The sequence below is a fragment of the Populus trichocarpa genome, chromosome 10, assembly GCF_000002775.5.
Source record: "Populus trichocarpa isolate Nisqually-1 chromosome 10, P.trichocarpa_v4.1, whole genome shotgun sequence".
NCBI classification, from domain to species: domain Eukaryota; kingdom Viridiplantae; phylum Streptophyta; class Magnoliopsida; order Malpighiales; family Salicaceae; genus Populus; species Populus trichocarpa.
In genome coordinates this window covers 14,927,125-15,049,020 of record NC_037294.2, presented here as the reverse complement: position 1 = coordinate 15,049,020, position 121,896 = coordinate 14,927,125, and the positions used below count along the sequence as shown (strand labels likewise).

At 33.8% G+C, this 121,896-nt stretch overlaps 11 protein-coding genes, 4 long non-coding RNA genes and 1 pseudogene across 22 annotated transcripts; 11 read left to right on the top strand and 5 right to left on the bottom strand.

Annotated features, from left to right (window-relative positions):
* The first annotated feature begins 2,167 nt into the window (after window positions 1-2,167).
* Window positions 2,168-4,007, top strand: LOC18102590 (6-phosphogluconate dehydrogenase, decarboxylating 1-like; annotated as a pseudogene).
* Window positions 4,008-5,010: 1,003 nt separating this feature from the next.
* Window positions 5,011-6,205, bottom strand: LOC7476936 (protein SOB FIVE-LIKE 1). Its single transcript, XM_024609232.2, has one exon. It carries the CDS (start codon window positions 5,709-5,711, stop codon window positions 5,259-5,261), a length of 453 nt encoding a protein of 150 aa, XP_024465000.1. The 5' UTR covers window positions 5,712-6,205; the 3' UTR covers window positions 5,011-5,258.
* Window positions 6,206-9,266: 3,061 nt separating this feature from the next.
* LOC7466946 (ceramide synthase 1 LOH3) lies at window positions 9,267-13,531 on the top strand. Its single transcript, XM_002315949.4, has 7 exons — window positions 9,267-9,821; window positions 11,036-11,265; window positions 11,392-11,547; window positions 11,762-11,947; window positions 12,403-12,587; window positions 12,908-12,977; window positions 13,165-13,531. Exons 1-6 carry the CDS (start codon window positions 9,684-9,686, stop codon window positions 12,937-12,939), a joined length of 927 nt encoding a protein of 308 aa, XP_002315985.2. The 5' UTR covers window positions 9,267-9,683; the 3' UTR covers window positions 12,940-12,977; window positions 13,165-13,531.
* A 2,012-nt stretch (window positions 13,532-15,543) lies between these two features.
* LOC7466945 (uncharacterized) lies at window positions 15,544-17,740 on the top strand. Of its 2 annotated transcripts, none has more exons than XM_006378452.3 (2): window positions 15,544-15,656; window positions 16,727-17,740. In XM_006378452.3, the coding sequence occupies exon 2, from the start codon at window positions 16,753-16,755 to the stop codon at window positions 17,566-17,568; it is 816 nt and encodes a 271-aa protein (XP_006378514.1). In that variant the 5' UTR covers window positions 15,544-15,656; window positions 16,727-16,752; the 3' UTR covers window positions 17,569-17,740. The 2 variants fall into 2 exon arrangements, with proteins under 2 accessions (XP_006378514.1, XP_002315984.1); XM_002315948.4 differs by having other exon boundaries at window positions 15,551-15,685.
* A 2,154-nt stretch (window positions 17,741-19,894) lies between these two features.
* On the top strand, window positions 19,895-21,489 carry LOC7466944 (peroxidase 11). Its single transcript, XM_002315947.4, has 4 exons — window positions 19,895-20,249; window positions 20,362-20,553; window positions 20,650-20,815; window positions 20,932-21,489. The coding sequence occupies exons 1-4, from the start codon at window positions 20,010-20,012 to the stop codon at window positions 21,357-21,359; spliced, it is 1,026 nt and encodes a 341-aa protein (XP_002315983.2). The 5' UTR covers window positions 19,895-20,009; the 3' UTR covers window positions 21,360-21,489.
* A 6,627-nt stretch (window positions 21,490-28,116) lies between these two features.
* On the top strand, window positions 28,117-36,821 carry LOC7466943 (inorganic pyrophosphatase TTM2). The gene is made up of 12 exons (XM_002315946.4): window positions 28,117-28,374; window positions 29,447-29,809; window positions 31,822-31,936; window positions 32,781-32,976; window positions 33,074-33,187; window positions 33,333-33,506; window positions 33,966-34,160; window positions 34,997-35,119; window positions 35,188-35,309; window positions 35,461-35,584; window positions 35,752-36,024; window positions 36,367-36,821. Exons 2-12 carry the CDS (start codon window positions 29,473-29,475, stop codon window positions 36,577-36,579), a joined length of 1,986 nt encoding a protein of 661 aa, XP_002315982.1. The 5' UTR covers window positions 28,117-28,374; window positions 29,447-29,472; the 3' UTR covers window positions 36,580-36,821.
* Window positions 36,822-40,724: 3,903 nt separating this feature from the next.
* Window positions 40,725-43,558, top strand: LOC7466942 (fe(2+) transport protein 1). The gene is made up of 3 exons (XM_002315945.4): window positions 40,725-41,720; window positions 42,814-42,963; window positions 43,066-43,558. The coding sequence occupies exons 1-3, from the start codon at window positions 41,097-41,099 to the stop codon at window positions 43,369-43,371; spliced, it is 1,080 nt and encodes a 359-aa protein (XP_002315981.4). The 5' UTR covers window positions 40,725-41,096; the 3' UTR covers window positions 43,372-43,558.
* A 3,098-nt stretch (window positions 43,559-46,656) lies between these two features.
* On the top strand, window positions 46,657-49,275 carry LOC7489391 (F-box/FBD/LRR-repeat protein At1g13570). 2 transcript variants are annotated; one of them, XM_002315944.4, is made up of 4 exons: window positions 46,657-46,814; window positions 47,395-48,220; window positions 48,407-48,565; window positions 48,704-49,275. In XM_002315944.4, exons 2-4 carry the CDS (start codon window positions 47,408-47,410, stop codon window positions 48,992-48,994), a joined length of 1,263 nt encoding a protein of 420 aa, XP_002315980.1. In that variant the 5' UTR covers window positions 46,657-46,814; window positions 47,395-47,407; the 3' UTR covers window positions 48,995-49,275. The 2 variants fall into 2 exon arrangements, with proteins under 2 accessions (XP_002315980.1, XP_024466058.1); XM_024610290.2 differs by having other exon boundaries at window positions 46,685-46,814; window positions 47,402-48,220.
* Window positions 49,276-49,608: 333 nt separating this feature from the next.
* On the bottom strand, window positions 49,609-53,617 carry LOC7466941 (protein NSP-INTERACTING KINASE 2). Its single transcript, XM_024610289.2, has 11 exons — window positions 52,952-53,617; window positions 52,706-52,835; window positions 52,493-52,564; window positions 52,260-52,403; window positions 52,060-52,131; window positions 51,902-51,961; window positions 51,684-51,775; window positions 51,234-51,383; window positions 50,783-51,124; window positions 50,299-50,678; window positions 49,609-50,202 (listed from the first exon to the last, which is right to left on the bottom strand). The coding sequence occupies exons 1-11, from the start codon at window positions 53,055-53,057 to the stop codon at window positions 49,882-49,884; spliced, it is 1,869 nt and encodes a 622-aa protein (XP_024466057.1). The 5' UTR covers window positions 53,058-53,617; the 3' UTR covers window positions 49,609-49,881.
* Window positions 53,618-59,033: 5,416 nt separating this feature from the next.
* Window positions 59,034-59,514, bottom strand: LOC112328914 (uncharacterized). The gene is made up of 2 exons (XR_002984234.2): window positions 59,296-59,514; window positions 59,034-59,126 (listed from the first exon to the last, which is right to left on the bottom strand). It is a non-coding gene; the product is annotated as an uncharacterized LOC112328914 (long non-coding RNA).
* Window positions 59,515-62,168: 2,654 nt separating this feature from the next.
* LOC7489389 (S-adenosylmethionine decarboxylase proenzyme) lies at window positions 62,169-63,743 on the bottom strand. Its single transcript, XM_024611319.2, has one exon. The coding sequence runs from the start codon at window positions 63,518-63,520 to the stop codon at window positions 62,453-62,455; it is 1,068 nt and encodes a 355-aa protein (XP_024467087.2). The 5' UTR covers window positions 63,521-63,743; the 3' UTR covers window positions 62,169-62,452.
* An 8,924-nt stretch (window positions 63,744-72,667) lies between these two features.
* On the top strand, window positions 72,668-79,623 carry LOC7489388 (choline/ethanolaminephosphotransferase 1). 6 transcript variants are annotated; one of them, XM_024611229.2, is made up of 20 exons: window positions 72,676-72,970; window positions 73,084-73,234; window positions 73,357-73,366; window positions 73,486-73,536; window positions 73,619-73,696; window positions 73,835-73,910; window positions 74,006-74,028; window positions 74,102-74,202; window positions 74,421-74,515; window positions 74,683-74,751; window positions 75,724-75,793; window positions 76,233-76,296; window positions 76,379-76,419; window positions 76,523-76,607; window positions 77,523-77,585; window positions 78,089-78,147; window positions 78,257-78,309; window positions 78,513-78,585; window positions 79,122-79,164; window positions 79,307-79,623. In XM_024611229.2, exons 1-19 carry the CDS (start codon window positions 72,733-72,735, stop codon window positions 79,141-79,143), a joined length of 1,422 nt encoding a protein of 473 aa, XP_024466997.1. In that variant the 5' UTR covers window positions 72,676-72,732; the 3' UTR covers window positions 79,144-79,164; window positions 79,307-79,623. The 6 variants fall into 6 exon arrangements, 4 of the variants coding, with proteins under 4 accessions (XP_024466999.1, XP_024466997.1, XP_002315978.2 ...); XM_002315942.4 differs by having other exon boundaries at window positions 72,733-72,849; XM_024611230.2 differs by having other exon boundaries at window positions 72,825-72,970; window positions 73,088-73,234.
* Window positions 79,624-83,124: 3,501 nt separating this feature from the next.
* On the bottom strand, window positions 83,125-104,534 carry LOC127905899 (uncharacterized). The gene is made up of 2 exons (XR_008060419.1): window positions 104,409-104,534; window positions 83,125-83,322 (listed from the first exon to the last, which is right to left on the bottom strand). It is a non-coding gene; the product is annotated as an uncharacterized LOC127905899 (long non-coding RNA).
* On the top strand, window positions 95,567-97,132 carry LOC7466937 (uncharacterized). The gene is made up of 2 exons (XM_024610011.2): window positions 95,567-95,993; window positions 96,146-97,132. The coding sequence occupies exons 1-2, from the start codon at window positions 95,683-95,685 to the stop codon at window positions 96,993-96,995; spliced, it is 1,161 nt and encodes a 386-aa protein (XP_024465779.2). The 5' UTR covers window positions 95,567-95,682; the 3' UTR covers window positions 96,996-97,132.
* On the top strand, window positions 97,286-99,221 carry LOC127905898 (uncharacterized). Its single transcript, XR_008060418.1, has 4 exons — window positions 97,286-97,538; window positions 97,615-97,853; window positions 97,941-98,451; window positions 99,041-99,221. It is a non-coding gene; the product is annotated as an uncharacterized LOC127905898 (long non-coding RNA).
* On the top strand, window positions 99,472-102,737 carry LOC127905897 (uncharacterized). Its single transcript, XR_008060417.1, has 6 exons — window positions 99,472-99,594; window positions 100,972-101,081; window positions 101,163-101,238; window positions 101,837-102,118; window positions 102,233-102,316; window positions 102,404-102,737. It is a non-coding gene; the product is annotated as an uncharacterized LOC127905897 (long non-coding RNA).
* Window positions 104,535-121,896: the final 17,362 nt, after the last annotated feature.

Sequence of the window (121,896 nt, the reverse complement as noted above, 5' to 3'; positions counted from 1 at the left end):
AAGGTATTCAATAATAAAGTATAAATTGAGTTAATTCCCTCTTTAATTGTTATGCTGATCTTGTTCATTGCTAATTTGTTTGACATGCCGGCATGGAAAGTCACAGTTTTACTGCAACTCTTATCTGATCATCTGTTGAAAATTCTTTACTCTTTAATGCTCTTGTTCATTTTTGTAAATGATTGGTTTACCCGTATGATTCTCAGGTTTATAATTACCTGTACAAAAGGTTAAGAGAGCGTGTCTAGCCTTGGGAGCTTGCTCGCACGACCTTTTCTTTAATGGACCAGATATGCTGGGCCATCCAGGCTTAGCAGCCTGTATTTTATTTTATTTTTCAACCCTACATAATTCTTTTTCCTTGAAATTTTCTTTGATTAAATAATAAATTAGTTCCAAAAAATAAAACTATTAAACATAATTGGATTAAGTGATGCGATATAAAATATATTTATTTATTAAATTTTTAATTTAATTTTTAGTTAGTTTTAACAGTTTTTTTATATTTATTAACATATGATTCTTATACTATTTAATTAAATATATGCACCAACGTTTTTTATTTACAATTATTTTTTTATGTTGAAAAACGTGTTGAAAACGCTGCGTGTTCATTTTATTTTGTTTTTTTGTGTGAATACACAGCATCTTAACGGGATGATATTGTCAGGCCGGTGCTGAAAGATCTTAACGAGTGAGGTTAAACCCAATAGATTTCTTGGCCTTTGAAGGAGTTCAGAGCCTAGTCCAATATTGGTTGAGCCCACGTATATTCCTAAAGTTTAACAGGAAATGTGGCTCTCGGTTCAACAGGAATTATTGCACGAATAATCCATGGTAAGCAAAATAGTTTAATGGTAAGTAAATAACAAAAATTAATATCTAACCAATCCTCGAGTATTGAAGTATAAAATTTAAAAAAAAATTAAAAAAATAAGAAAAAATCTAAGTCAATCTAAGATAACATATTAAACTCACGACCTGAGTCATGAGACTGAGATAATTCCATAAAAAAAATAAAAAAAATTAGAATCTCTATTTTTAACATATTCGATGTTGAAGGCTAAAACTAAGAAAAAATAAATGAATCCATGAAACCAGGATAACTCTATAGAAAGCAAATTAAACAAAATTATAAAACTTAATTCTTGAACAACCTAATATTAAAGGATGAAATTGAAAAAAGAAGAAGAAGATTGAGTTGTTTAAGAGTGAAATTGAAAAAAGCAATTCAAAAACTAACCAAGTCAAACTAGGTCAACCTGTTAAACTCATTATCTGACTTATGAAATTGAGATAACCTCATAAAAAGCAATTCAAAAAACATTACGAAGCTCAATTAAAAAATTACTCGAAAAAATAAACACATTCAACCCAAATCAACATGTCAAAACTATGCCCGGTTAATGAGATCAGGAGAACTCCATAAAAAGCAAATCGAAATAAATTATAAAGTCTAATTCTTAACTAACTCAATGTTCAATGATAAAATCAAAAAAAAATCAATTAGTAAAAACAACCCGAAAAAATAAGTCAAATTAGCTTGAGTTAATCTTTTGAAATCAGGATAAATTCATATAAAAAAATTAAAAAAATATACAAAACTCTACTCCCAATGTATCCAATTTTAAAGGTTGAAATTGAGCAAGAAAACTAAATCAATAAAATCAGTGTGTAAACCAATAGAAAAAAAAATATCAAATATAATTTTTAAAATAATCTAATACTAAATGATAAAATTAAAAAATATATATATATTAAGTTGTTGGAGGATGAATTAAAAAAAAAACACAAAAAAAAAAGAAATAAGCAAAAATTGTTATGCACTCCCTCGACAATTGCCCATGTTGTCGTTGTGTTTTCGCTGATTACGTTCGTTGTAATGTAAGACTTGGTTTTTGAATGTAGCGAAAAATGTTCACATTCGGTTGGCTTCATTCGAGTTGTAGTTTCTCGAGTAAACTTGTAATATTTTATTGAACTTTAAAGAAGAAAGTAGTAATCTTAAGGCACAGTTTTTATGTTGTTGTTATTAATGGTATAATTTTGAGAGTGTAGGTAGTTCTCTTTTTTTTCTCTCTTTTTTCTTTTAGCATCTAGCCTTCTGCCATCAATTTTTCGATATGCTTTCTTCTAAGCTCTTTGGATATTTTTTTCCGTATGCAAACCAATTTTGAAAGTATGATTCATGGTTTCCATCTGCCGAAACTGAAATCCAAAGCTTGAACAGGAAACTAGATATGGCTCCCTCGACTAGAATTGGCCTTGCTGTCATGGGTCAAAATCCTGCCCTCAATATTGCCGAGAAAGAATACCCTATTTCTTTTTATAATCGGACCACCTCGAAAGTTGAACGAGCCATGTAGGAGGGAGATCTTCCCTTATATGGTTTCCATGATCCTGAATCCTTCGTTAAGTCAATCCAAGAACCTCGTGTGATAATCATGCTTGTTAAAGCTGGTGCCCTAGTCGATCAAACCATCAAAACTTTTTGTCAGTTCATATGGAGAAAGGGGATTGTATCATAGATGGTGGTGATGAGTGGTATGAGAACACTGAGAGGAGGGAGTAAGCTATGGCTGAATTATGTTTGCTTTATCTTGGAATGGGAGTTTCAGGTGGCGAAGAGGGTGCTTGGCATGGACCTTCTTTAATGCCAGGTGGTTCATTTGAGGCCTCCAAACACACAGAAGATATCCTTCTTAAGGTGGTTGCTCAAGTCCCTGATAGTGGCCCTTGTGTCACTTATATTGGCAAAGGAGGAGCTGGAAATTTTGTTAAGATGGTTCATAAAGGGATAGAATATGGTGATATGCAGCTGATTTCAGAGGCCTATGATGTGCTGAAATCGGTTGGGAAGCTCACCAACGAGGAACTACACCAGGTATTGTCTGAATGGTTCAAGGGGGAGCTGCTGAGATTCTTGTTTGAGATCACTGCAGATGTATTTGGAATAAGGATGACAAGGGAGAAGGATATTTGGTTGACGATGTTTTGGATAAAACTGGCTTGAAGGGTACTGGTAATTGGACAGTTCAGCAAGCTGCTGAGTTGTCAGTTGCTGCTCCCCACTATAGCGTCATCCTCGGATGTAAGATCCCTCAGTGGCCCGAAGGAAGAAAGAGTTGAAGCTGTAAATTTTTTTTAATCAAGCGGCGTTGGTGACATCCTAGTTGACCAAGTCGTGGATACGGTAAAACTGATCCATAATGTGATACAAGCAATAAATGCATCCAAAATATGCAGCTATGCCCAGGGTATGAACTTGATACGCGCAAGGAGTTCTATAAAGGGTTGGGATTTGAAACAGGGGGAGCTAGCAAGAATTTGGAAAGGCGGTTGCATTATCCATGATGTCTTTTTGGACCGTATCAAGAAGGCCTATGATAGAAACCCAGACCTGCCTAATCTTCTTGTGGATCCAGGGTTTGCAAAAGAAATTATTGAGAGACAATCTGCTTGGCGAAGAGTTGTCTCCATTGCTATCAACTCTGGTATTAGCACCACCCCTGGTATGTCTTCTAGCCTTGCGTATTTTCACGCATACAGGAGTCCATGCTGCCTGCTAATTTGGTCCGAGCTCAAGGAGATTTTCATGGAGCGCGTATACATATGAGAGGATTGATATCCCCGGATCCTTCATACTGAATGGTTTAAAATTGCTAAACAGTCAAAGATCCAAGTTTAGCTTTCTCTCAGTGGTAATGTAGCAATCTGCCATGCAGCCTTGGTGAATTGATGTCATCAAACCTAATAATATTGCCCGTGGCAGAAAAATCAGGATGTTTATTTTGTTATCTCACAGAGGTAAAGGCATTTTAAGTCTGTTCAATTGTTTGGGACTCGGCTACAGGTCCAGCTGCCTTTTTCATTTTATTTTAAAGGATCAACCTCTTACTTAGATACCCCTTCTTCAAAACAATAAGATCATCTATCTTGCTTGATCTTCAAAAGAGCAGCTGTATTTCATTTGAATTATGCATGCCTATATAAAAGTTCATACCCCTTGTATCGATGCTTCTTTTTCTTTTTTTTATCATCCTCTTTTTTTAAAATGTTTCACTGCAATTGGTAGACTTTTATATGTCTCCGCACTCTCATCTTTTGAGGTACAGAGGAATTTCACGATGTTCTGTAACTTCTGTCCTTGTAATGCAATTATGCCCCTTGGTAGGTAGGATGTCACTGCTGGGTTTCTATGCCTATCCTCGGGTTAAAAGATTGTTTAATTAGATCTTCGTAGCTGTTACAAAGAGCGGTGGTTAATTCCTGGGTACATCCCCTTCTTTCTTAAGCCCAATGTAGCATGGTGGGTGGTTTTTCATTAGACTGCTGGTTTGTTGGCTTGAGGGTTGTCACATGGCCCTTAGCCAAGAAAGCTTGTGATGAGAGCTAAAAGGAAACAAGAGTGTTTGAATCTAGTACCGTAATGATGCTTGGCAAATATTGTCAGCCATGTCATTCATTTGTCTGGCTATTTGGATGTAGTAATTAGCTCTCTCCCCAGAAAGAATTTCTCTACTTTATTAAATCTTTTGGACCGGAATGGGGGTTTAAAACAATTTTCTCATCTATATATGTTCCTTAACTTATTTCACTTGAAAACATAAAAAAGAAATACTACGTATTTCAGCATTCCTTTCCAGTAATGAAAGGCAAGACACACAGGGGGGTAGATTTAGGTTTTATGTTTTGGGGAGCTAAAACTAAGATTTTCAGTTCGGGAACCATTACATGTAGATATGATAAGAGTTTTTGTGGGAACCATTCGGATTGAACCATGTTCTTTAATCATCAGGATCAGCAAGGCCTCCCTGCTGATCTGTTACTAAAATATAATACAACCACACAGTGACACAGGGACACGGCCGCTCTCGTGCACTGTGTCTGGGTGCATGCCCTGAATCTCATTTTTCCAGGAGGAAGAGGTAATAAAATCTTCGTGCATATATGTTACCTGTGAAACGCAGTTGTAATACACAATTGCATAATTCTAAAGTCTACATGAGCTTTGTAAATAACCTCCATTTACATTTCCAAGAGTCAAAGTTCACCTTTCTAGAAAAAGAGAGAGAGAGAGAGAGATCCAACTTCACAGTGGAATTCTGGAAATCCAAAACAGAGTTACAGAAGCATGGAAAGTGCCTTCACTTGTAGACATCTGAAGAACATCAGCACTTAAAAATTTTATACATTTCTGGCACAAGCGAAAGAGAGCAAGAGAGAGGAAACCAGAGCACGTCTCTTCTTCTAATGATTCAACTCTCTGATTTTCTTACCTTGGTTCCACTTTGCACATAACTAGCAGCACTATTTGCCTTGAGAACTGATACTTCATTTTCTACTCTGATCCTTGCTGATCCATCTCTTTCCTTCACTTGTTTCTGAAGTTTTGCTTTTGATGAATTTTTGCTAGTTGCATACTTGGAAGGACCTATGTTAACACTTCCCTTACTGCTCCTGCATGGAAGTTCAGGATGGCTTGGACCAGAAGAGGCATCTGAGGTCATGGAGTCATCACTCTCACCACCACCATCATCATTCCCATAATTACGTTTTCTGCAATCTCCTTGTTTATTCTTGCTATCAGCATTATCATCATCGAAGTCGTTTTCTTTGACGGGGGAGGCAATATATTTTGTCCACCCAGACTCACTGCCAGTAGCCCCACTATACTCCTCTGTGCATCCTAGAATTTGGGAGAACTCCATTAGTGTAGATATCTGGAGGAGTAGAGTAGAGTAGAGTAGAAAAGAAAAGCGCAACACAACAAACTTTGAAGAAGAGGACTAAAGAAAGTAGCTGGAGAAATGGTTATAGCATTCAATATCACCTTGGAAAATCACTTGTATCTTTGTCTGTCAGACCGTATATGATCAACCAAACGCACTTCTCCACGCATAGGACGAAGAGACCCCTCCCACAGGTACATCAAAGCTTCATTATTGAATTACCAAGCAACTTTCACCACCTGTAAATCCTAGCATCACTATTTCTCTGCTTTGAATTACTAGAGGACAGGCAAGGGAGATAAACGAGGGAAATCTGTCTAATAAAATAGAGCAAAAATCCAAGTCCTTAAATTGAATGAAGTGGGGCAAGTCACTCGCTTATAAGACCTGTCTCTTGAAAAAATACCTCTTCCTTTATTTCTCTGGCCATTCCATAAATAAAGAGCAGCATTCAAGGTAGCAATACAGATGTGCCCCACTCCACAATCAGATAGGGGAATGTGAGACCCATTTTCATAAATAGGCTACAACAATGCCTTTTACTATGCACTTTAATTTTCACACCTTTAATCCTCTGTCTTGTCATCAGCAATGAGCAGCCTTTTCTTGTGTAACATGCAGAGAACCCAACTGGGTTTTGGCATTTTGTATCAAGCTGGATAGGATCAGGTTGGCAAAAGGTCATTTTGATTTAGCTTCCCCTGTCCTTGTATTGCCATTTCTCGTCTCTACAAAAAGTAGGTTTATGTCTTTTGTCTTACTAGAGGACAATCTTCGGAGAATGTGACAGTAACTATTCTACTTAGAAAGTGGTTCCTGTTGCAGGGGAAATCTAGAATGCCTATGATCCGAGCATTGGTATCTGCCGATGGTCATTAAGGCCACTGGATTTGAATAAAAATAGCAAATCTAATGACCCTGATGACCATCAGCATTGTACCGATGCTTAAGTATCAGCACTGCAGCAACCACCGATATAATATGACATTGAAAGAAGCAAAAGAAGCAGCAGTCCTGATAGTTGAGGAGTAACTATATGGCTGTTTTGGTGCACCTTGTTTCCCTTCCTTTAGTTATTTTATCAATTCATCTTCCCGAATTTGTGACCAAAGTAGGTCATATCATGTTTTTTGTTTCTTGCCTGACTTATTATGTATTTACACTGAACAAGTGTGGCTAGCCCTGTGGTATCGTTATTGCTTTCTCATTGCCTGTCCTTTGGAGATTGCAATTTGACTCATTCTGATTTTGGGCTCCATGTGATAATTATATCCTTGGAAGTTTTCTTTTTAATAACAATAGACAGCATGGCTTTTGGGGACTAATTCCATCATGTGCATCATTTCTACTTGCACTGAAATACAGTTCCAAAATACAATAGACAGCAAGGCTAGATAATGTATGGTTTACTGGCTCTTGTGGTTTTGCTATTCAGGGATCATCATCATTAGTTCACAATGTTCTTGTTGATCATTCATGTCGAGTTTAAACTGTTTCGACTCGTTGCATTGTTGCTGATAGTTTTTCAGGGAGACGAACCAAATCTGTATGCTGCTGTGGTAGAAATGAGAGTATTAGATAATAATTTGTTAGAAGATACTATTACATGACATTCTAAAAGTGGATTCTATTTGAGGATGCTACATCCGAAAACACATGTCCTGCATGTATTTAGCAGAACGTGCCTGGTTTAACGCTTTTTTGATTAATAATTTTTGTCGGAGAAAACAAGCTTTGATTTCAATTATAATCACATGATGTGCTCCATTTTTTTGTTATGAAATTCCAACTATTTGATGAATAATGTATTTTTCTTGATTTTCATTTGAAAGCAGATTTGACAATTCTTTTGGAATTGTTCCATGATGTGATTCATCTTTTCAAAACCCTCCTGGATGGAGAATCATTAAATAGGAAGGATGAGTCCATCATTAACAGTTCAGACACGACATTCCGAATTGTGTTTATATGATGATCAGTGCGGCATGAATAGCATCATAATCATCATGCTTCTTTCATTTCCCTACTGGATATTAGCTTAATTCTTCACGTCGGTTTTTTATTTGTTCTTCCGGCCACCTTAACAGGCTGTTTGTGTTTAGTCACCTGTGTTCCCTGGTTCTTCATTAGAATAGTTTATATTGAACTTCCTGGGACTGTCCACGGAATTACAAGAAATCGAAGAGGATGTGTCTGCATATCACTTGATATGAGTAATTGCTGAACACTATCTGAAAAACTAAGACATTGCCGCTCTTGCTATTATTTTATCTATGTCCATGCTGCACAAAGTCCCCGAAATTAATGGCCATTCGGATAGACTATTCCCGAATAATTTTTGTTCTATCTCGATAATTAAACGATGAGGTCTCTTGATTCACACTCCTCTCGAGTGGATTCCATCAAGCAAATCATTGAAATATCACCTAAAACCCAGGCGTTGTGCCTGTACCACAAAAGTCTCCCAATTTGCTTAATTGAAATCCCGAGTGCCTGATCTGTCTGAGCTCCAGATCAGGATTTACCCAATAGAAATCTCGAAATTCCTTACCTGTATGCTCTCGCTATCAAGTTGCTTGTTCATTCTTTCTTTAATTGTTTACCCAATAGTTTTTTACACTAAAACTCTTTGTACGGTATAGCCTCTCCACGATATAGCCTGGCACCTCCAGTCTCAAATCAGTATGAAAACAATTCTAGCATGACTTTCTTCAATTATTTAAATATAATGGCGTGTTTTTCTATATATAATTTATTAATCTACGATATTAAATGATGAATAAGATTCAATTAATAATATTGAGAGCCAAAGTCAAACTCGGAAAAACAAAGGGCAATAGCGTCAAAGATGTCACATTTCAACAACTCATGAGCGATTCGGCACAGCAGCACGTGACATTTTAGTATAATTTGCAATTACCACGTCATCAATACAAAAGGAGTAAAGCCTAAGATGCCTCTTGGCATAGCATCTTGGCATAGCATAAGCATAAGCATGTGGTCCTCGAAAGCTGATGCATTCACTGACAAAGCATACAAATGTTGTTTAAAGGTCGGAATAGTGGATTTAATCAGCATCCAATATTCAATGACCCAACCTTTTCACTCTCTTCACTCAATCAACAAATCCATCAAAAAAGTCAACAAATCCAGAACTTGCAGGGTTAATTTCGTCAAAACCATGTTTATTCTAGAAAATACACCAATAAGAGCAGAGGACCAAATTGGAAACCCGAATAACCAACTTGGAGGATAAATTTGGCATATACTGGGATAAACTCTTTGAAATTGTATTTTTAATATAAATAATTTTTTTATTTAAAATTAATTTTTTTATATTTTTTTATTTTGATATATTGATTTTAAAAATAAGTTAAAAAATTATTATTTTAATATATTTCTAAATAAAAGGAATTTTTGAGCGGCACTCTCAAACATCTTTATTAGTCATCCTCGACAACAACTTTTCCTAATTAAGTCACCAACCTATATTCTTTACCAACTGGGTCCCTAACGCATCATTATGAATCCTCCACTTTCAACAAATATATATATATGCCTACAACTGTGTAAATTAATTTTGGGAATTCAAGTGAGAAGATTCTTGCAAATTGGTTGACAGAAGGATTTAATTGAAGATCCAGTATACGTTGGAGACTCAATTGTTTACAAATATTCATTGGGATCTAACTGAGAGAGAAAAAATATAATCTGTGGACTAATCCGAGGCAATCTGTAGTATGTTTCAGTGAATTCTCACTTCTTCGACAGAATCGCCGCACCCTTTTTTAGAAAGACACAGAGTAAACGTATGAGACCAAGGTAAAAGAGCGAGAGAGAGCGAGAGAGAGGCAGTAGCTTTGCTAGTGTTTTTGTGTATGTGATTTTACAAAAACGCTAGAAAAATCCAATCTTGGATAAATCGGAAGGAAGAAAAGGTAAAAACCCGAGATGGGTTTCATGGAATACGCGAAATCAATCCAATGGGAACATGAATCTTATCCAGCTTATGAAGATTACATTGTCCTTCCACTTTTTTCTCTCTTTTTCACCTTTGTTCGATTCTTTCTCGACAGATTTGTCTTCCAGGTACTTTATTTGAAACATTTGATAGTGTTTTTTATTGTTTTGTTTCCTTTTTTTTGTATCGGTTTAGTTCAAGTTTTTGCCTTCATTGGTTTAGTTTCTTAATGTTTTTTTTTTTTTGCTTGTTTTGGGTTCTTTTTACTTGATTGAATCATATTGGATTTAGTTTAGTGAGATGTTTTGCTCTTTAAGTGAATAATTGAATCTTGCAGTCATTTATTGATTAAAGAAGTAATTTGAGTGAAAATGATCGTGATAACTACAATGTTTTCGATTTTGGTAATTTATTTCTTTTTTAAGTATTGAGCTAATTACATCTGAGAAGCAATTGGCTGATCTGAAGTATTATAGATATTCTTGTTTACTACTCCTAGAATTTATATGCATTTTTGCTTCAGTTTAGCGATCCCGGGGTTCAAACAGCTAATAACCTTATATGAGATATGAATCAGTTGTAAAGATGCCATCAATATTCATTGACAAGCCTTATTTGACAATATACATTTTTGGTTCAAACCTGAAATCCATCTTGTTTTCTTGATTATGTTCAATGGCTGTCCACTTTGGACCGAGCTTGAACAAACCTTAGCTTAGCTTGCATCTTGTAGTTTATCTGACTTTGAAGCTTGGTTTTGTATGTTGTTATTTCTGTTCATTCCAAACCCTTATTCCTTGCATGACATTCGCTGCTCTTGGGAAATTCATGAATCTTGTCACCCCATTTCTTGAGTAGCATAATAGGATTGGAAAAGTCTTCTATGAAGTGATTTATATAGCTGCTGCTGGAAATAACCAAATGCTTAGATGATCCAGTTGCATAATTATCTTAGCATAAGTTATCGTTGATGGAGCTTACTCCCTGTCCTGTTGCTTGATCATTTCTTATGATTCGTGCTTCCAAACACCTAGATTCCAGAAAAAGTTTGTAATCTTTTCAGTTGTTGGGGGCTCTTCCGAGCTGTAAACATTTCTCCCTGTGATCCACCTCTTTCAGAAGCATCTGTTCTTTGATACCACTGTGTCATTGTAAGACAAATCAATTAGTCATGAATTTAGCAATATGTGGTAAGTGTTGCCAGGTTCTACCACATTTACAAATACAACATAAAATTGCAAAAAGGGCTGCTTTTGTACTTGGAAATTTTCCTTTTCTCGTACTTCCATGGTCGCTAGTATGCTGTTTCTCAGCTCTTTGTTTCTCCTTCTCTTTGTTGCAGAAACTAGCACAACGCTTGATTTTTGGAAAGGAGCATCAGATGCTGGATGCTCAGCCAGATGAGAGAAGGAAGAAGATAGGAAAATTCAAGGAGTCGGCTTGGAAATGCATATATTTTCTTTCAGCAGAAATTCTGGTTTTGTATGTTACTTATGATGAGCCTTGGTTTGGTAATACAAAATATTTTTGGGTAGGGCCAGGAAGTCAGGTCTGGCCAGACCAAAAAATGAAGTAAGATTTATGAACTACATATCATATTGCTGTGGTTTTCTTATTCAATTATTTGTTTGGCTCAAGCTGTTCCTTTATTGATTTGTACTTTGAATGGGAAAGGGATGACAGCTTAATGAATTTCAGGTTAAAATTGAAAGGAGCATATATGTATGCTGCTGGATTTTACACGTACTCCATATTTGCTCTGATTTTTTGGGAGACAAGGCGTTCAGATTTTGGGGTGTCCATGAGTCATCATGTTGCTACTGTCATTCTCATTGTGCTGTCCTACATATTAAGGTATTGTGATTCAGGTTTTTCTGTGGTTCAGTAATATTTAACTGAGGAAGTTCCTTGGGTCTTTTTATTAGAAAAAATATGGAAATCATAACTATGCTGCCCATTCAAATATAATACTTATGCAGAAGCTTCATAGAACCCAGTGGCTGCAGTGACACCATCAAAGGTTCATAAAGCTTTCTCATTTCTATTCCAATTTCTCTGTTTCTTGCAGGTTTGGTCGTGCTGGCTCAATTGTTTTAGCTATTCATGATGCTAGTGATGTATTTTTAGAGGTAGGAAAGATGTCCAAATACAGTGGTGCTGAAGGGATTGCTAGCTTTGCATTTATTCTTTTTGTTTTGTCTTGGATCTTGCTGCGGCTCATTTACTATCCGTTCTGGGTCCTTTGGAGTACAAGGTTTGTATAGATTGATGCCTAAGATATACCAACTGTTGAATTTTTTGAGTCTGATATGCATGCCTATCTTTTTGTGGGGTCATAGCGCTGAACAATCAACATCTAAATTTGATAATGCGTAATGAATGTGCTCCTTCAGGAAGTATTTCATTTTACTGGCTTTTGGCTTTGCAATTCGGACCTGGAAACCATGAGTCCTTCATATTAGTAAACTTTATGGACAAGTTTGTTTATCATGAAAGAACAATACTTTTGTATCTGCATTTCAACTCCTGAGAATAAAGTAAATTCATTTTAAAAGTTTACCTTCATGTATGGCTAGTGTTTTGAGGAATTATTTACCGCCATCTTCTTCTTCATTAACTATCTTGGTTTGTTGTTTGTTAATTTCTTGGTATTTATAAACTTTTTAATACTTAACAGAAGAATTCATATATTTTCTCCCCTTGATGCAGCTATGAAGTTCTCCTGAACTTGGACAAGGAAAAACACTCAGTGGATGGTCCAATCTATTATTATGTGTTCAATACTCTCCTTTACGGCTTGCTTGTTCTACATATTTATTGGTGGGTCCTGATGTATCGGATGCTTGTTAAGCAAATCCAAGCAAGGGGCCAACTTAGTGATGATGTTCGATCAGGTATGCATGAAAAACATGTTGATTGCATGGTTTTATATTGTAATGTTTGTATAGACAGACATAGTTGCAGCATGAAATTGAGAATGAGGAAACACATTTGAAGTCATTTTTTGGTGAGGATTAAATTATCCAGCTTGAGAATTTGGTTAAGAAAACTCAGATTAAACTTAGCCTATATCGCTAACCAATGATGTATGGGACTTTGCAAATCATATTAGGATAACCTATTTTAAGGAAAATTTTATTCTACTTTTCTACCCGGCCTCTTTATCTTGGTGGTTAATCCTGTATTGCTTCTCCCTCTATTTCCTATTATGCAGATTCTGAGGGCGAAGATGAACATGAAGATTGATAAAAAAAACTAGACTAGTGATACTAAGAAATAGTCTGGTAAGTTATCTCGTCTTTCTTTTTTTATTTTTCTTTACGAGGAAAGACGCTAATTTACTCCAGTTGTGAGTGTAATGTATTGGTATAATTCATAATCCAAGGTCACATAACATTTAATTGTGCCTTTTCTAGTCATTTTTCTAACCAAAATTGAGAGGAAAGATCTGTTTCTGGCATTTTTTAACAGATGAAGCACGAATGTGGTTTCAAACACTGGAGGTGTTCTTTTCCGAAGATGGAACATGATCAGAAACTTATCTCTCGATCAAGGGCCTGTGTAGATTTAAGATCGGATGTCGAAGCAGGAGGGAAAGATAAGAATAGGAAAATAGTTTTGATTATTCATTCGCCACGTCTGATTTGATTATTCTCGCCAATGATTTGTTGTAAGAAAAACTTACCATAGTTGTAAGACTTGGGTCTGCTGCCATTTTTTAGGGTTTATTGTTGATCTCTCTCTCTTGCCCCAAGGAAACTAACCTTGTTTTGAATCAAGACATTGTTAATTGATTTTGATGTATGTTTAGACATCACTGTTAACTGATTTTGATTAACTGTTCATGTATTTTTAGATTTTGATTCAAGTCATTGTTGCGTGGCATTAGCCACGATCCGAATTCCCTGAAGTACATTCGGACCATGGTCTTTTGCAATGCCTGCATTAAACTTAACCTGCTTGTTTTATTTTGTGAGTGAAAGAATATGGGAGAATGAATTCAGAGCCCCAAACCAGCAGTTTAAGCAAGGCAATTCAACATACGAGCCTGTGTGCGTATTCACAGGTGCCATATATCGATGACCAGTGTTCTTTTTCTATATTCTGTTGGGGCGAAACAAGATTATACGAGCAAAACAAAAGGACATCGTTACGTTTTTAGTAATCTTTACTTTTGTTTTTTCTGTTTGAGTTCTTGAACTTCCAATTTTCCTGCAATCAATATCAGCATGCAAACTTCCATGTCATGGGGAGCACAAACACTGCTTTTTATTTCTAATCGAGTTTCTATATTCTATACAAGCACATGTACTTTTATTTTTTCTGTTCAAGTACCTATTTTTCAAGATTTTATGAATCGAGTGCTTCTGATTTTCAAAGCTAAATTTATTCATGCTTCGTAATCTTTCGTCGGCCATATGTTAAATTAAATTATAAAATAAAACAAGAAAATCATAACATCATTTTTTTATTACTTTAAAATAAGAAAATCGTAATCTTTCGTCGGCCATATTAATTTAGAAAAAAAATTGAAATTAATTCAACCAAGTATATTAAATTATTTTTTTTGTAAAAGTGTTCAGTATGATAGATAAAAAGAATAATATTTTTTTGTGAAGTTATTTCATGTATTTTTAGACAGTACAATGATCAATTTTTACCCTATCTGAAGTTATTTTAGAAGATAAATTTTGGTTCAATTAAAAGAGAGAAGAGAAGCTTGTACAATTCTTTACCGTCAATTAAAAAATGACTATATCGCACTTAATATAAATATAACACTAGATTGATCAACATTTCGCAGCGATTGCAAATTTGCAAGCACATGGCGTTGTGCTTGAATTGCAGCAAAACAAAGGCAGAGAATCGTGGCAAATGCTTTGATTGTGGCGCAATTTAAGGCATAATGTTACGGCGAGGACAAGGAGAAACAAAATTTTTTTTATAGTTAACCGTGCTTGTAATAGTTTGGGATTAAAAAGTTTATTTTTTTGTAATTTCAAATGCGATCCTTGTAATTATTAATATAATAATTACTGGAAGTTTATATAGCTGTTAACTTTAAGGCTGTAGAATTAGTCGAGATGCATACAAACTGACTCGAACATCCAAATTAATAATAATAAAACAATTATTTTATTGGAAGATTCGTGTGTCTATATATATATATATATATATATATATATATATATATATATATATATATATAATGTAATAGAATGGATTGATGCATTATATTACTTTGTTTGGTTATAAAAATTCTTAATAAAGTAAGGAAGGTTTTTATAAAGTTTGAATTCAATCCTTGAGAATTTTTTAAAAATAAATTTAGTCACTATATTTTTCAAGAGCTGGTATTTATTTAAAAGTCTTTTGGTCCTTAGATTTTTAAGAATTACATTTTATTCATTATGATAAAAACATTTTTACAATTAGGTCCCTATATAGCTACTCTTTAATCATTACATAGCTTTTTTTTTATAATGATTATAATATAACTAGTAATTAAAATAATCCTCTACATTACCATTTTAAGAATCAAACACCCAAACATAAAAATATAATTGGTCATTATATTAAAATAATGTTTAGTATTGTGTTAGCATCATTTCTTGTTAGTTAAATAATTTATGTTTTTTATATTGAACCCTATATATAATTGTATTTAGATTTTTAGTTTTGTAAAAGTTAAAATATTATATTTTTTATTTTTTTATATATAAAAATATATTTTACAATGATTTAAATTAAATATATATTTTTTAAAGATCATAATTAATAAAAAAAATTAATTTTATTTTTATTTTTATTTTTATTTTTCAAAGACAACCGAAAAAGCTCACCCTCTAAGTCCAACCAAACATGTTCAAAAAGTGTGTACTATAATAAATAGACAACCGCAGTGAAGAGAGTGGTTTACCAGTTTGATAAGCTCCTTCCCTACGCGACGACATCGTTCTTATGTGAGCTGTTCTTCTCCTTTTTCTTTGAAGTCAGTTATTTCTTCTTCTTCTTCTTCTTCTTCTTCTACTGATTATTGGGCTAGAGATTGCATTAACTGGATGCGAGAATATCAATTATTTTGGCTCATGAGCTTCCTTTTCCTTTGACTAATAACGGGTTTTAGCAATTAGCTTTAGATCTTTAAATATATATATCAGAATTAGGTTTTGGATGAATAGAAATTTCAATTTCATTGCGCTCGTCAATTTTTGTGCCAGTGATCGAAAAGCAATCTTAAGTTCAATGTTTTAGTGCTATGACATATATATATATGTCAAAGGGCATCTGTGTTTTCAATGTGCTGCAGTAGAGTTTGGGGATTTATTATTTCTTCGAGAATGTTGAGATTTAGGAAGCTCCGTATTGTATTGTCAACTTATTGTTATCGACCTAAGGGAGTTTGAGGTTGGTTCCTTATTTTGCTACTATTAAATCCAAAAAAACTGCATATTTGAATAATTAAACTAGTACTCAGAGGGACAGTAATTTCCACTCGGGAAAGTGTGTGCGATTTAAGGACCTTCTTTTGAAATATGCTTCAATACATACGACTTGTCAAGGTAATTAGGTTTCTTTTGTCAGTACTGTCAAAGTCATGTTCTATTATATTTACTCTCCAAAAAGGAAGAGTGAATCTTAGCTATAACAATGAAGATCCACTTAATTTTTCTCCAAACCAGGGAGGTTATTTACATCGGCATTGCTATAGATTAACCTGAAATTGGCTATATAACACTTTTTAGTATAAATGTTCTGGAATATAAGGGCCTTAGAGGGAAGGTGAACTATGCTTTTTTCAAATTATGCGCTTTATTTTCAAATGTGATGGTGTTAGCATAGTTGTGTTCTTGTAAGCTCGAGGCCCAAAACTATCTCACAAATTAGTCTTCAGTAAGAAAGAGTAATCTTTGCTGTTTCTATTTGATTTTCATTACATTCAAACTGATAGACTTTTGAACTAACTAGCACAAGGCATCCATTTTCATCTGTAATCAAATGACACTGATCATGTAAATACAACCATTTGCAGGTTGTTTGATTTGCTGTGAGTAAGAGATGGAAGATGTACTTACAGAGCTCCCGCCCCCTTCAAGGTTCTTTCAGGAAGATCTGGACAACTTTGCAACTCCGTCACCACCACTTTCGTCTCCTTCCCTGCTGTTCTCTAATCCTAAACCCGATCAACCTCTCTGCCCTTCTCTCCTCATCATTGCATTATCTTCCCCTTCTCTGTATATCTTCCATCATATATCCTCGAAGACCCTAATTGGCAGTCTTGTACTACCTGAGATCCCTTTCTCAGGGAACTCAACTGAGCCCTCACTTGATGACAAGTCTTGCAATATCTATGCCCTCAATGATATGGACAATTTGACACTTGTTGTCTTGGTTCAGTGCTCTATCAGTGCTGAGAGATCCAATGCAGTTGCTAAGTTGCTTATTGGTGATCAAATTATTCCCAAGAGGGTTCTAATAATGGATTCAGTTCAGAGCCAGAATTTCCGGGGTAAGCTCGCACCAGATGAGACATATGTTTTCAAGCTAGAGACATCAGCAGAGAGGAAAGGGCTGGATGGTGATGTTTGTGGTGGTTCATCGTTATTGAAAGGTTTAGACTATTTCCCTTCAGGAAGTGTGCTGGATGGCTTGGCAGCTGCTCTGTTGGCCAGATGTCAGATGAGGAAAATCAGAGGAACTCTTTGTGTTTCATGGCCTCGATATGGTGTTTATGTGGTGGCTATGGTGAAGTCTCTGCTGCAGAGGAATGTGTTGCCTGGCTTTGACTTAAGTACAATTGGAGATGCCAATGATAAATCTTCAAGGTTCACTTCGATTAAGAATTATCCTTTTGATTCTGATATGTATACCTGAGGTGTTTTAAGCTTATAGTGCTCATTTAGCTCGCTAGTAATACTTTGTTCCTGCAAGAATTTTGAAAGACATGAGCAGGAAGATTGTTGATTTTGGTTTCCATCATTGACTTGTATTTTTCACCTTGCACTGAAACTGCATGCAAGTTTTCTGCTCGACATTTTTCCGTTCATACTTTATAGAGGTATAACGAGTGCATGTTGGGATTTTATTTAACACAAGTGCATAATTCATACATGGACAAACTGATCATCCCGGGTGTCTCATGCTAACTCAGGCCCCAGACTTGGTTGTTCCGAGCATTGTTTGCTCTGATCCATGTGCTTTCGTTGTTCCCACTCTCTCATGATTCATAGGGTGAAATTTAGTAAACTAATATTGTTAAATATGTCAAATAATATCTTCTTGTACTGTTTGGGATATATCTAAAGCTATCGGTAGAATTGTGCTTCGATTAAAGTTAGAATAGAAACTAGATATTTGAAATTTTCCAACTATATATCGTAGGCTCAATAATTCATCCAAATGAAAAAGAACAACATGTTTGAAATCAGAAGAGAATGACATGTTTGAAATCAGAATTCAAATCTGTCAATAATATACAAAAATTGAAGATTCAAGTTACATGGATTAATTTTAACATGAAGATTTTTTTTATTATTCTTTTTTTTTATTTATTTAATTTTAAATAATTATTTTTAATTTGAATTTTTTCTAGCGCGTTAGATATTGTTTAGGGGTTTATTTTATTATTGAATTTATGTTAGTTAATTACTAATTTAAACTTATTAGTTTATAACCCAAAAGAGGTTTATCAAGATTTATTATGATGGGAACAACCAGGTTGTCACTAGGTTTATATGTGCTTTTTATATTTTAGTGATTCTCATGTATTGAGAAATTTTATTCTGAGACTTTTTATTTTTTCATGTCATTAATTTATTAATTTATACTATCTATATCTCTCATTTTATTTAGATCACTCATTGATTATAATATTATTGACTTATTTTATCAGATTTTAATATAATTTAATTTCTTAACTAGAATTATCAATATATAATTAATTCAAAAAATTACTTACGATTTTACAATCCAAGTTTATATTATATTTTTTTATGTTATGTTAAAAAAATATTCTTGAGAAACATATTTCCATCCAAAAGTCTAGCTGTTCAAAGTAGATCTTCTCCGAACCAAATTCAACATTTTAGTTTGAATGTACAGCGCAAAGTTTTTGCCTGGTGAAAGTGTGATCGCCAATCGCTGCCAGAGCAGGAAAACTAAAAAGTAAAAACCATAAAAACAAAGCACTCTTGCTGGCTCCAGCCATGGTAACCCCGTGTAGAGGTCAAGTCATTAACCTGACAGCCCAGCCATTGTATAAAGGTTCCTCTCCTAGCTTAGTTCCATGCTTCCATCATTGTATTAGGCAATCCTGAGCCCTGGGGTCTGGGCATTACTGAAAACAGTTGGAAACTTGAATGTATAGTTCACATACTAAGATGCTTCATCATTTTACACAAGGTCAATAACTTGACGATAATGATGGAGTTGATTTTCTCCCTCTAGAGTTGCTCTCGTACAGAGGCTGGATAACACGAAAGAAAGGCAGAGTAGGCATTGTTGTTGTGGAAGAATTATTGAAAAGGATGTGTGTGTACTGACCTGGATAGCGTGGAAACTAGCACCTACAAATGCTAGTTTCAATTTCATGGAAATCAAATTGTTAAAATCAAATCATCTTATTTTAACCCCATATGTTAAAAGTAGACCTTCCAACCGAAGAAGTCTACACCAAATAACAGTCTCAAATGTTCAAGTAGATTACCGCACGTTTTAAAATAATAGATGGGCAGCTCATTTTCTTGAAGATGTCGGGCATGCTTTTTAAAAAAATAAATTGTTTTGAAGTATTTTTTTTAATCTTTTGAATATTAAAAATAATTTTTTAAAAAATATATATTATTATTTTCAAGCGAAAAATACCTTAAAAAACAATTAGTAACACAAAATCAAATATATATTATCATAGCCATGCACAGTTGCCTCAACTTGGTGAGGGAGAGAAGGAAAGAGACATGAATATGAAGATTGTTTTGAAAGTTGAATGGGTAAAACATGAGGGGTAATCAGTAGCTTTTCAGTTTTAGATTTGGTGACTTGCCCAAATCATTTAAGTAATTTAAGTCTGCAGGGAACTTCTTCCGGTGTATCTCAAGTATCTATTTGGTGATTTTGGTATGGGAGTACCCACCAACCAGGCCTGCATTAGTTGCATCCTCTCTTGACTATAGAGGTCTTTATGCAAAATACTCAAACGGCCATGCAAAAACCAAAGTGCAAGGATCTACTTTCTTTCCATTTATATATCTCACAGAGTCCAACCCATCTCTCCCACTCTTCTCTACTATCATTCAAGGAAGGCAAAAGAAGCAACAATGGCGTTTCCCCTTCATGAATCAAAGCTTCCCGTATTACCACTTGCTATGCTGGTTTTTATCTCCATCCTCAGCGGAAGCTTGCATGCAAGTGACCCTCCTTTAACTTTGGACCACTATGCTTCGACATGCCCCGATGTGTTTGAGATTGTCAAGAAAGAAATGGAATGTGAAGTTCTTTCTGATCCACGTAATGCAGCTTTGATATTGAGATTACATTTCCATGACTGCTTCGTTCAGGTTCACATCTCTCTTCTTTTGGCATTATCATTGATTTTCTTCAACTCTAATATCCTTAGTCCTAAATGGTACCCAAGCCAACTAATAGGGTATGGTCCCATAATTGGTGCAGGGGTGTGATGGTTCAGTATTGCTAGACGACACAATCACCTTGCAAGGGGAAAAGGAAGCTTTAACAAACACAAACTCTCTGAAAGGATTTAAAATCATTGATAGAATTAAGAACAAGATCGAGTCCGAGTGCCCTGGAATAGTCTCTTGTGCAGATATCCTCACCATCGCCGCAAGAGATGCAGTCATTCTGGTACTAATACAATTCAGCATTATATATTAGCTAGCAGGAGTGGTGGAAGAATGAGTTTATATTTTTCTCCTTTTCGATTGGTTGCAATGTTGACAGGTTGGTGGACCATACTGGGATGTTCCTGTGGGAAGGAAAGATTCTAAAACTGCAAGTTTCGAGCTCGCAGCATCAAATCTTCCAACAGCAGATGAGGGTCTGCTATCTATCATGACCAAGTTCCTTTACCAGGGCCTTTCAGCTACTGATTTGGTAGCTCTTTCAGGTAGGATGCTCGGTTCTGTTATATTTGGTAACCCTGCTTAGAACTACTACTTGAAAACTCATAAAACCATTCCAATTCTAATATTTAGAACCCATTATTGTGTGTGAAATCTGCAGGGGCGCACACTATTGGCATGGCACGTTGTGCGAATTTTCGATCAAGGATTTACGGGGACTTTGAAACAACTTCGGATGCAAGTCCAATGTCTGAGACCTATCTCAACAGCTTGAAATCGACGTGCCCAGCTGCTGGAGGATCTGGGGACAATAACATATCAGCGATGGACTATGCCACGCCTAATCTTTTTGACAACTCTTTCTATCAATTACTATTGAAAGGAGATGGACTGCTAAGCTCAGACCAGGAACTGTACTCAAGCATGCTTGGGATCGAAACAAAGAATCTTGTGATAAAGTATGCTCATGACTCCCTTGCTTTCTTTCAGCAATTCGCAGATTCTATGGTGAAAATGGGAAATATTACAAATCCTGATAGCTTCGTCAACGGGGAAGTTAGGACAAACTGCAGATTTGTGAACACATGAAGTGCCAAACTGCGAGCTTGCGGAAAGTAATTTGATTTTATATTATTTGTTTATCATGTCAAGAAGTGGAAAGTATATGTAATAATATTAGCCATTGGTTGATATTAAAGCTCGAATTCTCTTTTATTCATTTCATATAATTATTATTTCTCTTGTCTTTTTCTTTTTTTATGCTCAACCATTATTCCCCCATGGATGTAGATCCTGCAAAAGCGCACGCAATCACTACTTTGTTTCAAAAAAAAATTATTATTTTTCTGCAACAACATATACAGATTTTAGCTAAACTTAAAGAGATGTGACTGTATGAGAATGTATTCTTAAAATATAGCATAAAATTTGTAAAATACAGATTCCATAGATGTTAAATGGGTTGGGCGGTGTACCCGCTACCCACCCATTTACAGTCTCTTGGGCTCTAGCTTATGTGATTTTCTTTTTAACAGAGGGGAAGGAATTTCATTAAACATAATTGGGCCAAGGTCCAGATTATGAAGGGCTTTCGTTCCAAGAGCCCATCTTCCATTGAAGGCTTCCTCGTCCTTTCTTTCACTGCTTTTGCACATGTACACGTATTGGGTTTGGAGCTTTAGGTCCAATCATGGCTCCAGGAAGAAACTTTGCCTTTAGGATATTAATTTCCGTCCGTGTTACCTCTGAAGTCGGTCAGCATCCTCTGCAGTTCTCCGTACATCAAGGTTTGACACTTTTCGAAGGATAACGAGACAAAAACATTCTGTCAATTGCCTCGAAAATACAGGCTCGTGGAATTTCTTTTTCCAGCAGGGGGTAACTTTTATATTCATTCTCTCTCTCTCTCTTGTAATTATTTAGCCCCTTTGGTTTTTATATTTTACAAGTTACTCCTCGATCATTTGACTGGAGTTGACTGTTAACTTTCTTAAAATATTTAAACTACTCTTTCAGTTGTATTTGTTGAGGGTAAGATTATGAAATTTGGCAACAAAATGGCATATTTTAAGGCAACAAAATGGCATTAAACTAGAGAAAATAATATGTGATAAAAAAAAAAATTGGGGTAGACTAATCATTTCACTAGAAATATGGGAGGGCTAAATAATAATTTACTCGTATGAATATACTCTTTTTTGTTGTTTCATTTAATCGTGTATTTGGGAGTATAGTTGTGATTGTTTTTTAAAATATTTTTCGCTCGGAAATGTATCAAAATAATATTTTTTTTATTTTTTAAAATTTATTTTTGACATCAACACATCAAAATAATCTAAAAACATCAAAAAAAATATTAATTTGAAGTAAAGAAAAAAAATTTAAATTTTAAATTTTTAAAAATATTTTTAAAACTAAAAAATAAAAAGGAATATTAAGTTTTGTTTTTTAATTAACTTTTTATCCATTATCATTGTTTTCTTTGGGTCAACAAAACCTTCAAAGTCCATGTAGTACATGTCTTATCACCGAAATGTGAGTCTAGAAAAGAAATTGTTCGATGCTGATATTTTTCCTCCCCCGTACGAAGCATCACTGCATGTTCGGTGGAGGGTATCTTTTAAAATTGTTTTTTATTTTTAAATATATTAAAATAAATTTTTTTAATTTTAACATCATAACATTAAAATTATTAGATAATAATAATAAACGATTAAAATTTTTAAAAAGCACTGCAAAGCAAAAATGATCGCAATTGTCGCATATGGGACCTTAATTGTATTCCCATGGTCTCCCTTACGCTTTTCTAAGGTGTAAATGCTTGATAGCACACATTTGGACCACTCTCACTAATTAACGTAGCAAGGATGTTTAGGTTGTTTTTTGGAATTATTGTGTAGCGTGATTTTTAAATATTTTGTATTTAAAAATATATTAAAATATTATTTTTTTATATTTTTAATATCAGTACATTGATTTTTTTTTATTTTACTAATAAAGTTTTTTACTTTTAAAAACGACTAAGAAACAAAAGTTATCCCTCTTACCACGTACAAGACCTTAATTGTATTCCCATTGCTTCCCTTGACAGCTTTTCTAAGATGTAAAGGCTTGATAGCACACATTTAGACTACTATCACTAATTAACGTAGCGAAGAAGGTTCAGGTGGTGATTGAGATATTGTTGGAGGATGTTTTGTAATTTTTTTTATTTAAAAAAGTATTAGAATAATATATTTTTTATTTTTAATATCAGTATATAAAAAATCAAAAAATATTTTTAAAAAACATATAAAAAATTTAAAAATATAGTACAACCACAGTCCCAATTGCTAAATTGGAATTGTCAATTTAGCTTGTAGACAACGGTAGGTTCTTGACAAGTTGGTCCTCATTTTCTACAATTGTGCTTGTCGATAACCTATAATTTTCCACGTGTCTCCATGCTAGCATGCGAATAATTTTCTTTTAGAAGTGACAAGACATTAATGGGCAAACGCTGTCGTTTACTGATCATAGAGATGTCACCGAATTCTTCAAATCCATTTGTTCCAGATTCTTAAAAGAACGATGAATGGTAAAGATAACTGCAACGACAACAAAAATCTCTCTAGCATGGCTACTAATATAACATGCCTTTAACCAGATTAAAAAGATTAATTTAATCTCGATAAATAAAAATATCATTCATCTGTAGCTATAGAACAAATTAATAATCCACGGAGAAAATCAATTAATTTTGTGTAATTCCAGAATATTATATACAGAACGAAAAGATTGTTTTACGTGGATGATTGTCAAAGTCGTTATTTATTGATAAACTACCTTGATCAATTGAATACCGCCACCTAAGTGAGACGCGATCAGGAAAAAAAAGTCACACGTGCTCTAACGTGGCCACACAAGGGCGTTTTTGTCAAAAACACAACTTAAAAAACACGACGAGCTGACCAACGAAGGCGTTGCCAATTGTAATTATCTTGTTAGTTATTTTATTAATTTATCTTTTTAATAAATAACAGACATAGGGGGCGAAGTACGGTGAAACTCATGGCATATAAAAAATATTTTGGTAGACACCTTTACATGCTTATCACCGTCCATTTGTCCAAGATGCTTCATGATTAGATTCCATCCAGTCACGAATACTGGGTTTACGTTGCCATCAGCTGGGTGGACTGAGGGCGGTAGTAATCTTTGAATTTGTCAATCAATGCAAGGACGAAAAATGGCAGAGACATGGCAATTTCTCAGGTCATGTGATGGTTGACAAAGACTCGCCTTGAATCTCCCAAGACCACTCAGTGAGTCAACCGGAATTATTACGTGTCGCTTTATGAATCAACCGAATCGTATAAAAAGCAAAGTTAATTAGCAAACCTATACACCTACGTACGTACCGAATATTTGCAAAGAGATTATCCTACGCACTTGAACCATATCGAGATGAGATAAAAAGCAATGGCTAAAACAACAAAACATTCATGACCGTTCAATCAAAATGTATGCCGTGTCCTTTCTTTTTCTTGGCCTTGACACTATTCGTTCATGATTTTCGGCTTATAACAAACAAAAAAGCACGGAGATTATTTTTTATATATATTATAATTTTATTTGTCACACCAACATTTTTATGACCATGTTTGTATATAAAAAAATATCTAACCTCTTGTTATTTTAAAGAAAAGATTTTGTTTATAAAATTATTATTTAATATTATAATTATTAGAAACCAAAAGATTAATTAAGCTAAAAAAAAATCACCCTAAAATATCTTATATTAAAGAGGTTGCATTACTAGTTTTATTGTAATATTATATCAATAAATTTTAAATTTTATTTTATAAAAAACGAACTTTATAAACTTGTACAAAGCCCACATGCATTTAAAATATTTTCTTATTAAAAAAATTAGAACAATAATTTTTGTAAGATGCTTAAAATGCAAAAATATGTTTTTCTTAATTTATTTTTCTTTTTTTTATGCTAAGAGATGAAAGTTGATGCAAACACACGTTTTTTTATAGTTTTCTTTTAGAACTTGGCTAAATTAAAATATTTAATCTTTTGTCTTTTTAATTTTTAATTTTTATTATTCAAATACATGAAGAGAAAATGCAAATACACGCGTTCTCTTTTACTAATTAACCCACGCACACGATAATTACACATCTGAAAAAAGGTCTTTTTTTAGATCTTCTTCTCTCTCTCACACAATCTTCTCTACTGTTTTTTTGAACCATCTAATGGCTGGTGGTGGCGCTACTGTCGTTGGTAGAGCCTATTTCAATGGTTGTTGGAACTGTGTCCGTCGCCAACCGAAGTGGAAGAAAGAAAAAGGACTGTTGGTTGGCTTGGAAACTTGATGGTTGATGACTAGCTGTAAGTTTGTTGGTTGATAACGATCGGGTTTGTCAGATGGGTCACAATGCTGTTTTGGGTGACGGAGTCACTGTCGGTTGAAAACGCTATGGAGGGACGCTGCATGTGGTGGGTTGTTGCTGATTTTGCTAGGATGGACGGCGTCGACTGCAAAGGGCTAGTGGCTGGTGAGGCTGCTGCCGTCAATGAGCAGCGGCGCTAATGGTTTCGCCATGAGAGGGTGAGCTGCTGGGCGTCGGTCTGGGGGCAGTGGTAATTGCTGCTGTTTTTGATAACGGAGAGATGAGGGAGATTTTTTTATGTGGCCGAATGTTGGAGGAGGAAAGGAACGACTGGTTTTGGGTGAAATGTAAGAATGGTGGGTTGGGGGGGGGGGGGGGGGGGGTGTTCCTTTTTGGATGATAATTCTGGGATGTTACTGTACGACTCTCTCTCTCTCTCTCTCTCTCTCTCTGCTCCCTGCCTAGAATCTTTTGATCTGCTCCCCTCTCTTTTTGTATCCTGGAATACGTATTTATGATACAGGAGCGTAATAGTTCCAAACCAACACCAATTCATTCTTTTTCAAATTTAAATTTGATTCAAATTTAAAAATTAAAATTAATTAACTGAATATCCCGGGTGATTTGTTTTAAGAAACAAATATTTTAGCCATTGATTCTTCTATGCATTATCAAATTGCACCTTCTTAATTCCAAATTTTAATCCCCTTGGAAATTAAATTAAAAGCAAATAATTTAAAATTAATTGAGTTATGACACTATCCAACCTTTTGTTTTTCAATTTAAGAATTATTGTTAGAAAATATGTTCACATATTAGAAAAAAAAAATGTACATGTTTAAATGTTTTCAATATAGTCCTTATTGGTTAATTCACATAAAAAAACACAATAATGAAACTTCATCAAATATTATTTAGTTGTGATAAATCCAAATTTAACAAATTAAAAGACTTTAAAGACCAAAAAACACATCGTTTTCATGCAACGTGTCTGGATTTAATGCCATGAGCTAATCCTGTTTTTTTTTGTCCAGCTTGAGGAAAAAGCTCAGCTTCCATGGACTCAGCTACATTTTATATTTTACTCTTCGCACATCCTTATGTATGTGAAAAGTCTCAAAATATCCTACCTTATTTCCATCCGTATACATGTTTGTGTATAAGATTTTTATTTCTCATTAAATGCTATCATGATAAAATTACATTGAAGCTTATTCTCTTTATAAAAAACAAGATTTATGAGCAATAAATATTTTATAAATCTTTAAAGCTCCAAGTTGTGAATATCTTTATTTTTAACTGCATATATATTTTCAAAATATTTTTTTGAACAAAAATAATTACTTGAATATCAAAGAATCTCTCAACACAAGTTAAAAATACATAACCTTGTGTGAGAACATGTGATTAACCAATTTATCCACCAACATGAACATGGGATTTTTTTGAGGAATCATTGAGTTGTTTTAGACATTTATAAAGACGATAATTTATTACCAAAGATTGCTTTTATTTAACAACATAGCATCAAATAATACAATATAGCATAACAATTGCAGCGCGGTGCAAAATAACAAGCATGTTCACATCATAATAATTAATTATGATAATACTATTTTTACCTCACAACCTATTAAACTTATTAAAAAATTTATTATGATGTTTAAAGAATAATTAATAATAATCTATTAATTATCTCTTAAACTTTAACCGCATGGATTTCTCCAGCCAATGCAACTAACATCATCTTTGATACGGAAAATATCCTGCGAGAACTGACAGCCGATTGTGAAGGGAAGAGATAAATAATTTTAATAATCAACGGAAAAACAGTTTACACATTAACATCATATCCAATCTGACGGCTTAAATTGTTCTTCAAAAAACGAGCATGGAGACGGCTAACCGCACACACTGACGACAAGCGAAGACAGGAAAATGGAAAGCTTAAAGACCTTTTTGAGCGAAGCTACTGGCAACGGGATCGATAATTGTACTCCAACCCTAAAATCTTCCTTGGTAAAATGACCCGAACCAATCCCCCGGACCAAGGGTCACTTCTAATAAAATTACTTATATTATTTTATTAGTTATTTTTATAGACTCCCACTAAATAAATAAATACAGAAAAAAAGCCTAAATAAAAATATATTAGATTTGTATTATATTTTAATTTAAAATGAAATTGGAAGAGTAATAGAGAGTTTCGATCGATTAAGAAAATGTTTGATAACGCGGGTCAATTCACGTTTTTAAAAAATTTAATTTTTTTTATAAAAAATTATTATTTTTATATGTTTTGAATCACACTTTCTAAAAATATCTATGAGATTATAAAAAAACAAAAAAATAATAACTTAAAATTAAAAAAAAGAACTAAAAAATTCTTAGCACAACAAACACGGCTGAAAGCCTTTCCCAACTTTATATGTTAATAATACTGAAATATAAAATCTTATTCCGCAGTCTCCTATATTTTTCTCTATCCCCAGGGGTCTTTCTCGAGTGAAGTTCCAGAATCTCTACAACTCCCAACTCCCCTATCTTATAAAACAATTAAAAAGTAAAATCCTGGAAATATCTCATTCTTTTTTTAAGGAAAATATTTTATTTTTCTCTATTTATAGTAAGAAACCGACCTCATAAGACTGACCTGACTTCCCCTGCTTGCTAGAAACCTCACTGCCATTACGACGAAACTGAAAACTCACTCTGACTCGGTTAGTCCTCTCTTCTTACCTTTTTTCATTCATTTTGCCATCTGGGTTGTGCTGCTTCTCCCATTTTCTTATTAAATTCAACTGTTTTTTTTCTTCGTGTGGCGGTTGCTTTGGGATGGTGTTATAGTGGATCCGTACAGATTGCTGGGGCTGAGTTTTTAGCCCTGTTTGTTGGTGCTTGGCTTGTTTGGATTCCTTTTTGTATTGATTTTCTTATCTTGATTTTGCTAGTGATTTTGTTTTTTTTTTTAAATGATATGTGTTATTGTTTTTGGGTCAACATTCTTGTATTTTGTTTTCAGGAATAGGTAAGGTTTTGTTTGGATCTTTAGAGCAGTAAATTTTGGTGTGATTCAGGAGAAAGAATGTGCTGACAAAATTCATTGCATAAAAATTGAATACTTTGAATTAAAACGACCCTTTTCTTTTGCTAATGCTAAATGTGGCAGTTCTCTCATAGAAAAAAAGTAATTTGGCTTTAGGACGTGAACTTATTGTTTAATAATGAGTTGTGTCAGTAATCTAGTGAGAAACTCATTTGAATTGCGATGTTACTGTAGCAGAGGGCCATGGAATTTTTACATTTGTTTAAATAGATTTGAATATACCTCGATTATTCATTCATTCATAACTTGTCATGTTTAATAAGTTTGAATATAGCTCCATTATTCATTCATTCTATCATAACTTGTTATAATGGAAATATAGCATTTTTTTGGATTTTTCTCATGAATGAACTGTCGTTTTCTGTAGAACGAGAAGTTCAGAATTGAGCGTGCTCTGCTGGAGTTCTTAATTGATTTTTTATTTTGGTAGCTAAGTCATATATGTTATATTAGGGGTGCTCTAAACTTATAGCTATTTATCAAATACTTTGCGAGTGACTATTTTTGTATGAAAAGATGATCTTACCCTTTTGAACTAAAATCCTGTGTTTCAATGCTATGTCTTTGGAACTTGCCCTTCTGTTGTGTGCATTTAGTAGTGCGTGGAAAATCATTTGTTTATTTTTACCATTTAATGCCATAATTTTTGCCTCTGATTCATATTCTCTAATTTGTCTTACTTGCAGAGGTTTGACCCAGCGTATTCTTATTAATGGCTAAAGATACTTCTGAAGCTGAATCACACCCAAAACGGCTGGGACTCTTGAAAGATCAAGTCAGATCAACTAAGAAAAAGGACTCTGATCGCTTTGAGATAGTTCCAATCCAAAATCCTCTGTCATTTGAGAAGGGATTTTTTGTTGTTATCCGTGCCTGCCAATTGTTAGCACAAAAGAATGATGGAATAATATTGGTAGGTATAGCAGGCCCTTCAGGAGCTGGGAAGACCATTTTCACTGAAAAAATTCTAAACTTCTTGCCCAGCGTTGCTGTCATATCAATGGACAACTACAATGATTCAAGCCGAATTGTTGATGGCAATTTTGATGGTAATGTTGCTTTTTACGTGTGTCATTCCTTTGGAACTTTAGTCTTGTGAGCAGTTTGTCTGGGTAAATATGATATGGAAGATGCGACTTCAATTTTTGAAGATCATTTGCAAATTTTTTATTGAACCTTACTGTTAATTTGTTGGAAAGAGCTATTTAGTGTTTGTTTAAATAAATTATTCTAGTTTCCTCTGATTGTAGCAATTATATACTGCAGATTATCAAAAAAGTCTGCACGCAAAATGTTACTGTACTTTTGATATGGATGTGTACTTTTTACTGATGCTAGACAGTATTTGTAACTATGTAAAAGGTTTTAAAGAAACCAATTTTTAGGGTAGGGACTTGGTCCTGTTGGTGCAGAAAACCTTAACAATCGTGCTTTCTTTAAGATTATATTGAACACAAAAGCTGACCCAGGCTTATTTCCCATGTACTTCTGTGATTGAAGACTTGCTTTGTTGGACTCACTGTTGGATCATAATATGATAATATCTCAAAGAGGAGTGACATAAAGTCTGTCTTTGTGGACATCACAGTGACAAACTTGTTAGTTGGTGATGCTAATTAGTTCGATTTTTTCCCAATTTTCTTGGAACTTGCCATCCTTTTCTCCTTTGAAATTTGAGTCCTGTCCCTTATCATTTATTTATCTTTATCATCCCATTGTCTTCCTCATGCCAACATCACATCACCCTTCTTGATCATGCGTCTATGATATAGAGCCCTTTACAGCCCTAACTCAACGCCTTACCTTTGGTTCTATTAGATTCCAGCATCTGTGATGCTTCAGTGGGTCAACAGAGAATTTTTATGTCATCAGTTTTTTAAAGGTGCATTGAACTGATGGAGATTTCAATGGATTTAGAGTTCTGGAATGCACTTTTTCTTGATTTTTCCGCTGTTGCAGGTTTATTGACATTTGCAACTGTATATCACTTTCCTCCATGACCTTGCTCCTGAATTTGTCGTAATTCACAACTGATTTTAGTTTTAGAACATGTTCTCTTGGTTTCTGGAAATGGTATATATCAGTTGTTCTAAAAGGTGTCTGTGCACGTATTTTTTAAGCTCTCTGTGTGGTTACACCATTAGCCAATGGCATCTCTAATATGTTCTGCAGTTCAGTGAATCTTAGCTGTAGTCTCAAATCGTGTCTAGCTGCTCTAATACCTTTACATTCTCAAAGCCATGAATTCCATTTCAACCTAGAACATACTTAATGTGGCTTTGAGATTTGGCTGCTGATATAAACTTGTTAGGTGTAGATGTAGTGTATCAAATTTTGAGTAACTTGAGACAAACTGGGTTGTGAAGAGTGCTTCACAAAATGGTGTTACTGATATGAAGAGCACTTCTATTGTCTTATGGGGTGTGGAGATGTGGATGCTACGTGAGAGATGGTTTACTGCTTATTTAGGTTGTTACAGAACATGCTTTGAACTATAATCTATATCTGAAGAAGACAGGAATATTCTTAGTGCCATTATGTCAAAAAACTTGGAGTTTCATTTCCACTTCTCTCATTTCAAAGTATGTACTGGAAGATTTTTATTTCATAGGTAGAATTTGGTAAATAACTGCGCCTAAGTTTGGCCATAGCAGTTTTCACTTTTCAGCCCATACTAGTTCGATAATGAGATCATGATTACAGTTCTTCTGCGTGCATTGCAAGTCTTAGTTGTCTTTCTGAAGTTCCACTCATTTGCTACCTTCTTGTTGCCACTTGAATGCGTGGATGAGTTTCCTTGCTGCATGAGACACATGTAAAAGAATCTAGACATGGCCGCGGACAGACTATCTTGTACAGCTATAAATTTAACTAAAACTTCAGCTGTCTCTGCTGAGTAGTGAGTTTATATTTGCTTCCTGTGATGTGGAAAGCTGAAATGGCAAGATGTAACCACAGTTTTCAAAAGTTTGAATCGTTATTTTCTAATATTTTGAAGTTATGATAAAATCATGCATGTGTATCAGTGTATGCTATTGGTTCTAATGCTATTTTGCAACAGACCCACGCTTGACGGACTATGACACGTTGCTCAAGAATGTTCATGATTTAAAGGCAGGGAAACCAGTTGAGGTTCCAATCTATGATTTCAAGTCTAGCACACGAACAGGATACAGGTTAAGATCGACTCCAATTTTTTTAGTTATCATACTTTCTAGTATCTTTGTATTATTATAAAAATGAGAAAGTGTACCTAACACTCCTTACAGCCTTAGCTCTTCTCTATATAACCTGACCTTTTGTACAGTACTCTGTATTCTTCTTGACTGGTTTTTTTATCATCCTTGCTTGGAATCATCTTCACCAAACAACTCTTCTCCATCCTCCTACATCTAAAACCAAATATCCCCACATCTCCTCTTCCATCCTCATGACTGGTCACTGTTTCTCACTTCACCCCAAAATTAGAAGCAATCTTGCTTTGATACATTCATGTTAAATTAAGGTAAAACTGAACAAATACCAAGAACCATTGAAAATCATTGAAAAGGGAAAAACACAAACTCAATTTTGAAAACCCTTTTCATTGCGCAAAACTCAAAAAAAAAAAAGGAATAAAAACTCAAGCAGCATCCATTGATGGGACTCCTGGTGAAATGATACCATTGATGAAACCACATTCGAATGATCATACACTAATGGTATGGTGTTGACTGGAAGATGGGTGTACTTTTTAAGAGTCAAGAGTAGCAAGGGCCAAACTCTCAGTAATCATGGAAAAGCAGGACTTCAAAAGTGTCACAAAAGAATCAAATTGAATTTGTATCTTAGGTTTTGTATGTGAAGGCCACTCAAGACTGAAACCTTGACTTGGCTCAACATGATGATGCAAAACTCAAGCAGAATTTAGTTTTTTTACAAGTTTGCTGAAAATAATCAACCTCAATCCTAATATTGTTAACTTCTCGTGTGCAGTGTGCACCTTTAACTTAACCTAATTTAAGTATGTAATTGTAACAGGACACTCGAAGTACCATCTTCTCGTATAGTGATTATTGAAGGAATCTATGCTCTAAGTGCAAATCTGCGACCTTTGTTAGACCTCCGAGTATCTGTGACTGGGGGAGTTCACTTTGACCTTGTAAAACGGGTTTTAAGGGACATCCAACGTGCTGGCCAAGAACCAGAGGAAATAATTCAACAGATATCTGAAACGGTTGGGCTGTGTTATATTCTTTTTTTTTTTCCTTTTCTGAACATCCTTTTTTTGTCATGATGTTTATTTTTCAAGTACAAGCTTCACTATTTTGCAGGTATATCCAATGTACAAAGCCTTTATTGAGCCAGATCTCCAAACAGCGCATATAAAAATTATAAATAAGTTCAACCCCTTCTCTGGATTCCAAAGTCCAACTTATATATTAAAGGTTGTTTTTCACTTTTATCTGTTTTGATTTACTCTTTTATTTGCATTTTTCAATTCTCCATATCTTTCTATTGTTCTAATCAGTAGTTGCTCCAGTGATTGTATTTTAATTTACATCTATTTCTGAGTGTGTATTTTTATTGTAGTCAGCAAGAAAGGTAACGGTGGACCAGATCAAAGCTGTTCTCTCTGAAGACCAAAAAGAGACAATGGAGCAGATTTATGACATATATCTTTTACCACCCGGTGAAGATCCAGAAACATGCCAATCGTATCTGAGGATGCGAAATAAAGATGGGAAATACAATCTTATGTTTGAGGTTTGTCCTGAAAGTTTGTTTCCTTTTAATTAAGGTTCTGCAAAATTAACTAGCATGCATTGGTAAATGGTAGCTTAAATGTTACAAACTTGTGGCCAAAGAATATTAGTGGGGGTATGCCTAGATATGTTGTTGAGCAGTATGGGCAGCCTTTCTGACTTGAAAGAGTTTCTGGGTTTTTCTTAAAAATTTTAACTTGTCTCTTGTACGCCATACCTTTCTGCCCCCTGGTCCAGCACATGCATCAGGTATCCAGCATACTATAATCTACTTCTGTAGAAAAATGTGCAAGTCCTGAAGACTTACATTGCTTCTCAAAAAATTTGTTGCAACCTCAGTAGGACAAAATATGTTGGTGTTATAATGGCTGTTTGGGTGATCTGTGCTATGTTGATTTCATGATGTTGTTTTATTATGTATACAAATTTATCTTGTTCGTTAATGATAGTTCATTTTCAGGAATGGGTTGCAGATGTTCCATTTATCATATCACCAAGGATCACTTTTGAAGTCACTGTTAAACTCCTTAGTGGGCTGATGGCCTTGGGATACACAATAGCTGCTATCCTTCAAAGAAGTAGCCATATATTCTCTGATGATAGAGTGTGTGTGAAAATTGATTGGTTAGGACAACTTAATCGTCAATATGTTCAGGTACTTTTAAATAATTTCTCACTTTCCATCTACATGGTAGGTAAGCTGGTGCCTCCATGTACAAGGTTGAAAGCACCAGTAATGAAATAGTTAAATATCGTATCACTCAGCTGCAGTCAAAGTTTGTCTTACTTTCTGAATTTTCTTGCTATACCATGCAAAAGTTTTCTTAGATTATATTGAGAATTCTTAGGAGAATTATTTTCAACCCTGAGTTTTAAAGCAATTAAACGTTAGATCATTTGCTTTTAGAACTAACATGGCAGTCTTTATAAAGCATCTTTCAGCAAGGAGACAACGTGAGGTCTAAAGTTTGATCTATTATGAAGATCAACTATATCTGTCAGTTCTAGAAATACAAAAGACTAATGTTAAATTGCACCAACATCTGCAGGACGTAAATAATAAATTATTTAAATTCCTATAACATAGCTGATACTTACTGATGGTGACAAATACTTTGATCTGTCATTAATGATAACAATCGTTACTGTAAAGTTAAATCAACTAGATTAAGGCAATATTGCCTTGGTAATTTTCTTTTCTAGTTAAGTTTTTTTGGTAGTTTCAAACGGTTCCGTTCCACTCAAAACATGTACTGTTGATTGAGCACATTTTGTTCTTGTACACGGCCATGTTATCCAATGCCAAAGATGGTTAATGTCATCAACTTCTATGTATTTATAGAAATACTGGATTTATGTTAAGTGTGATGATGTAGTGTTTTATTTCAGTGATCGAAACACATGTTATCAATCTTCTGTCCTTTATGTATCTCGTTGATAGTATGTTGTTTGAGCTATAGAACACTCACATTGTTGCTTGTCTAAAAAAAGGTGCAAGGAAGAGATCGGTTGGTTGTAAAATTCATTGCGGAGCAGCTAGGTTTGGAAGGTTCATACACTCCACGTACCTATATAGAACAGATTCAACTAGAAAGGCTTGTAAATGAGGTCATGGTACGTGAATATCCAACACCTATGATGACTTATCCTGCAAAAGTGGTCCTGATCTGATCATTCTGTAGGCTTTGCCAGATGACTTGAAGACAAAGCTCAGCTTAGATGAGGATCTGGTTTCAAGCCCCAAAGAAGCACTTTTGCGAGCCTCTGCTGATAGAGTTGCCAGGAGACTTAAGAATGGCAAAAGGTGCTTTCACCAATCCAAATCTGTTATGATTCTCTGCATCCAAAACTATTTTGTAACATTGCTAATTCTTCTTTATTGTCCTTACTTAATGTGTTCTAAGTACTATTTGAAATGGCAGTGATATAGACTGATCATATTTTACATCAAACAGTGGCATGTCACATTCATATTCCTCTCAAAGGGACAAGAACTTGTCCAAGCTTACTGGGCTTGCTGCAACCAGTAAAAGGTTTGATGATAGAAATCTGGAGTCACCAGCTGCACTAGCCAACCAGGTGTTCCTTTTAGTTTCTCAGCTGTTATGCCTCATTTCCCAGCATGTAGTTGTTGAATTCAAGTCTTTATAGCTGTTTTCTTGTTTTTGTAGTATGTAGTGGTGGGACTGAAATCTTCTTGTGTTACTTTATTCATTTTTTCTCTTGCTACATATATTGTTGTGCAGGGAGCCATAACTCAACTTTCAGAACAGATTTCTTCACTAAATGACAGAATGGATGAGTTCACAACATGTATTGAAGAGTTAAATTCCAAGCTAACCATCAAGAAGAATTCTCCTAGCCAACAAAACATGGCTCTCCAAGCTGAAGTGTGCAATGGTTCTGCTCCAGCTTCTTACTTCGTATCTGGTTTAGGCAATGCTTCCTTGAATGGATCCAGAATGTTCAATTCCTCATCTTCATCCCAGTTGGCTAAGGAGTCACCTTTAATGGAGGAGGTACCATGGCTGACCCTTTCAAACCATCTCATAATTATTTTATGTACTTGTGTTTATAGGTCTATTGATCCTCGACAAAAGTTCCTGTAGTCAATGGTTTGAAAGTTTTTTAGTTCTTCACAAAAGTAGGAACAAATAATATAATCCAAAAAACAGGGATGTCACTAGTATAGTAAAAACAGAAAACAGAATGATTGCATAAATTCTTACAACTTAAAGGTGAAAATTAGTGCATCCAAGCTTGTAGAGTTGTTCTGTTAATCATGTGTTTGAAACACATCAATACTATCCAGTTAGCAGGAGTGCCTTCCAATCTTCTCATTTATTGCTCAATGTGGACAGCTATCAGGAATTGCCCGAGTGCAACGTCAAGTCATGCTTCGGTTAGATACGTTGAGCAATCTTGTTCGTGATAGCTTGGGAGAGAGGTCTCAGGAAGTGAGAAAAAACAGGAATAGATTGATTGTCCGTGATGGCCAAGCACCTCTTATTGCAGCATTGGCGGTTGGGTGCGTTGGACTGTGTTGGTTTGTTCGAGCTCGAAATGGACTCTAGTAGATTCATATTTTTGTTTCCGACTCCTGTTTTCCTTCTTTTTGCTTCTATGTTTCTCGTTGAAGTTTTCTGCACGGTGCCCTCTTGCTCGGGAAAATCAAATATTCATCATCGAGTTTATTATGTTCGGAGTTAGGGAGCCTTCAGTTTCTCCGATAGTTTGAGGGTGTACGAGATTGCAGTGCTTGTTGCTTTCTTAATTAGTTTTTTATTTGAAAATATATTAAAATAATTTTTTTAAATTTTAATGTTAGTACATTAAAATTCTAAAAAATTCTAAAAAATAAAAATTGTGTAAAACACACCTTCTCTGTAGAAGAGGGGTTATGCATGTTGGCAACGTTAATCGACTCCTTGAAATATTCTGAGATAGGAAATTAATAGTAAAAAATGTCTTAAACCTTTCTTTATCTGTCCTTGTAATCATCTAAATCAGTAGCCTCCCTCTCCGGCCAATTCCATGGCATGTTTCTTAATCATGTCATTTTAAATTTAATGATCCAGATTAGGTGAAAAGATTAAAATAATAAAAAAAAGTCTGCACGCAAAATGTTATTGTACTTTGATATGGATGTGTACTTCTTACTGGTGCTAGACAATATTTGTAACTATGTAAAAGGTTTTTAAGAAACCAATTTTGAGGATAGGGACTCGGTCCTATTGGTGCAGAAAAGCTTAACAATCGTGCATTCTTTAAGATTATATTGAAAACTAAAGTTGGGCCCAGCTCAAGCAGGGCTTACTAAAGTTGTGCTATGCATTTACCATGAACCAAAAGCAGTGGGCCCAGAGCTACGAGTGAACCCATTAAAATTAGACCTTGTTGCTACTAGAATCCAGTAATGATAGCCCTGTTACCAGCCCTAACTGCTAGGAGGACATAAAATTTATTAAAAAACAATTTATAAATACTAGCATCACCCATCACTGTTGGATCCTTCTGTCTAGCCCAATGATACTAAGCCCATATCGTTACTCAGTTGCAGGGTCATTTTGACAACTAGGACTCAACGCTGTTGAATTCTTCTGTAAAGCATGATCCAGGGGCGTTGGGCCCAAATGAATATCCAGTTGTTGAGTCTTTTTGTCAAAACTTTAGTTTATTGGGTCTGACTCTGTCACCAGACCTAATAATTATGGGCTTGGTGCCAGCGGCGATGAGCCATGCTTTCATTAGGATCCGCTGCTGGTAGGATCCGCTGCTGCTAGGTATTGCTGATAGCATGACCCAATAGCAGCAATAAGCTCAGAGTTTTAAGCAGAACCCATTAAATTCGGGCCCTGCTGCCACCAGGCTTATTTCCCATGTACTCCTGTGAGTGAAGCCTTGCTTTGTTGGACTCACTGTTGCATCATAATATGATAAGATCACAAAGGAGTGACATAAAGTCTGTCTTTGTGGACATTACAGTGACAAACTTGTTAGTTGGTTATGCTAATTAGTTCTATTTTCCCCAATTTTCTCGGAACTTGCCTTCCCTTTCTCTTTTGAAATTTGAGTCCTGTCCCTTATCATTTATTTATCTTTATCATCCCATTATCTTCTTCGTGCCAACATTACATCATCCTTCTTGATCATGTGTCAATGATATAGAGCCCTTTATACCCCTAACTCAACGCCTTACCTTTGGTTCTATTAGATTCCATCTGGTTTGCTCCAGCATCTGTGATGCTTCAGTGGGTCAACAGAGACTTTTTATGTCATCAGTTTTTTAAAGGTGCATGAACTAAGGGAGATTTCAATGGATTTAGAGTTCTGGAATGCACTTTTTCTTGATTTTTTCCGCTGTTGCAGGTTTATTGACATTTGCAACTGTCTATCACTTTCCTCCATGACCTTGCTCCTGAATTTGTCGTAATTCACAACTGATTTTAGTTTTAGAACATGTTCTATTGGTTTCTGGAAATGTTATATATCAGTTGTGCTAAAAGGTGGTGAATTTTTATGGAAGTTTCGGTGTCTGTGCACATATTTTTTAAGCTCTCTGTGTTGTTACACCATTAGCCAACGGCATCTCTAATATGTTCTGCAGTTCAGTGAATCTTAGCTGTAGTCTCAAATCATATCTAGCTGCTCTAATACCTTTACATTCTCAAAGCCATGCCATTTGAACCTAGAACATACTTAATGTGGCTTCGAGATTTGGCTGCTGATATAAACTCGTTAGGTGTAGATGTGGTTTATGAAATGTGAATTTTGAGTAACTTGAGACAAACTGGGTTGTGAAGAGTACTTCACAAAATGGTGTTACTGATATGAAGAGCACTTCTCTTGTCTTATGGGGTGTGGAGATGTGGATGCTACGTGAGAGATGGTTCACTGCTTATTTAGGTTGTCACAGAACATGCTTTGAACTATAATCTATATCTGAAAAAGACAGGAATATTTTTAGTGCCACTATGTCAAATAACTTGGAGTTTCACTGCCGCTTCTCTTTCAAAGTATGTACTGGAAGATTTTTATTTCATAGGTAGAATTTGGTAAATAACTGCGCTTAAGTTTGGCCATAGCAGTTTTCAGCCCATGCTAGTTCAATAATGAGATCATGATTACAGTTCTTATGCGTGCATTGCAAGTCTTAGTTGTCTTTCTGAAGTTCCACTCATTTTCTACCTTCTTGTTGCCACTTGAATGCGTGGATGAGTTTCCTTGCAGCATGAGACACATGTAAAAGAATCTAGACATGGCCGCGGACAGACTATCTTGTACAGCTATAAATTTAACTAAAACTTCAGCTGTCTCTGCTGAGTAGTGAGTTTATATTTGCTTCCTGTGATGTGGAAAGCTGAAATGGCAAGATGTAACCACAGTTTTCAAAAGTTTGAATCGTTATTTTCTAATATTTTGAAGTTATGATAAAATCATGCATGTGTATCAGTGTATGCTATTGGTTCTAATGCTATTTTGCAACAGACCCACGCTTGACGGACTATGACACGTTGCTCAAGAATGTTCATGATTTAAAGGCAGGGAAACCAGCTGAGGTTCCAATCTATGATTTCAAGTCTAGCACACGAACAGGATACAGGTTAAGATCCACTCCAATTTTTTAGTTATCATACTTTCTAGTATCTTTGTATTATTATAAAAATGAGAAAGTGTACCTAACACTCCTTCAGCCTTAGCTCTTCTCTATATGACCTGACCTTTTGTACAGTACTCTGTATTCTCCTTGACTGGTTTTTCATCATCCTTGCTTGGAATCATCTTCACCGAACAACTCTTCTCCATCCTCCTACATCTAAAACCAAATATCCCCACCTCTCCTCTTCTTCCATCCACTTGACTGGTCACTATCTCCCACTTCACCCCAAAATTAGCAGCAATCTTGCTTTGACACATTCATATTAAATTTAACTTAAAACTGAACAAATGTCAAGAACCATTTAAAATCATTAGAAAGGGAAAAACACAAACTCAATTTTGAAAACCCTTTTCATTGTGTAAAACTCAAAAAAAGGAATAAAAACTCAAGCAGCATCCGTTGATGGAACTCCTGGTGAAATGATACCGTTGATGAAACCACAATTGAAAGATCATACACTAACGGTTTGGAAGGTTCGCACACTCCACGTACCTATATAGAACAGATTCAACTAGAAAGGCTTGTAAATGAGGTCATGGTACGTGAATATCCAACACCTATCATGATGACTTCATGGTACGTGAATATCCAACACCTATCATGATGACTTCTCCTGCAAAAGTGGTCCTGATCTGATCATTCTGTAGGCTTTGCCAGATGACTAGAAGACAAAGCTCAGCTTAGATGAGGATCTGGTTTCAAGCCCCAAAGAAGCACTTTTGCGAGCCTCTGCTGATAGAGTTGCCAGGAGACTTAAGAACGGCAAAAGGTGCTTTCACCAATTCAACTCTGTTATGATTCTCTGCATCCAAAACTATTTTGTAACATTGCTAATTCTTCTTTATTAGGAATATATACAATTTAGGACTCTTAATATATACTATAACGATTATCTTATCATAGATACTAGATGCTGATTTTTAGGGAATGAGTTAGACTCCCTGTATAACAAAACCTTCTATGTATAAGGCAGCTTGAAGGGGGGGGGGGGATCCGGGGGGGGAGAGAGCAGATTTTCTGCAGTGTATAATAAATTTGTTATTGGTGTCTTCAAGACAATTCAGTTGTTTTTGTTGTGATCATAATGTTAAAAATTAGGCCAGCTAGGTATTTTTGGAAATTAACAACAAGCCACGTCAGCTAAAGAAGGATGAGTTGGAGGGATTTGACTAAGAAAAATGGAAGGCGCGACCTAGTTGGACCACAATCAGGCACGCGCCAGCCACAATTTCCTCCCTCTTTCAAATATACCCAACTCTATACCCAATATCACCCATAATGTCCCTGCTATAAGCCCAGCTACTGTGCCATAAAGTCAAGGGCACTTGCGTCATTTGATAATTAAAATCGAGGGTTTGAACTTTGAATCCCTAAAAACACTTCCTTAAATATCACACCTTAGCTCACTTACTTAAATCTCATAACATCAGCATGGCATCCTTCACAGAAATCAATGCAATCACCATTTCTCTAATCTTGATCCTCTCATTCACATTGCCAACATCAACATCGGCACAACAACAATGTGATTCCGCTTCGACAGGAGGATGCCACGACAAGGCCAAATCCTTACAGCTAAAGCTAATTGCCATCTTTTCAATCTTGGTTGCTAGTATGATTGGGGTGTGTCTACCATTGTTTTCACGTGCGATCCCTGCACTCATGCCCGATAGAGATTTATTTGTAGTGATAAAGGCATTTGCTTCAGGTGTTATCCTTGCGACGGGGTACATGCACGTGTTACCGGACTCTTTTAACGACTTGATGTCTGATTGTTTGCCGATAAATCCTTGGAAGAAGTTTCCTTTTACCACTTTTGTTGCCATGCTGTCAGCTTTACTCACTCTCATGATCGATTCTTTCGCGATGAGTTACTACAAGAAGCACGGTTTTGATAGGAAGGGTGGTGGGGTAGACGGTGAGAAAGTGAACAATGGGGAGAGAGGGTTAGGGAATGTTGAAAATGGTGGTGCACATGTTGGACATTGCCATGGATTTAATGGCGGGGCTAACGACAAGGATTCAATGTTGTTGAGGAATCGTGTTGTGGCTCAGGTATGAATCCTTACTGTAGTCACGTAAATCATTTTATTAATGATTAGGTTATGTAAATTTGATTTTTGTTATCGATTTATTTGAGGATTAATTGAGTGAAAATATCGAGAAAATTTGGTGCCTACTTCAGATCTCTCATTTGCACAAGCATAGCTGATTAGAGTTCTTTTTTCTCGAAGATATTATGAGCTTGTGCAGAGACTTAGAGTGTGTTTGGTATTGCGGTAGCTGTTGTGGTTGTGGTTTGAAAAATGTTGTTTTATAAAAAGTTCTTTTAGTTGAGGTTGGTTTGAAAAAATAGATGTTTGGTTAAAACTGTGGTTGAAATTGAGGTTGAAGAAAAAGTAGTTTAATGTGTTTGGTTAAAAATGCTTTTAAAATTGAGGTTATAAAATAATTTTAAAAAATATATATTAATATTGATAATTTTTAATTTAAATATTATGAATTTAACTATTGCTATTACATCATAAAATAAATCATACTTAATATAAAATATTTTTTATTATTCCATGAAAGCATCTACAATTCCATTATGTACGAAATACATCTGATAAGAATTACAGTTTCCATAATTATTTTAGCGTATAATAAAATTAGATAAAATATTATCAGGTATAAAATTCAGTCTAAACTAATTTTAAAAAAATATTAAAAAAATTATCACACACTAAAAAAAACACTAAAAAAAAAAAATTCAGTGCAAGTGAACAGTGCAAGAAATTGCACTGTTCACTATTTTTAAGTGAACAGTGCAATTTCTTGCACTGTTCACATGAACAGTGTACCGATGTACACTGTTCATGTTAATTGCACTGTTCATTGAACAGTGCAATTAACATGAACAGTGTAAGAAAAGCAGGAAAAAATTGCTTGCCAAAACCGCAGGTGAAATGCCAAATTTTCGTGGGTCCCATGGTCAAAACACAGTTGCTGAAAATAACCAAACATCATGCTATTACGATTGATAAAAAAAGCAGAAGCTAACGCAGAGCCCAACACTATCTTAAATTGACTACAATGCAATGCAATGCAATTTTCTCTTTCGTTTATTTTTTTTTTGACGATGATTTTACATCATGTGCATGTGCAGGTTTTGGAGATCGGCATTGTAGTGCACTCAGTTGTAATTGGTTTATCAATGGGTGCCTCTAACAATCCGTGCACAATCAGGCCGCTCATCGCTGCTCTCTGCTTCCATCAACTCTTTGAAGGAATGGGTCTTGGAGGATGCATATTACAGGTATTTATATTCACAAATCGTCTAAATTTTTGACCCCGCTTATGGTAATGTTCTGGTACTAGTAGGAGAACACTTCTCTAAGAATTGCATTTATGTGATCAGGCTGAATATGGAATGAAGATAAAAGCAATCCTGGTGTTCTTCTTCTCTACAACAACCCCATTTGGAATTGTACTAGGAATTGGTTTGTCAAATGTGTACAGTGAGAGCAGCCCAACAGCTCTAATTGTTGTGGGATTACTGAATGCATCATCTGCTGGATTACTGAATTACATGGCACTGGTGGACCTCTTAGCTGCTGACTTCATGGGGCCTAAACTTCAAGACAGTATGAGGCTTCAGGCATGGTCATTTGTTGCAGTTCTACTCGGCGCAGGAGGCATGTCGCTTATGGCAAAATGGGCTTAGCTGATTTGAAGACGTAGGCAGGACTGCTAGATTGTCATTTTGAACACAGAAAATGGTCATTTTCATTTTTTTTTATTTTTTTTATTATATTTTTAGATTTTATATTTTAATACTAAGTTGTTTGATAATTAAATTTTATAATTTTATTTAATTTTTATTCAATAAAATTACCATGGTATCACGAATAGATCACAAATCTAAATACAATAACATGAATTGTTTTATTTTTAAGTTAGGAGACACCAATTGAACTGCATGGGCAACTCGCTTGAGTTTCCGTCTATATTGCATGAGTGAACAATAATTTTTATTTAACTAATATTTAATATTTAGTAAAAGATTAAATTATATTCACTCTACTTGGTAATAAAAAAAATCAACATCAAAGCCGAAGCCCTGCACACAAACTTTGAAATTGTTGCTTTGATGAATAAAGTTGTTATTTTATTATAGTTTAATAACTAAAAAGACATTGTTTTTATAGTTAGATTGACGGCGCCCATTAGTCATTAATTTTTTTTAAATATATAGGTTAGATTGAGTTCTTGGATTTGACCTAGATTTGAGTTTGAGTTTGGATTTGGGTTTGAATCTGATTTACCAAAACATAGTTTTACATCAGCTAACTACTAGTCAATATCAAAAAGAAGATTCTCAAGCTTATACCAATAAACGTAGCAGTGAGGACGAGTATCTTGTCAAGAAAATGGAGGCATCAGCGGGCAACTGATATTCGATGATTCTTTTGCATGTCAACGCATTAGCAAAGAACACCTCTCCTTCTTGAAGTAGTATAATGTTGACTTTTTGTCAAGTTCTACTGATTCACTTTGAACCAATAAAAATTATACTCTTTCCTGTATTACATTGAGAAGCTGCATTGAGATTCTTTCGGCGGGGTGGCCGACCAAGATACATTCCTGAATTTTATCATGTCTTCAATCAATTGATGCTGCTAAATCTATGCTATTGTGTGTTCAACCCTCCATGTTTCTTTAAAGGATTTAGTAGTCTGCGCTTACTCTGGAATTAGTAGAAGTTGATTTAGCAATTGATTTTCTTTGAAACTTTTATATCCAAGTGCTTAGTACTCGAAGAGTTGCACTTGTCAAGCCGAACAGAATCTCAGGGTCTCCAAATATCGAGGCTCCTCTTCTCCAGGAGATCTGCTTTGAGAGCGGGTGTTTTCAAACCAATTTGCTTAAAAAAATAACCCACTTAAAGCTGATTTGTTTTGAAACTTTTGTCTTCAAGTGCTCGTTGCTCAAAGAGTTGTTATTGTTTAGCCGAACAGAGTTTCGTTGTATCCAAATAGAAGCTCCTAATCTCAAAACCATTTACTTTGACGGTTTTTCAAAGCTATATGCTTTAAGAATATGCCACTCCTTGCAGTAGTATCCATTGGATCATTTGGAAATAGAGAGGAAAATTTTGAGCTCATGGAGACCTCCAATATAATTGAGGTATTTGCCTCTCTAACTTTGGTGGAAAAAATTCACACAGATTGCAACGTACGGAAAGCAAGTTATTTCTCGGTCATTATTTGTCAAGCTGCATATGTATAGCGCACCAAGTTTTGGATAACTTCGTTTTTCTGTTTGCTTCAAGCTACCACTTGCACATGATGTACCAAAGACGCTTCCAACATCAGCTGAACTCCTAAAAGTCCTCGAGTTGCCAAATTTATGTTTTGGAGGGATGGCGGAGGTATCTGTTCTTTTTTGTTTGATTAGCAGCTCACCGTACTTGAGTAGACTTTGGATTGAGGAGTGTCATAATATGCATCATATACAGTGGATTTGTGCACAGACTTGTGGATATGTTCTTTTGTTTTGCATCTATATTGAGTTTGTTTCGTTATCTATTTGGAGGCACACCCCAGCAGCAGTTGTCTGATATTTCTCTTCGACAACTTACAGAAGTTGACATTCGTTGTATCAGTGGCACAACGCCTGAATTAGACTTCATCAAGTTATTATTAGTCAAACCAATACCAGTTCATCTCTGAGAACAAATGATAGACGAGCACCTGAGATTTTGAAAGAGGTGATTCAATCTCAACGTGCATGTATCAGAGGCAGAAGTCGTAAACTGTGATCCTTAGCTGAAGATAATGATCTTTTACTCGTCTTATGAAGGCAGTATTTTGCTATGTTGTCTTATCTAGCTGCCAGATATCATGCTGTTCTTCTCTCAACTATTGTGCGTTGTCGAAGTATTTACTATGAAGATGATATCGCGACAGACCAAAGAGCAATGTCTTGCTCATCTATTATGTTTATGATGATGATTGTATAATGTTGGATGTAATCTGGCTTCTTCTACAGAATTCTTCTTTTCTGGATTAAAGAACTTCCTTCAGGTCCGTCATCTTCCAACCCGTCTAGCACAAAATATACCCATGTGTGTGTGTTACCATTGCGAAATGCTGTGAACATTGAGTTGGTTTTCAAGCCAACGGAGACATGAATTGGGAAACCTTAACCAGCCTTTGTTCAATGATACTTTCAGCCAATTATCTCCGAACAACCTTTTTTCTTCTACGAAAATAAAGTCTCCATGAATATACGTTAAGGTTATAGTTCTAGTCCATTAACACCAATAACTAAAACTTCCTCTTCATGTCTGGTTAACCTAACTTCGAAAGATAGTCTTCTTTAGGTACGTAAGCCACATGTCTATCATACGCATAAAGGAGACGACATTTCACTTATCTCAACCATCAATGACATGTCGTTTCTGATCACGACATCCAAAAAGTATTTGGAATAACGATATCAGTTTCCATTTAAAATAATTTTTATTTAAAAATATATTAAAATAATATTTTATTATTATTTGTAATGTCAGTATATTAAAATAATATAAAAATATTAAAAAATATTTTTTCAAATTTTTAAGAAATTAGTTTCAGCCGTGTTCGAATCATTAATAACACACTCTACGTGCGGTGCGTCCCTCCAAAAGTAAAGTGATTGTTCTTTAGTCCTTGTATCCTAAACGATATTGTGACTTAGTCCTTAATGTTTTTGAAAATATAATTTCAGGGCTTCAATTGCTAGCCTCTGTCATTTCCCCATAAGTAGGATAGCGCTCCTTCACCATTGTCATTTCCCCAAAAGTATCATATATTTTATATATATATATATATATATATATATATATATAGAAACAACAACACAGTGGGGGAGGATTGCACAAATAGACATGTTAACAAGACAACGGTTAACAAGGATTAACTTATAAGTTAATTAACGTGAAGGACTAGTTAATATACTCGTTTTAAAATAGAGGGATTAAAGAATAATTTACTAAAAATAAAGCGTAAGAAATGGCACGACCACTCACCAGAACCAAAACAACAACACTAGGAAAGACAGCAATTCTTCCCTCGAACTCGAAGTCTCAACTACCACTTCAGCACTCTTATAGTTCTTATTTATGTAAGTAAATCTCTACTCTTATTTTTTACCCCCTTTAACCTCATCTTCTTATCCTTCTGCACTGACTCTGAGTTTTGTGCTCTCTCTAACCTTTGTTGCATGAATCATTTTGGATCTCTTCTGTCACGAATTTGTTTTTGCTAAATCTTTTTTCAATCATCATAATTGACACTCATTGGTCTAATTTGCTCAATTTTATAATTGAAATAGATTGCTGATGATAAGATTGATTGTGGTTCGTTGCCTGACCCAGTTGTCAAATTTGGTTTACTTTTTGTTCTGTTTCCGTTTGCCCTTTTGTGTTTGGTTGCGAAGGAAACAGAAGGGAAATTGTTTTTTTTTTTAATCAGGTCAATTACCAGTCCATTTATAGGCTCAGTTTAGTGGTGGGTTTCATTTTTGTGGAGTCCCAAATGACGAAAGTTTCTATCTTGAATCGGTGCCATTTCTTTTTAGTTTTTATCCAATTTGAGGGAAAGATCATGACTTTCTTTAACTTTCTTTTATTTTTTTAATGTTTGGTTGTTACATCCGTTTGATTATAAGAGTTGGGCTTGCATTGTTTTGTTTGTTCTTTAAGCTGATAGGTGCAAATGGGAGATGTTGAGGATCCGGATCTGATAAGTGATCTGCCTCAGAGCATTCTGGAAAGCATCCTCACTCGATTACCAATAAGAGATGCTGTGAGAACAAGCATCTTGTCAAGTAAATGGAGGTATCGATGGACTACACTTACTCACCTTGTTTTCGATGACAAATGTATCAGGATGTGCAGTGATAGACCAGTGGTTGAGAACTGCATGGTCAACTTCATCACTCGGGCACTCTTTCTTCACCAAGGACCTATTCACAAGTTCCAGCTCTCTACTTCATATTTGCAATGCTGCCCGGATATTGATCAGTGGATACTTTTCCTCTCAAGGAGTGATATTAAAGAGTTGGTGCTTGAATTAGGAGAAGGCGAGTGGTTTAGGGTGCCATCATGTCTTTTCAATTGTAAAAAGTTGACCTGTTTGGAGCTTTTCCGATGTGAATTTGATCCACCTCCTACTTTTAAAGGATTCTTGTGTTTGAGGAGCCTTAGTCTTCATCAAGTTTTGGTTGCTCCTGAGGCAATTGAAAGTCTGATTTCTGGTTGCCCACTTCTGGAAAGTCTTGCATTGTCTTATTTTGATAGCTTAGCTCTTAATATCCGTGCTCCAAATCTCAAGTACCTGTGCTTGGAAGGTGAATTTACTGATATTTGTCTTGAAAATACCCCACTTTTAGTTGCCATGTCTGTTGCTATGTATATGAATGACGAAATGGCTGAATGCTTTGAGCAAAGTTCAAAGTGCAATTTTATCAAGTTTCTTGGGGGTGTACCTCGTCTTGAGAGGCTTGCTGGGCACATCTACTTCACAAAGGTAACACCGTGTCATATTCTTATTTGGTGCATGAATTTACAATGTAGTTTGTCTTTGCTCCTATGTTTTGGTAAATGAACCATGAGGGATCTAGATTATAAAGTGCAAAATTATGTCCTTATGTAACTCTTATTGTCATCCTTTTTTTCCTTTTTCCTTAATTTGATTCTGTTCTTTTGGTGTTAGTATTTGAGCATAGGTGATTATCCAGGAAGTCTTGCTATTACATACAGCCACCTAAAAATAATTGAATTGTATCAAGTTAGTTTTGAAGATATGAAAGAGATACGTGTTGTTCTTCGCTTGATCATGAACTCTCCTAATTTGAAGGAACTTCGGATCTCGGTAAGTTTTGTTGCACATGTTGGGATCTTCTTTTGTGATTTTTGGTGAAATTATAATATACTTGCGCATTGCATTTTACATTAATTCACTCAAGACTGGTGCAAACTTTTTGTTTTTTCATCTATGGTTTTTATGTAGGGCTCATCAACCGCTGTGGCTTCTGTAGAAGCACCGAATTTGGAATTTTGGGCGAAAGAGTGCCCTAAAGATTGCACATTTAAACAACTTAAAGTTGTAAAGATGACAGATATGTCTGGTGTGCCACATGAAATGGAATTTATGAAATTTTTGCTTGCGAATTCCCCAGTGCTTGAGACAATGTCAATCACACCTTGTGTATATGTCATGGATGGGAGATTGAATATGCTGATTCAGTTGGTCAGGTTTCGAAGGGCTTCTGCTGAAGCTGAAATTATATTTACCCGATGAAAGGCTGTGTATTCCATGAAAAGCTGCTTTTCTTGTGGATATTTGTGAAATAATAACATCATTCAAGTGTACAAGAATACGTGGTGCACAAAATCTTGTTGGGTCTTTTATCTTGCCCCTTCATGGGTGCTGCATAATAAACTTTGATTTCTCGAGCTCAAAGAAGAGTGAAGAATGATAGAGATTCATGTCCTTATCTTTTCTTTTTATGAAGTACTTGATAAAAACTCTGTTTTTTGGGATTTCTTATAAATGTTTCAGGAATATGCTTTGCATGGTAATGGTATTGGTACCCTCCTCACTTGTTATTTACCATTCAGAAACTTTGTTTATTCTCTGATCCTCTACATCACATGAGTTCTTATAATTCAATTGGCTATGTCCATCATTGGAAGTACTCATCTTCGAATTTTGATGCCAAGAAATTTCCTGTAGCTGAAGTGGGGGCTGGCCCCGCAACCGTTTGATGAAAGATCACCCTGCGAGACAAACTGTCTTTCTAGCCACCCGTCGGACCATGAATTTCATCCCCATAAACTACTAACTTTCAGAAGCAATCATAATTCTCATGTACTGACCAAGATAAATCTCTCTTCTGAGCTCGAAGGGTAATATTTTAGTTCAGGAGGAACAAACTTTATTCGAAGGTTATCATTAAAGTGAACCCCAGCAAAACACAGCCAAAAAAATCTTCACTCGACCAGCAAGACAAACAAAAACATAAAACCCTCAACTATGTCATTTTTACAGATCCCGGTTCTGTACAGTCAGAAAGTTTAACACAGCTTGAGAGCTCCAATACGTGGTAAATATACACGAAGCTTGTTTTCACACACTGTATCGCATCCTTTTGAAAGTTCGTAAACGCTATCTGTTTGAAAATCATGTCACCTGGGTCCAGAGAGCTCCATTGCTTGGACAAGCAACGATGAATCATCAGTCAGGTCAGAATATCTTTCCGAAGAGGAGAACTCGATGGTTCTTGTTCTAGTTGCTTCAGCTCTCTGAGAAGCTTCCCATTTTTCGGCAAGCCCGTCTCCTTCTAACATCCGAACCACTTCTGACATTTTAGGTCTATGACTTGGAAGGTTTTGGGTACATAATAGAGCTACTTGAACTGTTTCGTCAAGCTCAATTGGATCGTAGTTGTTTTTCAGATCCTTGTCAACTAACAACTCGAGCTTCTTTTCCTGATGAATCTTCTTCACCTGTAATTAAGATCATAAATTTAGTGATGGTTGAGAAATGGGACTTGAATTTGTCCGAACTGTATCTAAAAAGTAAAGCGTGTTTGTTTAGCTTACCCAGTCAAGCAATGCTCCTTTCTGGTTTGTTGACTTCCCAAATTCCAGAGCTCTTAAGCCAGATATCAATTCTAGCAAAAGTATTCCAAATCCAAAAACATCTGTTTTCTCAGAGGACTGGCCTGTTGATAGATACTCAGGGGCTATGTGCCCCACAGTGCCCCTCACAGCTGTTGTCACATGCGAGTCCTGGTGATCCAACAGCTTTGCCAACCCAAAGTCTCCTACAACAGCCTCACAATAATCATCAAGTAATATATTTGCAGCCTTCACATCCCTGTGAATTATCTTGGGATCACATTGCTCGTGCAAGTATAATAAACCTCTTCCTGCTCCTAAGGCAACTCTTTTCCTTGTACCCCAATCCAGGACAGGTTTCGCTGCAAGAGAAATGATAGGCACAATGTTTACATCATGATTAAAGAATGGTCAATTATATTTCGGTGACTCACAAGTTGTGGGGCTATCTTGATGGATGCATTACCCTTAAGACGAGTAGCAACGCTCCCATTGGACATGTAAGGATAAACCAATAGCCTTTCAGTTGTTGTCATGCATAATCCATAGAGACGAAGGAGATTTCGATGCACTGCTAGGCTGATCATCTCAACTTCAGTCTGGAATTGGATCTCACCGCCTATGGCATTTCCATCTTTGAGCCTTTTCACTGCTACAACAGTTCCATCTTGGAGATGCCCTTTGTAGACATTCCCAAAACCACCTTTTCCTATCAAGTTCTTGCTGCTGAAGTTGCTTGTTGCAATCTGAAGTTCTTTGAATTGAAACCTCCTCAAGTTTCCTAGGTTGAGTTCTTCATGATGCTGTTCTGGTATTTTTGGAAAGAGAAAAATGTTAAAAAACACGTATCTGTTGCTAACAACCGCTTAATTTTGCTAATGCTTTATAATTTTCAAGTCAATTTATGCCTTACTAACCATTAATATCAAAGAATATTTGCTGGTTGTGTCTTTGTCTCCACCAAAGAATGAAGCCAAATCCAAGAACCAACAGGCAGATGCAGCCTAGGCTTGAACCGAAGGCCAGGGCAATTTTGTGGCTCTTGCTATTTCCAGAAGGCTGAGAATCTTAAGAAACAAAGAAAGACTTTTGAGAATGATTTAAAGATGAGATAATTTACAGAGAATAATATAGAAATTAAGATTTGTAATTCGAAACACAAAATGAAAGTAACACAATCTCAAAAGTATTTTATAGCCTACAAAGGATAAAAAAAATCACGAGCTTCAAATTAAAGTCAAAAGCAAAATAATTGCAAAAAAAAAAAAAAAAAGCAAAAGGGAAGCACATCAACAACTTTTAGAACGGAATAAATTCAAACTTGGAATTAAGTAGGTAACTTTGCAACAGGCGGGAAAGACAATTACTTTGTGAATTATGCACAGCCAAAGATTGCGGAACTGGTGTGGTTCCAGCACAGCCTTGCTCAGTTCCGCATATCAGAGTATTTCCTACAATGCTATGTCAATAAAAAAAAGCAACATCAACTAATTAATTTATGGAAAAGAGATTATAGTTTTTTTTTCTGTTTTCATGAGGGGAAAATGAAATATAGAAGGACAAATAGGTTTTAGGATTGACGTACTTGAATGTTTTAGCATGAACAGGTGGTACAGGAGTATTCAAATTATTGTAAGACAAGTCCCTGGAACATTGAACAAAATCCACGCAAATCATATGGATTTTACTAAGATAAAATTATAGTTAACAATAGCACAAGGATAAGGGTCTGAAGAGAATTACAGAAAGGTAAGTTGAGTCATGTTAGCCAAAGAGGCAGGAATTGCTCCATTAAGACTGTTATTGTTCAGTCTCCTGATCCAAATTCCACTTTGTCAGGATCAGACTCTTAAGAAACTTTTAAAAATAATCACCGCCTGATTTTAAAATTGTTATGAAAGAACAGAAATAAATATTGGTGTCTATGTACACTTTTTACTTACAGGTAATGGAGGCTATTAAGATTAGAGAGAGTACTAGGAATTTGACCACTGAAGTTGTTACTGGAAAGATCAATTGTTTTAAGCTTTGGGAGCTTGCCAAGCTCGGCGGGTATATGTCCTGAAATATTGTTATCCTGTAGAAGCCTGCAAAACACCATATTGTCAAGGTTTTTAAACAACCAAAAAAATGAAAGTATAAAATCACACTTCCTGAATATTAACTGAATACTCACAGAGACTGGAGATTTGTCAAGTTTCCAATGGATGGTGAAAGAGTGCCAGATAAACTTTGGCTTGGAGCTCCTCTGCAACAAAACCACTTTTTAACTACAAATGATTTTTCACACTTCAACTCTCATTAAATGGGGTGCTTGCTTTCAAATTATTTGCTTGTGTATTCAGCTTCTCTGAGTGTCTTGGTTAGTCATTAATTTAGTATTACTTACAGTGTAGTGACAAAACCATCAGTAGAACAAGTGACCATGATCCAGCTGCATGGATCCACAGAATGTTCATCCCATTTAAGAACATCATGAGGATCGTGCAATGAAGCTTTAATGCCCATCAAAGCCTCCACTGAGAGGAGAAAAATAACAGAAAAGAAAAGGTAGAGATTACTTCAAGCTCTTAACTTTTCAAAAAAATTTAAAAGACATGTTTAATTCTCCATTGCTGAGCAAAACTCCCGTTACCTTCAAAGTTAACACCTGTAGCTGTTAGCTCTCCATACGCAGTATTCCATAAGCAGATTAACAAACCCACACAACAGAAAAGAGCATTCTTTTTCCTTGCCACCATTGAATCAAAGGTTGCTAATTACCAAAACCAGCTTCTGGGAGGCTATTAAAGGGCTGGTTGTTAGATTCAACAAAAACAGTGTTGAAGTAGTCTTTGTTTTGTCTTGGTATTGCATACGAACCAGGCACTAGTACTACAACTGGTCATGCTGTCCTATAATTGCACTATCTCACACCTTATCTCTGAGAGACAAAGAGTCAAGAAAACCAGAGGTTTTGGTAAGACTAAGACTCTAAAAGTAAAAGAGGAGTAACATGCCTGCCACTGGTTCAGCAAAGTATAAGAAAAGAATATAAAGGCAACAAGCTGCGCTAACCATGTCTAGATAATATCATTGATAATAGAATTTCTCTCTTCTGTTTTATAAAAATTGTGGAAAAAGCAAGTGAAGTGTTAACTGTTAAGCATTGTAACATCTTATAATTAGAACATATTAGTGATAAGTGACAATGAAAGTGGACAAAGTGTTGGGATTTGCTTTGGTTTGCTAAGCTTCTACTGTGTGACCTGTGGGAATCCAACATTCCCTCAAGTACTTGGCCATTTTCTTAAAATATTAAGGTATCAAAATCCCACTCTTCTTCTCTTACCTTTGCTTTAATTATTATAAGAGAAAAAATTACAGTCTCGAGGGGATTGAACTTAGAGATTTGTGATGTAGTGATTTGCCCCTCGCGAGATCTTTGTTGCGTGAATTATTCCTCACATTTGCTTTTCTTTTCTTTCATTTTTTTTACTTTGAATTACCCTACTACCCCAGTTGGGTTTTGCTTTATTGATTCTAATACAATCACTTTGTCTCCACAGTCCCTATAAATTATCCCAAAAGCAGCCAACTTTTTAAAAAGCAAAAGCTGCCCCCCCTCTGTTTTCCCCTACAAATTAATGTATTTATATACTAGTGGTAGCGTCCCACAGAACTAGTATCCCTTGTGCATTCACTGCCATCTGATAAAGAACAGAGGGTGATGCTTTCCGTGGTCAAAGGTTGCACTTTAAATTGTTTTTTAAAATACATTTAGATTTTTTAAATATATATATACATATATCAAATTTATGTTCTGTATATATCTTTGTATAAAAACCATTGAAAAATAATGGATAAAATGTGTTTTTGCAATAACAATAATAATTACACCACGTTATCAAACACAAAATTGAAGTTGGGGTCCCGTTACATACAAAATACTTACATGTTATGATGGATAGGCCTAGCGTAGATGGATGCACGTGCATTTCAGACCCAATAATGGCTGTTGACTTGATGTTCAAACATATTTCATGATCATCATCATTGAATGGAAGGAGTATATCCTTATTGAATGTTAATGATCCGACATAAGGGTTTCAATTAATTAATTAATTAAATGGTTAGGAGTTGGTATAGACATTAACTTCAAATGCAAGTTAGGTCTTGATAGAGACGATAACTTCAAATTAAATCCTAGTTCCCATCTGTCATGGCTCTTGGCTAGTGGATATGCATGATTTCCCAGGGTCAGAAGCAAGCAGCATTTGACAGACTTACCATAAATGTCTCTCAACTCAACTGGGGCAACTCTTGTCTCTGGCTCTTAATTAATAGCCTCCTTACACAGGTTGACTTTAGATCTCTACAACACAAAATGGTAGCTAAAGCGTGGCTGTTTCTTTCTTTTTTGGTCAATATTTATAGCCAATTGGAGGAACTTGAGAGAAATATGAGCATCTATGAAGGTGGAGAAGAGTATCTGTATATAAGCCACCGAAAAAAAAAGGATATATATTCTGCTAAGATATTAGGCAGGAACTTTGTAACTTTATTTGGTGGTGAATCTGGTGATCGATAAAGGATTTAAGACCAACAATCTCTCTGAAAGAAAGTTGGATACTGTTACGAAGAAAAAATAGTTGGATGCTAGTTCCATGCACCACCTTTAAAATTCCTGAAAATTACATTCCAACTACTGAGATGTTCCTGTGAGGTAGGATTCAGATTAGGAAGTAAGGGTCCCATGTTGCCTACTTAGAAAAGTACGCTATCTCTCTTGTGACTGGGACAGTGCACGCTAAATAAAACATAAAATTATAGGAGAGCAAGGGTGCAGTAGGACCAATGTCAGTGGATTTGCCCTTGGATGAACACTAGGAGTGAATTATTAAGGAGCAAATGCACATTGTATATGCTGTCCTTCCCTTCGCTCTCAGCAACCAATTAAAATCCCATTTAATGGATCCTCTTCTCTTTTTTTCCCTTCAAATTTTGACAGAGATTTGATGTCTTTTTCAGTCAACTCAATCCCTGCTTCGCGTAGGCTCCACTACCTTTAATGTAATTAGTATTTAACCAACCCCCTTCGACATGGCTAAACTTACAGATCAATACCAAAGGAAGTCGGCAATGGCCGCCGAGGGCATGGGGTCAAAAGAGGAGTCAAAGCGGGTGGGGTTATAAAGACGAGTTGAGTGATAAACTAAATGAAGATATGCACTATGGACATCCCACAAATGAGTAGGAAATAATTGCTCTGTTTACCTCTTGGAAGAAGAGAGAGAGCACCATTATTCCTTCCAAGCAAACGACATGTTCCATTTCACATGACTCTGGATCATCAAAATTAAAAAGGAAACATTATAAAGCATCCAAAATAGTTGACACTCTCTAACCCCATCTTGTACCCCAATTACCTCAGCACATATCATCCATCACCCACTTAGGTTTTGGAACAAATATACATGATCTCTCACGGGCCTACTACTCTGCCATGTGCTCCTTCTTCATAGCTTTTAGCTTCATGACGATACATTCCAAGGGAAACCGAAAATGCTAAAAGAATGCTCTTTTCCGTGTCATCTATGGAATGGCTAAAGCATGCCCTTGTACGTGATTATCTAAATAAGCTTTTCAATGGGGGAAATTAGAAAAGGGGAAAAAAATAATGAGTGACATTAGGATTATAGGATAGTGCTGGAGAAGCTTACAAAACTGTATCCAGCAATAAATGCATTTCCTTTATTGAGGCAAAAAGGAAAAGGGCACTGCTTTGATAATTATATACGTTTGCTATATTCTCCATTTTCTACTTTCAGAAACTAAATTTGAAAACGAAACTAGGAAACTTGTTTGTTTTTTGTTTTTCAGATTTCAAAAAACAACAAGTTGTCAAGATTTATCAAAGTCAAACGAAGTGATTTTCAAAAATTGTGATCATTGCTCTTTTTCAATAAAAATGTTCAAAACAATCGTGTTTTCTTGTCTATGTTATGACAAAACGAAAACCGAGTAAATGATACCACACGTATCCGTCTGAATTCTGAAACAATAACCCTGGCATTGCAGAACAAACGATTTTGACCGAATTAGCAGCCAAGAGGTGCGTGTCTTCGATTATCAGTAAGGCTCCATCTGTAAAAAGGCCAAGGCAGAATGAATTCTGTTTCAGAAGTGGGCTCTCTTGAAAGCTTCGGATACCTCACACGCAAGCCATACTTTTACTTTCCTTGTGCATGGTGCATCCATAGCCTATACTTTCTCCCTAAATTCGTGATACCACCCAATAGAAAGAGAGGTGAGGAAAGCAACCGTCACCTGCTGATCTCTCCTTCCCTCCCTCGTCTCATTGGGCCGTATTTGGAATGTGATTAGTACCACATCCAGCCATGAGAAAAGTTGAAAGTAGTTCAAGTGTATAGGAGCTCATACGGAGCCACATGGTCTGAAAGAAAATAGGCCCTGAGCTTTTTTGTTGAATGATCTTGGTCCCATGAAGAGAGAGACCCGCAAGCACCAATCAGGCAATTACACTGTTTAAGTCTAAAAACAAGTTTCTTTACTCATTTTGTCTTCAATCAGTAATTAAACAAGAGAATCTAACAGTATTTAAGATTTTCCTATCTTAAGAATTTGTTAGGGGGTGTCTTAATCGGTCACTAAAGCAGGATCTTATCTTGTTAAGGTGAAGATCACAGTTCAAATCTGTCTTCGTAGCGTCCTTGTTAATGATGGGATTTTTTAGAAGCATTACAAAAAGCAAAGTGGAGCCAACAATTAATGCCAAGACAAAAAATCATGCAGCTACCACTGCAGCAACCCTTTGCTTGCATACATCAGACAGCAATAACAAAGTGAGGCTTAGCTTGTGATTATTGATCCAATAAATTTAAGAAAAAACGTAGAGAAACCATGGTCATCAGCAAGGGAAAACATTGAACTGGTAAGCATGGCAGAAAATGGCTTTAGGGTATGCATTATCTTGAAGTCTAATATTGGAGAGATCCTAGACTTGGTGATGCTTATGAGATAATAAATTTACAGCCCTGATTTGGATTCTCAACAAGGGCATGTGTATCCATATATAAATCAAACTAAGAAAGCTCCCAAAATCCAACCTCGCAGGAGAGCAAATGGCACTGGATAGTAACTTTGTTTAAGCAAGGCGCTACAAGAACAAAAGTATACGTTCATGATCGTTACCTATTAGCTCATTTTCTCACTTTCGGCTCTCCTCCTTTGAAAGAAAAGTTGAAAAGATCTGTGAGAAAATCGATACAAGACAAGGGCAAAAAAAGAGCAACTTTGAGCGGCTCGTGATGCCCTAAGATAGGCACATTTAGAACCAACTTTAGAAGGAATTTTCAGCACATCATGTCGGAATAAACTTTCCAAAATGATTATTCCTTTTCGTGCAAAGTTCTTTGAACCTAGATCCATCTCACGCGTCTCAATCTCACCCCTTTCACATGCTGCTAGAACCCAGTGTCTTTAGACGGGGATTTGATTTCCAAAACTGTGAGAGGTCAATTTTTGTTTTCAAGGACGCAAATGGTCAGATATTACTACACGAGTGTACATATCATTGGACTGATCACTGAATTTTGGTATCATGTCCAAAAATGTCGAATCTAAAGTTTTTGCCAATATCCTGAGAGGAAACATTTCACCCCCGTGATATCTTCAGGCATAGCCCAATCATCTGCAATTAACCACGTAGACCCAAAGCGGGAGGAGATTGAACATTTTCTGTGGGATTTCAAGTACATTTTAGCTTCTTTATTGCACTATCTCTCATGCTCAGTACCTACAGGACTTGTCACTTTGGCAAATTTTGCAACAGCAAGCATGAATGTTACCTCATATCTGTTGAAATTCCTAAACCTACATACAAAGCCATCCAACTATACACACAGTTGTGCTTGTGAGTGCGTTCTAACTGCGTTTCAGTTTTTCATCATCACGTACCGTATGCTCAATGAAGCTTAGGGCATATATTGGAGAGCCCAAAAAAGAGCCCAAAAAAAAAAAAATTAGCTTTTCCTCCTGATAGCCAAATGAAAAGCCAAAATCCTCTCTATGAAAAAAAAAACAATTTCAACTCCACAATTTCTCTCAATGACTTTTCTCAAAAAAAAGCTAGAAGAAGTATTAATATTATATATTAAAATATAAATAAATTGTTAAAATAGCTTTTTTTCTATTGAAGTGCGCATGAGAAATAAAATTATATTTATACTATTCGAAAAAGCTATATATATCAATAATTTTTAAAATTCCAAATGGTTCTTTTTACATTGGAGATAATGGTGTTTAGTAATATCAAGCATTTCAAGAGCAAAGTAGTCGGTCAGCTGAAAGGCATTATACTCCATGTATAAACACAAAGAAGAAAATGCAGCAATAGATCCTCATTTCAGTGGAGAGTACATAAGATTGAAGCAGAGCCTACTCATAGCTTTAATTAGGTTGTATTTGTTTTTCCAATCATGGTGTTAAAATTTTTTAATTTTTTATGTGTTTTTAAATCGTTTTTATATGTTGATGTAAAGTATAAATTTTAAAAAATAAAAAATATATTTTTTTAATATATTTTTTTAAAAATAATCTTTACAACAATCTCAAACATGCTATTAATTAACTAATAAAAGGGAACAAAGCTGCGTTTTTCTTTCAAAAAAGTTCAGATACATCCGAAACAACTTTTGATCATAATCTGGCTTCAACTTGATCCTCCTTGCCCAGTTCCCCCTTGGTAGGCTCGGTCAACACTAGCACACAGCATGTAGGCCTTTGGTGGCTCCAGCACTAGCAAGATCCTGAAAAACCAATGTCAGAAAAAGAAGATAGAAATTGCAGACCAAGATTAATGCTAGGCACAAAGCGAGGATTCTTCCACTTCAATAAAGCATCTTGAAGAGTTCCACGTCCATGAATTTACTAGTAAGATACAAGAATATTATTGAAGGGTCACGGAGAGAAGTAAACCTCTCGAATAATTTGGGAGGCTTGGGCTCAAACATGATGAAGGTTGGAATTGATTCACACACAATATGATATAGGCTGGTAACAAAAAAAGCCAGATATATAGTTAAATCTTTGATGGTAATTGAGCAGTCCAAACAAGAACAGCAAATAATACATAGCTATAATTATGATTCAAAATGAAAAATAAAAACTACAAATAAACCACAAAATAAAATACAAATATTATAAAAGCAAAATCATCTATGTTTTTGTCTAAAATGAAAACGAAAAGAAGAAATAAACTTGCTGAATAGTTGGGTGTTTTGGCATGCATTTATTTTACCTATGATTAGCCCGTCAAATGGATAAAACTAGTAAAGACTATTGTTCCAATGGAATGGCAAATAACCCATCAAATGTACATTACTAAAAATTATAATAATTATTATTTTTATTATTATATTACCTTGAGTTGATCCCAGTATGGTATGGTCGTAGATTAATTCTCAAATTGAATTTTAATTAAAATTATAATAATAACAATTTTAATCATTGTGTTAAGCCGAGTCAATGATCAATCCAATCCATAACTTAAGTCTTATCCCGGGTTAATTTTTAGTCGAGTTTTAAAATTATAATAATTATTATTTTTATCTTTAAATTAACTTTAATCAACTTGAATTAACACTTTTACAGAAAATTTAACAAGTTTATCCTACTCTTTTTTTATGGGATAAAAATCTCTTCACTGCAACATACTTAAACAAGATAAAAATTTATTTGTGTATTATCCAAAAATATATAAACAGTTTCACAAAAAAAAAGTTATAATGTTTAGTCCATCTTTATATCAAAGATTAGCTTAGTGTCCAAGGCTTCTCTCAGCTAATTCAATGCCTAACAACAGCCATGATTATCGGGAAAAACTAAGGTTGATCCGCTGGATAATCATGGAGAAGGAGAAAACGATTCAAAGGGAAAGGTTTAGTGCGGTTGAGGATGGCAAGGTAGCTTTATCTTTCAACCTTATGGAGACCTCTTAACCTTCACATCTATCTTTATTTTCATTAAAGATAATTTTTAGTTCTTCATAACTACCATCATTGAAGGTGAAGAAATCCATATGGTTTTTTTCGTGGTCAGTTTTCATGAAATAAAATGTATACGCTAGAGAAACTAAAATATTTCACATTTACGAAACAATATTAATCAAGATAATTTTAGAAAGAAAAAAAAAACACAATACATGCATAAATTTAGTAATTGAAATCTATTGGAGGCAAAAATCCCTTTGTACACTCTCTCATTTGAATAAATGAAAGCACATTTCCATGGATGGCAATGCATTTTGCATCTTCAATCTCCGTGGAGACCTAACCTTGTATCCGTCTTTAATTTTTAATTCTTCGTATCTACGAACAATCAAAGGCGAAGAGATTCACATAGCTATTTTCATGATCGATTTTCGTGAAATACAATGCCTATGCTACGAAAAAAAAAAAATATTTCACATTTAATTATAAAACAAATCTAATCAAGATAATTTACAGTTTGTTTGGAAAAAAATCACATTTAAAATTAAATGTTTCATATTTTATTTGAATTTAATTGATAATCTATAATTATAATTTTTATATTTAAAATAAAATACTAATCTATATAATTGAATTTAATTATATTGTGGAATACCCATAAAATTAAATTGAATTAGAAATCTTGATTATTTCACCCTTAAAAAAATAATCTCAATTAATATATAAATTGATAAAAATAGGATAAAATTGAAGAAACAAATTAACTAAATAACACCTATTATAATTCCTAGTAATAATATATTAGTTATATGATTTTTAATTTCTTGAACCTTATCTACATATCATCCCCATAGCCAACGAAAGTTGAAGACCAAATCCTATCAGCTGTCCTTATTTTATTATACTACTCAACCTCAATTTTACCTCAAAACAAAAAACATGGAGATTTCCTCATCATCATCGTCATCTCTATCTCCCTCTTTGTGTTTTTTAAAGCCTTCTTCAACCTCTTATTTCCTTCCAAAACTCACAACCTTCTTTTCTATTATTAGCAATATCTTATGGCTCTCCAAATCCTTTGCTGGTCTCGAGCTCACCATTCATTCTCTCACCCAAAAGCTCGGTACATGGTGACCCTCCATATCTTTACTCGCCCAGCTACCTTTATTTTCGGACGCTCCCTGGCTTACCAAGCCTTAAGCCTTTATTCTCGCTACTGGCTGAGTGAGTGCCTAGCTAGTAGCCATCAATATAATATAAACTCCTTATAATATCAACCGAACAGGTTTTGATTTTGTCTTTAAGCACAACCTTTTTCCAGACACCATGATTGCACACGGAAAAAAAAAAAAACTAAGAGGAAGCAACAGTTGTAGGGTGTTGAGAGAGAAGGATGAATTATTTTTTAAATAATATTTTTTTATTTGAAATTCTAATAATAAAGTAAATGGTTTATTTATTTTTTATGATTTGAATTTCAAAAAACAATTAAATTAATATTCTAAAAACATATCAAACACCATAATTATTTAATCCTTAAAATTAAATTTAATTTTCAAGAAAAAAAAGATATACTACGAAATTTCTTAAACTAAGATTTTAGATTGAGTCAATTTATTTTTTATTTTTTATTTTTATTTTTTTAATTTAATTTTTTAATATTAAATGGATTGAAACATAAGGTTCGTAATTTTATTTTGTTTGTTTTTGTTCATTTTATAATTGAATTTTCCATTATATCCCTTTATAAACGCTTCCATTTGAATTAAAATGAAAGCACACTTCCACGAAAGGAATACAATTGCCATTCCAAAAAACACAATTATCAGCTAGCTGAAAACTTCTAGGGAAAAATAGCAATGATCAGAAAATTCTTCAAATCCAATACCAGAAAACCGGTCGAACAGAATAAAAACATAATTAGTCAGGATACAAGCTCCAGACTCTTATTTGAAGACAATGACTAAAACCAAGACAGCGCACTGGCAATATCCTTGCCTATGACTACCAAGAGCTGCTGAGAGTTTTTTTTAAAAAAAAAAAAAAACAAAATAATTCCGACAATGGCAGTCCTCGGGGTATGGCGAAGCAAATTTCTCTATTCAATTCATAGACGGACAACAAGGAAATACTTAAACATGGAACTAATAATCTTCTTCCTCTTTCCAGCAGCATTTAAGGATTGATCTAGGAGAATCAGCATTCCCAGACCTAACAAACTTCTGGTAGATAATGGAACCACCCATACCAAGCTCTCCATGGCTCCTCTCTCCACGGCAGTATCCCTTGACATCCAGGGAACAAATCCGCTCAAGTTGTTCTCCAGCAACATCAGCATGCACAGCAATGGAGAATTCGGTTGCTTGGAAACAAGCCAACACCCTATCAACTAACTGGTTAAGGCTCGCATCTTTCAGATCATATCCTGCAGCTTCAAAGCTTGCATAACTGAAACCATCTTCCGGAGTAACATGGATGGTAGAGATTGCAGCTCCTTCAATTGAATTCATGGAATAACCACAGGGTTCGAACTCAAAATCACATATATTAGAGGCAGGTAGAATCTTTCTTATTCCAGAATCATCAGTCATTGCTGCTGCTGAAGATGATTGGGTTTTGTAAAACACAGAAGCCTTCTCCCTGTCCAAGCCAGTCATGCACATCTCAATAGTGTAAATAAGGTCACGAGAGAGAGCCGAATCTGCAGATGCAGAGTAAACATGCCATTTCTGTGGTTTGTCCAGACCACCCATTATGTAAGCCTTGCTTGCCAAACCAAGCTTGCCGAAGCAGCCATCCAGGACAGCAATTTCTTCGGAGAAACTGCGATGAGGATAGGACTGAGCTCCAGGGAAAATGAAGCTCCCACGAGTATACCTCACAGATCTCACATTTAGAGAAAGGGTATCAGCCAACTTCAGGATAGCTGGGATTGAAAGGAGTAATTTTGTAGTCCCACAGGTCTTAATGATGATCTTGTAAGGATATACAAAGAGGCTAGACTCAGAGAGGACATAGGAGTCCACATAGTCATTTGATAGCGAATCAACAATGGTGCACTCGGCCGGTCCAAGAATCTCATCCAACTGAGGCTTTGACAGAGATCGAAGGCCCTTCCCTTCAGGATCATCAAAGATGCCCGGCTCAAAATAAGTGATTTCTAGCCTCTTTTCATAGCCTTCAAATCCGATTGCAGAAACAGCCAGGTCCATTTTGACCAACAGAAGTAGTTACAGCAGCAGATTATTGGAGTTGCAATAACAAGTTCACAGTTGCAAATAACACAATCCAAAGGTGATCACAGTCGCAAGGCAATCACGGTCGCATAGAGAGAGGCAAGAAAGAGGAAGAGACTGATTGAAGAAGACTAAAATACTAACTAATACGGCAATTGATGATGGACCACGTTATGTGGTCAAAAGGCCTTCTTAATGAATATCAGGATGGCTTGCGAGCGCACTGCAAAGGGAAAAAAGAGAAGCAAGAGATTAGCAATTTTTTCAATGATATAAGAAATTCCCTCGATACAAGCAAAATCATCAAGAACGCTTACGTTGGAGTAGGCAGCTGATCTGAACTTCTTGATTCCACCGTTCGGTCGAATGTCTTCGATGCTGTAACCAAGGGGAGCTTCGTAGAATAAGGTTTTACTACTACTGGACTTTTTCTTCCCACCTTTTGACTCCATTAGATCATTCAGTCTTTCCTACACAAAACAAAATACTGAAAATCAATAACTAAGATCAAAGTAAAGCAACAAACTCAACCTAACGAGAGTAAACAGTCTAAATTTGAATCCAAATCAAAACGGCATGTGAAAAGGCAATCAAATATCTAACAAGCCAACATTCAGAAAATAAAAATTAATATCTAATAATCCCAGATAATTCAACAAAAAGCAAATAAATTAGAATTTGATATTTAAAATTTTGGAACCCGAATCAAGAAATGCGGCGGACAAAACCAAACCGTTAGGCTCGAATTCTGACCATACAAGATCTAAAATCAGTAACAATCTAATATATATGTGTGTGTGCGCGCCCGCGCGTGCGCGCGTGTATGTTAGTGTTGCACGTAAAGACGCAAATCTTAATAATAGAAACCCAGATCTATAATAAAAACTTCAAAAAATATCAAAATCTTCACCATACCAGCTCGGCCACTGACACAACCACCTAGAATAGCCGGAAAAACATGGATTTTACGATTATAAATAAAAACCGTTAAACTAAATTTTCGTAACCATGAATTTGCATCATACGAAGACCTGAAAATAAATAAATAAATCAAACAACAAAGAAACGAAGCGTATAATTAAATTAATAAAGATGAAACTTACAAATACAAAAACGTGCGATTTCCAACGCCAGCGATAACCGAAACGCTATTGATCTTACAGAAATCACCTGAAAACAGCCCAAGCAACCAGAGGAAATAGGTAAAGATGAAAATAATAAGAATTAACACAAATGCAGATTTGCAGGATCAATAAACAACAAGAGAGACGCTTACCGGAATTTGTAGAGAGTGGAAACCCTATGAGTTTTGAAAGGCTAACAGGAAGACAGGATTCTGTTTCTTTTTGGGCTTTTCTGTTTGCAACGAAATTATTGTGAGCTTTTTCGGCTCTTGGGAACCAATGAGTGAATTTATAATAGAATAGGATGTTAGGGTTGGTGGGTTGTGCTCAATTACTCTTTTGCCCTTTACTTTACTGACAGTTACTACCTTTTTCCGGATAAATTATTAGGTGTGTCTAAAGAAATTGTCACACCGACCTACCCATCACTCGAATAAAAAAACTATCAGCACAAAATGTTAAATTTAATCATTTATTTAATAAATTATGTTTAACATATCGATCTTTTTTCATGTTTGATGGCACAGTCATAGGTATAAAATAAAATAATCAACAATACATCAATCATATATCAATACAAATAGATTTAGCATGTGTGCATTTTTATTTGTTTGCTTCGTAATTTTACACGGTGAAACAATTCGTTGTAATAATTTTTTTATAGTTTGGTTATTATATTTATATTTTTTAAAAAAAAATACTTATATAAAAAAAATTTAGTTCTAAAATTATCTATCTTAGGCATGTAAAAATATAAATAATTATTATTATGATTTCAAAACCTAACTTAGGTGTCAAGAGTTATTAGTCGGGATGGTTCCATCATGACAACTTGCATATGATTTTTATGCTCCTGTCCCTCTCCTGGTCCAGAAGGAAACAAGAGGTCTGAATGTAAGATTCTTATGAGTTGGGACTAAAGACTATTTTATTAATTACAAAAATAAAAATAAAGGTTAACTACACCGAGAATTAATTTTATAGTCAGGTCTTTTATAGTTTTCTCGTTTTATAATTTTATAATTACCTTTACATTATGAATTAATAACACTTTATATCCTAGTTAACATGTTAATAAAAATCAACCAAAAAAACAAATTATTTACAAGATATCTCAAAATCACAAGATCATCAGTTCTAATGTCGCTGACATCAGCTAAAGAAAAACATGGATATCTCAGCATCAAGTCCATCTCTTGAAAAATTCTATATCACACGCACAATGAAAAAAAACACCCACTACAAATCAAGCTTGTGTCTTAAATAATTTTATATTAAACATGTAATAGAAAGAACAACCGTTATAGATTTAAGAAATCATCAAAGAATGCTCACCGTGAAATGTCAACTCGACGATTTTTGTCAATGCAGAGACTGCTTCTAGCTACCAATACATGTTGAAAGTGAAACCCTTCTCAACAAACAATCCATCAACACCTAGGTTTTAATTTTGGATTGTTCTATATTTATGTAGAGATGATAAAGAAATCATGTTTAAAATATATATTTTTTATTAACGTGGGTGTCCAGGTCAGCTTGCGCATACATCAACTAATCTCACATATCCTAAAGTTAACGACCATGTAAAACTCTAGTGGCTCTGATGTTTGTGATACTCGAACTAGTAATCTATAGGAAACAAACTCAGGATCTGACCAGTTAAGATATACCTCTCAAAATTAAAATTGATAAATTTTACTTAACTGGTATGTTGCTTGTCGTGTTTATGAAATATTATATACGATGCTAGTTTGATTTGTTTTTTAATTGAAATTTTAAATTGATTTAGAATATAAAATATAATTTATAAAATAATAAAGATAAAATAAATAAATAAACTATAAATATTAAAATTAAATAAACACTAGCAACTATCCCCTCAACATTCTCTTTTTATCGTGGAAAATATATATATTAAAAAAAAGAATAGGATGTCACTTTTGATACTTGAATATAGAAGATAGTATGATTGCAATGTACTTGGTTACGGACGGTTAGATCCTTCGTCTGTTATGCCTTCATGATTTATGTTACTAATTCAGTGGCTTAACTCAAAGAAAATGACAGTGACTTTTCGAAATTTTTCCATGCAATCAAAGTCAAAACGACACCTACGTTCTATTGTTTTTTTCCAAGACCAGTAAATTGGACTTTGATATATTTCCTAGACGATTGTAATAATATATATAATATATACTTTTAAAATTCACCTGCCAGTAAACCTCATTAAGTAAATAGTTCGTGAATTTGGATTCAAATATTCTTCTACAATTCATTTATTGAAAATCCAATGCATCAATAAGTGGAATATTCCACTGGTGAGTCTAAAAAAATCAATGGTTGAAATTTTAATATAATTAATTTTATTAATAGCTAAAAAACACACGACAAAACTTCTGGATCCCTGTCCATTAACAAAATTAACTCATGTTTCTATCTTGTAAAAAAAAATTATTATTAAATATATTGAACCCAAAATATCCTCACAGTTAAGCGGAAAAACAAAACTTAAACTTAAATAATCCTCAAAAACCGTGGGATTCCGCTAACCAAAACTTAAATAATCACTTAAAGTTTTTTTTTTTTTCCGGGTCAGGTATCAAGGAATCACTATTAAAAACAAAACTAGAATGCCTTGTTTTCTTTTTATTTTTGCGATTTTGATTGCCTTTGCAGTAATAAGATGTTTTTTTTTGTGTTTTAAAAATGTTTTTTTAAAATAAATTTTTTTTTTTTTTTTGCTTCAAATTTATATTTTTTTTTCTTTTTAGATTATTTTGATATATTGGTGTAAAAAATAATTTTTAAAAATAAAAAATATTATTTTAATGTATTACCAAACAAAAAAATATTTAAAAAAATAATCATTACAATGAAAAAGAGTTGTCCAATCCAATATCGTCTTTTTATTACAGTTTTGAAACTAGGTTATTTCACAAGTTATCGTCTCAGCTTTGATTTTTTTTTTTTTGTTCTCTAAACAACGCGGGCTCCCAATTCAGCATAAAAAATACTTCCTCGAAAACTGGAAGCGTACGAAGGAGGGTGTCTCAAATAAACAAATTATTATTTCTTTATTTTGTCTCCAACATACCATTCACGCAAACTGATGCTTGACTCATTAAGAAAAAATATTTTTTATGATATCTTATAAGATCTGAATCTTGAATAATAACATGCTCAATCTGTATTAAATTTTATACGGTATCCAACCTCATTTTTTTATTGTAAATTATATTTAAAATTTATTTGATATGTACTTGTAGAAAATAACTTTAGAATTTAAATTATAACCGGGAGACATTTCTAATATATAATTCGTGATAAAAAAACGTGTTAAATAAGAATAAATTGAATAAAGATTATCTAAAATATTTTTTCAAAAATGGTAATATAAGTTGGAATTTAAGAGTCAAAATTCTTGTAATACTTTTTTTAATTGAAAAATAATTTTAATCACATATTATTATAATTCTTCTTTGAATGAAGGGATAAAAAGCCACTAAAGTCCACCTGAAAACATCATACCAAACGAAATAATCTGATAAGGTTGACGGGTTTTAAATCAAACACGTTATTGCCCTTTCTCACTCGATTGACACCCCAAATATAATTAAATGTCGAAGTACCGTGATTTAAAATTTTTGATAAAAATAGCATAATTTAAAAATATTATGGTTCAGAAATATAGCATTTTATATATGTCATGGTACACGACCACGATGTTAATGAGATGCTATGTTTCTAAACCAAAAAAATCATAAAAGAGTTGGATTGTAGCCAAAATGACTAGATTATTTTGGCTGATGGAGGGTTTTTGGTTATTTTCGTGTTTCGAGCTTGAAAAAATTTATAAAATCATAATTTTTATTAATCTAAAATTTTATTTACTTGATGAATTTAGAAAATAAAAATATATATAATTTAGATAAAATTCCAACTAAACCTTGCATTGTTTGAAGAAACCTGTAAAAAATCACAATAACCGCAATCAATGAATTATAACTAAACTCAATATATTATCGTATTTCATGATCACAAGTAACCCCTTAAATGCAATGTGTGTGTGTCTACCCACACACACATGCAAAAATGAATATAAAATAATTAAATAATACAATACTTAAGTAATCCTAGAATATATAGACATAACTCGTCTAACTATACATGTTTATTGGACGATCTAGGCTCGTCAACAGCATGACCGGATCCAACTCCTGCTCTTGCCTGAGTGGTCTTGTCATGTGTCACGGCATCATAAAAAATTAGCCTCCCTCTAGAGTTTTTAAGTCTAATGCAACATATATTTAACCTCTAAATCACACCCTCTTAGCATACGTATATAACCAAGTGCCCAATCACATGAAACAACAAAACTAGACCTATAAGTATTTCTTAATCTAGGAACAAGATGGATAATTTCTTAATCAACATCGTTATCAACATCATCTTCGTCACCAACACCAACACCAACACCAACATCATCTTCATTATTATTAGGCTCAAATTAGTCAAACTACGTTGACCAACAAAAAAATTGTCAAACATAGCATCATTTTTCATATGCATCAAATAATTTAACAATAAACTATTTCTACATTTACCAACTGAATTTGAAGGGCTAGAAGAAGTTGAGATATATGTAGATTTTGATCGACTACTCACATACAATACTATTATGTTCATACTATTTTAGATGAAAAAATCAATTATTGTCTTAAAACTACCACCACACATAATCAGTATAGGATAATATGAGAGAGAGACAATGTCGTGTATTCGAATCGGTCTTCTATTTGTTTAAATTTAAATTATTGACGCGCTTGTAAAACCCGTCATTTTAAATTGTCGCGTTCCAAAAACACGATATTTAGTGTTTAAGAAGCTTAATAAGATTAAACCATGCAATTTCACGGAATTGTTTTCAAATGCATCATTTCCTTACATTTCTAAGTTTACCTTTCTAATTAGAAAAAATAAAAAACCCATTAGAAAACAAAAAAGAATTGCACACGGGGACAGGCAAATTCTCCAGTGTACATAGATTCGAGCGCAAGATTTGCGCAATCCACCGCCCTTAAAGGATGCAAAAACAGACACAAATCTGCAACTTGCAAACAAGACAGCAAGGCATATACTAGCAGCACCGGAAATTTGTAAAAAGCATAACTTTCAAGACCTGACTCCCTTTGATGCCCCCGCGCAATACCGCAGTACACCCTTTTCACCTTCCCAGAAAAAAAAAAAGAAAAAAAAAAAGAGAAAAGGCACGTTCCCCTGAACACTGCAATTTCAGCAAAGACCCGGCATGGGCTTATTGGGGATTTTACTATCATCTACCAAAAGGTTCCAGAACTTTTGAATTCGGTCCAATGATCAATGACCAAAAAAGCTGGACAGTAATAAAATAATTCAAAGATTAGGTAAAAGTCGGAAAACAAGTGAAAAACCCACCAGCGGAAGCATCTTAATTTCATGAGAAATAAGATAAATAAAATCTTTTTTTTTTTAATTTGATCATAAAGATATTCTTTGTTCACTTTATTCGTAAATCACAATTAAGTCTCCTTTAAACAATCTTCAAAATATCCTAGTTATAAATACAGTGTGTTGAAAAAGTATAATAAATTACATTAAATAATGAACATTAAACTCAAAATATTGAGAAGAATATTGTGCCAATCTTAACCACTGTTAGCAAGGTAGAGGTGTCTTAAGTGCTTGTAGTTTACGTGGTGATATTGACAGGCAACCATGCACCCCGAGTTTATACCCAAGCATAGCGTTAGACAGCTAAGACTGGGTCACGGGGGCCTTTCATGGTAAATAAAACTAGACACGTGTCCAAAAAGAGAAGCTTCTTAGGACGCAATCATGTATTGCGTCCGAAGTCATTGAAGATGTCACATCAGGAGGAGGGGTTCGGGCTCTTCTCTTTTTTGGCACCGCAGGATGATAAACGATTTCGACCCTGTTTGGCTCTGCAGTTGAACCTGTATTTGATCAAATTTTAAATTTTTTTTTTGTTAAAATTGAGTGCGGTTTGTATTTTTTGGATCATTTTGATGTACTGATGTCAAAAATGATTTTTAAAAAATGAAAAAAATATTATTGGCATGTATTTCAGCACGAAAAGCTATTTGAAAAGCAACCACTACCACATTGCCAAATACGCTGGTATGTTTAATTTTTTAAAATTATTATAACGTGTATATGTTAAAAATAAATTTTAAAAAATAAAAAATATTATTTTAAAATAAAAATATTTTAAAAAACAATTACTTTTATAAAAATAAATTCTATCGATATTTTCATTGGTTTTTTTTAAGCAACAGACAAGACAAGAATAATGGAAACGGAATAAAAGAATATGTCTTGAGAGATGGAAAAAATAAGTAAATTGGTAAGAAAGTGACCGCAAAACATATGGTCGAATCAGTGCTTCGAACTTTGGAAAAGGAGTGGCCCAACCGCAATACATATTTTTTTATTTGAATCTCATAAAAAACCATCATACTTTCAAACCAAACATTTCTTATAATATAATCGAGTGAAAAACTTAACCGCATTTTCTAGCAAAAGCAACAGCAGAATATGAAAATGTTATTTTTTTATTTAAAAATATATATTAAAGTATTTTTTTTTTAATTTTTAATATCAATATGTTAAAATAATTAAAAAATATTAATTTTAAACTAAAAAAACCTAAAATTTTTAAAAGCTTTGTACTGTAATGCAAAACAATCCCTAAGTATCGGAAATAAATTCTGTTGTTTCTCTTTTTCTCTTTTAACTAAAAACCGTATCATTTGCTAATTAAAAAATAATTAAAGTCACGAATTGAACAAATCTCTAACTTGTTTTTTTTTTAATAATTCTTATCTTTTTTTGTAGCAGTCTTTTTGTCGACAATTTCTACTCGGGAATCATGCCCTCCTTTATACTCCTTTATATCTATGAAATGAAACTTTTTATATATATATATATATATATATATATATATATATATCAAGTGAAAAGTATCTTCAATCGGAAGAGTTGCATTTCCATGTTGTTGGACCAAATAAATATAAATTCCACGAGCTCAATTACCATATCATCCTTCCATGCCAATTCCCATTTTTAGTTTTTCCTTTTTAAAAAACACCCCGAATTAATGGTCTTTTGGCAGTAATCTCTCGATATCTACAAGTTCAAATTGCTGGTAAAAATATGACGAGGAACATAAGCAAAAAACACCAAATAAAACATGAGAAGTGTATAGATACTATTTTTAGGAATATTTTTTCCACGCAATACTATTTTTTTTGGGGGGATTCAATAGGTTTTTTCTCGAAAAAACGAGGGATGCAGACAACAACATAAAAAATGTAAGGAAACATTCAACAAGGTTTTTAAATGCAAGAAAATATTTTGTTTTTATTCAAAGGGTGCTAAAAAATAAAATCAATTAGAGAATTAAAAAATTATAATTACTATAACAATGTTAAAATATAAAAAAAGTTGTTAGGAAAATATAGAAATTGAGCTATGTATGTGTGAGCTTATTACCATTTTTTTAATAATTATTATTTTATGTTAAAGTTTATTATATAAATACTATAATTTTTTTTTAACATAAGATTAAAAGATAATTAGTATATATATTTTATACCCACAAAGAAAAAGTTGTATTTTTTAATATGAGATTTTTTTATTTAAATACTTGAACTTAAAATAATAAAATAATATCTTTTTAATATAATTTTGTTTTGAAATAATTTTTTTATTCACGGCATAAATTGTAATTTTTTTTTTATATTTTATACAAAATTTATTTAAAAACTACTTTAAAAACCCATTTAATCATTTGTTTTTTATTTAAAAATATATTAAAATAATATATTTTTATTTTATTTATGTTACTGGCACATTAAAAAAATTTAAAAATTTAAAAATTAAAAACATTCTATAACCGCAGATTGTAGGCAGCATAAAAATAATCTCCCCTTTCACACGAGAGTGAAATAACTTAATTTATGCTCTCTCCCTCTTTCTCTCTCTTCCAGGGCGGGAGATAAATCCATGCTTTTAATTTTTTGCTCTTTCCTAGAATCTGCACCCAAACCTAGCTGCTCTCCAAAAAAAAAAAAAAAAAAACAAAAAATCTCCAAATCCCTCTCGGTATCGCCATTCCCAACGGTACAATATTTTAAGCTTTCTTATTTTCATATCAAACAATTTCTGTTCAGATCTGTTGTTGTTTTTCTCAATTACAACAAGAAAAATCATCCCAGTTTCAGATCCATTTTTTCTTTCTCAGGTTAGCTTGAAAACCTCTGTCTGCCTTTCCTTATTAATCCTGTAGAGACTGACACAATCATATTAGCTTTTTGATGATTTGCTCTGTGTGCGTTTGTGTTTGTTTTTGAGTAGCTAGGTCAGAAAAAATGGGATATATAGGATCACATGGAATAGCAGCACTTCACAGGTACAAATACAGTGGAGTAGATCACTCTTATGTTGCTAAATATGTTTTGCAACCCTTTTGGAGCCGTTGTGTTAACTTCTTCCCTCTTTGGATGCCGTAAGTTCTTTCTTTCTTTTCTGCTCTTGTAATTTGATTTCAATTAGAATATTCACTAATATTTACTTGTTTGTTTTTGTATCGAAATGGGTTTTTTTTATGTACTTATGGATGCACCTCAGACCGAACATGGTATGGTGAACCCAACTTTATGCTTTGATCAGTGATGTTAAATTGTTGGGCTATGTTTTATTGCTTGTTTGCTTTTTTTTTTTTGTCTAATTTGTTTTTTTTCTCTTCTAATTTTTTAGATTACGCTTATGGGATTTATGTTCTTAGTGACTTCTGCTTTGCTCGGATATGTAAGTGGGGGATTTCGTGAAAATGTTATTTATGTGATGATTTTTCTGTTCTAACGTTTGTGGTTTATGTTTCTTTTTCTAGATATATTCACCTCGCTTGGATACGCCTCCACCAAGATGGGTTCATTTTGCGCATGGATTGCTTCTATTTTTATATCAGGTTTGATTCTAATTCTCACGGGTGGTGTTGTCAGTATTTTTTTTAATATTTTTTAATGGCGTGCCTGGTTGTAGACAGGGTTTAACGTGTTTGTGACATGGTTTTTTATGGGTTTTTGTTTCTATTTTCATTTGATAGACTTTTGATGCTGTTGATGGAAAGCAAGCGCGGCGGACAAACTCGTCCAGTCCATTGGGGGAGCTTTTTGACCATGGTGATTTATGTTGTTGGATCTATTTGCCTACTTTTACTATTTGATATTGTTAACTGTTGCTGAAATTAGCTTTTGGTGTTTTCAATGTACTGCAGGATGTGATGCGCTCGCTTGTGCAGTATGTGTTTTTCCGTCTCTGGTTTTTAAGTCTAGCAGATTCAGTTTCAATATCTGTTTTTGTTGTTTTTCAGTTTGAAAGCTTGGCTTTTGGTAGCACTGCCATGTGTGGAAGAGATTCTTTCTGGTTCTGGCTTATTTCAGCTGTGCCATTTTATGGTGCAACATGGGAACAGTAAGTGATATAAACTTGCTTGTTATTTGTTTTGTATGGGTTTGAATGATGTAATATGACTTCATAAGTGCCATTTAAATTTCTCTTCCTTTTGCTCAGACCTACTGCCACTTTTTTTTCTTGACTGAAGTCTTCTGTTCCATTATTTTTCTTGAGTTCTCACTTGTGTGGCTTCTGTATGTTATTGACAATTTGAATATTTGGTTCCTTGCATCCAGCTTTTTCACCAACACTCTCATTCTTCCAGCAGTTAATGGACCCACAGAGGGTCTGATGCTAATATATGTGGCACATTTGTTTACAGCCTTAGTTGGTAAGTTCTTCCTACTTGCAATACCACTGCTTATTTTGCTTGTGATATTTTTATTATAGCACATCATGGTAATCTTTTGTTGGTCCTTTTTGCTTCTCTCTATCGTCTCTTTCTCTTCCACTTTGATATTTTCAGTTTGGTATTAACTCAAGTTCTTTTCTTTTAAGGTGCTGAGTGGTGGGTTCAACACTTTGGGATGTCTTTCCCATTCTTGAGTTGGGTGCCATTTGTAAGTGGTAAGAATCACCAATTCCTCGATATACTTGGTGATGAATGCATCATTCCAATCTTGTGCTATTTTTCCCTTTTTAGAGATAATTGATGACTTTGTCAATGGTTTTATTCCACCTTATATGTCACCGACTGAAATGAGCTTTTTTGGATATCTTTAGCGGAAACTTTTGTGCACAATATCAAATCATGTGTGCAAATCTAAGACTAGAATGCTTTGCAATCTACCTTTTTTGTTCAAGTCCAATGTAAACAATTTGATGGCAATTGGAATAAAATGTCTTCACTCTTGGTTTAAAAATGTTTTGTGCTTGTTTGACATTTGAACTGCTTTCCATTTAAGATATGACATACTCATCATGTTGCTGTACTGCTGTTTTTTTTTTCTTCTGACTGATCAACTGTTCAGCATGATAATGGCTCAATAAACACGCAATCACATGTTTTAAACACTTGTCTCGATTGCTTATGCAATTCAGATCAAGTACTTATTCAATTTATTCTTAGTTGCTTATAGCCTTATATATTGTCTTGTGTCACTGCTTGTTCTTTTTATTTGTGCTCTTCGATTCGCTCTGATGTATCAGCATTTGCTATTTTCATGGAGCAATTTGCTGATCTCATCTTTCTAATTTTTTTTTAAATAATACATGTTTTATGAACTGATGTTTGAGTTGCCAGATTATATCTTATAATTGGTGGGACTTTACTATGGTTTTTGTCTTTCGTATTATCTGCTTGTGAAATTACACCCAATACTACAATGTCTATGCTAATTGATTTGTCATTATCACAATCCTGGTGGCAGAAAGACTAGTTAAAATAGGCAATGATGCTTGTGTTATTCCCTTCTTACTTTCCATTTGCTCATTATTTTGTTCTCTCATTGTCCTACTGTACTTAATTTCATAGTTTTCTTTTACAGTTGTAACTCACCTTTTCGTTTACCCTCTCTGTTTTCTCTCTTTTGACTTCAGAAATCCAAACTTACAGAGTCGTGCTGTTATTAATGACAGCTTTTGCTGTTATACCCACAGTGGCATTCAAGTAAGCAATTCTATATATCTAAAATGGCTGAAAATTTACATCTAATGTTCTTAGTTTTGGTCTTTTCCTTTCTTATCCAATTGCATCTCAGCTGATCTTCCCTGTTGAAACTTTGTATGGCTACCTATTTAATTATGAAGAAAGACAGATAGATGAGGGTTATTTCTTGCACATGCTGAGAAAATGACATCATCATCATCATCATTTTTTTCTTTTGAAGGGGTGGCGGGGGTAGTAGGGGTGGGTTTTTTTTGCTGTTGCAGATGTGCTTGATTTTGCTTCAATGGGGTCATTTGTGCCAAATGGTTCGAGTGAATGGTTCATTTTAGATTTCCTTAGAGGTCACATGTTGGCCAAGATTGCAGCTGTTTGGTGAAGTTTAGCTGGGATCTCAATTACATAATGTGATATATTTGTGCCATATGACCTTTTTCTGCAGCGTGTCCAATGTCTACAAGGTTGTTCAAGCAAGAAAGAGCAGCATGTTAATGGCTTTAGCAATGGTAAATCTACAATCACCTGGACATCCCTTTCTTAATTGTATGAATGCTATTTAGTTGTCTCATTATTCTTTATTGCTGTCAGCTTTACCCTTTTCTTGTGCTCGTTGGTGGGGTCCTAGTGTGGTATGACTCAACCTGCAATATTTTTATTAATGTTGTTCTTGATGTTCTTATTGGGTTTGACGTGAGGATCTTGGTCTTCATGTGGATCTTTCTTCTCATGCAGGGATTATTTGTCTCCATCTGATCTAATGGCGAATTATCCTCATTTGGTTGTATTGGGAACTGGACTTGCATTTGGGTTTCTTGTGGTAAGTTATGCAATGTTTACATGAGTATCTTTTGAGGAATTATGTGTCTCCCATCTAGTTTGTCTAAATTGCTGTTCTGTTGCCATTTCAAAGCGAAACTCATTAGCTTAGTCGTGCTAAGGAGATGGTTGATTGAGTTGTACTAGGAGCCTGTGGTCCTGGAGTTCTGCCTGAAAGTTTGCCAGCTGCAGGCATTTGTATCAAATCGGTGATGCTGATTCCAAATAGATTGACTATGTTATTGACAGGGATTTATTCCAATTTAAACTTTCTTTTACAAAATGATTTCTGAATATGCGACTTCGAAACCTTGTGTCTCAAAGCACACTCAAATGTTGGTGGGACACTGTTGCAAAATGCAGTCGTACATGGTCGCTAATTTTTTGAACATGGTGCAAATTAGTTTCACCATTGACCATGCAGATGCACCACCTCCCATTCATGGCTGTTATGTGCACTTTTGAAGTGGATTTAGCACATTATCAGGGATCTTACAAAATTTGAAATTTTACCATGATATTTCTAGGAATGCTGATAAAAGTTTGTCACATGGTGGTTGCTGCAAATTGGCAGCCGTTGAATTCTGGCAAAAAAAAAAAAAATATAGAGAAAAGGAAAGGGAAATCATTTTGTAGATCCCAAAAGGAATTAGATTCATTCAAGTCCACGGTTAGCATATGTTATCATGACAGCTTCTTACCACTGGCTGAAATCGCATTGGAAAACCACGTGCAAATAACAGTTTTGTATATCTTCATGATGTGTTTACAGTGGGTGTTGGGGAGCTGGGATCTAATTGTATTCTTTTGCGTGTGCTGCTGTGGTAGAAGTTTTAAATATCTTTCTAAATTATACAAGTGCTGCTGACAATTGACTTGTATTGCACCATTTCTGAGAGGAAGTTTCATTTGACAGGGAAGGATGATTCTGTCTCACCTGTGTGATGAACCAAAGGGATTGAAAACCAACATGTGCTTGGTATGATTTGTTCCGTTCTTTACTACTGAAATCATATGTAGTCTTAAAGTTTATTCTTATGCTTTGGTAGAAAGAGTGTATTTTGTGATTTTGCTGTATGTCACCAGGTTGCAGAAATATTTTGATCTCTTATATATCAAATTTTTAAATGATTCACTGAAATCCAACAAATGTTTCTGCCTTATCTGAGTTGTTTCACTGACAGTTGTGAGATACACCAACAGCTCACTTGTTGGAGTTAATTTGCTCCTACTAATGAAAAAAATGCACACTTGTTCTCCTTGAAGAATTCATATCTATGTTCTGGAAGGAATATTTGTGGGAGGGGTGTTTGGTGTTCTCCAGTATCAAACTGGTTATTGTTGAATTTCCTTTCCCACAGAAGTTTCTGTTTCTTCCCTTTTCAGTTCTCAACTTTATTCCTGTGAGATTTATATTATTACATGTGAACTTAATTATAAACCTAGTGCTGAACAACTAAGTTCCATGTTTTCTTCCTGCAGTCTCTGTTATATCTACCATTTGCCATCGCAAATGCACTCGCAGCCAGACTGAATGATGGGTAAGTGGTAACTGGTAGTGTTGTTTTTTATTCTGATTTTAAACAACGAGAATTTGATTTGATATATTTTTTATTGTGGTGTTAATTTTATGAGAAACTTTTATTGCAGAGTTGCTTTAGTGGATGAGTTCTGGGTTCTTCTTGGTTATTGTGTATTCACAAGTATGTTCTGGTTACCTTGCTTTGTTAATTCACCTATATTTTTTACTTGTTTTACACTAGAAACTGTTCTGTACATGTTAATCAATGTTTTGTTTTCTGATTTTGCATTTCTTGGTTTCGAGTTGGTGTAATAATTCCTATTGCTCTTACCATGTGTTGTTACAGTTTTATTTAATGTCTTACAATTCCTTTTCTGAACTCAGTGCTACTCTATTTGCACTTCACCACATCTGTCATCCATGAAATTACAACAGCTCTGGGAATATGCTGCTTCAGGTGAGAATCTGGATGTATAAAGGATTGTTCATGATTTTATTTGGTTCAGTTCAGTTTGCGAGGAAAATTCAGATAAAAAAAGTCATAAAGGTTTCAGCATAACCCAACCACGCTGAAAGCTCATTAGACCTAACTGAAAACCAAGTAGATCTGATCTCTTGAAGTCAAATCTGAACAATACCAAAGGCTACTATCAAAAAACCAAACCAAATTAAATTATGTGAGCTAAGCCAGATTAAAATATGTTAAAGCAAAGATATTTTGCACGCAATATATATGTTAAAGCAAAGATATGGTTCAAGGTTTAGTATATTGGGTGATCTTGGCATTTGATTCTCCAAAGTCTAATGAGTGTGCTTAAGTTGTCATGGATCAATCTGATTGTGATCTGCTTGTAGCATCGATGGATCAATCTGATTGTGATCTTGGTATTTGGTTGCTTTTACAACAAAATTGATTCTTAAATGTGCTTATTGTCTAGGAAATTCCTGCAAACAGGATCTTGGTTGCTAACTGCCTCCATTCTTAATTTACAGGATAACTAGGAAGAAAGCATGAAAACAACTGTTCTGATTTTCGGTATGTCCTTCCTTACTCATGTTCTGATTGTTGTCTTACTGTACCCAGATTTTTGGAGTGAATCCAATACGGTTTTTGATTATGGTTCTATCTTGTATTTTATGGTTTAGTGATTTCATGTTACATTATGAAATTTTTTCAGCTGGCAATTCTGGTGCAGCAGGGCAAACGATTTGGAATGTCATTTTTGGTTCAACATTGACGTAGCGTTGTAACTGGATCTAGTGGCACTGGGTCTGGTTCAACCTCTGTTGCAAACTATTTCATTAATGTGACAATAGAGTTAGGCGATTTGGGGAATGCACGCTTTTTTTAAGCACCGTTGTGTATTGAAATTTATGATGGATGCCTGGGCTATAGATGTTGGGGATCTTTTTGGATGAACACCGTTGAGTACTTCATTTCAGGGACAGTCAATGGTAGGCTGTTGCCGCATTAATGAAGCGTATAATTGCTGAATCCTGTGCCTGGTTAACGCCACCTTCTTGGTTGAGACCTTCCAGTTTCATCTGGTGCTTTTAATAGGTATCATCATTGTTTTATGCTGAAGTTTTGGTAGTGGTGAAGACAGTTGCCACGAATCTTTTAGAATAATGGCCTTGGAACTGAAGTGGTTTTTTTTGTTCCTTTTCTTTCGAGAGGCGGGTCTTTTGAATGCTTTACAGAAGCGAAAACCATAGCAGTATACGCTACTGTCTTGATTTTTTTTTTTTTTTCCTGCATTGCGTTATTTTGGCTCAACTTGTACCCTCTACTACTACCACCAAAATTTGAACCGTCTTGTAGAAATCTGCTAAGATTACTAATAATCGAATTAAGGTGATGAATTATGCAACATGTAAGGCCGCTATTAGAAATAATTATCACACAGAGGACGTGAGAGATTAATAGCGTGTTTGGGAGTGGAGGTTGGGGTTATTTTTTAAAGTATTAAAGTAAAAAAAATTTAAATTTTTTTCAAAAGTTAAACAAGCTCTAAAACTGAATTAAAGTAGATAAAAAAAATATTAATACATACATTTGGAATATACTTCTGGGACGTTTGCGATTTATCATGGTGGTGGGTGCCCGGGGGGGTGTTATTCCTATATTTACTAAGACTGTTTATTTTATGAAAAGTAGTTTTTGAGAAATTATTTTCTATACTTTTTTATGTTTGTTTGCTATTAAAAAAGTTGGTCAATAAAAAACACTTTCCGGTCAATGAAAAATACTTTATTATCAAAGGAAAATTTAGCTTGATTTCCAGGAAAGTGTTTTCCTTTTATTTGGGGCGGAAGACACTTTACAGAAGTTGTGAAAAATTTAGAAATATCATATTATTTGCTGATTATGTCAAATTTGGTCCTCAAATTTTTGATTGCTATATATTTTGTTTGAATCTTTTTTTTTTTCAATTTTATCCCTTAAAATTTGATTTAATTTGATTTTTATATTAACTTTGGTTTTTATTTTTATGTTTGTTATTTACTTTTTTCTTATTATTTTTTTAATTGAAATTTTTTATCTATCAAATTTGATCATCATTCTTTTGATTGTTACTTATTTTATTTAAAATAATTTATGAAATTGTAATTATTATTATTTTAATTTCATCATCTTTCAATTTTTTTATCTGTTAGATTTGATCTCTAATATTTTGTTTATTATTTATTTTATTTGAGATAATTTTTGAAATTAGATTTTTTTTCAATTCCATTCTCACTCAACTTTTTAATTTGTAAGATTTATTCCTTATTATTTTAATAAACTTGAAAAAAAAACATTAATAAGCTATTTTCCATAACATAGCCAAATACTGAAAAGTGTTTTCCAACTTATTTTCCATGACACTGCAAAATATTAGAAAATAATTTACTTTCAAGAATTCACTTTCTAAGAAAATCACTTTCCAAAAGAAAACTATTTTCCTGCAAACAAACATGACCTAAATAATTTTTCTATAATTAATTGAGTGCAAAAATTCAATAAGGATGCCAAGCATATTAATATCAACTATATCTATTTTTACAGATTAATCAACCACGACTGTCTTTCATAAAACTCTACCAATTATCCTTTACTCCGGAGAGAAAATCACCCTTCAATTAGGGCAGCTATGTCTCGCGTGTGTTTGGCTAGTAGCGAGTGTGTTTGGTATTGTGGTTATAGTTAAAAAAAAATTGTTTTATAAAAAGTGTTTTTAGTTGAGGTTGGTTTGATATTTATATATGTTTGATTAAAACTGTGGTTAAAATTGAGGTTGATCAAAAAGTAGTTTAATGTGTTTGGTTAAGAATGCTTTTTAAATTGAGATTATAAAATAAATAAAAAATATACATATTAATATTAATGGTTTTAAATTTAAATATTGTAGATTTAACTACTACTATTACATCATGAAATAAATAATACTTTATATAAAATATTTTTTATTGTTTCATTAAACTATCTATAATTTCATTACGTACAAAATTCATCTGATAAGAACTATAGTTTCCATGATTTTTTGAGTGTGCAATAAAATTAGGTAAAATATTATCAGGAATAAAATTGAGATTACAGTACAATTAAATTTAATTCACCCTAAACTAGTTTTTTTTAATAAAAAAATATTACTGTTCACGTTCACGTGAACAATGCGTGTGAAATCAATTCACTACACTGGTTTTTCAGAAAAAAAAAAAACTGTTCACTTTAATGAACTGTGTGAGTGAAGAAAAGCAGCACAGAGCTGCTTCCATTTTTCCTGTGTTTTAAACAAAATATATAGTGGGTCCCATTAAAATTTAACTGTGTTTTTGTGTTTACCAGACAATTGTTTAGCGGTGGTTGCTTCAAATGCAGAAGCAACCACGAAAACAAACGGATTCTTCTGTTTGAGATTGAAGTTAAAATATTCAAAATTTATATTTTTTTATTTAAAATTAGTTTCTTATAATTTTTTGAGTGTTTTTATATATGAATATTAAAAATAAATTTTAAAAAATAAAAGAATTATTTTAATGTATTATAAGCTAAAAACAATTTAAAAAAAAAACAATTAATACAATCTTAAATACCTCTACATCCTCACCTCCTCCCGTACCAAAGCCTAACGTATTACTAAATGACTAAAATGGCACTGTATATTGGTTACTTGACACGACTGATCTGTCGTCGTCAAATCCGATGGTAGTGAAATTTAACGTGTTGCAGAGGAGCAGCTTAGATGATTTGTTAGAAAAATATTTTTAGATAAAAATTAATAAATCTTAGAATTTTATACTCCAACTCTCTCTCTCTTCAATTAAGCACTAACAGTAAAATCAAATATTGAGAATTTCGGCTGATTCTATACTCGTTTTGTTATGGAATAAAAAATTGTTTTTAAAGTGTTTTTTTTATAAATATATTAAATTAATATTTTTTTTATTTTTTAAAATTTATTTTTGATATTAATATATCAAAATGATAAAAAAATACTAAAAATTAATTTAAAAAAACTTTTAAAGTTTAGATAAATAATATTTTACAAGAAAAATTAGGTTAGTAATGTTATTAAACTTGGTATAGAAAGCTAACCATGAAATTTCTCAACCTAATTTTTTTATCATAGCTGGTATTTAAAATTAAATTATACTGAAATTATCTCAAACCAATTAACTTAACATGCTTGTCAGCATGAATATCCAGTAAAAAATAAGATCGACTTTATTCCTCTCTTTTTTATATCAATGACTGAATCGCATCGTTGTTATTTTTCCAGGGAAGCCACCTTGATCCGTCCTCGGCTTCAATTCGTTATGCTCGGAAGCTCCAACAAGCCCTAAAGTGGGATGATAACATATAGCAACAGTGAATGAGGTGGTCGTTTTTTTTTTTTTTTGAAAAACAAAGTTATTTTTTTTGTTTAGACATGACAAAAATGAATCCTTGTCTTTCCATTCAACTCTCTCCTGTCTCCTGTATTATGCTTGGATTTTAGCTAGACTTGAAAGATTCACCAAAATTAACTAAAACAATACTTATAAAAAATCAAGTTTATTACAAGTATGGCTAAGAGACAACATGCATGGCATTGCAGGACTGTTATTAGAGATTCCGAGAGGGAGATGGCTTCACCCTTTGAGGTAAATTAATTAGCTGATGATGCAATATAGAAAGAAAAAAAAAAGCCATGATACACTAACAATGAACCTTCAGCTTAATTAGTCTGTCACATCACATGCTCAAGAATTAACGATCACTTCATGCTTGAGAAGTTTGCATCAATAGCAACTTGTTAACGAACATGCCATGATATTCTGAAGGAGGGGGAGAAGGTCATTACTCTTGGGCGAGGTACTAAAATCTTGAAGACTTGATTCATCGTAGCCACCATGTATCACGTTCATCGGTGGATGTGAAAGAACAGAACTTGAACGTCAATACTTCTGTTTGGTGCTGATCAAGGATCAATGTTCTCCGGGGAGTAAGACTTCCTCGGCAAAGTGGGCAAGTCGATTGCCGGAAGTCAAGCAATCTGTATAAGCATGCTCTATGAAAGATATGCCCACATCTCAGCTCTCTGATTTCTTCGCCTTCTTCAACATCACTTAGACACACAGCACATTCCGCAGGAGCTTCATTGATCACCGTGTTTAGTTCTTCACCAATTGCAGGCACAGCAAACAATTCGTGTTCTTGGAAGTTGAACGGATAGTAACACAAGAAATTAAATGTCCATCTGAGATGGACACTAATGATATTTAGGTACTTGATGAACATGATTGATTGAGTTTAGAGGTTAATTTTGTTGCAAAAACAAAAATTAGAAAAGGAGACAAGGAGTTGGGAGAGATGAACGAGGAGCAAATGGTTCTGTATGAAAATAGATGGGGCAATGGGCTATCTTTATAGACTTCAACGGTGAACAATCAACCATGTCTAGCAATTTTTCTCTGACTCTACAGACTAAATTTTTACTGAATTATTGGTTGACCATGAGTGAAATCTAATTTTATTTATTTTAAAACTTAACTTGAATTTAGTTGTTGTCACTTTGCCCACTTAAAATTTCGATACAAGAATTAGGAAGTATGATTTTCTACTTTGCTTTTGAATTTTTTTTATTGGAAATAACTTAGTTGTAAAGAATAATTTATAAACTAATATTAGTGAGAAAAAAATAAAAAAATGACATGTTTTAATTGGTTATACTACTAAAAATAGCATAACCAATTAAAATAAGTAAAATATAATAGAATTGACTACTTTCAATAATACAACTAAGAAATAACAAATAAGTAAAATATAATAGGATTGACTACTTTCAATAATACAACTAAGAAATGTTATATGGATTTGTTTTTCAATGATCACGAGTTTGAATTTTTTTAGAGTCACTGGATACTTATATGATCGTTAATTTCAGGGTCGGTGGAATTAGTCAAGATGCGCGCAAACTGGCCCGAACATCCTTGTTAAAAAAAAAAAAAGTTACATGGAGTGATAAAATTCAATTAGTTACATTACTTTTAATAGCGCAATTATTAAAAATGTATATAAAATAAAATCAAAAGCTGTGTTAGTCGCACTAGCTTAAACTTTTATATTTTTTGTAACCAATTAAAATCTTGGTTGGTTTGCGCCTAATAGTATACCTAATAGTATAACCAATTAAAATCTTTGCGCCTAATAGTATACCTAATAGTATAACCAATTAAAATCTTGGTTGCGTTGCGCCTAATAGTATAATCTATTGTGCATTTTCCGGCCAATAATGACACTGTGCATTAATTAACAATGCACTAAAGCACGGCTTTTTTTTTTTACTGTAACAAAATTCGTTGTGCACTCTCTCACGGATCACTCTAGATTAGAATAGTTAATTTTAAAATTTATTAAATTTTATTCTTGAATTATTTTATTTTATATAATAGAGTTATTTTGAGCATAAATTTACAACTAAATACATTTTTTTATTGAAAAAAGATTGGATTGAAAGTCAAAGGATCAAAGTAAAAATATCATGTAAAATAGATAATAAATTTGAATTTCAAACAAAAAAGTTTATTTCAGTTACTATCTTTTTTGGTTTATAGGTGATTAGTCTCTTTAGTTTTTAGAAATTTAATTTTGATATCGAAGTTTATTTTTTTTATTTTTCAATTTTTTTTTGTGAGAGAAGAGAGAGGGGCTCGCTGGATTCTAGTTTAGAGAGAAAAAATCATTGTTTACACCTATTTCAACTACTAATATGGTTGAAATTGATGTTCATAGGTTACACTCGGTGAAGGGAGTAGTTGTTTTAAATTTTGATATTGTCTAAAAACATATCTAAGTCAAGAGTAAAAATTATTTAGTTTGATTTTGTGATTTGAGTTGTTTTTTTGGTTTATTGACTTGTTAAATTGATTTCTGCATGTTATAATATTGATTTTTGGAATTTTTTTTTCTTTAAATGGATTGAGAATTGGTTTGTTGGATTAAAAAATCAGATCTGATTTTTCAACAACTATAATAGTAACTCCCGCTTGAATTGAATGACTGGATTACTCGTAATTTTCTAGTGGTCTCTATTATTTTTCCTATTTTTCATGTGAAATAGCTTGACAAAAAATGAGGAGCGGAAGGTATATTTTGTTGTGGATAAATGCATATGCAACAGACGGAGTATCAAATTTGTTCATTTCTTGCGAAATCTCCCACCATAACTAACCCTCTGTTTGTTTTTTCAACTAAGCGCGTGTGACGCATAACTAACCCTCTGTTTGTTTTTTCAACTAAGCGCGTGTGACGCCAAATATCCAATACCCATTTCCGTTAATATAAACGTGTATGACACTAACAGTAAAAATCAAATATTGAGAATTTCGGCTCCTTCTATACTCGCTTCGTTATAGAGTATAGACTAATTCAGGTTAATGTTACGTTAAGGCTCCCTTTCAAAAAAAAAAAAACTTGAATGTTAAAATAAAAATTAGGTTAGTTTTTTTATTAAACTTGATTTAGCAGGTTAATTTTAAATTTTCTTGCCCAAGCTTTTTATTTTAAAAATTATTAAAAATTAAATAATATGAGAGTTAACTCAACATAATCCAATTGATTTCATAAGTCTCAAGACAACCTGGACAACACATAAGAAAACATGGTTTGGTTTTAAAAAAATTCAAGAAGATTTTTTTTAAAAAAATACCGAAACGACAACATATTGAATCAACTAGAACTTCACGGCTTAATCAGCCATAATACACGATTCACCTTACAAGCTCCATTGAGTTTTAGAATTTTGTTTTTTAAAAGCTATTTTTCCTTAATTATACTACAATAGAAATAAGTGAAATCAAATACAAACAGAATATATCATGATGCTTATTTGAAACTATAAAAATCTCATAGAAAGTAAATTAAAATAATTTAAAATAATAAAATAAAAATTAAGCAACTGTTTAAGAATGAAATAGAAATTTTTTTTGATGAAAATTAAAAAAAATGATAAAACACCTCATTCACTACTCATATGAACAATGAAATAGGCAAGTTGACACCCGAACTATTTTAGAAGTAGGGAGCAACTGGGTTAATTATCACGCTATCATTACAACTTGGACAAAAAAATAATTAGAGCATGAGAGAGTAATAGCTAGACCATAATATTTGTTGGCATTGTTATTAGACTCGATACAATGGTTCAAACTTTAAAAAACTTGACCTGATTATTTGCTTAGCTTAGATTTTAAATTAAATCGCATGGGATTGCCCCAACATGGCTTTGTCGGCTTGGCAAATTCAAAGAAAAAAAATCTAAAAACAAACAAACAGGTGAGGTCTAACTTAGTTAACTTGTCAAATTCGCAACCCGGATTATGAACCCAGCTAGGTTAAATTAAATTTTTTTGTTTTATTATATGATAAAAACATGAAAAATAATTTATAATAAACCTAACACTAAATAATAAAATTCAATAAAAAACAATATAAGAAATATAATTGATAAAAAATTTAAAAAACAAAAAACAAAGAACAAAGAGGCTAAAAAAAGGAACAAGACCAAGAAAAAGTCGAGACGCGTGGGTTTGAGGATTGCCTACATGACTTGGGCGATATTTTTATGTTTTTACAAGGAGCAAATGACCTGTCTTGTTTAGCCATTTTTTTTTTGAAAAAAACAAACGGATTAGAGCAGTGGCGGAGGCAGGGGCCCAGCCCCTGCAAGGAAAATTTTCTCCAGCCCCTCCCTTCAAACAAAGTCTCAAAAAGAAAATCCCTCCTATAATATTATTTAATTTGATCCCCCTTTTGATTTTTTTTTCTTGCTCCTCCCCTGAATTACAGGATGTCTATCACTTAAAATCAAATATTGCCCCCCGAAGCTCAAACCCATGACGAAATATTCACTTAAATCAAATATTATAAATTAATTAAAAAATGACTCTAATGTTTATTTTTCCTTTTCTGTTGGGTATTCAAACTGATCAAAACCAAAAATCGCATTTTGTTTTTCTCAATGTCGGCATCGAGTTTATTACTACTTCTATATATTATCATTACTATTATTTTGCTTTGTGGGCTAGAATGCCAGGAACAGCAGGGCAGCGGCTATGACTTTTCTTCAGCCATACAACTTACAAGTCGATTAGTTTTAGTGCATTTACGATTTATTTGATGCATAGAACAGTATAGGATAGTACGAGATAAGAGTCTTTGATAGAGTACGAGGGAAAGTGGAAAAATAGTTCGCCAAAATTTAATTTTTATCCAAAGCAAATGGGGTGTGTTTGTTCCATTCCACTGGTAAAATTGTCAACGTATCCCTCAACCTTCGAGTCTAAAAATGCCCTTCACTCCTCTTGACTCGACCTTTGTTGTTTCATGTGATGTTTATGAAAATGGTCCAATAAAATTAAATAAAAACTGAAATAATCATTGATTTATCGAAATAAATAAAAACGGATCAATTATCTTTCATGACTTGAAAATACCAGACGCTGTTTTTTACAAAACAAATCAATAAAATATAATATAACACAATCCTGTAATGATAAAAACAATCAATGGCATTATTTATGAAACTAATCGAATAAAGCAAATACATAAAATGCATTAATTATTTTTAAAATTAAATAAGTTAATTTTAACTACAAAATGAGAAAATTAAATTATTTATATTTATAAAATTATATAAAAAATAATAACCTCTTAACAATAAATTCAACAATCAAAATCTTAAGAGAACGAGATTAGTAGGTTTTTACACAATATGAAAGAACTGGATCAATATATTTTATTAAAAAAATGTATTTATTGTATTTATTTGCACGAGACAATATCTGATATACACCAACAAATAAACAATAATAATTATTCCTCCACTCTAGTCCAGTCCGGTCCGAACTCGCTCCATTCAATGCACCTTCGGGAGCGAAAAAGGTTAATTTGCTGTTTGAGGGTTGATGGGTCCCTGAACATATGTGTTGGACAGCAAATATGTTGCTAATAAATTGTGCTCAATCATGAACTCCATTCAAAAGACAAAAAGAAATGTTGCTTGGTCAGTGAGTTAAGTTAAGAGTAGGAAAACCTTATTATACTTGGGCATCTTATAATCATGAATTAGAAAACAACAGTATCCCTGATAGACAAAGACAATTCGGACCCAAAACAATAAACTAAGACATCGTCGTCATCATGATTATGAGCATCTTAGTATCGATTGAATAGACAAAAAACATCCCTTAAAAACGATTGTTTATTTGTCCCAATGATGCATTGGGATTGGGCATGCGTGGGACGTGCATTCCTTAACATTATGGCTCGGAGAAGACATGCCTTGTACCTGTTATCTTGGTAGCTTTGTTCTGGGTCATTTTATTTCTTTCCTATAAATCTGCACAACACTTCCTTGATCCTTCTTGAATCTCGACGGCTTTCAGAATATATTTTACTTGGTTTAGCAGCTACAGAAACAACGTGTCCTTCAATTTTTCAATAAACTTTGGTATATAACAGGTATTGAATTAAACAATAAACTCTAACAAAACAATACATGTATAGCAACAAGCATTTCCTTGCAGAGCTCGTCTCCTGTACAATTATCTCCCTTTTCTGCTAACCGCCAGATCATACAACAATCTCAAATAAAGAAAATTATTATATGAACTTGTCGAGAACAGCGTGAATAGTTCAGCTTGCTCAATTTGTTCAAATTAAAGCAAGCTTCATCGAAGGGAAAGAGAGAGAGAGAAGAAAAATCAGATCCACAGTGCCTGCTTTTGTGATGTCACTCTACTTTTCATTGCAGGTAAATAAGTATCGAGGCATGAAAAAAAATGATAAAAACCCCCCCCCTAAAGTTGAGCACATTTGAATGTCACTGATTGGCTTTTAAAATATTGTACAGGTAACGTTTGGGAATGCGTTGTTTGTCAAAAAAATTATTTTATTTTTGTTTGAAATTAAATTATTTTACATCCCATCCTAGTATATAATGAAAAATTGTAAAACACTCTTGAAAATAAGAAACATATTATTTTCATAAGAAATTTTCTTTTATGGCACTGAAATGAGTTAGTGGGGGTATGGATTGTGATTGTCAGTTGCAAGAAAAAGAGCATGCGAGAGCGTTTCAGTAGTTACTTTTCTAAATATTTTTTTTATTTAAAAATATATTAAAATAATTTTTTAAAAAAATATTTTTTTATATTAACATATTAAAACATGAAATAAAATCTCAAATTTTTATAGAAGCACGGAAAACACACCCTTGGAATGTGGACTGACTGCTTAAGCTGCTGTGATCGAGATAGTTTAGACACGAGAGAGAGAGCCGATTGCACACCAGAAAGGGAAATTTTCTACAATCACTCGGCAAGTGATCACCATGCCTTCACCACTAAATTCAAATAAAACACTAACTTCTACGTACAAGTTTGCTCATTCATCACAAGAAGAGTTACTGGAATATGAGTACTTCTACATTTTTTTAGTAACAAAATGGGAAGCCATCAATGACTTGAAGCTATGGTGAGCAGCGCAAAAAGGTTCCCTGTTTCCTGTAAACGAAGGACAGAAAGAAGACTTTGCAAAGTCCACCACGACACGTTTAAAGGACATGTATCTGTCTCTGTCTTGATAGACTGTGTTGTGTGACACTTTAAGGGCATCATCATCCTAGTTCTTATTTCTTTTTTTTTTTAGGCTTTGATTGAATACAGCATGCCTCAAATAGTATAATCATACCTCTCATCAAATCATTGCCAATGCATCCAACCATATCACAACCGTCAATTTCTCCCCAATAGTCAACTTTTTAGAAAGTTCAGTACTCCCAAGTCTCAAAGTGGGACCCCGCAATAGATTTGTCGGTTGGACACGTGCCCAATATCGGTAGGAAAATGACATAGTATTAGAGGCGTCTTTGTAAAATCATGATGGCTATGTAAAAGAAAGTGGACAAATAAAAATGCATGCCCAATTTGTGCCTGTTTAATGGGCTACCTCACCTAGCTTCAACTTTTTTTTGCTCTTCCTCATGAACATTTTCGATGGGTTCCTTTCGTAAACCCACTAATGGAATTAAAAGAGAGACCTAACAATTGGGATTTGAGAAAGGAATTCATGTCATTTTGCATATAAAGTCAATACTCAAGAGTGGCAAGATCTTGATAAAGTTTGACAAAACACCATGACCGATTGATGGATTTACGCCACATGATTTAAGCACCTTTTTCCTTAGATGTGAGGGGTGCTTAATTCTTGCCTTTTCTACGCAGTGCGTGTGAGATTTAATATACACCCCGCAAACTGTACAATTCGCGTGCCATGTCTCCATCTGACGCATGTATAGAATAGCTGCTCTTTATAAAATATTTCTATCAGTATAAATACAGACACGATGATGAGATATGTAGAATGCAAGTGTGAAATGCAAAATATTTAGATTGAATGTCTTTTTTAACTCACTGAAAAACCAAGACTATCAAATTAGATGTATTTGTCTAAATATATAAACTGACGCTATTATTTGTTTTTAAGCAAGACACTGTACAAGGATGTTGTCGTGTTTGTAGCGCTGCCAAAGTGCATCTCAGCAAAAGAATTTGAGTTAAAATAGACTGCTAGTTCACCGCTTTTACTCGACTTGTTGTGCGTTCACTTCCCTACACAATCATACCCGCAGGAACCCAAGTGGTTACTTTCATCACTCCTACCTGTCTACTGTTTTCTGTGGAAAGAAAACGTAAAGGTAACGCCTCTATATCAGTCTATGTAATCCTTCTCTTACACTCTCTGATGTCATCGAGCCTGGCTTCTTGAAAAACCACAACCCTCCCCTCTGCTGTCCCTCTTCAGTCTCCCCCCCCTCTCTAGCAAGCTCTTTAATTCTAAGCTCCCTTTTTAACACCCTAGCCAGCTAGTTCTTGAAACATCAAGAAGAGAAATCCTTTTGAGTTCTTGAAGCCTAGTTCAATTGAAAGAGGAGCTAGTTCACCAGAAGCCATGAAAGAAAGAGGCAAAGCCGTGGAGATGTACAGCAATGATTTGTTTGATCAAGATTACAGTACTTCATCAGATCTTCCATGCAAGAAACACCCATCATCATCTTCAGTTGGTATATGTGCTCATTGTCTGAAAGACCGTTTGGTCAATCTAGTCTGTTCAGATTGTGGAGAGCAAAGGCTCTCTTCTTGCTCTTGCTCGGAGATCTCTTCCAATCGTAATTCATGCACTGTTGAGGTAGGCAGTGTTGGTCGCATTTCATTCTTGATAGAAAATGAAAAACAAAAAAATGATCAAGTTTCACAGTCTAGTAATATTACTTCTAAGCCCAAAAGTTCTAGTAAGGATCAGAAAGGAGATGAACTTAATTTCATGCTCAAGAGGAGCAGCAGTAGCTGTGTTGAGATCAAGAGGAAAAGTGGGTTTTGGAGGATTGGAAGGCTGTTTAGTAAGAAAAGAGGGAAGGGCTGTGATAGGAGCAGTGTCGGGGGTTTCGAAGAGAAAAGTGATGTGTGGGTTGTTGATTACATGGGTGTGTCTAGGTGCAGGTCTCTCTGCAGTTTTAGAGGTGGTGGGTTTTTTGGTTCTGAAGATGGCACCTTTTCAGGTGCTAGGAGTTCCATTTCAGCTGCTAGGAGTTCAATTTCAGCTGCCAGAAATTCAGGTGTCAATGGTGGTCTACTTTTTGATCCTGACAGAAAAAGTGGGTTCAGTGAGGCAGAGCCAAGAAAAAGTGGCTTTGATGGTGAAAAGAGAGATGCTACTGGTACTGCTTTAGAGCCTGAAAGGCTTGATCCCGGCCACAGTGGACCAAATACCAGACGTGTATTTTCACTTAAAGAAGGGAATTTTACTACAGTGGATGATTCAGGCTTCATTGACTTGAAGTTTGATTTCCCATCAGAATCTAAAGCAGATTTATCTTCTGTAAAGATGGTCTCTTTGTCAGATTCACACTCTGCTTTGGGGAGCCTGAGAGGCGGTGATGCGGTGGCGCAGGATCAATATGGAGGGCATTTTGGTAGTTTAGTGGGAGATGGGCTTTTCAGTCATGGGGGTTCCTGCAGGATCACAGTCAGTGACAGAGGGATCAAGAGGAGCAGAAAAAGTTTCAAGAGTTGGAGATGGATTTTCAGGCAGCATCCAAGTGCAAAGAAGAAAGACGAAGACCTTGTGGTCAAACCCTTAGGTTAATTATTAATTACTAATTAGACTAAATCTTGATTTTTGCTCTTGTATCTTTCTATGTGTATGTGGTGGTCAGATCCTTCCTGGATTCTGTAGTTGCATTGATCAAGTTGAAACAAAAGTAGCTAACAGAAATGAGTTTGCATGACTTTATAGTTTATACTTGAAAGAAAAATAATAAAAAAAGAAGAAGAAAGCATTTCATTTCGTTATCTACCACAATACAAAAAAGAAAGAAAAAAAACTCCACCGGGGCTTTAAATGTCATCAAGATTTTTGTCTGGGTAGAAAAGAAAACCAGATTAACAACACAAACGACAAGGGTTTAGTTTGGTCTTTCCCTGTGATTCTCGAGCTTCTTTTTTGTTTTCTAATCACAAAGGGAGATTTGAATCTCCGATCACTCGAGGAAGGGAGATATGATGGATGCTGGTTGAGTGGACAATTTTCACTGGAGTTTCTAATAAAAGTTAGAAAGGAAGCCAAGAAACAATAATAGGGGCATATCGTACTATTGGACCATGAATTCACAAATTCATTCATCCATTGATGCTAAATCGAAAGACTTTTACGCGTCTTTTTGTTCGCGGCTTTCAGGCCATTTAACATGTGGAATTGGTCTTTGTTTCGGTTTATGGGGTTTTGGACTCTTAGAATTTTATACAAATCCGGTCCATTGGACCAAAACCTGCTTAACTGGTTGTTGTAGTAAATTCCAGTGCTTTGAAGTGATTGTTGTAGAGCCCGTTTGGGTTGAATTTTTTTATTTAAATTTTTTTATATATATTTTCAGATTGTTTTTGATATAATCTCAAAAATATTTTTTTTAAAAAAATATTGTTTTAATGTATTTCTAAGCGAAAATTATTTTGAATTACAACCGCCACCATAATTTTAAACAAGCTTTTTAGTTGCCATGTGGATTAGATCCCATGACTTTCATAGATTTTTTACCTGCTCGGTATGCGTTTCACAACGCGATGAACATCCCCTCGTCGTGTGTTTCTTTTGTATGGTTTCACTCGTTTTTTAATATTGTTTTTTATTTATAAAATATTAAATTAATATATTTTTAATTGTTTTTTATGGTTTTGATGCACTATTATTACTTTTTTAAAAATAAATTAATATATTTTTAATTAAAAAATATTTAAAAAACATCTTCCATCAAATTACCTACCAAATACACACAATCTCCAGGTGAAAGCATAGAGCACTTTCACTTTCACTTGAAATGGACCAGGCATGTAAAGCACAATGATGCATTTTTATTTATTTAATTTCATGAATTAAAGTATTACATGTGTATAATTTCTCGGTTCGACAAGTACTGCATGACTTATTATCTGTGTTTCTCGATGATATAATATATTTTAAGACTAGTTTATACATTAATCAATCAATATTTATTTTTAAAAACTATTTTAAAATGGATTTTTTTTATAGAACTTAATGTATTGGGAAATATGGATTTTTATTATATATTATTTTCAAAATTAATAAAACACTAAAAATCATTGGAAAATGTACTTTTTTTCATTGTGTACTTTCATAGTGATTTTTTATTATTATTTTTGTTAATGTGCTTTATTTTTCTTCTTATTAATCGCATCTTTCTATAGCCAAGTTGAAATTTAATTATTTTTATTTTATCAAGAAAATGTAGAATTGAAAGATAGATGATCAATATGAAAAAAATAAAATAAAAAATAATGGTTTTAAAAGTGGCTAAAAAAGTTTACTTTGATCATCTTAGTTTGCAACATATTCTTTTTTATCTTTTTATTTTTTCAAAGTTCACTTGTTGTCAAAACATTAATTTTTTTATTTTTGATCCATGATTTGATGTAGAGGAGAGAGTCAAAGTATTGTGGTAATAGAAAGAAAAAATATCGATTAGGTGATTATGATATATTCGATTTGTTAAGGATTAGATTTATTTTGATTGCACAAAATGATTCTTGATTTACTTAATTATATATATATATATAAACTTTTATATTTATAATTAAGCTTGTTTATGTTAAAAAACAAAACATGTATACAATAAGTCAAATTGCCTGTTCAAACTAAAAAAAGAACATACCTGCTATGCCCTCGTGGTTTGATTGAAACATAATAATAATGAAAAAAAAGGCAAAGAGAGACGCGAGGAGAAATAGTATTTCCCATGGACCACCGAACCACCATCTCTCCATGACAAACAGAACTCCTCAACTCCGCCATTTTAGCCACTGTGTACATCACCACCTGACGATCACTTATGTGAACCCTCGTTTTCCTTTCAATTTAACAGAGAAATAATCTTCACTGCCTGTTTCTATGCTCTTGTTTTCTTAAGTTTGCAAGAACGAGGATGTTGACCCGTGGATGATTGCATTCCATTTCAATGCTTATGTGGCGTAGAAATCATTTAATCTCACCTTTCAATCTCACTCGTAATCCACATGGAGATTTCAAATAGGTTCTGATCTCGGGTCTATCTAATTATTTCCCCCACTTGAATTTATTTTTTCAGGTCAAATAAGTAAGCCGTATTTAAGTACTAGTGGAAATTTCCTAGCATATGGCATGTCAGATGGAAATGCTTGTGTTACGTGTTGTTTGATTGAATTTTGATGTTTTTGAAATAAATAAGGGCCCAAACACGTCCATGGGGAACCATTTATGCCTAGTTGCATAAAAAAACAGCATGCACAGACCACAGAAAACTGATCTTCAAAAGTCAACTGGTTGATCATTACCTTACAGAACCAATTGTGTAACTTGATCAAGTTATACAAGCCACAATCGATGAGTTCATTAATCAATACGTATTTATACGTTCATTAATGCTTAGTTAAAACACCAAGGGAAACACAAAGAACCAAAAAAAAAAGAAAAACAATCATGTATGTGACAAAGCCTCTCTCAATGTATCGAACATATCCTTCAGCTCTTTCATTATCTCCTCCCGAGGGTCCGAATTCTGGTATATTGGTGATCCAAGATGATGAAACTGAACCTACTTGCTGTTTTGGGTTGGTCAAGAGTACTGATTATATTGGAGCCCAGCCGTTTCCTCAAAACAAGGACCTAGAGGTTCTGTTTCCGGACGGGGACTTCACTGAATGCACCCATGTTCTATTCATTCCTGTTCTTAACCAACCATTGTCTTCCAAACAATACTATGTCATTCAAAGGAAATGGAAGCATAAAGGGTTTGTGTCTTATCTCAATCTGCACCTTCTTTTTTATCCTCCCTTTTCTTTTGGCCCAAATTGGCTCTTATACTATCAATTTGTGCTGATGGTTATGCTAACCAAATAGTTTTAGTTGACTTAAATAATTATTTCACCATGATCTGCATCAGGAAAGCTTACATAAACAGCAAGATTAATGAAGGAGTGAAAACAAGTCGTTCCTCCAATCGTACATCCTGTTTAGAACCACGACCTTTGGATCCTAGAAGCATATATCAACGATTTCAGATTCGACAGATAAAATGGGGTAGCTTTGTTGCCAAATCTGTAGCTTCGGATGGGCTGCCTCCAAAATTCTTAATGAGAGATGGTTGGGAATTGGCTGCTTCAACTCCCAAGGAGTTCCAGCTGAGCGAAGCACCAGGCCTTAACATGGCTCTCCGTGCCCGCCTTCCAGACTTCAGCTTCCCATTGTCACAGAGTTGTTCTGAAGCTGTGAAGGTGGGGAAGTGGTATTGTCCTTTCATGTTCATCAAAGAAGGAAAAACACTTGAAGATCAGATGAGGAATTCAACCTATTATGAGATGACTCTCGAGCAACAATGGGAGCAGATTTTTGCTTGTGAAAGTACGTATAATGAAGACAATACTGTGAGTGTAGATGTTGCTGTCAAATGCCAAGTGGTTAAAATTGCTGGGACAGAAGCTGTGTATGACCAGAAGATTGTTGCTGGTGGGGTGATGTGGTTTAGGAGTGTTAGCGATGTGGAACGAGAAACAAATGTGGGATTGGGATTAGAAATTGTGGAGAGAATGAGGTGGGAGCAAGAAAGAGTCGGGTGGGCTGGTGACCGGCAAGTGAGCGTGAAGAGAACCGAGGAGTTTGATGGCAAGGGAGAGTGGAGGAAATTCGGTTGCTATGTGTTGGTTGAGAGGTTTGCATTGAAGAGGATGGATGGAAATGTGGTGCTGACCTTTGATTTTAGGCATCCTCTTCAAATTAGGAGCAAATGGGAATGACATAATTGCAGTCTTTTTTTTGCTAATAAATCACCTAAAACTGTATTTGAAATGCTACGAGTTCTAGGCCTATGAAGGTAAAAGCATGTAAGAAACGTTTGGTGTTCTGCGAATAAAATGTGGCTTTACACACTGAACAGATATAGCAATGTTTCATGACTGTTCTTTGCTTCTTTTATTTTTTTCCGTCTTCCTTGAGAATCATTTGGATGGGCTTAAAACAAGAAATAAATTGGTGGTGGGCTAAAAGCCCAACCCAGTGTGCCCTCCTTGGCTAAAGTAACCCCTAAAGAACCTCGACCAATATATTCATATAAAATAAACCTGAAACAAAAATATCCTCTTGCGTCTCACCGCAAAAATCTCCTTGTAAGAGCGGGAAAAAGAAAACTGGGCTTTTGATTTCTCAATAGCTGAATTAGGTATAAAATAAAATGGTAAACGTAATGGATCAAGATCAACAATGGCTACTCAATTGCCTGAATACCACTCTCGATCCTAACCAGGAAACCCGTTCCTTCCCCGAAGCCTCTCTCCATCCAGGTCACTCCCCTCCCTCTTCTCCTCGTAATATTTTCCGATATCATCGATGGAGTCTAATCGAATATTATTTCTCCAGGCTTTGGAGTCGCGCATTATCAAAAGTTGCTGTAAATAAGGAACTTCCTTTTGGATTGCGTCAGATATCCTCTTTCTTAGGTTTTGTGATTTATTTTAACTTTTTTTTTTAATTTGATTTGTTCCGAGAATTAACTTGATAATCACCTAGCTGCGGTACTATTAACGCAATTCATTAAGAAACATTGGCATGAAGGCGAGGATTCGCTTGAGCCTCCTGTTGTCGCAACTGAAGGGAAGGTAGTTATGACCACCTTTCCTTCTTTTTAAATCTTGAAATTCATAAATCGAGACCTGATTTTTAGTTTATTCTTCTTCTGTCATTAGCAAGTTACACGGAGACTACGTTTACCTTCGTTGGATGATTCTCACCGGAAGATTTGTACCGCAATTAGTATGGCTACTGCTTCGATTTCTGTAATGACTAGCCTGAGAATTGGCCTGATTTAGTGCCGTTTCTTTTGAAGTTGATTAACGATCAAACTCATATGAGTGGACGTAAGTCTTTGGAATGTTCGGTTTGGATGTGGTGAAGTTTTTCTCTCCCCCCTTTAAATTTGAGATTGTCATGTACATTCCAAGCAAGACATTTTTAAATACATAAATAAATCCTCAAGTTCTATTTGTCAAATTGAATCTTGAGTTTGGATATCTTTATAAGTGACCAGTTCATTGAAACTTGACTCGAGAAAGATGGCTATAGTTGATGTTGGAATTTGTAGTGCATGGAGCTCTAAGGTGTTCGGCCCTTCTCTCTGGGGATCTAGATGATACTGTGGTGCCAACACTAGTACCGGTTTTGTTCCCATGCTTGCATACAATTGTATCGTCACCTCAGGTTAGTGTTCTTCACATATTTTGTGCTATTTGAGAAAGCACTATTTGATTGGTTTTAGTTTTCTTGTTGGTTATAGAATGGGAGGTTTCTATGAATGGAAATAGGAACTTGTTCAAAGAAAAGGTGGGTATGCTAGTGCATGTGCATATATATGCATGCTAAGTAGGTGACTGAAGAACAGAGCAGGACCATGAGAATTGCAATTTTAACACAAACACAAGGGATAAATTTAGGGGGTTTTCCAAAAAAGAATCTTAAAATTAGAAAATATATTGAGCATGAGTTGCCCATCATCATTGCAGATTGACATAGGACAACAGATAAATTGGGTTTCAGTTCTTGATCCTATTTGCCTAAACTGCGATTCCTCGCTGCTTAGCAGATTTCAACCTTTTCTGGTCCTCTAAATATGGAGTCTGTTTTGATGAACTCTATTTCGTATGATTTAAATGTAATTTTGCACGTCAGTTGCTTTATGGTTTCTTGATGGTGCTCCATCTAGAGCTTTACAATGAAAATGATTCTTGCTGATCATGAACTCCATGTAGAATTTTGTTTCTTGACCCTGATTAAATTCTTGGCTTTGCAGGCTTCTCAACCCTGATCTGGAAAGCTCTGGATCTGTTTTTGTTGGGAGTTACATTTTACAGCTTATTTTACACCTGCCATTGCAAATGGCAACGCATATCCGAGACCTGGTTGCTGCTCTTGTTCAACGAATGCAATCGGCTCAAATAGTGGGGTTGAAAAGCTCATTGCTGCTTATTATAGATTGGTATGTGCCTTCAATACTCGATGCTTCAGCTTCAGTCAACTCAAACTATGTCAACTTTCTTTTGCCTAGTAGGGCAATGCTTAAGGATATTGTCAAATAATTTCCACTAATAAATAGGGTTTCAATCACTTGCCTTGTATCCTCTTTTATTGACACACTGCTGTCTTATTAGCTGCTATGGCTAAGATTTCACGGGCACTTCATTTGCTTTTCATGGACTGACTTTTGCACGTTCTGATTGTATAATACACAGGCCCATATGAACGCTTCTCATGTTGAACAATTCTTTGATGCGCTGATAGGTATACCAGCTGAAGGCTATGAAAACTCCTTTGTTTATGTGATGTCAGAATGGACTAAACAGCAAGGTAAGTATGCTTCCTAGTTACTTTTGTTTCAATTTACAAATGTGTTAGGGGTGATGATATCTCCTGGCCACAGCTGTTCAATTCCTTGATTCTTTCCTCTCTGTCATTGTTTGTTAGTGACAACTTTTGTGCTGTATTAATCACTTTCTGTTTGAAATTTTGCCCGTGCAGTACATGCCCTGGCTAGATTATAATGTTGAATTTGATTTGATAAATTGATGGAATCTTGACTTTTTAGCAGGATTCATTGGGTTTAATTACCAAATTTCATATCGACTAATAGAGAGAGGACTGATCCTAATTGTTTGAATCTCAAACCAGTAACATAAGTCCATTTAAGTTATTTGTCTGAATCTCATCTTTTCCCAAATTCCACAGTTAAAGGAAAATCAAGTGCTCGGTGCCATGAGCTATTAATTTCCGTGTTCGTAAGACACTTGTTAAATATTATTATTATCCAGAAGTAAAAAAGAAATTGCAGATTCCTCATTTCATAAAACACTCGTTAAGTATTCTTATGATTAAGAAGAAAAACGAAATTGTAGGATCCTCATTTCTTGTATGGGATTTTGCTAGGTTATATTCTATGCTTACAGTAAGTATCTCATTTGTTAATTAAGAAAAATTGCTTGGAATTTCTAATTTCATCATTTTCCTCTTCCTTCCAGTTTATAATTTCCTTGAATGACGGATGTGATTTATATTGCTGGCTGTCTAGTTTTTTTCACCAGTAAATTTATCAGGCTGTCTCCCACTTTTAGTTTTTGTAATTTGTACAACAGATTGAAGTTTATTGAAATCAGCTCTGGTTAGGGTAAAAGTAACCTATTGAATGAGGAGCCATTTTCCTCCTACTTCAAACCTTTGCGCTATTTAACAATGGAGAAGATCTACTGTTACGCCATTCCTGATCTGATTTAGTTTATACAAATTTAGAAGTATTTGATTTATTAAGTTTCCAAATCATTAGTGGATTGGAAAGAATTTAATACCTGAAAGCTTGAATAAAATTATAAATGGAAGTATTGTGAAACTTTTTAGTAACTACATGGGAGCCATTACTTTTTGCATATATTTTTCCAATATGTGCTCGTTGTTGAGGTCAGTGGTTTTTTCTTTTTTGAGGTACTCTTTTGAATATTCTAGTTCACTTGGTTACAATGTCTAAGGGTCATATATCTTGCATTTAAATTCATGTGCAAAATATTTATATCTGGATGAACTAATTATAAAACATGTCCTTGTATTTTTGTTTTTGATAAAGCATAATGACTGCAATCGATTTGTAATGTTTCTGTCATTGTTTTCCGAGCTATCGATGACATAACCAAAATGAACTAAATTGATTTTGAACCCCAACTTTGTAATTGAATGCAGGAGAGATTCAAGTGGCCTAAAAAATTAAGGTCACAACCAGTGCTCCGGTCCTGTTGTTATCCACGAGGCATGCTGAATTGAGTAAAATTAATGTGCAGGGACATATAAAGGTTCATCCTTACGATTAAGCTTTGAATGCGCATGTATAGATATGCAAGCTTGTTTCAAGAACTTACTCTTTTTATCAATAGTCTGCTGCAGGAATAACCACTCGGTCAAAAGCTAGATTGGCTCCTTATCAGTGGCTATAGTGCCCACTTCTGTAAGGTAGAAAGTTTGCCAATAGCAAGAATTTCAAAATTATTTGTGAACAAGAGTCAATTGCTTTCTTTGTCTCACTTTCACCATATATCACAATCACTCCTATTCATTTATAAACCAATATTGGTGTTGCTTCCTTGAAAAACTTACTGTTCCTTACAATGTTTTTGCACATCAACTTGTAGCAATGTTTTATACATGACATTGAGAGAGCAAGTTCCTCCCCAATAATTTTTTTCTTTCCAAAAGGGCAATTTTTTCAGACATCATCACTTAGCTACATTAACTTCTAGCAGATGAACCCTTAAAAGACATGGAATAATTTAATTCTCCTCCCTTTCATAATATTTATCCCATATGTGAGAAAAATATTAATTTTTTTTTGTTCAAATCGAAAAAAAATAAAATCCTATAGCCAATTTGTAAAGGGTATATTACATAGTCAAATGAACAAAACACAAATTAGCATTTTGGGGTATTTTCATTTTCTTAGATATAGAACTTTAACCTCAGTGCGTACTATTTTATTTTTATTGTTAATAATTGACAGGGTATATAATCAACCATTTATGCGCTTTCCTTATCTGGTCTCTGTATGTTGCAGATATTGGCTTTGTTGGCAGACACTGTGATCGAATTCCAAGAACAGGCAATAGCTGATGATGAGTTAGGGGGCATCCTTTTCAGGTTTCTTTAATGTCATTGTCCCCGTAGCTGCAAGGAATAGAACTCTCAAGGTTTGAGCTAACTGTTGCAGCAGGGGAGCGACTGGGAGGAAATTTAGTCAGGGGTGTCAGAGTCTAGTGTGCTGTGCTCTGCTGCTGCTCCATCATTCGGCAGAACTACGCCTGGCCAACTCGAAGCAATGGCAAAAGCTTATAATGAGGTGTATTGATATGAAGATTTTACCGTTCTATTGTTGCATTTTCCACCTGTCACATTTTTTTTAATTAAATCATGTTATTTTATATTTTTTTTCTCTCATTTGCGCCTCCCCCAGTACCAACCAAAATTTTGTGATCTTCAAGAATGAAGAGGACGGGGGCGATGATGACCTTTGAGTGTTTCCGATCCACTCAATGAGGTAATTAGCATTATCCTTTTTAATTATTCAATATTATCTCCTTGTGCTCTCCATTAATTGAAGTGTCACATGAACTGTTCCAAGCAGATTAACGTGGTAAATTATCTTGCTGACTTCTTTGCAAAGTTCGTTCAGAGCGACAAACAACTATTTGATCATCTTTGCCAGGTTGACTTACACATTGTAGTTCATGCATTTGAAGTTTTTGACTCGTATTCTTGGTTATTTACTTTAGCATTCATGTAAGGAGTTGAAAATCCAGTTTTTTTTTTTCTTCTTGAAATTGCATAGTATGGCACAGGCTCAGCGGGGATGCTATACAAACATTTTTACGATGTTGAGCTGTGTATTTGGTGTGCGAAGGATGGGGTGTTCTTATGTTTTGGGGGAGATGAATTTGAACTTAAATCGTCCCTTGTGAGGGAGAGCAGCTGCCAATGAGACCAAACCCCCCCCCCCCCCAGTTTCCCACTTTTGTTGGCTCTATATTTTGATTTTTTTTTTCTTTCGTGAAAATTAAATTCCCTCCCTTTCTCCGTTATTTTCAGACCACATAATATAATTTTTAATATTTTTAAATTCAAATTATGTATGATGCTCCATTGAACAAGTTAACATAAAAAAGAAATTAATTAGTAGAAACAGTGTTTTTAAACCCGGCTCAAGGCCCGGGTCACGGGTTTTGACCGGGTTACCCGAGTCAACCCTATTTTTTTTATAAATCAAAATGATGTTTTATTGGTAAAAAATAAAAAAATAATCAACAGATTGCAACCGGGTTTTGATAGGGTCATACCGGGTTGACCACTAGGCTGGGTTTGAACATTTTATTTTTAACTATTTTTATTTTTTTATATAAATCCGGTCTGGTTCTAGCTTTGAATTAGCTAGGTTTCAGTTCGTGTCGAGTTTTAAAACGATAGGTAGAAATATTCGAATATTTGTCAAAAGCATTATCAAAGAGGAAGAAAATCATGAAAAGGGTATCATAGAGATATATGGGCACCTGTGAGTCTTAAATGTTGAAAATATTAGGTATTGAAATGAATATTTGTCATAGCTTAACAAAATTGTGCAAGAGAAGATAATATACTACAGAAGGTCAATTATATACTGTCTGAGAATGATAATATACTGAAGATTAATACATTTACGCTATCACATGCTGCTATCTCGTTGGTGCATAAATACCAATTTCTGCTACAATTTGTAGAAGACATGCTGTCTACTAAACAGTGTCTCTACTATGTAACTATGCCGCTAGCTATCTATCAAGTGATGAATGTGAGGGAGGAAACACAGATTCCCCGTTCTTTTCTCCTCCTCGAAAGAACAATATTCTCCAGCCCATCTCTCGCAAAAAAAACTTTGTCAGCTGCTTCTCTTTTTCACTCATAGCATGGCAGGTTCGATCACCCCAGGGTTGGTTATTGGGCGTGGCCCTCTTCTGTTGGGCTGGGGGTGTTTGGGTTCATTCTATCGATTGATCAAGAAAACTTCTGTCAGTTGCTTTGTAAAGTTAATATTAACTTTGTTTTTAATGGATATACTTTTCTTTGCTTTAGAAGTTAGATTCTTAGCTCTGGAGTGCCGTCCAGATAAAGATTTACTAAAAATCATTTTTTTTATTATTTAAAATTAATTTTTTATGTTTTTTAATGTCAAAAATGAATTCAAAAAATAAAATAAAAAATATCATCTTAATATATATGTATATGTATATATAAGTGATAAATAAATAATATGTAATATAGAAAACTGAAAAATAATGATTTTTTGTTTATGGTAGTGGACAAACTAACTTATCCATCCCAGTAATGAAACAAAAATCTCAACATCGTCTTTCCATTCAACTCTCTCCTGTATTATTCTTGGATCTTAGCGAGATTTTGAAAGATTCACCAAAATTAACTAAAAAACACTTACCAAACATCAAGTTTATTACAAGCATGGCTAAGAGACAACATGCATGGCATTGCAGGACTGTTATTAGAGATTCCGAGAGGGAGATGGCTTCACCCTTTCAGGTAAATTAGCAGATGATGCAATATAGGAAGGAAAAAAAAACGTTATATATATTCTAACAATGAACCTTCAGCTTAATTAGTCTGTCACATGCTCAGGAATTAACGATCACTTCATGCTTGAGAAGTTTGCATCAATAGCAACTCGTTAACGAACATGCCATGATATTCTCAAGGAGGGGGGAGAAGGTAGTTACGTACTCCGTTGTGCTTTCTCCTGACGAGGTACGTACTAAAATCTTGAAGACTTGATTCATCGTAGCCACCATGTATCACGTTCATCGGTGGATGTGAAAGAACAGAACTTGAACGTCAATACTTCTGTTCGGTGCTGATCAAGGATCAATGTTCTCCGGGGAGCAAGACTTCCTCGGCAAAGTGGGCAAGTCGATTGCCGGAAGTCAAGCCATCTGTATAAGCATGCTCTATGAAAGATATGCCCACATCTCAGCTCTCTGATTTCTTCGCCTTCTTGAACGTCACTTAGACACACAGCACATTCCGCAGGAGCTTCATTGATCACCGTGTTTAGTTCTTCACCAATTGCAGTCACAGCAAACAATTCGTGTTCTTGGAAGCTGAACGGATAGTAACACAAGAAATTAAATGCCCATCTGAGATGGGCACTAATAAGATTTAAGTATTTGATGAACATGATTGGTTGAGTTTAGAGGTTAATTTTGTCGCAAAAACAAAAATGAGCTAGAAAAGGAGTTGGGAGAGATGAACAAGGAGGAAATGGTTCTGTATCAAAATAGATGGGGGCAATGGGTGACCTTTATAGACTTCACATATAGCAACAGTGAATGAGGTGGTCGGTTTTTTTTTTTTGAAAAACGAAGTTTCTTCTACACGATCTCTTAAATTTCCTGAAACGTGCATGGAAGATTATTTTGGGAAAGTTGAATGCTTGGCCTTGAGTACGAAAGCATGTTGCTTTTTTTCTGGACAGCTGAAAACTAGTCAACTTTTATGTAGTCAGGATTATAAGTCCTGTTTCTTTTTTAGTTTTAAATATATTTTTGAAAACATTTTAAATTTTTTTTTAAATTAATATTTTATTGTGTTTTTAAATTATTTTGATGCGTGGATATCAAAAATAATTTTTAAAAAATAAAAATATATTATTTTAATATATTTCTAAATAAAAAACATTTTAAAAAACAATTACAATTATATTATCAGACAAACAATATCTTGTATTACATCAATTATATCGGGCAAAAGAAAGTTAATAACCTACCTATTTAATACATATGAGGATCTTTTAATATTTAACGTTCACAATTCTACTATAATATAATCAAACCTTCTCATTTTCTTTTACATCGAAGAAACTGGCTCTGCTGGCAGTTGCGGCAGTTGAATTTCAAGGTACTCAGTGACGACGTCGAGGCCTGGTAGGTAGGTTTGTCCTTTCCAAGTCCCCTTTAACGTGAGGTGAGCTAGAGGGGATGTTTTGTTGGAATTTTCAAGATTCGAAGGTTACAGTCAACAGTATTAAAGTTCTGCCGAAGTGGTGAACAGAAAGAATACAATAAATTAGGGGACGCGTCTTAGTTGGGTACTAGTAAATTCTGCCGTGCGTAGGATTATGTTTTTTAAACTTAAGAAAAGTATTAGGAATATCAAGAATTTTTTTTATAATATCATTAAATTTAAGGGGTTTGGTGTAGAAATTTTTTTTATATTAGTAAAAAATTAACCCAAACGGTGTACTTCAAACACCAATCTAATTAGTCTTGATTAAGTACCACTTTGACTAATATTGATGATTTTGTAATAGTCTTTTTGACCAATATTTGTCTTTCTATAATACTAGTTTTTTTTCAACCAAAAGTATATTAATATCTACAAACAAAATTTTATGAAATTGAATCCTCTCACTCTTAGAATATGATGCACTGTGAAATACAAATCAACAATTAGATCTTATCTTTAAATCAAATAATTTGCCAATTATATTTTTTGAAAAGCTACCTATAATTGATGCACGTTCAAAAATACTACCTATGATTCTTGCACAATTCAAAATTCAACCATTAATTTGAATTCAAGAGTTTGAGTTCTCGAAACATAAATCTATCATATTCTTAATTAGATCTCAATCCAAGTTTTCCAATCTCATCTATTTTTTATTATTTATGTTTTTTTAAAAAATAAGGTGAGAAATAATAAAGAATTAGATTTAGTTATTAATGAGTTTAAAAATATAGACATTAGCTACATAATAGTTTTTTAATCCATGAGGAGTAATCAAGTAACTCCATTAAAGTACTAGGAATAAGTTATTGGCATGCTCGCGCACTGTCGCGGACTTATAAAATAAATATACTTGATAGTGTTATGACTGTGAACCAGCGTTAGATAAATAATAGAAACTAAAAGTATGGTGGAGCCAACATTTCATGATGAAAAAACAATGTTGTGTTGGTGATAAAAAAACTTAGAGACTGAACAAAATAATTTGTAGCAATCCACAGTATTTTGTGAGGAAAGATATAATGCTTTTACCATATGATTTAGTTTTTCTGTTAATAAAAAGAAAAAATATTATAAAGCTAAATTCTCAACCAACTTAATATTTAAAAAAAATTGAAAAAAATAATTCTAGAATGAAAAAAACTCATGAGAAAAAACATTGTAGCAATTGACAATATTTTGTGAGGGAAACTACAGTGTTTTTCCCAATAAACTATAGTGTTTTCTTCACATATTGTAACTGTAATTCTTAACCAGCTCAATATTAAAAAATAAAATCGAAAAGATAATTTTGGAGAAAATTATAAAAAAACAAAAACAAAAAAAAACTATATGGAGAAACGTTGTAGCAATCAACAATATTTTAAAGAAAAAAAATTACAAAACTAAATTCTCAATCAGCTCAATATTAAAAAAATAAAATCGATAAATATAATTTTAAAAAATAAAAAAAATAAAATAGAAAAACCATATGGAAAAACACCGTAGTAATTTACAGTATTCTAAAGAAAAAAAATTACAAAGCGAAATTTTTAACCAGCTCAGCTCAGCATTAAAAAAGTTAATGTATAGATATAATTTTGGGAAAAAAAGAAAAAAAAATATTGCAGGAAAACAAAAGTAATACACCGGGAGTGGAAAAAAAAAAAGGTTAACTGTTGAAGTCACAATTCAATTAATTAATCACAATTCAAATCTTTTCTAAAATAACCTTCCTCAAATCCACTTTATTTGAAGTCACAATTCAATTAATAAATCAAATACCATTAAAATCTTTCACTTTTACCGGAGTCTTGTCCACTTTCTTTGAAGTCACAATTCCGACTATTTTTCTTGTGTTGTGAGTGCAAAATAAAAATAAAAAGAGAAAGGTTTGTCTTTGTGGGTTCTTATAGTCGGAATTGTGACCATGGAGCCGCAGGTCCAATACAGAGGAAACAGAAACAGGGAATCAAGAAACCATGGAGCATACAGAGGAAACAGAAACAGGGAATCAAGAAACCATGGAGCATACAGAGGAAACAGAAACAGGGAATCAAGAAACCATGGAGCCGCAGGTCCAATACAGAGGAAACAACAAAGCAGCAGAGATCGTAGATGGTTTTTCTCTTTAAAATACTTGAAATCAATGGTTAACCATAAGCATGACAGACACACATGCTTCTGCCACTATAAGAACCCACAAAGACAAACCTTTATTTGAAGTCACAATTCCGAATATTTTTCTTGTGCTGTTCAAATAACAGAGGAAATCTTTTCTGTTTGCAGAAGTCACAAAACAATAAAAGATAACTGTGACTTCTGTAAAAGTGAAAGATTTCCTCTGCTGTTTTGTTGATTCCTGTAAAAGTGAAAAATAGTCGGAATTGTGACTTCGAATAAAGTGGACATGAGTCCTGTAAAAGTGAAAGATTTTAATGGTATTTGATTAATTATTTGAATTGTGGCTTCAAATAAAGTGGACAACAAGACTCTTCACCTTAATTAAAAAGAAGAGTAGATTTATTTTCACAAGGATTATATTTACTTAAGTTTACATAACTTGGACATGCATTTACAAGTATAAAGATTCAAATTAAAATTCCTTAATTCCACATAAAACTCTTTAATACTCGGAACATTATATTATTATTTACCCATATCCATTACACTGTAAATTATAATAGTACCTTTTCTTTTCAAGGTGGGCTCCTGTTTGAACGTGTTTCACACATGCCATGTTTATAATCCGATTGTTTCCTGGGAGTAATAAATGGCTTGCGTTTCTTCGTGTTTCACGTGTTTCGTCTCTCAAAAATATAGTTTCAATTCATACACAAGCTCAAAAATATCTTATTATCCAATAAAAAAAAGAGAGTAAAATAATAATGCTTCAAGTGTTGTTGTGATACACTTTTATTTTAGATTTTTTAGTGTTTAGGAATTTAAATTCATGCTTCTACAAGGAGTGGGAATCGCAAAGATAATCAGATTTTGTGTTGCACAGTTGCTCTACGTTCAGGAAGACGCCAAAAATAAATAAACATAGAGGAAGAGAAGAGAGATTGTTTGTTTTTGTATTTTGAAAGTATTTTATTCGTGAGCCTGAATTATTCGTAAGAGACTCACTTTCATGAAATTAATGTGCATCACAGGTAGAACTTGTCTCTCATCAATTCGACGACCGACTTTTTTTTTTCTCGGCGAAAGAAATTATTGGAGCCTCGTAAATGAGCAGGGAAACTAGCCGTGGTCCCCTATATCTTGCATCCTTATCACAGGTCAGGGAGCTTTCACGGCGTGTTCCGCGCGCTAGATGGGACAGGGAACAATAATTTTCCTTTCCAAAATTTATATAAACTCTGTGTTAATTAATGAGTAATAAAATATGAATTTTATAAATAATAGAGTAATGATAACTCACACAAAATAAAGATTACATATGTTTATATGAAGATCTTATACAAAAAAAAATTGTTTACATAATATTACTAATAAAACACTTATTAATCCAGCATCCATCAATATATATATTTTTATTCAAGTGGGATGTTTGTATCAGCTTATGTGCATCTCGACTAATCTCTACGGATCCTGAAGTTAACGATTAGATAAGTTTTTAGTGGCCATTAATATTAGGAACCTCAGGACTCGAACCTGAGATCATAGGGGAAGCAAACCCCTTCATCTCAAGCTCTTGTCATTGAACCACCTGCTAAATGGTTAGCATCCATCAATATTATCATTACCTGTCGAAGCTAGATGCATGTCACGCATGGTTGATAATGTATTTTTTGGCTCAAACAATCAAATGATTTACTTAACTGGCACATAAGTTACTGAGGTAACTTGACAGCTCCTTAAATTTATTTTAGCAATTATAGATGCCCACATGCTTGCTATAATAATTATAAAATTGTTAATCCATATATATTACCGTTCAAACGAGAAGTTATGGTGTAAATAATGTCATTTAAAAGCCATTGACTGATAAAAGATTTTCTGGAAGAAATATCGACCCTTGAAATAGAGGTTCTGCTGTTTTCTCTGATGGTTTTTTTCGAAACGAGTTTAAACATTTAGTTCAAGTTTATCGAGAAAAAAATTAAAAAGGACTTATCAAAAATTTATTTGCGATGAGACAGGAAACTTGTTCTGAGCCACAAATAAATAGATAACAAATGAATGGAGAGCTGAAAAAACAAAGAGAAATTCATGTGAGTCGCGTGGCCTAGGCCGAATACTTTTAAAAACCGTACGGACTTGACTGTCCATGAAAATATCAAAGGAGGCTTCTCCCTTCCCTGTCTCTTAAAGGCGGATCTTCTGCACGGAGCAAGGGGTAGAAGCATAAGTTTTAAATCTGAGCCGGGGTTAGATTCAGGGAAAGTATTGAGTCACCGGTCAACTTTATCAGCTGCTTCTCTGTTTTACTCATAGCATGGCAGGTTCGATCACCCCAGGGTTGGTTATTGGGCGTGGCCCTCTTCTGTTGGGCTGGGGGTGTTTGGGTTCATTCTATCGATTGATCAAGAAAACTTCTGTCAGTTGCTTTGTAAAGTTAATATTAACTTTGTTTTTAATGGATATACTTTTCTTTGCTTTAGAAGTTAGATTCTTAGCTCTGGAGTGCCGTCCAGATAAAGATTTACTAAAAATCATTTTTTTTATTATTTAAAATTAATTTTTTATGTTTTTTAATGTCAAAAATGAATTCAAAAAATAAAATAAAAAATATCATCTTAATATATATGTATATGTATATATAAGTGATAAATAAATAATATGTAATATAGAAAACTGAAAAATAATGATTTTTTGTTTATGGTAGTGGACAAACTAACTTATCCATCCCAGTAATGAAACAAAAATCTCAACATCGTCTTTCCATTCAACTCTCTCCTGTATTATGCTTGGATCTTAGCGAGATTTTGAAAGATTCACCAAAATTAACTAAAACAACACTTACCAAACATCAAGTTTATTACAAGAATGGCTAAGAGACAACATGCATGGCATTGCAGGACTGTTATTAGAGATTCCGAGAGGGAGATGGCTTCACCCTTTCAGGTAAATTAGCAGATGATGCAATATAGGAAGGAAAAAAAAACGTTATATTCTAACAATGAACCTTCAGCTTAATTAGTCTGTCCCATGCTCAGGAATTAACGATCACTTCATGCTTGAGAAGTTTGCATCAATAGCAACTCGTTAACGAACATGCCATGATATTCTGAAGGACGGGGAAGAAGGTAGTTACTCCGTTGTGCTTTCTCCTGACGAGGTACTAAAATCTTGAAGACTTGATTCATCGTAGCCACCATGTATCACGTTCATCGGTGGATGTGAAAGAACAGAACTTGAACGTCAATACTTCTGTTCGGTGCTGATCAAGGATCAATGTTCTCCGGGGAGTAAGACTTCCTCGGCAAAGTGGGCAAGTCGATTGCCGGAAGTCAAGCCATCTGTATAAGCATGCTCTATGAAAGATATGCCCACATCTCAGCTCTCTGATTTCTTCGCCTTCTTGAACGTCACTTAGACACACAGCACATTCCGCAGGAGCTTCATTGATCACCGTGTTTAGTTCTTCACCAATTGCAGTCACAGCAAACAATTCATGTTCTTGGAAGCTGAACGGATAGTAACACAAGAAATTAAATGCCCATCTGAGATGGGCACTAATAAGATTTAAGTATTTGATGAACATGATTGGTTGAGTTTAGAGGTTAATTTTGTCGCAAAAACAAAAATGAGCTAGAAAAGGAGTTGGGAGAGATGAACAAGGAGGAAATGGTTCTGTATCAAAATAGATGGGGGCAATGGGTGACCTTTATAGACTTCACATATAGCAACAGTCAATGAGGTGGTCGGTTTTGTTTTGGTTTTTTGAAAAACAAAGTTTCTTCTACACGATCGACCTCTTAAATTTCCTGAAACGTGCATGGAAGATTATTTTGGAAAAGTTGAATGCTTGGCCTTGACTACGAAAGCATGTTGCTTTTTTTCTGGACAGCTGAAAACTAGTGAACTTTTATGTAGTCAGGATTATAAGTCCTGTTTCTTTTTTAGTTTTTAAAATATTTTTGAAAACATTTAAATTTTATTTTTTTTTAAATTAATATTTTTTGGTGTTTTTAAATTATTTTCATGTGCGTATATAAAAAATAATTTTTAAAAAATAAAATATATTATTTTAATATATTTCTGAATAAAAAATTATTTTAAAAAGCAATTGTAATTTTATTTTCAAACAGGTTGTTATATTACATAAATTATAGCTGGCAATAGAAAATAAAAAAGTTAATTACCTACCTATTTAATACATATGAGGATCTTTTAATATTTAACATTCACAATTCTCCTTTAAGGGATACTCAAATATGTGTATAATCAAACCTTCTCATTTTCTTTTACATCGAAGAAACTGGCTCTGCGGGCAGTTGCAGCAGTTGAATTTCAAGGTACTCAGTGACGACGTCGAGGTCTGGTAGGTAGGTTTGCCCTTTCCAAGTCCCCTTTAACGTGAGGTGAGCTAGAGGGGATGTTTTGTTGGAATTTTCAAGACTTCAGAATACAATGAATTAGGAATATCAAGATTTTTTTAAACTAGTAAATTCTGCCTTGCGTAGGATTATGTTTTTTAAACTAAAGAAAAGTATTAGGAATATCAAGATTCTTTTTTATAATATCATTAAATTTAAGTGGTTTGATGTTGAAATCTTTTAATTTGACTTAGCTGAAGTTTCAATTAAACTATGTCGGAGTTGATCTAAAATGAATCAATTAATTTAATGGGTCTAAAAATAACTTTGATGACCAGTAATTACATAATATAACTTTTAAAAAAATATTAAGATGATAGTTTTTTTAAATATTGAGACGATATCAGATTTAATTGATCTCGGTCTCTTGCGACCTGAATCATCAACTTTAATGAGTTTAATAACTTTGTTATTTTTTAAAATTATTTTTATTTAATTTTATGATAAAAATAAATGCTTAAAAATTAAGTACCAATTTTAAAAAAAATATTTATTTGAGATCGTAATAACTATAAAAAATAAAAATAAATAAACCATGAATTTTATTTCACAATCAATCCAATATTGACATTTCAATGATATCATATTTCAGAACCACGATAAAATTATAATTAGAGTCAGAGTTCTGAAATGCAATATATATTAAAATGTTGTGCTTTTGAATCGTGACACCTTTAAATTATACTATTTCATCATCAAAAAAAAAATTATCTTGTGTTAATTTGCTATTTATTTGTATTTCCGATGCTAATTACGTAATCTACCCTCTATTGTTTGTATAAAATAATTAATTATTAAGGAAAAAACTAAAACAACAGTGTGGTGTAGAATATTATATCGCTATGTTCTTTTGTACTATAAATTGAAACAATAAATAATAATTTTGTCATTGTCAACGAAAACAATTGGATTGTCAACAGAGTACTTTTATTCTTTTTACACTGTAGTTTACCATTAGAAATTAAAAAAAAAAAAGGTATTAAATTAGTATCCAGGAGTTATTTGACCTTTTAATTTTTGAAATCACAATAAAATGACTTAATTATTTTTAAATTTATTTTTTAACTTGATTCTATGAACTTTTTCATATATTTTTAATTTTTTTTATTATCAAGTATGCTGAAAAAAGATTAAAATTCTAACACATATAAAATATTATTTAAAATTATAAAGTGATGCACATGTAGTGGGTGCTATTTAGGTAGCAGGTAAGGTGTCATCCAGTTGCCAAATAGCGGCTTCCATTCCTGAACAGTGTGTGTGGAAAATAGATTTATGGTATAACGTCGATTATTATTTCTTTTTCTCTTTTCTTTAATTTTTACATCTAACCTCTAACTTTTTATAACAACCCTTCAATTTATTTATTTTTTAAATTTGATCCTTATTCTTTAATTACTATTTATTTTATTTGAAGTTGTTTATAAAATTAGATTTTTTATAATTTCACATCCTATAATTTTATTTATTTATCAGATTTGGTTCCAAATCTTTTAATTGCTATTTTTTTTGTTTGAAATATATTTTTTTAAAATCTCATCCTTTATTTTTTTCTATCAATTTTGATCCTTACTCTTTTGATTGTTTTTTTTTAAGCTCATGTTTTTTTCAATTTCATTCTTTAAATTTTATTTAATTGGAGACTGAGCTCTATTATTATTTTTATTTGCTTTTTAAATGGTTTTCACTAATTATGAAAATGAGTTGGGTTATCTAAGGTATTTTAATTACTGTTATTTGTTAAGTTTATCTTTTTTTAAAAAGAATTTTTGTATTAATTAAATTATATTAATTGAAAAAAAAAACAAGCATGAGATGCTCACATATTGGTATTTTACTTGGTTTGTTTTTTGATGTCGTCGTGTAACCTTTCACAACAGTGTTAGAACGTTACACATATGACATTGTCAGTTTATATTTTTATAGTGATGGGGTTTTTCTTTTTTCTCCTTACAAATAAGATATTATTAGCTTATTTTTTATAATTAATTATTGTTGTTTGTTTGATTTATTTATTGTTAATATTTTTTATATCATATTATTAAATTAACCGAGTTTATTATCTCCATCTAAATAACTTGTAACTAGTATCATATTTCGTCTTATAAAAATAGTAATACCGCTTCAACTTATTTTTATGTTGGTAAAAATTTAACCCCAAACGATGTACTTCAAGCACCAATCTAATTAGTCTTGATTAAGTACCACTTTGACTAATATTAATGATTTTGTAATAGTCTTTTTGACCAATATTTGTCTTTCCATAACACTAGTTTTTTTTTCAACCAAAAGTATATTGATATCTACGAACAAAATTTTATGAAATTGAATCCTCTCACTCTTAGAATATGATGCACTGTGAAATTCAAATCAACAATTAGATCTTATCTTTAAATCAAATAATTTGGCAATTATATTTTTTGGAAAGCTACCTATAATTGATGCACGTTCAAAAATACTACCTATGATTCTTGCACAATTCAAAATTCAACCATTAATTTGAATTCAAGAGTTTGAGTTCTCGAAACATAAATCTATCATGTTCTTAATCAGATCTCAATCCAAGTTTTTCAATCTCATCTATTTTTTATTATTTATGTTTTTTTTTAAATAAGGTGAGAAATAATAAAGAATTAAATTTAGTTATTAATGAGTTTAAAAATATAGACAGTAGCTACATAATAGTTTTTTAATCCATGAGGGGTAATCAAGTAACTCCATTAAAGTATGAGGAATAAGTTATTATTGTGAACTTATGAAATAAATGTACTTGATAGTGTTATGATTGTGAACAAGCGTTAGATAAATAATAGAAACTAAAGGTATGATGGAGCCAATATTTCATGACGGGAAAAAATATTGTGTTATTGATAAAAAACTTAGAGACTGAACAAAATGATTTGTAGCAATCCACAGTGTTTTGTGAGGAAAGATACAGTGCTTTCGCCATATGATTTAGCTTTTCTGTTAATAAAAAGAAAAAAAATTACAAAGCTAAATTCTCCACCAACTTAATATTTAAAACAAATTGAAAAACATAATTTTGGAAGGAAAAAAACTCATGAGAAAAAATGTTATAGCAATTGACAATATTTTGTGAGGAAAACTACAGTGTTTTCCTCAATAAACTATAGTACTTTCCTCACATATTATAACTGTAATTCTTAACCAGCTCAATATTAAAAAATAAAATCGAAAAGATAATTTTGGAGAAAATTATATATATATAAAAAAAACTATGTGGAGAAACATTATAACAATCAATAATGTTTTAAAGAAAAAAAATTACAAAACTAAATTCTCAATCAGCTCAATAGTAAAAAAATAAAATCAACAAATATAATTTTGAAAAATAAAAAAATAAAATAGAAAAACCACGTGGAAAAACACCGTAGCAATCCACAATATTCTAAAGAAAAAAAATTACAAAGCAAAAATTTTAACCAGCACAATATTAAAAAAGTAAATTTACAAAGATAATTTTGGGGGGAAAAAACAAAAGAAAAAAGAAAAAAGAAGAAAGTACTGTAGGGAAAAAAAAATAATACACTGTGAGTGAAAAAATAAAAAAGTGAAAAAAGAAGAAGAAATAATGCACTAGAGATTACTATTATAAATTGTAATTCACAATGCAATGGGTGTGGGTGAAGAATGATTTCCCCACACCCTTTAGCTTTATTTACTAGGTTATAATTTGATTTGTTTTATGTTGTTTTCAAAACTTATTTTATATGTTATTTGATGCAATTGTTATTTGTATATAAAACTAATGTAAATGATATTGATTTAGCTCAGAAATTTATTTTTTTATTTTATGCTTATATTTGTAATATATTGGTTTTTTTTTTATGGGCATTACTGTCGCTATAAAACTTATGCATACAATGTTCCGAGTATTAAAGAGTTTTATGTGGAATTAAGGAATTTTAATTTGAATCTTTGTACTTGTAAATGCATTATTAATGCATGTCCAAGTTATGTAAATTTAAGTAAATACAATCCTTGTGAAAATAAATCTACTCTTCTTTTTAATTAAGGTGAAGAGTCTTGTTGTCCACTTTATTTGAAGCCACAATTCAATTAATTAATCAAATACCATTAAAATCTTTCACTTTTACAGGAGTCATGTCCATTTTATTGAAGTCACAATTCCGACTATTTTTCACTTTTACAGGAATCAACAAAACAGCAGAGGAAATCTTTCACTTTTACAGAAGTCACAATTATCTTTTTTGTTTTGTGACTTCTGCAAACAGAAAAGATTTCCTCTGTTATTTGAACAGCACAAGAAAAATATTCGGAATTGTGACTTCAAATAAAGGTTTGTATTTGTGGGTTCTTGTAGTAGCAGAAGCATGTGTGTCTGTCATGCTTATGGTTAACCATTGATTTCAAGTATTTTAAAGAGAAAAACCATCTACGATCTCTGCTGCTTTGTTGTTTCCTCTGTATTGGACCTGCGGCTCCATGGTTTCTTGATTCCCTGTTTCTGTTTCCTCTGTATGCTCCATGGTTTCTTGATTCCCTGTTTCTGTTTCCTCTGTATTGGACCTGCGGCTCCATGGTCACAATTCCGACTATAAGAACCCACAAAGACAAACCTTTCTCTTTTTATTTTTATTTTGCACTCACAACACAAGAAAAATAGTCGGAATTGTGACTTCAAAGAAAGTGGACAAGACTCCGGTAAAAGTGAAAGATTTTAATGGTATTTGATTTATTAATTGAATTGTGACTTCAAATAAAGTGGATTTGAGGAAGGTAATTTTAGAAAAGATTTGAATTGTGATTAATTAATTGAATTGTGACTTCAACAGTTAAATTATTATTTTTTTTTCATTTTTTTTCACTCACTGTGTATTACTTTTGTTTTCCTACAGTACTTTCTTTTTTTTTTTCCCCCAAATTATCTTTGTACATTTACTTTTTTAATATTTAGCTTGTTAAAAATTTCACTTTGTAATTTTTTTTTTTAGAATACAGTGAATTACTACTGTGTTTTTCCACATGGTTTTTCTATTTTATTTTATTATTTTTTAAAATTATATTTGTCGATTTTATTTTTTTAATATTGAGCTGATTGAGAATTTAGTTTTGTAATTTTTTTCTTTAAAATATTTTTGATTGCTACAACGTTTCTCCACATAGTTTTTTTTTTTTGTTTTTTTATAATTTTCTCTAAAGTTATCTTTTTGATTTTATTTTTTAATATTGAGCTGGTTAAGAATTACAGTTACAATATGTGAGGAAAGTACTATAGTTTATTGAGAAAAACACTGTAGTTTTCCTCACAAAATATTTTCAATTACTACAATGTTTTTTCTTATTAGTTTTCTCATGAGTTTTCCTCACAGGTGGGCTCTTGTTTGAACGTGTTTCACACATGCCATGTTTATAATCCGATTGTTTCCTGGGAGTAATAAATGGCTTGCGTTTCTTCGTGTTTCACGTGTTTCTTCTCTCAAAAATATAGTTTCAATTCATACACAAGCTCAAAAATATCTTATTATCGAAAAAAAAAGAGAGTAAAATAATAATGCTTCAAGTGTTGTTGTGATACACTTTTATTTTAGATTTTTTAGTGTTTAGGAATTTAAATTCATGCTTCTACAAGGAGTGGGAATCGCAAAGATAATCAGATTTTGTGTTGCACAGTTGCTCTACGTTCAGGAAGACGCCAAAAATAAATAAACATAGAGGAAGAGAAGAGAGATTGTTTGTTTTTGTATTTTAAAAGTATTTTATTCGTGAGCCTGAATTATTCGTAAGAGACTCACTTTCATGAAATTAATGTGCATCACAGGTAGAACTTGTCTCTCATCAATTCGACGACCGACTTTTTTTTTTCTCGGCGAAAGAAATTATTGGAGCCTCGTAAATGAGCAGGGAAACTAGCCGTGGTCCCCTATATCTTGCATCCTTAATCACAGGTCAGGGAGCTTTCACGGCGTGTTCCGCGCGCTAGAAAGAATAAAGAAAATAGAGGTTCTGCTGTTTTCTCTGATTTTTTTTTTTCGAAACATTTAGTTCGAGTTTATCGAGAAAAGAATAAAAAAGGACTTATCAAAAATTTATTTGCGGTGACACAGGAAACTTGTTCTGAGCCACAAATAAATAAATAACAAATGAAGAAATTCATGTGAGTCGCGCGGACGAGGCCGAATACTTTAAAAAACCGTACGGACTTGACTGTCCATGAAAATATCAAAGGAGGCTCCTCCCTTCCCTGTCTCTTAAAGGCGGATCTTCTGCACGGAGCAAGGGGTAGAAGCATAAGTTTCAAATCTGAGCCGGGGTTGATTCAGGGAAAGTATTGAGTCACCGGTTACGTGGGATGAACATAGTCAATTTTTTTAAAATTTTATAAAAAAATAAAAAATGATATTATTTTAAAAAAATTAATCAATTAATTAATTTTGACTAGGTTTTCTAGTACTGGACGAAGAAGAGTTATAAATTATTCTAAATTTTTAAATGGATTAATTCTCTTTTATTTTTATTTAAGACCCGGCCCCTTTTTTCATCCAAATTATAAATCAATCTTTTAGGACATGTTTTAAAATAACAGGTAGAAGGGAAATTGTGTGAACAAACCTTGTTGGTGGAAGGTTCATTACTATATGAAAGGTCTGTTTGAGATTGTAGTAGCGGTGACGGTTCAAATTATTTTTTATTAGAAATATATCAAAATAAAGGTTTTTTATTTTTTTAAAATTATTTTTGATATCAGCACGTCAAAACGATTTGAAAACAGAAAAAAATTCATTTTAAACAAATTTTTTTAAAAAAATATTTAAAAATATAATTAACACCATGTTTCCAAACATGCTTATAGTACACCAGCAGCAAAAATCTTCTTAAAAAACAAAACTAAAAAGGAAAATAGACTTGTACAAAAACATATAGATAATCATCCAGCACAAGTTGCCCCGCAAGCCTAGACGTTAGAATGTCCCGGTCCTTTCAAGAAATTTATGTCTAGCTACTAGAGCGTTTATTGACTTTCTGATGTCATTGGAAGCTAATTAAGCCAGCCCGATGAATGAAAACATCGCAAAGCTCCAACCCCATCCCAAAAACGTTCGGAGGTTTTCCTTTAGGCCTCCACCGTGGTTCTGTGGAAGCCATTATTGCATTCTTATTTCTTCTTTGACGTGTGGCTGATCTAACATTAGCAAATTATATCCCTGAGCTTCAAGCTCATCTTGTTGAATAAGTTCAACCCGTGTCAGGCAAGATAAATCAACAATCACACGAAAGTTCATGACTTGAAAGATTGAAATCATAGACAATATAGGAGAGTAGAAGTGAAAAGCATTCGTCAATATCAATTTTAATGCAGGAAAGGTGAAAATCATGCAGCAACAAGCAAGATAAATCAACATGTTTGTATGCTTCAACTTGAGTAGATGCATGTCGCATCAGATAATAGGCACTTAGATTTAGTTTTTTTTTTAGTTTTCTTTTTATAAAATCTAAACCTAATTGCAATTGCATTAAGCAAACATATCACAACTCATACTAGAGAGGATTCTTATCTATATAGATTTCTGAGATACCGGCAGATTTGGGCATGCTACATTATTGCTAACTGCCTAATCATTTATTAATTACGACATGCAAGGTATTATATATCTATGATAAAAAAAAAAAAAAAAAGAGCACCATACGTAGGGGAAATAATATATATATATATATATATATATATATATATATATATATATATATATATATAAAGAAAACTAAATTGCATGGGGTTTTCACTGTAGCTCTGGTTACAGATTATTGTAGATTGTGATAGTGAAATTTAGTTAGGTGATGTTTAAGAGAATCATGGGAGGTGTTTTAGTATTGTCATGTCATCTTTTCTATTCTATTGTTTATTCAAAAAACTGCTGATGCATGTTACACACGTCCTATCGAGTGAGTGACGCTCGCTCCACACCATGAAGGAGGTGTGTGATACGCCTTTTGATGGCCAAATCTGATCATTTGCTGTCTAGATAGATGCGCAGACGTGTCCTCTTCCACATGGTGCGGCGCATGTAGACATATCATGATTGAATTGTCATTAGTGATCGATTATTTGTGATTTTTCTTTCTTTTGTCTCTCCTGAGAATTAAAGTGCACATTTGTCCTCTGTTTATTTGTTGTTTGCCTGGGTCTAGCATGACCAATGGATCCAAGTTTGTTGGGTTTGATATGGACGCCAAACCTAAGGCAAGGGGTCTAACATGGCCGCCAGACCCAAAAACCTATAAAAAATAAATAAAAAATTTATTAAAATTTATTTTTAGGATATTTTAATAATAATTTAAATATTTTTTTTATTTCTTATAGGTTCTTGGATCTAGCATTGCTGTCAGATTAATGTCGCTTGAATCTAGTATGACTGTCAAATTCAAGAAGTACTTTTAATATTTTTTTTGACATTTTAAAAAAAATATTAACTCCCTACGGGCGTGATATAATAAAAAGAGGCAGACCTGTGTGATGTACCTTTGGAGATGGGCACCCACCAAACCATTTTTGTTGCTAGAACAACCACACATTTAGTCCACAAGAAATGATATACCACAACTATCTAGGTGGTGGTCCAGTGGTAAAAGCTTGGGACCAAGAGGTTTGTTTTCTCTGTGGTCTCAGGTTCGAGCCATGTGGTTGCTCATATGATGATCACTGGAGGCTTACATGGTCATTAACTTCAGGGCCCGTGGGATTAGTTGAGTTGCGCGCAAGCTGGCCCGGACACCCACGTTAAACTAAAAAAGAAATGATATACCACATGGAAGACCTTGTTTTCCTCATGGGCGGGTCCAGTGATCAACGATCGGTCGGCAAATCATCCCAACAATCTCTGCATCAAAAACCTTATCGGTGAACCTTGGAGACAAACGAACATGGACATATTTATTACACGTAGATCCCTTCAGATTCTTATAGCAAGTCAGTGGAAGTTGACAGGTTCAGCTACTAACGGGCGTGGTATCTCGGGAATAGGAAGAAATCTCAATTATTTGAGTGTTCTTTTGTTTTTTATACAAAATAGCACATGTTAAAAACAAATTTGCAAGAGCATCACAGTTGCAATTAAAAAATATTTATATAGGATCACACCTCCACTGGCTGTGCTCCTGGGAACAACGACAGCGTATTAAAATCTTGAACCTAATAATTAAAAGAGTTGTGTTAATTACTTCTTATATAAACTGATCAGAGAGTCAAGTTTGTTGAATTTTCTAGTAAAATTTGATGACTGAGTTAAAAGTAATTTGATAACCTAATACTTTTCAAGTTTGTTGAATATATATTTGTTAGATTTTTTACACTATCCAAATACAATAAATTCATATTCAATTAATCAGAAGGTGATTCTGATTATTTGACTTTTGATATCAAGTTTTATCTGTACCATGACTTGATTTTAGATATGACTTAGGAGCTGCTCGAAGCTTCACGTTTGATTCTTTCACTGCCTAATCTTTGTAGCTCACTAGGTTCTGGGCATCTTCAGGGGAGAAAAAAACGCAATAGCTATCAGGAGCATCT

Excerpts from the sequence above, each read along its gene's own strand:
- LOC7466937 (XM_024610011.2), top strand. The coding sequence starts at position 95,683 with ATGTATGTGACAAAGCCTCTCTCAATGTATCGAACATATCCTTCAGCT. Across the intron at positions 95,994-96,145 it reads AGGAAATGGAAGCATAAAGG|GAAAGCTTACATAAACAGCA; the intron begins GTTTGTGTCTTA and ends GATCTGCATCAG.
- LOC7489389 (XM_024611319.2), bottom strand. The coding sequence starts at position 63,520 with ATGGACCTGGCTGTTTCTGCAATCGGATTTGAAGGCTATGAAAAGAGG.
- LOC7489388 (XM_024611229.2), top strand. The coding sequence starts at position 72,733 with ATGCTTTTAATTTTTTGCTCTTTCCTAGAATCTGCACCCAAACCTAGC. Across the intron at positions 74,516-74,682 it reads TTTGTTTACAGCCTTAGTTG|GTGCTGAGTGGTGGGTTCAA; the intron begins GTAAGTTCTTCC and ends TTTTCTTTTAAG. Across the intron at positions 78,148-78,256 it reads GCAGCCAGACTGAATGATGG|AGTTGCTTTAGTGGATGAGT; the intron begins GTAAGTGGTAAC and ends CTTTTATTGCAG.
- LOC7466942 (XM_002315945.4), top strand. The coding sequence starts at position 41,097 with ATGGCATCCTTCACAGAAATCAATGCAATCACCATTTCTCTAATCTTG. Across the intron at positions 41,721-42,813 it reads GGAATCGTGTTGTGGCTCAG|GTTTTGGAGATCGGCATTGT; the intron begins GTATGAATCCTT and ends GTGCATGTGCAG. Across the intron at positions 42,964-43,065 it reads TTGGAGGATGCATATTACAG|GCTGAATATGGAATGAAGAT; the intron begins GTATTTATATTC and ends TTATGTGATCAG.
- LOC7466944 (XM_002315947.4), top strand. The coding sequence starts at position 20,010 with ATGGCGTTTCCCCTTCATGAATCAAAGCTTCCCGTATTACCACTTGCT. Across the intron at positions 20,554-20,649 it reads CAAGAGATGCAGTCATTCTG|GTTGGTGGACCATACTGGGA; the intron begins GTACTAATACAA and ends CAATGTTGACAG. Across the intron at positions 20,816-20,931 it reads TGATTTGGTAGCTCTTTCAG|GGGCGCACACTATTGGCATG; the intron begins GTAGGATGCTCG and ends TGAAATCTGCAG.
- LOC7489391 (XM_002315944.4), top strand. The coding sequence starts at position 47,408 with ATGGGAGATGTTGAGGATCCGGATCTGATAAGTGATCTGCCTCAGAGC. Across the intron at positions 48,221-48,406 it reads GGCACATCTACTTCACAAAG|TATTTGAGCATAGGTGATTA; the intron begins GTAACACCGTGT and ends TTTTGGTGTTAG. Across the intron at positions 48,566-48,703 it reads TGAAGGAACTTCGGATCTCG|GGCTCATCAACCGCTGTGGC; the intron begins GTAAGTTTTGTT and ends GTTTTTATGTAG.
- LOC7466945 (XM_006378452.3), top strand. The coding sequence starts at position 16,753 with ATGGAAGATGTACTTACAGAGCTCCCGCCCCCTTCAAGGTTCTTTCAG.
- LOC7466943 (XM_002315946.4), top strand. The coding sequence starts at position 29,473 with ATGGCTAAAGATACTTCTGAAGCTGAATCACACCCAAAACGGCTGGGA. Across the intron at positions 29,810-31,821 it reads TGTTGATGGCAATTTTGATG|ACCCACGCTTGACGGACTAT; the intron begins GTAATGTTGCTT and ends ATTTTGCAACAG. Across the intron at positions 33,188-33,332 it reads GTCCAACTTATATATTAAAG|TCAGCAAGAAAGGTAACGGT; the intron begins GTTGTTTTTCAC and ends TTTTTATTGTAG.
- LOC7466941 (XM_024610289.2), bottom strand. The coding sequence starts at position 53,057 with ATGGTGGCAAGGAAAAAGAATGCTCTTTTCTGTTGTGTGGGTTTGTTA. Across the intron at positions 51,776-51,901 it reads GTTCATGCTAAAACATTCAA|CATTGTAGGAAATACTCTGA; the intron begins GTACGTCAATCC and ends TTATTGACATAG. Across the intron at positions 50,203-50,298 it reads AAGGAGCATTGCTTGACTGG|GTGAAGAAGATTCATCAGGA; the intron begins GTAAGCTAAACA and ends TCTTAATTACAG.
- LOC7466946 (XM_002315949.4), top strand. The coding sequence starts at position 9,684 with ATGGGTTTCATGGAATACGCGAAATCAATCCAATGGGAACATGAATCT. Across the intron at positions 9,822-11,035 it reads TCGACAGATTTGTCTTCCAG|AAACTAGCACAACGCTTGAT; the intron begins GTACTTTATTTG and ends TCTTTGTTGCAG. Across the intron at positions 11,266-11,391 it reads TGGCCAGACCAAAAAATGAA|GTTAAAATTGAAAGGAGCAT; the intron begins GTAAGATTTATG and ends AATGAATTTCAG.
- LOC7476936 (XM_024609232.2), bottom strand. The coding sequence starts at position 5,711 with ATGGAGTTCTCCCAAATTCTAGGATGCACAGAGGAGTATAGTGGGGCT.